Source organism: Podarcis cretensis, assembly GCF_951804945.1.
Source record: "Podarcis cretensis genome assembly, chromosome: Z".
Classification (NCBI taxonomy): domain Eukaryota; kingdom Metazoa; phylum Chordata; class Lepidosauria; order Squamata; family Lacertidae; genus Podarcis; species Podarcis cretensis.
In genome coordinates this window covers 21,116,887-21,238,782 of record NC_137184.1, presented here as the reverse complement: position 1 = coordinate 21,238,782, position 121,896 = coordinate 21,116,887, and the positions used below count along the sequence as shown (strand labels likewise).

At 43.5% G+C, this 121,896-nt stretch overlaps 3 protein-coding genes across 6 annotated transcripts; all 3 read right to left on the bottom strand.

Moving 5' to 3' along the window:
* Positions 1-1,196: 1,196 nt before the first annotated feature.
* On the bottom strand, positions 1,197-64,865 carry AMOT (angiomotin). Of its 4 annotated transcripts, XM_079961256.1 has the most exons (14): positions 64,726-64,835; positions 61,860-61,997; positions 41,279-41,456; positions 36,075-36,968; positions 22,306-22,816; positions 19,563-19,707; positions 17,878-17,964; positions 15,167-15,312; positions 9,431-9,580; positions 7,499-7,689; positions 6,700-6,822; positions 4,843-5,075; positions 3,939-4,175; positions 1,197-3,597 (listed from the first exon to the last, which is right to left on the bottom strand). In XM_079961256.1, the coding sequence occupies exons 4-14, from the start codon at positions 36,908-36,910 to the stop codon at positions 3,497-3,499; spliced, it is 2,760 nt and encodes a 919-aa protein (XP_079817382.1). In that variant the 5' UTR covers positions 36,911-36,968; positions 41,279-41,456; positions 61,860-61,997; positions 64,726-64,835; the 3' UTR covers positions 1,197-3,496. The 4 variants fall into 4 exon arrangements, with proteins under 4 accessions (XP_079817382.1, XP_079817383.1, XP_079817384.1 ...); XM_079961257.1 differs by lacking the exon at positions 61,860-61,997 and having other exon boundaries at positions 64,726-64,865; XM_079961258.1 differs by lacking the exons at positions 61,860-61,997; positions 64,726-64,835 and adding an exon at positions 56,990-57,256.
* A 7,060-nt stretch (positions 64,866-71,925) lies between these two features.
* On the bottom strand, positions 71,926-95,734 carry PGK1 (phosphoglycerate kinase 1). Its single transcript, XM_079961402.1, has 11 exons — positions 95,554-95,734; positions 90,940-90,990; positions 89,431-89,586; positions 89,167-89,311; positions 84,310-84,413; positions 82,452-82,571; positions 79,083-79,197; positions 76,984-77,163; positions 76,607-76,784; positions 75,636-75,734; positions 71,926-72,389 (listed from the first exon to the last, which is right to left on the bottom strand). The coding sequence occupies exons 1-11, from the start codon at positions 95,616-95,618 to the stop codon at positions 72,349-72,351; spliced, it is 1,254 nt and encodes a 417-aa protein (XP_079817528.1). The 5' UTR covers positions 95,619-95,734; the 3' UTR covers positions 71,926-72,348.
* A 12,692-nt stretch (positions 95,735-108,426) lies between these two features.
* Positions 108,427-121,494, bottom strand: LOC307207791 (G-protein coupled receptor 83-like; the record flags this gene model as incomplete). The annotated part of the gene is made up of 5 exons (XM_079961852.1): positions 108,427-108,469; positions 111,855-112,465; positions 115,595-115,728; positions 120,219-120,344; positions 121,093-121,494. 4 exons carry the CDS (start codon positions 121,492-121,494, stop codon positions 111,871-111,873), a joined length of 1,257 nt encoding a protein of 418 aa, XP_079817978.1. The 3' UTR covers positions 108,427-108,469; positions 111,855-111,870.
* Between the last annotated feature and the right edge of the window lie 402 nt (positions 121,495-121,896).

Here is a 121,896-nt window from a genome sequence, read left to right as displayed (position 1 = left end):
GCTGTAGGGCAGAGCTTAAGCCCCGCTTGCTCTGCCAGCAAAATGGGAGAGATTATTGGACTGGGGTGAGCAGCAACCTGGGCATTCTAGGTTGCCAACTTACCCAAGTCAGGCCACAAGAGTGAAGTCGAAGCGGGTAAGAATCAACCAGGCAACATAAAAGGTGACCAATTTCTAGCAGTTAAGCGCCTTGCTCTGTTGGCCACCGTTAATCAACACAAGAGGGGTGGTGGTCACCCCACTGCCAATTTTCTGTGTCAGTGGTTAGGCTTGCGAACGTTTTTTCTCCTTTGATTTTAGGCAAATAGCTAGAAATTAAAAAGGCGAGATTTCCTGAGACTAAAATGCATGAAGAGGCGAAAGTTTCATCTGACACAATTTGGGCAGGGCACTACTAAAGGCAGAACAGCCCTGTCAGGAAAAACACAAACAACAATGCCTGCTGGGGGGGGGGGCAGAGTGGACCTTTTGCATTGATCCCTGAGAACACTCTGAGATTTGTTGTGTTACCTTTCTCAGTATGTGACTAACCTTTGCAGAGATGTTGGGCAGACCAATGGGCATGGCGGCTGGGAGCTGGAGTACAACAACTGGAGTTAAGAACCACTGTGGTGTAGTGGTGAGAGCAGTAATGGCCCCTCTATATGTTAGGTGTAGTCAAAACATCTGCAGGCCACCACATGGCCTACCCCTGGGTTAGAACACTGGACTAGGCCAGTGTTTCCTAAACCTGGGTCTCCAGCTGGTTTTTGGATTACAATTCCCATCATCCCTGACTCCTGGTCCTGCTAGCTTGGGATGATGACAGTTGTAGTCCAAAAAGTTTGGGAAACACTGGACTAGCCCCTTGCAGTCCTCTGTTCAAATCCCGAGAGCCTCAAGTTAGCCACCCCTGTTGCAAATGCAGTGGTACCTCGGGTTACATACGCTTCAGGTTACAGACTCCGCTAACCCAGAACTAGTACCTCAGGTTAAGAACTTTGCTTTAGGATGAGAACAGAAATCATGTGGCGGCAGCAGCAGCAGGAGGCTCCATTAGCTAAAGTGGTGCTTCAGGTTAAGAACAGTTTCATGTTAAGAAAGGACCTCCAGAATGAATTAAGTATGTACCCAGAGGTACCACTGTGTTTCCACCATCTAAACACTGATGTGGATACTGAAAAAGTAGAAGCGATAAAAACAGTTTGAAGCAAACATATTTGCAGAAACAATTTTATTTTCTCCATAAATACAGTACAGGTACACTTTGTCATGAGGTTTACAGTCTAGACATAAAAAATAATAATACACACGTTCCTATACTGGTGCAGGAGAAGAAATATATATATAGAGGCACCAAGCGAAGACATTCAACATGTTCAGAGCTCTGCAAATTCCCTCCTTCCAACAGACTGGAGACACAAGATGTTGGCATCACCCCTAGAACCAGTTCCTGAATCATCTGGTCTAATGGGTCTGTTCCCAGTGGGAAGAAGTTGCAGGAAAGACCCCTAGAGTGTTGTGACAGGGTTGGGGGAATGCAACACCTGTTGGTTTGCTTTCAGAATCACAGGATTGGACGTGACCGTAAGGGTCATCTAGTCCAACCCCCCTGCAACACGTAAGAAAAACTACAAAGCCTTCCTCTATACAATCTACACATAGTCTTCCCCGCTGGTGCCTTCAAGATGTTTAGAACTACTACTGTCCCCCCTCCCCACTGGCCATGAAGGCTGGGGAAGATGGGAGATGTGGTGTTCCCAGCTGGGGAAGACTCATCTACAGCATAGCTTCTATTACCCGAGTTTGTGTTAAAACTCTTAGTCTAACGTTTGGTTCAAGCACAAAGGTTATCAGTTTTATATTGTCTTGCCTCATGTCCAGTACCAATAAATTTTACAGAGGAAAAGAGAAGCAGAAGAAGGAGCGTTGCGCAGCATAACTTCTTCTAAGTAGTGTCAACTTCCAACTTAACTCACAGTTTACATTTTGTTCAAGGGTTCCTTCTGTTGCCTCTGAATGACATAATCTAGTTACTCCTCCACTTTTGCTCATTTCTCTAATATATGTAACTTTGGGATCTGTGCTGGCAGTTGTTAAAAACATGTACGACAGAAACACATTCATTTTTCAAACTTTTAAATGCATGTTTGAAATCGATCCCTGCAATGTTTGCTACCTAGTGCTGCAATATTTATGGCAGCTCCCAAGAAACAAAATAATGCAAGTTACAGGTGTGTGTCTATATGTATGGGTATGAAAACCTGAAACCTTAGGTATAAATCTATTATAAATTCTAAATTCGTGCAGAAGATTAATGAGAGTTTTCAGGAAAATGCAAGGTTTTCAACCTGCAGGGTTGCTTTACTTTATTTAGAAAAGGACCCCAGTGTAACTATTATCTTGAGTAAGGCACTATATTCTTACATCAAAATATACAATTATTTTAAGAGAAAAAGCTGCTAACTTCTGGAATGAATCGATTATAGTCGAAGAAGGCATGTGGAAGAGGCAAAAATATGGTTTAGGGAAAACTCCCCAGCATGGCCACACAGAAAATCAAGTTTCTGTCTGGTGACACACCCTGCCACTTGCTTAGTTTAGCAGTAACTCCAGTCAAGCCAGCTGAATGGCTGCAGTTTAAACGGAACAGAACAGCAGAACAACATGGAGAAAAGGCTCACAGCTTGTTCACTGAAATCCTGAATGGGATGCATTATTCCTCATCCTGCTGCAAGGGTAGAAAGCCCTTTGACATATATGAAATAAACAGAAAACTCCCCTTACATCTTGGGGTATCTAACAAAAGGACAGAATGATATGAACAATAAGATGTATTTTTAAAAAAACAAACAAAAAAAAACGAGTGCAGGCACATTGTGGAAATCAACTTATTTTTTTCTAGTCCTGGAATGTTCTGTGAAAACGGACACTCTCATAAGGAGGGCAAGGAACGTGGAAAAATGTCGTCCCACTCTTTGGAGTCCCATACGTACAATGGTTCTCAGGGACCCCTGAATATTTGGGACACTTAAACGACACTCAAAAGTGACAGCACCAAGTAATCATCTGGCAAAAAGAGAAACCTGGGAAGTAACAGGCTTTGTAAAAAGGCATTATGGACGTCAACATCTAAATAAAGTCCTTACTTTCCTTACAACACAGGGTTGTTGTTTTTTAATAACAAAAAAAATACTGACATTTCAAAAATTTAGTGCATTTAGGAGCTTGATTTAATTTTTATCCAGATGCTATCAGATCCAGTATTTTTAAAGAAACAGAAAGAAGGTATGGGAAAGAACCTTCTTTAAAAAAAAACACACCAGAACTACTTTAATAATTTTGGAACAAAATATAAGTTAACCTGCCCATACCTTTGAGAAAATATATATATATACAAAACAGCAGAAAGCTCTGGCTTCCTTTACTATGATCTGCTTAAAAAAAAAAAAAAAGGTTTCACAGGGGGAGGGGTACGGAGACACTTCTTGCTAGTCTGCTTCAGCTTTCGATTTCTTCAGATGAGATACTCCACCATTTCCGCATCGTTGAGGTCCTGCCCCAAATTCTGAGCTGGGTTCTTCCTTTCTAGAGTGTTGGAATGGAAAACTGGTGTATCTATAAAGCAAGAGAAGGAAATAGGTTTAAAAGGTGACGGTGGGTGTGTGACGGTAAGTTTCTAGGGGTGGTAGCCAATTGACAACTATATACTTTTCCAGCTCTTGTTTCCATTTAGTAAAATGCCTTCCATCTAGGGCCGCAATCTTTAAGAGATTTAATTGGTGAGATCAGCTGTTCCCCAACCTGATGCCCTCCAAATATTTTAGACGGCAACTCCCATCATCCCCAGCCAGTATGGCCCCTGGGCAGAATGTCACTTTAACTCACTGAAAGCTTTTAAATCATTGTTGTTCATTATTCTTAAGTCCTGGCTCAGCCAAGGGGAAAGTCCTCATTACCTGCTTTGTCCGAAGTGTAGGTCAGATTCATAGCAGGGAGCCTCCCCTGCACAGGAGGCAAGGCAGAGGAGGAAGAGGAGGCGGAGACCTTGCTTTGCTCACTTCCCCGGTCTGTCTGAGTGCTACAGTCTCGGCTGCCAGTCTTGGAGTGCGCAAACAGCAGGGGAGGGGAGGGGAGGATGGGAGAAGGAGTGGAAGGAATGGATTCGGAGCGGCATTCTGTTCCCAAGAGAACACCTGAAGGGGAGAAAAAGGACAAGGCAGTTGCACACCAGATGCATTTTGCCAGCTTCGTCTTATATTCTGCTCCCTGGGAGCATCCCACAGCACCCAGTCTGTTAAGGCAATGTAGAGTTTTTTAATAATAAAAAAGAGCCAAAAGCCTTACTTAAGTATGCATTCCAGAGGGTCACAACACAAACACACACTTCCAACAGTACAACCTTAGGCAAGTGATTATAATGGCACAGCCAGAGGTACAGAGTGGGAAAAGATGTGTTTGTGCTGCTGTGTATGTGTTTCACTGATGGCTGTCGTGTTCCTCACTGCCCAAAGCAGGAAGATGTGTCCACCCCACCCCCTGCTGCAGGTGTGTAGTATTTGAGCCTGGTGTCAACATATTGGCACCAGAGAGAGAAAATTCCAGTGATAGGTTGAATACAGTGATAAATCAAGGGGTGGTGGTGGTGACATCATCATACCAAGATGGCAGTTTGAGTTGACTCTCCGTCACTTCCATGGGGACAAGTTCTAAAAACACATGCCCCCGATGTCAAAATTAAATTCTACCCATGGATAGGGCCGGTCCTCCAAGGCAGGATTTGATCTTTGGTCAACTGGACTGCTCAGAGCCCATGTATGATATGTGAAAACACACATACACACAAACACATGTGTAAATCACCTAAGCTGCCCTTCCAGCTCTTGTCCTCTCTCTTATCTTCCAGAATGGGTGTGCTGCTCAGTGTTGAAGAATGGGAGAGCAAGCCTGAGCCAGTGTTGGAGATGGACATCAGGGATTTCGCTGGCCTCATGGAAGACAGCTGGTCAGTCTTGCTGGCCTCTTTCCTGGACCGCTGCTGGAGCACCTTAATCATGGCATCCTTCTCAATGATTTGAGCATGGAGTGTCTTGATCCTAGGACAGGGCAAAAGGACAGTCATCAATATATCAGTGATCCTGGGGCTTTTTCTGACTGCATCCCTCTTCCCAAATATTAAGAAAACTGGGCAGAGTTCATGGATCTGTCAATAGGATGCTTGACAGTGCATGGGCTCTCGCAATTGAGCTGAGGGATGTCCTGCTACACTCAAGAAGACCCCAGATAATTTGTCCTGGTGTTGATGGGACTTGAGGTCCAAGAAACCATCAGGAGGGCACCAGGTTGGCAAGACTTTTCTTTAAATAATTTTTATTGTTTTGTAAATATAAAAGTTACAATTTTATCACTACAAACAAGAAAAATCTAACCAATGTGGAAACAGAAATTCAATCCCCCTTCCAAATAACATAAACGTTCTTGATCCTGAAATGGTATGTTAACTACTCTCAATGTCCTTTATTAATCCACAGAGATAAATAACTACAAAATATCAGTTTATTAATATGTGTATGAAAATCGTAAAACAACAACAACCAACCACTTAATTCCTAGGAAAAAGGAATATTAAAGCAACAATTGTATGTTAAAGAACTGATTATTAATAAGCCAAAAAGATAAGAGATAAATAAATAGATGAGAGAACAAATAGGAACAGGAATAATCAGATTATCATTTTAAATTAATATAAGCATTCATCAACTAACGCTTAAATTTCACATGTTACAAATTTATACATAATGTGAAGGTGGCTGAATTTAATTAACGCTGGTATAAATATAATTGGCAAGACATGTCTGAAGCTCAATGGGGTTTCTAATCAGGGGCACGAGAAAGAAGAGCCAGAGAAAAGATAAAGGTTCTTGAAAATGAAGCATTTTTTAATACTAAAAAAATCACATTCCAAGAGGAGACTTGCTGGGCAGTGTTCAGACGTAGTTCAAAGCAATTCAGTTTGATGCTGGACACAAAAGGTGTTTACATGGAAGGAGGAACCAAGAAATATCTAGCTTTTACACTGTTATAGTTGCAACATAGCATTTGTTCCACATTTGTAAAAACTCACACTTTGGAACTCCCTGCCTCTTGACATCAGGCGGGTGCATTTTTGTATTTTTTTAGCACCTGCTAAAATATTTTTGTTTAGGCAAGCCTATCCAGATATGCAGAATGCTGAAATGTGATTTAAACTGGCTTATCATTTATTTTAATTGTGTTTTTAAATGGTTTGAACACCTGTTTTTAACTGACAATCTTATTGTTTTTTGTTCTTTTTGTAAACTGGTTTGAGATTTGTTTGTTTTTACAATTTAGTATAGAAACTTTATGGGAGGGAGGGGAGTTGGGTATGTGCACACATGTCAAAGAAGTTATGCTCCTCTTCCATGGACCAAGTTATCCAATCCTGGGAGTGGAGGAGCCACCTGGCTAGCCAGAATCTCCTCCTCTGGTGTTGTACTACTAAGCCTGCTTGTGTTAAGTATCATTCCCACAAAAAGGGTTTTCTGCAATCCTATGGATTGTGCAGCATTATCAGTTTTGACTGCAGGAAAAAGGGTGTGGGTGTGTGAAGAGAAGAAACGTTTCCTATCCTAATTAATTATGTATTTAAAAACTGATACGAAAGAACAGCACAAGAAAAATGATCAAGCTGCAGTTTACCTTCCCTCCATGTCTAGGCATCTCCTGTTAGCCATCAGGATTTCCTCCTCTTCCTTCTGGATGCGGGCTTCAAGAGAGGTGTCATAACTGGCATTGGGCGAGTGGCTGATGACAGTGGTGTCCCTGAAAAACAAGCAGGACTAGTAGCTGGGCAGCGTGTTAGCAGGATCCCTACCCAACAGAACCCATTGCAGCGGAGCTCCTGCGTGTAACCAGTGGACCTCAACCTCATCCAAATGCTAGCCAAACTCCTGTATCGAAAGAATCCCATGTTGCCACACAACGCAAGGTTTGGGTGGCTGCCGGATTGAGTTTTATTGAGAAATTTAGAAATTCTAGCCCTTGTGGTTGTATGAAAAAGCACACAAACTTTTATTAGAAGCCAGGTTCATAATAATGAGATCCTGGAGGTTGACCGCTCTTTTTTCTTTTTCTTTCTTTCTTCTTTTTAAATATGTTTTACTAAGAATAGAACAGTGAATTAAAGTAAATAAGAACAAAAGGGGCAAAAAAAATTAAAAACATTTTTAAAAGCAGAGGAAAACAACACTCTCTTCTAAAGGAGTGGGTACACAGCTTCTGCATCCTTTGCTGTCGTCTGAGGCTCAGGTGACCTCAGTGGCTTCCATCAGAATATGCTTCGGCCCTTGAAACAGACACACCTTACTTGCACATCAGTCTACGGAGCCATACTCCATGAATGAAATGAAATGAATAAATAAAAACACTGTGGGGACATGGGCTCTATAGATACTATTTCCTCTCCCCCGGTTTCTGTACTTTCAGCTCTGCTTCCTACCTCTGGGCAGCAACTGTAGCTGCAGCATCCAATGCAAACTGCCTCATGACACTTTCTTCCAGGTACTTCTGTTCCCACTTCGTCATGTCTGCTTCCAGGGCAAGAATCCGCTCCTCTTTTTCCCGCAGGAGCTCCATAAGTGCTGTGGCATTGTATTCAGAGACACTGGCCGGCTGAGACGTCCCCTGGCGCTGATGATGAAACGAGCCAATAAGCTGCTTAGAACGAAGGCTGCTGCCATATCAGAAATCCCCACTGAACACATTATTATTTTTTTGTTTCAGGATAAATATTCATTGAAAAGTGCAAACATAATACAAAGGGAAAGAATACAATGAATTGAAAATGTAAACCTAGAGGGCCTTATTGGTGGCTGCTCCCAGACTCTGGAACTCCCTCCCTAGAGAAGGCAAACTGGCTCCCTCCTTGTTGTCTTTCCACTGGCAGGTGAAAACTGTTTTATTCTGACAGTCTCTTGGGGACTGACTGTGCTGTTTTTATCAATAGACCTGTTTTTATATTGCTTTAATTGTATTACAGTTTAATTGTTTTTAAACTATCATCTTTCATGTTTTTAGCCTTCTGCATTTTATCAGAGTTGTTTTAATTCGTGTAAGCTGGCTTTTCCAGTCTGGGGAAAAGGTGGGTTATAAATAAAGATAAAGATAAACCATAGGACATCATAGCCTGTACAGTGCAGCTCCAGAAGGGGTAACAAGGCATTGATTCTTACAAATATTCCATTTATAAGTATCGAAGAAATGCAAAAATAAAAGTGTTCTCCACCTGCAAGCTCCGTCATTACTGAAAGTAAAGGTTCTATAAAATTGTAGGTGTGCCTACACTGGGGACACTAAGCGACTGTCCCACTGATCACATTATTATTACACTTGCTAACTCTGTGGCTTCCTGGAGAATAAAGTCTGATTCACCTAAGTCAGCCAAATGTTGGATTGCTTGGCAAGTTTGAAGTGTGCTAATGATCAGTTGTGGGACCAAGCCGTTCTGTGGGTCACTTGGACAGAACAGTTTTTATCCCCTAATAAGAAAAATGCACACATCTCACCATGGGCTGAAAACCACGCAGTGGGACAACCTGACAACTGTTCAGCTGGAAGCTCTGCTTTGACACACACTAAATTCATTACATAACAGAGGCACTTTATGAACAGTGCAGGAAGCAGCAGAAGGAAAGGCGCCTGTGATGTGTCTCTTAACAGAAAACAAACGCTCACTCTTGAGTCGCTAACTAGGGCCAGTGGCACAGCGTCTGCTCCACATGCAGAAGGTCCTGGGTTCAATCCCATTTCCAGGTAGGGCTGGGAAAGATTCCCTGTCTGAAATGCTGGAGAGCTGCTGCCAGTCAGTGTAAACAATACTGAGCAAGAGGGACAAAGCAGCTGACGTGGTGTTAGGGTTAGGTTCCTGTGTGTGTTCACCTCCTTTCAAAAAATGAGTCAGTTAAATAAGTTTCACTAGGGCTTTTTTAAAACCAGAAGCCCAGCTCCTCCTCCTCTTATTATTTATACCCTGCTCATTTGGCTGGGTTGCCCCAGCCACTCTAGGTGGCTCCCAGCAGAATATTAAAAACATGATAAAAGATCAAACATTAAAAACTTCCCTAAACAGGGCTGCCTTCAGATGTGCTCTGAAAGTCAGATAGTTGTTTATTTCCTTGACATCTGATGAGGGGGGGCGTTCCACAGGGCGGGCGCCACTACTGAGAAGGCCCTCTGCCTGGTTCCCTGTAACTTTGCTTCTCGCAGTGAGGGAACTGCCAGAAGGCCCTCGGAGCTGGTGTCTGGGCTGAATGATGGAGGTGGAGACGCTCCTTCAGGTTTACTGGGCCAAGGCCGTTTAGGGCTTTAAAGGGCAGCACCAACACTTTCAATACTCAGTTGGAAGGTGGAGTTCTGCTTAAGATCCTCTTACCTGCTGCATCCGGAGGGATTCGAGTTCCCTCTCCAGCCGTGTCCGCAGTCGGTGTTCCAGCTGTTCGCGCTTCTCGCAGGCTGCCTGCAGCTGAACCAAGGCCTGCTGCATTTTCTCCACCTTCTCAACATAAACCTGCTTCTTCTTCAACTAAAAGAAAAAAAAGGGTGGGGGGAGTGTAGGTGGTGAAGCTCCTTCAGCATCCAGAAGCATCACAGCACCTGCTAGCTCCAGCAAGCCTTCGTCAACAGCAGCAACCCAGATTCCCCCTCCCCCCAGTCATCCCAAAAGCACAGCAGGGGGAGGGCAACAACCACCCTTTTGCTGTCTCCCCAAATCAGGGGAAGGGCTGTAGTGCAGTGGTAAGGAACTGCATGCAGGACATTATAAGAACATAAGAAGAGCCAGCTGGGTCAGGTCAAAGGCCCAGGACTCTGTTCTCACACCCACTGACCAGCTGGAGAGTTTGCAAGCTGGTTTAGACTACAGTTCCCATCATCCCCAGCCAGGACAGTCCTATGTTGGTGGGATTGGTGATGGGAACACAGCTATCCTATCTGGGGCTGATGAGAATTGCAGTCCAAAACATCATTAATAATGATGATCACCACCACCACCACCAAGAGATCCCAGAGCAGATGACAACAATTCAAACAATTTAGTATGGCAGCACCTGCACTTTGGAACTCCCTGCCTATTGACATCAGGCAGGCGCCTTTACAGTGCTTTTTGGCATGTGCTAAACATTATTATTCAGATAGGCCTACCCAACTGCTTAGAAACTTGATATTAAAACTTAACAAGTTTTAATCTGTTCTTAGTCTATTGTTATTTTAACTTTCTGAAAATTCTAAATTATGGGTGTTGATTTTTTGTATTGCTAATTTAATTGTTTTATCTTTTTTGTAAACTGATGTTCATTGCAGACACACTTTTAATTGATCAAACCCTTCTTAAACCAACTAAAGTAACTGATTGGAGCCAGCTAAACATCACAGGCCTCTCCAAGAGCAGAAATAATTTTGCTTCAAGGAGATGCCTGCTATGGCTGAAAAGTATTTCATCAGCCAAGTGCTTTGGTCCAGCATTACTTCTCTCTCCTCATTCCTAATCTTCTTATTGATTTTGCATTGATATACATTAAATGGACATGATAATATCCATACAAAGCAAAAATGCTAAAGTCTCCCACTGCCTCCTTTATATTCTATTGCATGATCATCACTTGTGTTTGTTTAGTATCTATTTTTGCCATTTCTACAACAGGGATCTTATGCATCAAATCATTATAGTCTCCGAAACCTGAAGGAGAAAGGACACGCACAAACATAACTTTAACAAAGGGAAAGCAATCAGGAAGTCAGATCTGTACTGATGCAGCCAACGCATTCTGGATACATACGTAATGAATAGCCACCAACTGGCATACGTAGAAAGTTTCCGGTTTCTTTTCCCCCTTCAATAATGCTACATCTTGAGTTATTTTCTCTGCAAGTGCTGTTCTCCATACACTCTTATTTCTCTTATATGTTCCTTCTCTTGTACGTATGTACTTCCTTATCTTTTGATTAGAGAATAAACCTGTATTCTGAATGGGAGGGTTTTGAGCATTGCTGAGTTGTTGCACAGAACCTTTGAGAACCAGACGTCACGAAGTGCCACCGTGCCTCAACAGCAACTCAAGCCAAACCCATCTGGTCAGTTCTTTCTCACTTTCTGTTTGCTTATTTTAAAATAAGTTATAACCCTCAAAGAGCACCTCTGGAAAATTACTCACAGACCAAAATGGAGCGTTTTTGTTTTTTTAAAACAGTTTAAAAACAACCCAGCAATTTCTGTGGCACTGCATATGCATGGACCCTTGAAACACACACACAGACTATAGACAGACATGTTATATCTATGGTGTCCTAGTCATAGAGTGTTGCACTAAGACCTGGGAATCCAGGGTTCAGTTCCCCACAATTAGCTATGAAGCTCACTGGGTGACCTTGGGGCAAATCACTGCCTTTCAGCCTAACCTACCTCACAGGGTTGTTGTGCAGATTAAATGGGGTAGATTAAATGGGGGAGAGCCGTGTATGCCACCTTGAGCTCCTTGGAGGGAACGTTGGGATAGAAATGCAATAAATGGTGGAAAAGATGAGTAAAATGAATATTCTTGGGTGAGCACATCAACCATATTGCACTTGAGGCGGGGAGTAAAATAATCACACACACACACTGCAAAAACCCCCACAAAAAACCCCCAAAGCCTTCACAGAAACTGGAATTTGATCTGGTGATATCCCCCCCGACCCCGCACTTCTGAGAGAAGGAATAGCGGACTGACCTTCTCTATCAGTTCCGCTGACAGAAGATAACTATGTGGTGATTGATGATAGTAAGACAGATGGTCTGACTATTAAATCATTTTGGGAGATAAGAGCGATCAAATAGGAGAAACCTCAAATGCTTTGATCAAAGCTGTTCTCTGCTTCCTGCACCTGGGGGCTTGGATGGGTGACAGAATGAGACAGCAAGCTGAGGAGCTGACACTGTGCCCAAACGCCACGTAACAACCCTCTGTGGGTAAGAAAACCCGCATCCTCTCTTTCTTAAATACTTCTGGGACAAGAAAAATGCAAATTACAGAGATTTCTCTGCTGATTAAAATTTACAATCAGAAAACTTGTAACAGCCGCTTCCTGTCTCTAAGAACAAAGGGGAAACTGGTGGTGGAAATTAATGGAGGTAAAGTTAATATTAAAGAAAAAACTTGGTTGATATTTACCAATAATAATAATCTGGGAACCCGACTTGGACTTTGGTGGGGGAAAAGAAAAGAATGATTCTGAGAGGCTTTGACTTAAAAGAAATACTGTTTAACAGAAAGTGGAGAAGATGGAAGTTATCATGGACTGACTATTTCTTTTAAATGTAACTGGCAAATGGAAAATTGGAAGCCCGTTTTATCTATCTTTAATATTCAATCTTTAATCTTTTCTTTTCTCTCTCCTTCCTTCCTTCCTTCCTTCCTTCCTTCCTTCCTTCCTTCCTTCCTTCCTCCCTCCCTCCCTCCCTCCCTCCCTTCCTTCCTTCCTTCCTTCCTTCCTTCCCTCCCTCCCTTCCTTCCTTCCTTCCTTCCTTCCTTCCTTTCTCTCTCTCTCTCTGTTTCTTCTTTTTATTTTTTCTTTAGAATCCTATGCTTGGGGCCTTTGTTAAGGTCCAGGGAATTAAGTATTCATGTGGGTGGTGGATGGTTCATGGAGGACCCTGGGTGGGAGACAGGGAAGTGTTGTCCCTCCTCCCAGGGTGAGTGGCTGGGAGGAGAAAGGAAGGATCCCAGGTGAGAGATGGGAGGGACTGATATGTTGGGGGGGGGGCTGATAATTGCCTTTGGGAGAGGAATCTATATTCTACTTGTTCTGCTTGTAGTTATAGTAGCGGCTATCTTATTGTATTGTGAAAAACTTTAATAAAAATCTTCTTTTTTATTTTAAGGAATTTGATGAAAGAAACGGAATTCATATCTTCCCATATAACAAAGGGGAAAGCTTGGCTACAACAACTGCAGACTATCGGAGAAAACCAAAATTTGAAAAGTATACTTTGAAACAAATACTATTAGCAGCTTGGATTTGATCACCACAATAGTTATTCGGCGGAAAGAAAGCAAATTAGAAAACCATGGCCATATTATCCCTGTTGATGCTGATCAAGGAACCTTCCCTTATTTTCAAAAATTCTTTTGGTGCATATTCTGCATAGTGACCCAAAGCACAAGATGTCTTCCCAGCGGGTGAAAAATTCCAAGCAATCATTCAGCCATAACTCTAGAGCTGCCACAGTTTGGGAATGAGTCCCAAGACGCTTGGCAATGTTTGTCTCGTAACAGAGATGAATCCTTCTCCAGCTCCTATTAAAATCTGGGTGAGAGAAGACTTCCAGGGCGCAGACACAGAAAACAGCCCCTCTCTTCAAAGGAGATGGGAAGACAACCAAGGCAGCTTTAAAAGGGGATTAGGGCAAATTCATGAAGGAGGAGAGGGCTACCAGCAACAGTGGCTGTGCTCTGCCTCTACAGCTGGAGGCAGCAATGCTTCTGAGTATCTGGAATGCTTCTGAGTTGCTGGAAACTGCAGGAGTAGGGAGTGGTCTTGTGTCTGAATCCTGCATGCTGGTTTCCCGCAGGCAACTGTTTAGGAGAACAGGATGCTGTACTAGGTGGGCCACGGGTCTGATCCAGCAGGTTTTTACATTTTTAATGCAGCTGCTCTGAAATCAGATAATCTAGCAGCTGCGACCATCCTCCAACATTTGCACTGAAAACACAATAGCACCAGCATTCCATCGCATGAGGGTTTCTTTCTTTTCTTTTACAGCCTCGGTCACCCTGGTGACCCCAAGATACCCTGGACCACAACAGCCACCAGTCCCTGGCCAGCCCAGTTCCCCCACCTGCACAATGAGCTCATGTAGCCCACCCCATCTACAAGCCCCCCGCCCCCCATTGCTACTTTTGGAAGCATGGAAAGAAAAAAACAGAGAAAGGAGGAGAGCACAGTTCCCCATTTTATTCCCCACATACCCAGCTGCGCAAAGACTGAAATCCCGCTGTCTCAGACGCACTGAAGAATAAGCATGCCACCGTCCAATTTTGTTATCTGGGCATCAGGAATGAACCCACCCCACCCTACTTTATTTCCAAAAGTGAGCTCAGAGGCCCAACTGGACTTGCATAAAAACAGCCTTCACTATGCCCAATCATCTTCTTAAAAAGGAGTCTGGAAAAGGTTAAGCAAGCAGAGGAGAGTCAAGGGAGCAAGAAAAGTGAAGAAGCAGCGTGCACAACACACACACACACACACCAATTATCTACATGTGCCAAGAACACCACTTGGCAAAATCCTTCCTCTTTCGTAAGGCTAGATTGGAAATTATTTACAATTACGGGCTCAGAAATGTGGACTAAGCACACAAAGGATCTGGCCAAACCACCTATAACAGCTTGATAACCAGTTGGTGCTAAAATCATAGGCCTAGTTCTCCTTTTCAGAACTCAAACACCCTTCACACAATGGTGTTTTGGAAAATTACAGTAAAAAAGAAAAGGGCAAGTCTTTTAGGGATTTTAGTTTCCTTAATAATGCTCAGTGAGTGTTTGAAGAAAGGGGGTCCGGCAGTCAAGCTGGCATTCTTAAGGACATTCCATTCTTACTGCCTTTTAGCAGTGCAGATCCTATAAGTTTAACTGATGCTCATTCATGGAAAAGCATCCACATTAATTTGCAAAAGGAATGAAAAGCACCTACCTGGCCCTTCGCAAGAGCTTTAAGCACAAATGCTGGTTGGGATCTCACTTATTTGAGATGAAAGCAGTGGAGGTTTTCCTTTTCAAAATGTTTTGTTTTTAAGACCAATTTCCAAACTTTCTAAACTCTCCAAGGGACCTTTGCAGATATGACTAAACTGTGAAATACAGCTTTAACTATATTCTTTCATGACTCTCTTGAGATAGATGAGAAAAGCTTTTGTGCTGCCCCCAGGACATTATATGATGGGCATCTGGATAATTTGTATGGATTAATAAGAATCATTTATGCTACTGCGCAACTTGATATGACTTTCTTTGCTTTTCTGTTAAAAGTGAATGTAGATGACAGAATACAAACACAAAAGTGTGAAACAAGAAACAGACTGAACATGTGATGAGAACCTCCAGCGGCTCCTCTGAGCTGGGGAATGGGGCCTTACCTCTTCTTCCAGTTTCACCACTTTGGCCTGAGCATTGTTCAAAGCCTGGTCGCGAATTTCAATGTGCCTCCTCTGTTCCTCATTAGCAGAGCGAACTCCAGCCAGCTCGATCTCTAGCTTCTCCTTCTCCCTCTGGGTTTCTTTGTCTGTCCGAATAAAAGGGGAGTGGAAGGAAAACTTTTAAAGAAAATGGGCAGAAGGGCAAGGAGAAAGATTGAGTCGTCTTCTGGGAAATCCATTTAAAATCTCTGTTTCTTTTAAAATGCATATCACCCTTCTTCATTCTACCTTTCCTCCAAGGAGTGCAAGGCAGTTGGCATGGTTCCCCCCTGACACTTTTATCCCTACTACAACCATGTGACAGGCCGTGACACTGGTGGATCTCAAGTTCTAGTAAAAAAACAAATTACAATTCTGCAAGCCTGATGTTTGTTCACCTGTGTTTTATATATTAACAGCCTCAAAAATCATAGCTCTTGCAGATGTCGAATTCAGTGCCTCACCGTGTACAGAAAAGGATAATATACGGCTAGCAGGAGTGATTTCGCACACCTAATTCCCAGGAAGATTATCTGACTGCTTTGGTCAAGTCCAGCCTTCGCCCCGTTCCTTAGCTACATGAACTCCACAGTGGAGTTTGCTACAAATGAGACAGACAACACCCATGCAAACATAGATCCTAACTGTGCAATTCCTTGTTCGTGTGAAGGAAAGTCAATTCTGGTGTGCAAAAACAACATTTTGTGCTAGTGATTAAGGATTTGGATGACTTCCACACAATATGCCTAGTGTGATTTGGGTTGGGTGATTAGAGGGAGAGAAGTGAGTCTACCCCCACACAAGGGAATTGTGTAAATTGGACTTCAACTAAGGACATTTGATTTGGCTGAAGCAAGCACACACACACACACACACACACACACACACACACACACACAAACACACACACAATGAATCCCAAATGGAATGGATTCGCAGCTTGCTTTAATCCAACAAGAAGTGTTCTACGAAGAATGAACTATCTGGAACCTCTGCAGTCAGGTGTCCAAACAAGACCCATTTTACGGGTTACTATGTTAAAAAACAAAACAAAACAAACAGGATAATCCAGGCATGCCTAAGGCATGAGGTGGCGTGGCAGAAATGAAGAATGAATTCACCAAGGGTGCTGCTTTTTGTGGAGCTGCTGTGGTTCTCAGCATTCTACCAGTTGGATGCCAACACTGACTCAGCTGCAGAATACACACCTCTTGAATAAAATACATCCAGCCCTGACAACACAGGAGAAAGCACATTCCAAGCTGCGGCATCATCCCATGCCTAAGGAATCACACCAAGTCATTTTGTTAACAGAACCAGATTTTATCCAGCCAGCAGACAGGCTAAGCAGTGCCAGTCTTGCAGGTGCGTAGAGAATGGAAGCAGAAGATAATCACACACAGAATTTTACACTGTATTCACATTGAGATTTTAGTGGTAGGGCTCTGTTTATAAATGTTATATGCTGACAGGGTCTCACTCCCATCACCAATTGTGCCACAGCATTCTGCACTAACTGCAGCTTTTGGATCAAGCCCCACATAGACCACATTCTAGTAATCCTATCATGAAATAACTTTTTTTTTTAAATTGCAATTTTAATTTTAATGCAATGGCAACACAGTTAAGTGCTGTCTACTGGGTGGAGCTCTGAGGACAGTAAATCAGCATTTACCTTGCTTAAGTCCGGAGACATTTCAGCCCAGCAGAAATGTCGTAAGAACCTGTAACATTGGTTTTTACTATAATCCATCTGCTCCTCCAGGCAGGGTTTGTAACCCATGGCTAACTCTACACACACTAGCAAAGAAGCGGCATAGTATAGTTCTTCCTCAGAGGAAACACCAGCACCACCATCCATCCTGCTCTCTTGTCTGGATTGGCCTAGTTTCACCCAAGTGGCTACACGGTGGATTTATATTCAGTCTCAAGGACCCTGCACTTCAGAAGTGCCTAGAGGAAGACAAGTGGAGTTAACACTATAGCTCAGTGGTACAGCATCTGCTCTGAGTGTGGTTCAGTCCCCAGCATCTCCTGCAAGGTCTGGGCATGCTCCACGTCTGGAAGCCTGGAGGGCCACTATCAGCCAGTGTTGACAATACTGAGCTAGATGGGCCAGTGTTCTACCTTGGGAGAAAGCAGGTTATGTGTGCTTGTCTGTGATTTGTAGCTCAATTTTAATGCTTCTTTGCAGCAAAAAAAAATGGGTTCGCTCATGTAGGGAAGGCTTAGTAAATTGCTCCCTTTGCATCAGTTCAATGAGCCAGAAAAGAAATCCCTGCTGGCATCTCCAGGAAGAGCTGGGAGAATTCTATAATCTCTCACTTTGTTCTGCACTATAGAACTACATCCAGTGCAATTTAGGAAAGGTAGTGGTAATGTGGGGGAGAACCAAGGGGTAGACAAATAAATGTTCAGGGGAAGTGTGAACGTGTGGAAGTCAAGAACTGTAGTGAGTAAAGGGTGGGAAAGTGAAACTGCTCATCACTATGAGCAGCACTGATTGTGCCTAATTTTTTTTTAAGACAGCGCCAGCATCTCACCATCTTATGCTATGCTGAGCCATTCCCAAGCCCACCCACTGCTTGCCTTAGTGATTTCTGAACAGCTGTCACCTCAAGCCCAACTTTGCAACAGGCCTCAACCATATTAAAGGAGAAATTCAGACTCACTTTGTGCAAAGAGCTGGCAGATGGTTTTCTTGTTATCCTCAGAGCCTTCCTTCTCCGCAAGCTGCTTGTTGGCTGTTTCCATACGCTCTGCAGAAGAGAAGATAAATACATTTTACAGAATCCGCACAGCTAATTGCAGTTAGCATACTGTACGTTTTTCTAACACCAAGTTTCCTCAATCAATCTGGTGCTCCGGCTGGAGCTGATACCAAGTTGCAGTGAAGTGGATAGCAATAAAAGATGACTGGATAAATTAACAGATGGTAAAGCTATCAATGGCTACTGGCCACAATGGAGGCTAGTTCTCATGGCTGAAGAAATAAGTGCAACAGCATTTCAAGAAGACTCTGTTAGGCAATCAGTGGTGGTGAGGGGGCAGTGGGAGAGAAGGAGAGGTGCAGGGTCACTTTACTGGAGCACCTGAGAAACCAGCTATTATTAGCCCTTCCTCCCCCTTGAACTGTTTATATCTCAGCTGCTCATTAGAAGATCTCTTCTGGTATCTGAGTTTGCTTATTTTCTCCTCCTTCCCCACTCATTTGCCTTTTCTGCTGTGTCTTTTAGATGGTGTGCCTGAGGACAGTGACAGTCTTTCTTTCTTTCTTTCTTTCTTTCTTTCTTTCTTTCTTTCTTTAAAAAACTGATCTGAAAACACCCTCCAAGACTTCTTTCCCAGCTGAAGGGTGTAGTTAGAAAAAGCTATAAATAAATAAAAGTTTTAAGCATAGAATTTCTCAAAATAGGCTAGAGAGCTTTTAGGTATGGCAAACTGCCACAATGGCACAATTCAACATCTGTGTCGCTACAACAGAGTCAGAAGACAGAGAATGCTGCACTTGGGTAGAAATCTCCCTTGAGCTGTGAAGCCTATCAGACAACCTGGAGTTTGTCACACGCTCTCAGCAGAACAGAGTGCCTGTGTGGAGTAGGGGTTAGAGTGTCAGACTAGGACTTGGAGACCAGCGTTCAAATCCCCGCTCAACCACGAAGCTCACTGGGTGACTTTGGGCTAGTCACTGCCTCTCAATCTAACCAACCTCACAGCGTTGTCGTGTGGACTAAATGAGCCAGGGAAGAACTATGTATAGCACCTTGAGCTCCTTGTGGGGGAAAGAAGGTGGGATATAAAATGAATGAATGAGTGAGTTCTCAGAGACCTCAGAGTTGCCATACAGCAAGTTTCGCAGGCAAGCAGGATACCAATGTTTTCCCAGTCCAAGTTACTACACAGAGCTGTTGTAAGGGGAGGCGTGCTAAGACTTGTAAGCCAATAAAAATTATTTACAAGGGAAATAAATAGTGTAGTATTAGAATCAAAAATCTTTCTATCATAGTACTAATCTTAATTACATACATTAGTCAGTCATCAGTTATCAGTGCTAACATGTAGAGTATTTTAAATGTCTTTTTAATGCCTGTGTCTGCACTCCTGGAACCATCTGTTTAGAGAAATGCTGGTAGCCTTAGTGGCCAAAGGTGATTTTTATTAGCCTGCACAGTAGCCATGGCTCTAACTGGAACACCTGTACCTGGAAGAAAACGACATTGGCATAATGTGTTCCTGGACTGCAACTCCTATCATCCTTGACCACTGGCTTTGCTGGCAGGGGTTGATGGGAGCTGGAGCCCAGCAACTCCAAGCCCAGGGAAGCCTGCTTTAAACTCATGTACAAACAGAAATTTACCTCTGAGGTCTCTATTGAAGTCATGCAGCCTTCGTATCTCTCCTTCTAGCTTGTTCCTCATGGTCTTCTCCAGAGTCTCCCGCTTTGTGGAAGACTTTTCCAGGTTATTGTAGGCTTCTGAAACTTGCTGAATTTCTGTTTCCAGCTGGAGCAAACAAGAAAAGAAAATTATGCATGCATTTTCTATCCATCATCTCTATCTATCTATCTATCTATCTATCTATCTATCTATCTATCTATCATCATGTACCTACCTACCTATCCACTATATAACAGTATTTAGCATGAACATATATAGGCTTTGTGGTGGTAGTGGGGGAATGAATGACTAGACCTCATGCAAAAGAACGCAGATCACAACCATGTTGCAAACAGAACACCTTTCACTCAGTGAACCAAAGGCACACGATACTGTTCTGGTACTGAAGCAAGCAGGTCTGGTCCTGAGAAAATTGGATGGGAGAAGGAGGGCCATAGCTCAATGATCAGAGCATGTGCTTTGCATGCAAAAGGTCCCAGGTTCAAGCCCCAGCATCTCCAGGTAGGACTGGTAGAGACCCCGTGTCTGAAATCCTGCAGAGTTGCTGTCAGTCAGTGTGGACAATACCGGGTTAGGTTGACCAATGGATCAGACCAGTGGCCCATCTAGTTCAGCATCCTGTTCTCAAGGTGGTCAACCAGATGCCTCAAAAGGAAGCCCACAAGCAAGAGCCCTCTCCCCTTCTGTGGTTTCCAGCAGCTGGTATTCAGAAGCATTACTGCCTCCAACTGTGGAGGGCAGAGCATGACACCCTGGCTAGTAGCCATCAATTGCCCTCTCCTCCATCCATTTGTCTAAATCTCTGTTAAAGACATCCAAGTTAAAGCCATCCATTTGTCTAAATCTCTGTTAAAGCCATCCAAGTTGGTGTCCATCACTGTCTCCTGTGGGAGCAAGTTCCATAGTTTAACTCTATGCTGTGTAGAAGTCTTTTCTTTTGTCTGCCCTGAATCTGCCAACATTCAGCTTCACTGGATGCCCACAAGCCATCTAAAAGGGTGTCCCATGGAAGATGGAGCAAGCTTATTTTCTCCTGCTCCAGAGCGTAGGACCTGAACCAATGGCTTCAAGATTCTGACTAAACATCAGGAAGAACTTTCTAGTGGTAGGAGCTGCTCAATAGTGAAACAGACTCCCTCAGAATGTAGCGGACTCTCCTTCCTTGGAGATTTTTAAGCAGAGGTTGGATGGGCATCTGTCATGGAGGCTTTAGCTGAGATTCTGCATTGCAAGGGCTTGGACTAGATGACCCCAGGGTCCCTTCCAACTCTACAGTTCTATGATTCTATGAAATGAGTCTCCTCCACCTTTCCAAAAAATGTAAAGTTTTGTGGGTCAACGAGAGATGTCTCAACACCCTCACAAAAGCCACAATTTCTAGGACATGTGCACAGGAAGCTGCCTTCTTGGTCAACATGGCTCAAGTGTTATGCACGTTGACCGGAAGATGTTCTCCAAGGATTCAGGCCAGACTTGCCCATTCCTCTCTAGAGATGCTGCTGGGGACTGAAGCCAGGACTCTCTCTGTACAAAGCAGGTCTCAGCCACTGTGCAAGGATGTTCTGAAGCCATATGCAAGACAGCAGCAGATGTACGCAAAAGCAAATGTGGTCCAACAGTATACATGCAGGCTAAACCAAGACATAAAAAGGTGCTCCCAGTAGATGCTTGCACACAACAACTGTAGTGTTCTCCGGCTTCAGAAAAGGGCAATCAAAGTGATGAAGGGAATGCCATCACTCCCCTATGAGGAAAGGTGGCAACGTTTGGGACTTCTCAGTTCAGAGCAAAGGCGAATAAGAGGCCAAACAATAGGAGTTCATAAAATTATGCATGGCCTGGAGAAAGTGGATAGATAATCGTTTTCCTCCCTGTCTCATAAAACTAGAACTTGCTGATATCTGATGAAGCTGAATGTTGGAAGAATGTTGGAAAGATAAAAGAAAGTACCGAGTAGGGCATGTTTAGCCTGGAGAAGAGGAAGTTAAGGGGTGATATGATAGCCATGTTCAAATATATAAAAGGATGTCACATAGAGGAGGGAGAAAGGTTGTTTTCTGCTGCTCCAGAGAAGCGGACACGGAGCAATGGCTCCAAACTACAAGAAAGAAGATTCCACCTAAACATTAGGAAGAACTTCCTGACAGTAAGAGCTGTTCGACAGTAGAATTTGCTGCCAAGGAGTGTGGTGGAGTCTCCTTCTTTGGAGGTCTTTAAGCAGAGGCTTGACAACCATATGTCAGGAGTGCTCTGATGGTGTTTCCTGCTTGGCAGGGGGTTGGACTCGATGGCCCTTGTGGTCTCTTCCAACTCTATGATTCTATGATTCTACTTCTTTACTCAGCGCACAGTTAAACTGTGGAACTCCCTCCCACAGGAGGCAGTGAGGGCCAACAACTTGGATGGCTTAGAAAGAGGAGTGGGCAAATTAATGGAGGATAAAGCTATCAACGGCTACTAGCCATGATGGAGGCTGCACTTGGCCTCCGCGTCAGAGGCAACAATGCTGTTGATGGAAACTGCAGGACAGGAAAGGGCTCTTGTGCTCAGGCCCGGCCTGCGGATTCCATACAGGCATCTGGTTGGCCGCTGTGAGAACAGGATGCTGGACTTGGAAGGGCAGTGGTCTGAAGGGCGCTTCTTACACTCCTAAGAATGAAATACTAAATGGGGGTGGGATGGGGAGGTTCCACCAGTTCTTACCTTTTGGAGCCTGGCTACTTTCTCATAGCACCCTTCCAGCTCCTGGCGCAAAGCTCTGTTCTCATCAGAGAGGATCTCCACCATCTGCTGGGCCCTGGAGACAATGGCGAAAGGGTCGACAGGCATCTGCTGGTATGGGGAAGGGGTCGGCTGGGGCCTGCTGAGGGCCGAGTAGGAGTCCCCTTGCTGATGCTGATGATGTTGTTGCTGCTGCATTTGCATCTGCATCTGCATCTGCTGCTGCTGCTGGAAATGCTGCTGCGGCTGCCCAACCACAGGCTGGCACAGCCGGTAAAGCTCTCCCTGGTGGACATGGCTTGGCAGAAAGAGCTGCTGGGTCCGTTGCTGGGAGAAAGGGTCTCCTTGGACAGGGGTGTTTGGAGGCTGGGAAGGAGACACCCTGGAGGGAGGCAGCGACTGCAGGAGCGTCATGGAGCCCAAGGAGGTGAGTGAAGACGTTGGGCTGTGGTGGTGAGGAGGCCTCTGCTGCAGCTGGTGCTCCGGGTTCTGCCTGCAAAGACCAACAAACACCAGTGGCTCACTTGGGCTGATCTGGCAAAGAGACAAAGTCATATGAACAGAGATGGGTGTGTGGCCAAGGCCTCTACAGCCTGGCCATATGATGCAGGGGGTGATGGGAGTTGTAGTCCAGCCCACAGGGGTTGCTGGGAGTTGTAGTCTGACCTGCAGGTGCTGGTGGACATTGTAGTCTGACTTAGAACCTGCACTGTACCGCTTCAGATTGCAGGTGATGGTTTTGACCATGAAATGGTACCCGAACAAAAATGGTTCCTACGTATGAAGAGTTAGCAGGTCAGGTAAAAAGTCTTCAACCCAGAGAACTCATTTTTAATGTGTAAGACTTTGTCCTTTTTTCCTGACATGCAGGAACTGTCAGTCACATGGGCCCCCATGTGCAGTCTGAATTGGTACAGTCAGTTGGTACTGACTGACAACCTCAGTGAGAACTAGATGCTTGTTTGGCCCAGCTACTGTATATTAATCTTCCATCAAATACAAATTAGCCTGAAAGCATAACCATTTCAGAAGCAAATAATTTTTTTTGAGGCTGGCTTAAGAAAATCCCTTCTAGCATGCCAAAGGGAAAAAGAAGAGTGATCAAAGTGCCCCACTGCAAAAACCTTTGTTCTCATGTTAAGGTTTACTGTCTGAACCTCCCAAAAATTTCTTACCTGCTGCATTCTGCATTTATATTTATTTGTGAAAAATATTTTGCCTGCTGTTCTCCAGATGGAGAATAATAATTTTTTTAAAAAATGCAGTGAAAACATCAATGCAACTATGTAAAGGAACAGTGAGCATTCCCTCTCCCAAAAGATGTGGCAAACATTAAAAGCTTGTTTACAGTTTCCTTTGAAGAGACACAGCCCTGAATCTGCTGGATGCTGTTCCGTTAGGGTACCGAAAAAGACATATGTGCTCCCTCAATTGCTACCCAGCAGCAATCATTCCATCAGGCTTCCTGAACTCTCCATACCAGCTGTCCATTACAAGAACCTTAACTTTAAGAATGTAATCCTAAGGACAAAGACTGCCTTACTACTCATTTTCGTTAGCAGTTCTGGAAGCCCTTTCAGCTAAAGAACAGGGTACAAATGCTATGAATGAATGAATAGGCTACTGGTTCTGTAATCTGTAGGCCGCCATCAAGAAAGCTCTCTCCACAATGACCACCAGCACACAAAGAAAATAATCTAAGCAAGTTCTTAAAGAATGGGAAGGTCTCATATGGAAGAAGACACACCTTTAGCAATCAATGCTCAGGTTAAAAGCAGAGCCTCACCACCTTGAATTTCACCTGGTAACAAACTTGTTAGCAAGAGCAGCGCACACCAGCCCACATGTTAGATGCTCTCTGTCACCAACACCAGAAATTACCTGCTAACACATTGTCTGCTTAACACAAGAACAGCCCTGCTGGATCAGGTCAGGGGTGCCAACTATAGGGGGCCCCAGGGGCCTGAGCACCCACAAAAATTTTGTTGTGGGTGCTCAGAACCCACATTGCTGGACCCCCGACACAACTTCCGGTGCCTCATGAAGCACCAGAATTCACGTCTGAGGCCTTGCAAGCCCTTGGAGATTTTAAACAGCATCGGAAACAGAGACCTTGCAAGACAGGATAGCTCAGTTGGTTAGAGCTGACAAGAGTGTGGTGCTAATAACAGCTAATAATGTTGCAGGTTTGATCCCTGCATGGGACAGCTGCATATTCCTGCATTGCAGGGGGTTGGACTAGATGACCCTCAGGGTCCCTTCCAACTCTATGATTCTAAGAGGGTTTCCATTTTATCTTAGAATAGTCTGTCCTACCGTGGCATTCGAAGCAATGTGTGCTGGTAAGTTTGTTCTTTGAAAAAATCTTTAAAAAATCACATGCAAGAGGGTTTGAATCTCATAACAGAGATACTACGTCTAGAAGAGATGCTACTCAAAGGCTGCCTGTCTGTCTAATAAATTTACTTATCTGGACAGACAGTTGTCCAGGCGGGGGCGGGGGGCTGGGTATACTAGTCCACAGCAAATAGCAATCTGACATTCTGAGATCATGCATGTCCATTTACATACACCTATGCATGCCAGAGAGATATGACAGACATCTGCCACTCCGAGATGCAGATTCTAAGGAGTTGGAGGAAGGGACTCAGTTTATTGGGAAATAAACATTACAAAAAGAGATATTTGAATTCCCCTTAAGAACAAGAAGAGGATTAACAACGGAGGTACCTTTAACAAGGATTATCCCTAACACCCCAAGATGCGAATAGAACACATGCAAATGGCCACTATATATGGCAGGACAGGACAGAAGGTAGACTGGGATATACCAGCAGATCTCGAAGCAACAAAAAGCTTTTGTCCCTTATGAAGAAACACTCTGGCAAGACCCAGGAATGGAATATTTCTTGGCGGATAAAATGAATAACAACGTTAATGACCAAGTTTTGCTTCTCAGCTGAAAGGTCTCCGAAGATGAAACTTCCACGTTAATTGCAAATTGTATCTCATGTTTTTATTTTCCATATCATATAGTATTTTAAATATGTGCATATCTTATCTTTTGCATCATACTGAATTTTAAACAAGGAAATGTTTTAATTAATCTTCAACGTTTCTATTCTTTGTATGCTCTGGGCCTGTGATGGGATAATAAATCACAGAATCATGCAAAGTCAGAAGAGACCACAAGGTCATCCAGTCGTACCCTCTGCAATGCAAGAATCTAGCTAAAGAATCTCTAACAAGATGGCCATCCAACCTCTGCTTGAAAGCCTTCAAAGAAGAGGAGCCTACTACTTTCCAAGGTAAGTCCACCCCACTATCAAATAGCTCTGACTGTCAGAAAGTTCTTCCTGATGTTTAGCTGGAATCTCCTTTCTTGTAACTTGAAGCCACTGGTTTGTGTCCTACCCCCTGTAGCAGTAGAAAACAAGCTGGCTCCATCTCCTATGTGACGGCCGTTCAGATAATTGAATATGGCTATCATGTCTTAGAACATCAGTCTTCTCTCCTCCAGGCTAAACAAACCCAACACCCTCAACCATTAATGACTGACCAATTGACAAAAATCCTGCCCAAACCATCTAAAGACTAATCAGGAGTAGTGGATTCTGTGACCTAGTCATGATTTGTGGGCTAAGCAAATGCCTAGAGGAACCCTGGTCCTTAAAGCTATGTTCTGCACCTGCACACACACAAAGCACACACATCACATAAAAGCACATCAGGCAAAAGCCACTATATGGGACCTGGTTCCAGTTAGTGGACCACAGGGTTCTAGTCAGAAAAACATAAAGGATTCCACAAAACCATATAGTGTCTGGTCTGTGGAAGCTACTCCTCCGACTCCAAAAAAGGGAGGGAGAACGAGACACAGTTTATGGTATTCATTATTGATCTAATTATCTCATTTATAACTCACCTTTCCTGCAAGGAGTTCAAGGTGACATGCATAGTCTTTCTCCTCCCCATTTTATCCTCAGAGCAACCCTGCAAGGTAGGTCCAGCTGACAAGTAGTGACTGGCCCAAGATCACCCAGTAAGCTTCGTGGCCAACTGGTGATTTGAACTCTGGTCTCCAAGGTCCTAGTCCGACACTCCAGCTACCACATCACAACTGGCTCAATATCTCCTCCAAACAGTAAATGAGGAAGATGTGGGTGTGGTTTCAGAAAAGAGAAAAGGGTCCGTGTTTCCCCTTAAATTTGTCAGGAACCACATTAAGTGTTATATGCAAACTCAACCCTGCTGAATTCATAGCCGTGACAGATGGCCTGGGACTGCAGAAAGGAGGCGAAAGGACAGTCTTGCCCTGTCCATTGGCCGAAGGAACAACAACCACTAGCCAGCTGTTTATTAGGCAAGATCGACGAGAGAAGATCAGCTTGACCTGAACCAAATATAAATACATAATAGCTTAGCAGTTCATTGCAGTCTTGAACAGTTGAACCCTGTCCTACATATTTTGCAAGCTTTGTCTTCTTAGTCTGAAGTCAGATACTTATTATTATTATTATTATTAATGCTAAGGAGTTGCTTTGGGGGACAGTAACGTTAACATTTGCTGATATTTTGTGAGCACAGTATTATTTCAAAGTACCCTATGCAAAATGAATTACTGGTTCATTTTGGATTCTGTTCGCTTTTAGCTATGCTTTGTGTACATCTTATGGGCATTGAACTAATGTGACTTCAATCATACGCAGCTGAAGACTGACGGGTTGAAATTCTGCAAGATAAAGGTGGAGAGCTTCAAAGCTCTTTTTGCACTAGGTTTTCCTGGAGCAAAAATATCCTTTCAGCTCTCAGCCTTGTTTGGGGGGACAAGGCCCTCCTTGTCACGTTGGTTCTGGGATGCACTCACGAGATCTCACAGGGCTATCTTGAGATCCCAGGAGATTTCACATTAGCAGGGCCCTCTCAGCACAGTCACTCTGGAAAGTTGAGATGCTCGTATGGAGGAAGGTTGAGTATACAGTCATACCTTGGAAGTCGAACAGAATCTGTTCCGGAAGCCCTTTCGACTTCCAAAACCAAAGCTCAGCTTCCGATTAGCTACAGAAAACTCCTGCAGCCAATCGGAAGCAGCGTCGGACATTCGGCTTCCAAAAATAGTTCGCAAACCGGAACAGTCACGTCTGGGTTTGCGGCATTCGGGAGCCAAAATGTTTGAGAACTAAGCTGTTTGAAAACCAAGGTACAACTGTACACATTTTTGTGCACATATTGAACCCCTGGAACCAAACAACAGCATAAAATACAACTGTACTGTAGTTATAGGGTGGAAATATGGGGTGGTTTTTTAAAAAATATTTTGGTTGTAAATAACCTCTAGTACAGTAATAATTAACAATGAAAATGAACTGAATGGCAAAAAGTATGCAGCCTACAAGTGCTCTCAGCTGCTCTGAGCTCTTGGTTGGAGGGCAAGGAATTTATTTCTAAGTTTTAGGTGTTCTTAGTCCGCTGCTGCCCTGCTTCCATTGCATAATATTACCTGAATTAATTAATTGCCACCTGAGTCTCACTTCCACACCCCCATTGCTGCTGCTATTGCCTCCCTCCACAAATTACAAGTTAGGAACTATGTGTTTAAGTCTTCTTACTGTTCTTCTGTTACAACTGTCTTCACAATGGGGGTTATTCAGAAGGGAGGAGGGAATCCTTGTACATATTATAGAGGTGAAATTTTAGCTGCTTCTGGCAAAAAAAGCATTCTAAAGTTCTCCTAAAAAGAGGGAAATGAAGTCATGTGAATATTTAAATTCAAATATGCAGAACGGGATTCACAGCCCAAAAGGAAGAAATGCATCACCAGAAGATACAGATTTTGCATTAAATCGGTGTGCTGATTTATAAGCATAGAGACAGATTTAGAATTGATTGCTATGATTTAAATAAAAATATGGTGAATCTGACCATGGGGAGTGGAGGAGACTGTGCTACCCCAATGCAGAAAAAAATGCCCCAAGACAAGAAATAACTCTAATACACTTTAACACCCAAAGGCTGTCTGTTGGTTGAAGTTCCCATAGAAAATGAGCCTCTAGGAGAGGACATTATTAACATTAATAGTAGTGATAGTAGTAGTATATTTTATTATCATAATCATGAGCAATCTGTCAGTTTCTAAACCACCATCTCAAAGTGATTTAAACAAGTTAAAAACAGCAAGTGCATTTAGAACAAGACTAAAACCCTAACAGAAAACCTTTCGAATCAACGATATCTTTTGATTGTTTATAGAAAGTGCAGGCAGTTGGCGATTACAGGGATGCTATTCCGTAGGGATGCTATTTGCAAGTGAAGTGCTGGATGTATTAATCATAATAACCCTGTCTTCCGGTGGTTAGGGCAGAAAAATACTGTATTGGGATGAGATGGGTAAAGATTAAATAATACATGAGAGGTTCAGGTCTTTGAATAATCAAAGGAAGGGTGGGGAGCCTGTGGCCCTCCTGAAGTTGTTGCCTTCCAACCTCCATCAGCTCCAGCCAGCACTGAGAGTCACAGGTTGGCCTGATTTAAGGGTCCTAAACAGGAACCAAAAAGCAGAGTATTTAGGAAAACGCAGAGATTGGTTTTCCTGCATGAAGGCTTCCTGAACTGTTTTTGAAGGTTGGTTCCCGTAAACTCAGCCCCAATGCCCCCTGCCCTATAAAAAGCATGATTCAGAATAGCGGTTTGCACATTCCACTAAGGAAGGTAACAAGACAATGAAAATTCAGAACAGCAATGATTAATCGCACATTTATTCAAAATGCAATTGAAACTATTCAGTTTAATTAATTTAACAAAACTGATGAACTTGATCTGGTGATACCAGTTTTTTGAAGTCTGACAGCCACTGAAACCTCCAGCGCCTCCCTGCCTGTTAGTACTCCCTGGGGTGTGGGTATGTGCTATTGCCCACTTGGGGAACCACAGAACTAAAGTGTCCAATCAGCTCAAGGACTACTGTTAGCACAACAAGGCATCTCCCTCTCTATGTCTCATGTTCCCTGCATCTTTATTTTATTTCTTTCTTTATTACATTTATAAACTCCCTTTACCTTCCAAGGAGCTCAGGGTGGTGTAGATGGTTCTCCTCCTCCTCATTTCATCCTCACAACAACCCTATGAGGTAGGTTAGGCCAAGAGATGCTGACTGGCCCAAAGTCACCCAGTGAGCTTCATGGCTGAGTGGGGATTTGAACCCTGCTCTCTCAGGTCACAGTCCCACACCCTAACCATTATGCCACACTGGCTCCAGAGGACTGGAGGAACCCCAGCATAGATTTAGGAGGTGGGGGGGGAGAGAGAGAAGAAGTGGGAAAGTTCTGCTGTGCAAGGAGAAATCTTTGCGCCAACAGAACTACTGACTTAGCACTACCCTGACTTAGCACAAACCCAATTTATGTTTTTACGCAAAAAAAGAACCTAAGAGCAAAGTGCTCACCACTTTTGAAAGACACCATGCAAAATAGCGTTTTTTTCCTCCTCAGGGCTGGACGCCACCTTCTTGGCAAGTAGACCTAGACTTCTACAAAGCTGCTCAACTACATACCAGGGGAGAGGATGTTTTTCATCTTTGTGGGTTTGAATGCCTCAAGCTCTGATGACCCTGTGCATCGGGAAGGCTCACTGCCTGATCTCACACAGAGTTAGGCATCTGGTTTAGGCAATTATTCATAGGGCTGACTTGCAGAGCAGAGCGGAAGACATGACTTTAGCTGTTAGTTGGTGGTCTCCAATTCTGGCGAACTTAGCAACACAACTGGTCACTTTCCTTCAAGATGGCGTTCCCGTATAGTTGTGCCATGCCAATCCTTAAGAAAAGTGATCGCTCAGAGCCTTGGAGCTACAGACCTACCAGTCTTTTAGATGTAGTCTCTAAACTATATAAGATGTAGTCTCTAAACTATATAAGTTAACTAAATAAGTTACAAGAATGGGATAGGAAATAATCTGTGAAAAACAAGCAGGTTTCATGCAGGGCAGGAGTACTGTAGACCAGACTTATCAGCAAATTTGTGAACACACCAACAATCCAAACAAGTTCATTTTTATAGCTACTGTTCATGTTCATCAGCCTTTAATTTAACAGAGAGTGATTATAGCATAAACATTGATAAAATAATACTCTGGTTATTCAGTTACAACATCAAGAGAATTATTTGCCTTATCACGAGCATTTCTTATCAAGCAAGGAATGAAACAAGGCTATATTTTGGCGTAATTTCTAGTAACTATTAACTATTTAAATCCAGGTACAGTGGTACCTGTAGATGAGAACGGGATCCGTTCCGGAGCCCCGTTCACATTTAGAAGCAAACGTAACCCGTGTCCGCGCATCTGCACGGGTCACGTTTCGGTGCTTCTGCCCATGACGTCATTTTGAGCGTCTGCGCATGCGCAAGCGGCGAAACCCGCAAGTAACATACTCCGTTACTTCCGGGTTGCCGCGGAGTACAACTTGAACACGCTCATCCCGAAGCACATTCAACCCGAGGTATGACTGTACGGCTTTCCCCTTCCTACTTTCACCCTTCAATTGGAAATCGTATTTTGTCTGAAATGCTTTGGGCTGATGACCTGGTCTTGCTCTCCTTGAACAGAACAGGCTTTAAAGGAACATTAACCAAATTTGGGCAACTCTGTAAAAGAAGATCAGCTGGCAGTAAACAATAGGAAAACTAAGGCCATTAGACATAGGAAGAAGGCACCTAAGTTCAGGTGGTCATTAGATGGGCATGCCCTTGAACAGATCCACATGATGAGAAACTCTTATGGGTGCAATTAAATTACTGTATGCCAGGTCCATACAAAAGGTGGCTAATTAATCGATACTGCTCTTGAGATCTTTGTGGCTAAAATCATAGCACAAATGTTACGTGGGGCATAAGCTTGGGGAATAGGAGCCAAATCTGAGCTGGAAATTCTGCAGAATAAGTTTATGAAGAAGACACAGGGAGACTTGAGCTTGGTCCTTCATTGATTGCAGATAGAATCTGTTTAGCGTACATCAGATATTGTCATAGACTAAACAGCCTGGAACGCTAAGCTTTGCTGGTTGGAGCATTTGAAATGCTATTTCACTGTTATAATTTTTGTGTTCTTCCATGTAAGAGATCTATTAAATAGTACTCCTATTGCAACCGCCCCCCCCCAGGACCTTAGGATGATGGGTAGGCAATAAACAAAATAAAATAATTAATGAAAATAATAATAAAAAAGTTGTTGAGCTTTTTTCTTTTACGGAAAACCTCAGAATCCAAAATTCCCCCCAGATAAATGGCAGCCCTAAATAAAAGATAGACAAAGGATTTGTAATCTCCCCATGCAGAAATATCTTAGTCCCCATGTTCTCAGGAACTGGATTTTGGATCATGATGTTGATCAAGACAAAGCATCTGTGGTTGATGCTTTTCCCCCCCATCTGGTACACCTAAAATCAAGATCAATCATTCAAGGCTCCATTATTTCTATTCCCAGCTCCTCGGAGCTTTTACAAAACCTAGGTTTCGGCAGATGCCCTCAGCATATTTGGACAGGAGACACCTTGGAATCTCAGTTGCAGAATGGATATGGATATTCAGTTGTAATCAGATCTAAAATATTATGCATATCTCCATGCATATCTGCTTTTCTTTTATTGATTTGATAATTGCAACGAAGTGTAGACATAACAAAGAATCAAAAATTTAAGCCATTAAGTGCCGCAGCATGGAAGGACAAAAGTACAAAGCTATAGTACAGGTCCAAAGAAATAATAAAGTATTAACTTATACAAATATTCCTTTTACAAATAATAAAGATTTATAAAAATAAAAGTATTATGCACCTATGGATAATAATATTATTCTCATTATTGAGAATAAAGATTATATATAGTCTTTAGGAATAAAATTTGCGTAAGAAATAAAATTTGATGTTCTGCCCTTTCCATTTGGAGCCCAAAGAGAGATATTTATCCCCTATTCTTCAGCTGTATTCAGAATGTCTAGCTGATAAACACATTACACATTCGGTAGCTAAACTTGCACTGTCAAGAATTATCATGTATTATAAATCTTAACACAATGTTTTGTCACCCTTGCTGGATGGCACAAATGGCTACTAATGGTTGTCCTGTGACTTTCTGCAACATGCATTTCCTTTAATTCATGCATTGCTTTAGAAACTATATAATTTTTGTACTGGAAATGCCTTTGGCTGTGTTCAATAAAGCTGACTGTCAGCGCAGCAGCAGCAGTAGCAGTAGCAGCTGGTGGCTCCCTTGCTCAAAGGGAGGAAAAGGCACTCTGCATATGTTCAGGTAAACTCTTTTAATATTCCCACTGGCTAGAATATTGGACACAATTTGCTGACTGGGACAAATAAATAAATTCTGGTCCAAGCTGGGCAGCAATCATATTTCTCATTTCATAGAGTCACAGAATTGAAGAGTTGGGAGGCCCCCAAAGGATTATCCAGTCGAACCCCCTCTGCAATGCAAACTTTTCTGCAAAGACAAAATTTAGAATACATCAACCAACAATCAGAAAGGGGGGGTCCTTTCCTGCTGCTCTTCAATCTCTATTCAGAGGTATTATACAACTAATTTCAAATCATGCATGCAAACCAAAGCTTAAAACAGAGAAGCAGCGCAGAATTCATCCAGCAAAACCCCATCAATGGTCTACCTGCAATCTGAAAAACGCACAGAACTTTTGTTGATATTTGGGACAACTCACATGTCGTATCGTGAAGTGTAGAAGGTAACAGAGTCACTCCTGGATGGGAGAACACGTTTCTTCAGTGAAACAAAGCAGCCGGTAAGCCTAGGCTTACATTTCCAATCTTTGGAGGCACCAGATTTGGAAAAAAAACGCTCCATCATCAATGCTTGAGCCAAAAGCACAGCAAGAATCCTATAGACTCAAGAACACCAGACTCTTCCCTCAGCAAGTGAGGCAAGTGTGGAACCAATGTGGAAGGAAAACGCCTATGTGTCCATACAACAAGAGAGAGACAGACAGACAGAGAGAGATATCTCAGTGCCTCTCCAAGAACACATACCAAGGGGGATGTACACGGTCAAGGCAACAACTGACATCAGGCATGCGCCTTCCCTGTACTCCTTTTGGCGAAGGCTAGAAGCATTTTTGTTTAGGCAAGCCTATCTAGATATGTGGAATGCTGAAATGCAATTTAGTTATATTTCAGCTCAATCGTCAATTTTAACTGTATTTTGAATTATTATTTTTGTAAACAAACAAACAAACAGATGCTTGCAACTTTGTCCCATGTCCATTCTTTTAATGCTTTGTTCTCCTGTAGAATGCTTAGAGATTCTATTTGCTGTCAAGAAGGCAAGAGCCAGCGTGGGGATGAGGACCTGGAAGAGACCAGGACTCAAATCTCACCCACCTACCCACTTGGCCACGAATCTCATTAAATGAGGGGCAGAGCCATGCACACCACACCTTGAGCTCTTTAAGAGGAAAAGGTAGGATGGAAATGCAATGAATAAATGACTGAACTGATTGTTTTATTTTAAACCCTACTCAGCATATCTGGAAAATAAGTTTTGTGTGCTTCTTACATTGATCATAACAATAAAGATTTGAAGACAGAAAGGATAGTTTATTTATATATCACATTTAGATCCCTTCTTTTTTCCTCCAAGGAGCGAAAGGTAGCACACATGGTTTATCCCCCCTCCTCATTTAACGCCCACTACAATCTTTTGAGGTAGGTTAGGCTATAAGAGGCAGTGACCGGGGCTCCATGGCCAAGTGCGGATTTGAACTCTGGCCTCCCAGGTCCTAGTCCAAAACTTTAACCACTACGCCACACTGGCTCTTAAAGGTTTGAAGGTTGGGCCAGATGGAGCTCTCTTCCAGGTCCTGGAATCCCACCGAACTGGCAAATGGATCTTACTTGAACACTAGCAATGGGAGAGCATCCTCCACCAACCCTGAGGCAGCAGGCCAAACTGCAGTGGCGGGACAAAGGGAGGCTAAGTGGCAACAGAGGGGAGTTGCTAGAGGCTCTGGAGCAATAACTGTGAGCTGCAGCTGCCCCTGAGAATCTGCCTCACACTGTCTAATGAGAGGGTTGGGCTTGCTGAACACACCACCAGGTTCTAATTCAGACTATATTCAACGAAACCCTTGCTCAACCATGCAGTACACCACAAGAGCAGCCACAGAGAGCTGACAGCATCCTGCTGCAGAGTGTGGTTTCTGTTCGTGGAGAGCAAAAGGGAAAGGCATGGAAGAGGGTACCCTGGAACATTTACCAGAATCCTCTGCAATGGGCAAGCATTCTGTAGTGAATAAATTGATGTGGCACTTGTGCCCTGGGGGAAGTAAGTTTGAAAGCCACAGACATCCACAGCAGGAGCCATAGCTAACTGAGTACAGCGTCTGCTCTGCATGCAAAGGTGCCAATTCAATTCTCAATGGGATCCCTAGGTATCTTATGCCCAACACCCAGGAGAACCGCTGCCACTCAGTGTAGACCATACTGAGATAGACAGAGCAACAGCTCTGACTATCACAGCTTTCTACAGTCTATTATTTTAGTTATCTGCTTAACTTACAAATATAACTGCTCTTTGTTATCAAATTCCAGGATGGTTTACAAAGAAAAAACCCACTGAAACAGTAGTAAGCAAAAATCACAAATACTGTACAACATTCCCATAGTAACCTCCCTGCAACAATGCCAAACAGAAAACATGTCACTCAAGAGGCTGGTAAAAAGATGAGCAAGTGTTTGTTTATATATATCAGTCTCTAACAAACTCTAAAACATACTCCAGCAGGGAGCCGGAGTAACAAATGTGCTACACCAGCAAAATATCTTTCTCTGGTTGCCACAAGATCTACACTGGTAGTCAATAGGAGCAACCAAGAAGGAATGATGCACAGATCTAAGTGAATGGGAAGCTTGACTGAGCTGACTGCTGCTAACCTGAGTGATGACCCAGTAACTGCTATGTAAAACCACCAGTGGGAGAATTACCACTCTAGTAACCTCTATCCTGGAAGGGTCAGGCCTCTCACATCCCTTTCTGCCTACAGCACTTTTCAGTGGCAGGTGCAGCTATCAGGAAGTCCTCTTGTTCCTCCAGCTGTTTTTAAGGAAAGCCAGTTTCACATTAGGACGGCTACTGGCCACCATGATGGCCATGTTTTGCCTCCAGTGTCAGAGACAGAAATGCTTCTGAATACTAGTTCCTGGAAACCACAGTAAGGAAAAGGGCTCTTGAGCATCTGGTTGGCCACTGTGAGAAAAGAATGCTGGACTAGATGGGCCATTGGCCTGCATCCTGCAGGCTCCTTATTTTCTCTTGATTCCCATTAGCGAAGTACAAAACCGAGACATCACCTGAAAATACCACAAGTTCCCAAGGATGGTTTGTGCAGACAGGTAAGGAAAAAGCTGAGAAGAAATTCTCAAAAGCGCCAGCAAAATACAGTAAGCCCACAACTTATGTGCATTTAACTTGTGTGCAATCAGCAGTTATGTGTGTTGCAAGAAAAATTAAAAGGGGGTTGACAGGGTGCAGGGTTCCAGGAAAAATGACTTTGGCAATCTGGCGTGCCACTGAACCCAATGTGTCTTGACTATAAGCGATTTTAGCTTTGGGCGTTGTCCTTGGAACGTAAGCCCTGTGTATGTTGCGGGGTTACTGTAGCTCATTCTGGGCCCTTTGAGGACCTTGGGCTGATTTGCTCCCTTTCTTTGGTTTCGTGCATGAAAGGCAGGCTGCTTACCTGAAAGATCCATATTCAGGAGGATGCTGGTACCTCATCAGTGGCCCGTCAGCTCGGCCTTGCTGACCCAGGCGGTGGTCGCTGTAGAAATGCCCGGGGTCCATCTGCTTACAGCTCATCGGAGGGGTGGGCATGTTTTTGTAGGGGTACTCGGGAGGAGGCCCCCTGTGCTCCATCCCTTTCATATTTGGCTGGGGAGGGGCTGTCACAGAGTTCTTGTAGAAGTCGTTGGTCTGCTGGGAAGAGAGCGGGGAGAGCGGGGCGCTTGTGACGGGTGCGTGGGCCTTCACACCACTGGTGGCCAGAGACAGCTGCATCAGCCTCTCGCTCAGGGAGCGGACGTGCCCTTGCTTTAGGTCCTTGAGTCCTTCGTCCTGGTGGACCTTCCCAGGGCTCACACGCTGGACTGTCGGGCGCCCCTCAGTCCTCATCTTCTGGTTGGAGACCCCCGTCACATAAAATGCCGCCCCAACGCTGGCGTGCTGTTGGCCCCTGAAGTACTGGGACTGGACTTTCGCTTCCTCATAGGTTGGGAGGTCTTCGCTGTTCTGGAGCCTTGGGGAGAGCTGCTTCTCCATGACACTGTTGTCCATTTGTATTTCCTGGCCCTGGGGCTCCTGGCGGGCAACATGGGCTCCGGCCTGGTGGTCCTGAGGGCTCAGCCCTTCGCTTGGAGCCCCTGGGCTCCCGTTGCTGGCGAAAGTGGGTGCGTTGCCCGTAGCTTGGTGGTGCAAAGCGAGGAGGTTGCGGCTGTCGTTTGGGTTCCCATATCGCAGCTGCTCCTGCAGCAGGCGCTGTAAAACTGTCGTGGCCGTTTGCTCGTCTGAATTCCTCATCTCAACTGCGAGGCCTCGGGGGTGGAATGCAAAAGGGGGCGCGCAGGCTGCCCGTGACCTGGAAAGGAGGGAAAGAAAAAGAGGGGATTGTTGGCCTACATGTTGAGTGAGAAAGGTGGAAGTTCGGAGGGAGAAGGCAGAAAACCCCATACCTTTCCTTATTCTGCAAGTGGGGCTTAACAAAAAGATTGCCATTAGCACCTTGGGAACAGTTTGTCTATGAGACTGCCTTACCCTGACTGCTTCAATCTGTGGCATTAGCACTATTACGGGCGCTGCCTGTTCCACATTTGCAAGAAATCAATCTTTTAATGTTGCTGGACCTATAGTCTGGAACTCCCTGCTTATTGACATCAGGCAAGGCACTTTCAATGCACTCTTTCCAGTGCCTGCTAAAAACATTTTTGTTTAGACCTACCTGCGCAGACATGTAGAATGCTGTCCAAGTTTGGATATCGCAACAAGCTAGTCCACTGGTTCCCTAACAGTTTTGGCCCATCAGCCCCTTGGTTCCAATAAGCTGGTGCCCATTCCCCACCAACCTTACCTTATAAAGAATGTTATTTAGAATAGCGGTTTTCATGATCCACTAAGGAATATAATAAGATAATAAAATTTGGAACAGTATCAGTTACTTGCACATTTATTCAAAATCCAACAAAAACTGTTCCGTTTAATTGATCCAACCAGACCAGGGGTAGGCAACCTAAGGCCTGGGGGCCAGATGCGGCCCAATCGCCTTCTCAATCCGGCCCATGGATGGTCCGGGAATCAGCGTGTTTTTACATGAGTAGAATGTGTCCTTTTATTTAAAATGCTTCTCTGGGTTATTTGTGGGGCATAGGAATTCATTCATTTATTTATTTTTTCAAAATATAGTCCGGCCCACCACAAGGTCTGAGGGACGGTGGACCGGCCCACGACTGAAAAAGGTTGCTGACCCCTGAACCAAACTGATGAACTTGATCCAGTGACAGCAGCTTTTCAAAGTCTGAGCGTCATTTACACCCTCAGCGCCTCCTGCTGTCCCCTTGCCTCTTAGAACCCCCTTACATAATCCCACCTCTACCAGGTAGTGCTACTGCCCCTTTGGGAACCACTGAACTAGACTCTGACTTGTTTCCTGGCAGCAGCAGGAGTAGAGAAGGAGCACAGAAATGATTGTTAAATGTAAACAAGGTGGAGAGCTTAACACTTTGTTTTGCACTGGGTAACCCATGAGGAACCAGAGTGAAAACGGATTCTAAGCTCTCCGCCTTGCTTGCTGGGCAAGACTTAATTTGTACACAGGCTCTGGGAGAACAGGGAATTCTCTCTTTCTAACCCTCATTCACTAGTTGTGGGGCAGTTCCAAAGGCTTGCCTATATGCAATTTCTGGGATCGTATGCTAGAAACAATTAGAAATGTCATCAATCAATCAATACCAAAAAAATGTTATATGGTTGTATAAAACAATACAAATAAACCAATCTAATTTAACAGCTTAAAACTAAGCAGGAGAGGGAATAATGCCTAACACAGTAAAAATATATTTTTTAAAGTAATATACCAATCATCCACACTCTCCAGAGGATGCAATTATTTCTAAGAGTTTGTATCCAAGATTAAATCTTCAAAGATCCAGAGGTCATGGCCACTAAAAAGTCCCCAGTTTCTAGCTGTTTCCTGCAACTCAGGAGCACCCCCTTGCAACCAAATTGAGATTTCCTGCTGAGAGATTTGGGACTCTCCTCTGGTTGGGTAGAAGAGCCGAAGACAGCCTTTCAGCCCACTCTCCAGAAAGCCTTTTGATGTGCTGAAGAGGAAAACTTTCAATTGTTGTACGATTTGCATAAGCAAGCAAACAAACAAACAAGCTGCTTGCACGCAGTAAAATGGACTACTTCTCTCTTGGGCCAGGAGCAGGAGGTGAGATCTGGCTGATTTTCACCCCTTAAATCACTAACTTTGCAGGTAGCAACTGATGGTATCTTCTGGGGAATTTCAGATAGTCTCTCAGTGTGAGACCCATTGAGGTTTGCAAGTTTTACTTGTGGACCTCTTGCTGTGCTGGCTGGTTATTTAAGGGGTTTCTAATTGGTTCTGGTTTTGCTTCTCAAAACGGCTCTAGCAGCAAAGCAGTGCCTCTCTTCTCTTGCTTTGGCTTTCATTTCTTCTAATAATAATATTTTTGCTGGCTTCCCTGCAGAATAACGGTTTTCCCCCTTTATTTGGGTTCTGCTGCATCTCTCTTTTCCCCCCCTAGGAATGCAGGGCTGGGGAGAGCAGACTGAAAATTATGACAAAAAAGGAAGATTTCCTTTGGGTTTCCTTTCCTGATCCAATAGTCACCTTTGACTGGACTTAACTGTCCAGGAGTCATTTACCTTTACGCTTTCTGTGTACCTACCCATTCTGAAATTTTATTTTGTGTATCTGATGGTGTGTTTGGTATGGAGCAGGGAGTGAAAGTAGGGTAAATATTCTTATATCTTGAAATAGATAAGAAAACCATTCTGGTTTAATTCATCGTTCCGGTCCTATCCATCTGTGATAGTGAGTTAAATTTACTGGATGCATGTTGTCTGCTTTTTGAACCTAGGTTTGCAGCATGAGACACAGCATCTTTCTAGTCCTTTCTGGAGATCACAGAATCATAGAGTTGGAAGGGACCCTGAGGATCATCCATAGCTGTCAACGTATCCCCTTTTTAAAGGGAAATTCCCTTATTCCAAATAGGATTTCCCTTAAAAAAAGGGGAAAGTTGACAGCTATGGGATCATCTAGCCCAGCAAAGTTTGCTGATGACACTAAGTTGTACAGGGTTGTTGTTGTTGTTGAACTAAAAGAGGCTATGAGGCGACCAAAAGGATCTCTCCAAACGGGGTGAATGAGAATTAAAATCACTAAACTGGTTCAATGTTAACAAGTGTAAAGTGATGCCTGCTGATTCTAACATTACATATGTTACTGAGGTCTGAGCTGGTGGTGACTGACCAAGAATGGCATCTTATGGTCATAGTGGATGGATCAATTAAGATGTTGATCCAGTTGTGGCAGCGGTAAAAAAAAGGGGGGGGGGAATTAAAGTTTAGGGATCATTTTGAAAAGGATTGAAAACGGAACTGGCAATATCATAACCGCTCTATGGAGCAACTGCTCTAGAAATACTGTTTATAATTCTGGTCACCACATCTCTTAAAGGATATCATAATGCTGGAAAAATTTAGAAAAGGGCATAAAACCTCAATCCTGTTGTTGTTACTCTTGAATATCACATTTCCAGAAGGCATGGATTGAAATGTTCATCTTCTCTCCCCTCCCCTCCCAAGGCATACAAAGGAGAAATTTATAAGATGGTAGCTGAATGGGAATGAGATGCAAAAAATACGGCCAGTGATAATTACAGCTTAATTGTATGTTCAATAAGCGGTGATATCAAACATGGGAGAAGTGGGGGGTTTTGGGTTGCGGAGAACGATACAGCTCCTTGCCAAGGGTGCAAACAACCCTCGACATGCCTCTGTCACTGAGTTCAACTGCGACTTAGCTGTCCAAAACTATGTGTAGGTTTATCACATTATCCAGCTTCTCCAGCAAAGTATCCTTGGATCTTTCATATATACAGGGATAATTGAGAGATCTCATGGATTGACCTCCATAGAAATTTTATCAAACAGGACCGTGCCACCATCATCAGAAGAAAGCCAAAACACTGCTGGGATATTTTAGGAAAGATTTCAAAACAATATTGTGAAAAATGAATAGGTTGAATGTGTGATTCTGCTCCTGAAAATATTTTAAGAACCAACTCCTGGATCTGTTGCTAGGGGGAGTATTAGAAAACAAATTGCAGTCCATTTAGCAAATAAATTAGTATTACACACTACTGTAATGATAATAGTGCTACCTTCTTATAATCGGTTTATGGATTTAGCACAAGAAATACATAAAATATCATTGTCATATCAAGTAGTGTTTCTTACTAATCTAGAACAATATGTTACACCCACACCAGTATTTATAAATATTAATTATTCAAATGACTTGTGGTCGGCACCTAAGGCTGAATCCCATTTATGTTTGTCCAATTAACAATTGCTATGAAAAATGTGATATTAAAAATGTGTCACTGCAATAAAGCTTTGCGATACATAAAAAAGAATGCCAAGACACTGCATTTTAAAAGCTCACTCTGAAACCCGGTAAGGAAGGGCAGTGAAGAGCTCCTGGCTCACCCCTGCTCCTTCTGCCTGCGGTCAAACCTATCTTACTGCGGTTGGCAAACTAAGATACAAGCATTTTCCAACAGAGATTTATACAGCCACATGAAAGCTGCCCACAGTTATCTTCTTGCTTGGAAAAGATTGTGGAGGCCTTTGATGTACCTTAGAAAACAAACTTAAATTGGCGACTCCAGCCTTGGCTCTTGCAGCATGAAGTGGGAGTTCTGGTATGAGAGATGACGATAGTCCTTCTTTTCTTCCTTAGTCAAGAGTGGCAGCGTATTTTTGGGTCCCTTGAAATTTGGGTTAGCTTGGCAGTTCCTTGACACTTTAGAAAATTCTGAAAAACAAGAAATGGTGGAAACTGATTAAATAAGGCAGTATTAGAAAATAGCTACTAACTTAACTCTGGAGGCATGGTGAGATAGGCTATGCAACACAGCCCTTATACAGAAATGAATGAAGCATCTTAGCGTGCTCAGGAACACAAAGGCCAACGGTGATTTTGAAACTGTATGGCCCCTGACCCATGTATATTCAGTGTGCTGGAAAGTGCAGTGCTGCCCCCCACCCACAGCTGCCCACAGCTTCCTCTGGGCAAATCTGTTAAGACAGAGAGTAGAACTGTAGAGTTGCAAGGGACCTTGAGGATCATCTAGTCCAACCCCCTGCAATGCAGGTATATGAAGTTGTCCCATAGGGGATCAAATATGAAACCTTGGCATTATCATCACTCTAGACAACAGAGACATTTAACTGATGTGATCCACTCTAAACTATTTAAAAAATTAATGTTTGGCTGCATTTCTTAAATGGTATACGCATGGAATGCTTATTGGGGCTTAGGGATAACATGTTTATGTTTGTTATGTGTCCTTTTAGAAACTGAAAAATAAAGTTAAGAATTGTTGGGGTTTTTTTAAGGAAACATTCCTACTTTCATCTGCGGCATTTGATAACACTGCATCCAGTTTTGACATGCTTGATTAAAATGATGCATTAAAAAGATATTACTTTAAGCAAAAGGAAGTGCAGTAAACAGCACCTATTTCTAGGTAAAGAAGCACATTTTCTTCTTAAGTTTCGACCCTAAGCGAAATAAAACTGAGCAGATCAGAATCAGTTAAAATTACAATCTAAGTAAGTTGAATGCTGCCAATGTCAGTGCTGACACAAATACAAACGCTTCAGGTTGCGTTTCTTCATGTTACGGACCGCTGAAACCTGGAAGTACCGGAATGGGTTACTTCCAGATTTCGGTGGTCGCACATGCGCAAAAGAGCTAAACTGCGCTTTGCACATGCGCAGAAGTGCCAAATCGCAACCCGCGTGTGCGCAGACACAGGTTGCGAACACTGCGGGTTGCGAACGTGCATCCTGCAGGGATCACGTTTGCAACCTGAGTGTCCACTTTAAGGCACAAGAGCCTTTCCGGACCCCCCCCCCCCCGTGGCCCATAGCACCCCAGACCTGTAGGGCAAGGGGGCTGGTCTCCCAATGATAACTACATTAGCCTCTCTCCATTGCACTTAAATTATTAGCAGTCCAGCAGAAAGAACAGAGTCTCACCAGTGACTCGGGTCCTGCTAGAGAGGATCCCACAAGGCATCTTGTTGGCCATGTGAGAAGAGGATGCAGGACTAGATGGGCCACCGGGTATTCAGCAGGGGCTCTTCTTACATAATTACGGAAGCCACCAGAGAGTGCTCTTATCCTCAGATCCTGATTGTGGACTTCACATTGGGGCATTTGGTTGGCCACTGTGAGAAAAGGTCGCTGGGCTAGATGGGCTATTTATTGGTCTGATCCCACAGGCTCTCCCTCTGTTCTTATGTATTTGTCACTTGCAACCAAAAATGAAAGCTATGGGAACAGGCAGCCGAGCCTTGTGCGACAGAGGTTGTTTTGGCTGGCAGGAGTGTGTGCATGTGTGTATGCAAGCATGTGATAACAGCAGCTGTTTCTGCAACGTGAAAGGATTTTGGAGCATGTTGTTTGTATGCATTTGGTCTTTGGAGGAAGAGCTGGTATTCGGGGGGGGGGGGGGTGAGTAGAGGAGATGTGCTTTAATTCACCAATCCTCCTAACACCCTACTCTTCTGCCAAAATTGATCAAGGATTTATTACAAAACTCTGTGTGTGTGTGTGTGTGGTGGGGTGGGTGGGTGGGTGTAATTTGGTTCCATAACCCATTTGAGTTGGACACCCCTTCTCTACATTCTAGCAAATTGTGAGGAACAAAATCAGTAACTAAAGGACATAGGTTGAATGACAATATGCCATTGTTTTATTTCTTATTCAAATATTGAGGGAGACAGTCACTCAGCACCACCAGTATATGCAAATGCCTGGCTCATTTAAGACTTTACAGAAACTGTTCTGAATAATGATGGAACTCTGAACTATAGATATATTATAAAGCAAGATGAGTTGGCAGAGGAACTGAGGGAGGGTGCCAAATAGCATCTTGGAATGTTTTTTAAAAGCAGATATAAAAAGTAGATATTGCAATAACAATTATTATTTCACCCAAGTTCAAGTCTTTATTTGTGATTAAACACACAGAGAATCTCTATTGAGCCACTGACTGTATGGATTCTGTGGCTAAACCCAAGAAGATAATCAAATTTAAATTGGTTAAATAAGAAGCGAAATGACAGAAGTTTATGAAATTATGCATGCCATGAGAAATTCGGTAACGAGACAAATTCATGGAGGAGAGGGCTGTGGGTGGCTACTAGCCATGATGGCTCTGCTCTGCCTCCACAGCTGGAGGCAGTAATGCTTCTGAATACCAGTTGCTGGAGACCACAGGAGGGGAGAGGGCTCTTGCACTCAAATCTTGCTTGTGGGCTTCCCATTGGGGCATTTGGTTGGCCACTGTGAGAGAAGGATGCTGTAGATGGGAACTGCCTTGAACCCGAAGGTTCTTCTTATTTTCCTAAAACAAATCTCCTTCTGCTAGATTCAGAAGGATGTACCAGTGTTTGGCACTCTGCTGCCCCCCCCCCACGATGTTTTGGACTGCAGTTACCATCAGCCGCAGCCAGCACAACTGCCGGGAAAAGGCTTCCTAAAGACATCTGCCAGCAAACATTCCAGCAAAGGTAAATCCAAGTCTTAGAACAACAGAAAAGCAGAACCTTTCTGGCATGTTTTACAAAGAGCTTACTAAAACCATTCTTACTTCAGCTGTCCATTTAAAAAAAAAAAAAAAAAATGCCCAAAACCACTCACAACACAAACATAGTTAAAATAACAAGCAGTGAAGGGAAATACAAGGGAAAAAGGGGGCGGGGGACAGATTCAGACTGAAATACAAAGACTAAAACCTTAACAGAGCAGCTGGTCAAATATCTGCTGTAAAAGAAAAGTCCTCCTCTTGCAACAGAGACCACAAGAAAGGAGGGCCAGGCAGGACCCACTAGGAGAGTGGTGGCGAACCTATGACCCGCATGCCAGAGAGGGCACTCAGAGCCCTCTCAGTGGGCACGCGCGCAGTTGCCCCAGCAGGGCCGAACCAGCCCTCCCTCACTCAGCACTGGGGCCGCCAGAGCTGGAGGAGGGGGTCGTTGCTGTTGTGGTAGCGGCAGCGGAGGGACCCAGCGCTGGTGGGCGGCAGGTGCCTGCTTGCTTGCTGCCCGGCCTGCCTTCACTCACTAGGAAAATTAAGTGTGGCACTCAAAATGAAAGTTATACTCAGAACAGAGCATGTTCGGCTTCCTAAAAACATTCCAAAACCGGAACACTCATTTCTGGGTTTGAAGTGCTCAGGTTCCAAGTAGTTTGAGAACTAAGCTGTTCAAAAACTGAGGTACCACTGTATTTATTTTTCCCAATTTGAACTATATTTATTTTTCCCAATTTGAACTGTATTTATATTTCCCAATTTGAACTGTATTTATTTTCCCCCCAGTGGTGATTTTCTTGAGTCAATATGAGAGTATCCCTAAACATTTTTTTAGAAAAATAGAACTGAGTTATACCATAAAATTATATATCAATGGAAAGAAAATTTAATGAAGAATGCAATGCAATAACTTTTATGAAGGATTATTTATTAAAACAGCAGTCATAAAGAAGAAACATGAAACACACAGAAAAAAAAAGAGATATACAGGTTAAATTGCCGTGTTGGCACTTTGCGATAAATAAGTGGGTTCGGAGTTGCAGTTTGGGGACTCGGTCTCTAAAAGATTTGCCATCACTGCACTAGGAAGACAGTTCCACGGATTTGGAATGGCCACAGAGAGAGACCACATCCCAAACAGACACACTGCTCAGATGCTGGTGGGATGCAAAGGGCAGCCTTTCCAGAAAATCTTAAGGACAAGTTCATCAGGGGAAAGAGAGTTCTTGAAGCACCCTGGTCCCAAGTCATTAATGATTCAAAAGGTCATAGCCCGCATCTCAGATTTTGGCCTGAAAACAGACTGGGAATCAGTATAGCTGTGGCAGGAAGCGAGTCACAAGCTCTCCAAAACAGGCTGTAATCAGCATTCTGGACTCCTTGAAGTTTCCAAAGGTAGCCCTACTTAAAGTACAGTATGACTGAATCTCACACAGAGGCTCAGTTCCTAGGGTTCTGTGTATACATGAAAATCGCATATACCCAAACACTTGGAGCTGCCCCAATGCCTAGTGTGGGAGGGAGAGAGATAGCTCTCCGTATTCCCAGAGCTAGCACACTGAGCAGGACTTGCCCAGCAAGTAGTGCAAAGAGCTTAAAACCTCTTTTCACACAGGGTGAGCCCAAGCAGACCTGGTGCAAAAACGGCTTTTAAGCTGTCCACTTTGTGCAATTTCATCCAGCACGCATGTGACTGAAACTGTGTAGGTTGAATGCGTGTTAAATGTGCAGAAGGTGCAATTGGTTGATGTGAACAAAGGCATGCGTGTTACCATGCCCATGACTGCATCCAATGTTACATTCCCAGGCTGAGCACCAACTATGGTCAGAACAGGCTGTTCACCTCGGCAAGGAGACTGTTTTGAAGTGGGGAAGGCAGTTCCCCAACAGATTCTATGCAGTCACCTTCAAAGACACACACACACACACAGGCCAGATGGGGTACCTGAATAGAGGAATGCAGCCGTGACAAAGTAAACCAAACTGGGAGGGGTGGCTAACACCCCAGAGGACAGGATCACACTTCAGAACGACCTTGACAGATTAGAGAACTGGGCCAAAACAAACAAGATGAATTTTAACAGGGAGAAATGTAAAGTATTGCACTTGGGCAAAAAAATGAGAGGCACAAATACAAGATGGGTGACACCTGGCTTGAGAGCAGTACATGTGAAAAGGATCTAGGAGTCTTGGTTGACCACAAACTTGACATGAGCCAACAGTGTGACGTGGCAGCTAAAAAAGCCAATGCAATTCTGGGCTGCATCAATAGGAGTTTAGCATCTAGATCAAGGGAAGTAATAGTGCCACTGTATTCTGCTCTGGTCAGACCTCACCTGGAGTACTGTGTCCAGTTCTGTGCACCACAGTTCAAGAAGGACACTGACATACTGGAACGTGTCCAGAGGAGGGCAACCAAAATGGTCAAAGGCCTATGGGACAGCCTCATATACCTGCCTCATCACCAGGGAGAGAGTGTCTGATGGTCACATCAACCAGAGCTAGGGAATGGAAACCAGAAGACATGATCCATTGCCATGGGACTGGAATGGTATCAAGGACATTTGAGGAATGGGTTCATGTTTTTGAAGCAAAGGTGTTGTTAATGGAGTGCAGTGCCTCGGGGGTACTCTCTGGAGAGGGCTACAAACTCATCCTGCAACCGCTTCAATTATCCTAATTCCATGCAGTGCACACTTCAAATGTCAAAAAGGCCACTTAAAAAATATGGAATGAAATAAGCAAGATGTAAGTGATCACATGGGGGATGAAGTACTTGCAAATTATGCCACATACTACTTCCAGAGAGTGCTGCAAGCTAGTGTATTTTTCACTCCATAAGACAAACTTGACCATAGTTTTTAGAGGGGGAATGCAAGAAAAAAAATTCTTTAAAGGAAGCGCTGAGCAGAGCCTGTATGCATCCCAGGCTCTGCTCAGCACTCCCTTTCACAAGCCGCGTGGAGTGGAGTTGCAGGCTTTTCCCTGAGGAGGGAGAAGGGCAGTCTGTCACTGACCGGCTGCCCTTCTCACTCCTCGGGGAAAAGCCCCCAAGAGCTCCACACAGCTCTTTAAAGGGAGCGCAGCTCTTGGGGGCTTTTCCGGGAGGTGGGGGAAGGGACTGAGGGGCTAAGCCAGATGCTAGAACAGCAAGAGGGAGCGCTGCGCAGAGATCCTTCTTGCTGTTCTGGCTTCTGGGATAGCTGCGCAACCTGCATTCGCTCCATAAGACGCACACACATTTCCCCTTACTTTTTAGGAGGGAAAAAGTGTGTCTTATAGAGTGAAAAATACGGTATTTGTCAGATTGTCTGCTGCAACTGAAACAGTAACAGGCACATACAAGTGCTTCTCCTCTGCTTGCAAAACTAAGAAAAGTGGGCCACAAGATTTGGTGTAACCTGCAATAACCTGCCCTGGAAAGAGCCCAGCCAAGAATTTAATAGGGAAATATTCCTAATTGGAAAGAACAAGTTCACCTCCCTTTGTGGGCAGGGCACCAGGGCAGGCCTGCCCCTATGAGCAATCCAATGTTAGCCATAATAAATAAAACTAGAGGGCTCAAAGGCTTGGGTTAGTAAACTATTATTTCACAGTGGAAGGTTCATACTATTCTCAGAAGGCTCTCATTATGTTTGAAAAATGCAAGCACAACACAAGCATCCACCTGAGTTGCAAGAGGAAGGAAACTGTGTTGACAGTCTAATGAGAAGTCTCTGAGAATCAGAAGCATTTCTCTGCCCTCAACCCAGCAGTAAACCTCTGAGTGTACACCACACTCAAAGCTATTCCTGAAAGAACCCCCCTTTAGTAAAATGGGGAAGAGTTGTGAAAGTGAATCCATTAGAAAAGGGCTGGGCAAAAAGGACAAATGCTCAGTGTCCTGTTCAGCCTGAGGCATCACTGTCATCAGGCTGTGCAGTACATAATGAAAACTTCCAAAGGTGGCTTCTGCCCAGAACTAAAAATTCCCTTAAGCAAACAACAGAGATCAAAAGCAGAGGGGACAGAAATCCTAAAGGACCCAACTCAGAGCCTATGGAACTCTTAGGGGTTTCTTCAAGTAACTAAGACCCTTGAGGTGGAGCAGAAAAAATAGGAGCATGTTGACAGGAGAGTGAAATGACCAGGAGGAAGGCATGGAATGGAAAGCTTGGCTAAGAAGAATGTTTACAAAACAACGACTTTTCAGTTTTCTGTATAACTAGAGTTAAAAGTCAATTATACTGAAGTGTACACAATTGGTCCCAATTAAGTAAATACAGTGACAAAGAAATGGGCCGCATTGACAATTATGCTGCTTTAGCTACCCCTATCCCAGTTGCCTACCAACTGTGTCTCAGGTGATCACACAGGTGTGGCACCAAGCAGGTGCATGGACAAGGGCCAGTATTACACATCCTCATTCCAGAGAGCGAGAGTCACCCTCACCACCACCTCCTGTTAATTAGAAACAAGAAGTGAGAGAGAGTCTCACTGCGGGAGACATACACATATTCTTAGCATGAGCTCAGCTTCCCAGCTCCTAAGGCAACGGAGTCGTACAGGCGAAAGGCATAATGGAAATTGCTCCTATGACCCGGTGATGCAAGGCAAAAGCTCATTTTCAGCAACCACTTGCCATTTTAAGAAAGGAGTTTAAGCTGTAACCACAGCCCATGTGATCTGAGCGTTTCCCAATCAATTAAAGTTCAAAACTGGAGCACCAGAACACATTCAGACCGAAATAATAATATAATAATAATAATTTGCTGGGCCAAATTCTCCAAAGTGAACCAAACACAGTATGATCACGTGTTACATGGGGAGTTCAATTCCAAGAGTTCTGCATATACACGAAATTCATGTATACCCAAACTCTTTGAGCCACCCCTGTGGCTAGCATGTGATGGGAAGAGAGAGATTCCCCAGCACTCCTAGACCCTGTATGCTAAGTGGGCCTTGCCCAAGAAGCAAAGCAGAGAGCTTAAAAGCTCTTTCCAAGCCAGAAACCCCAAGTGGACTTGAGATAGCTCAGTCTCTAGAGCATGAGACCATTCATCTCTGGGCCATGGGTTCGAGCCCCATGTTGGCCAAAAGATTCCTAGTGGTCCCAAAAGCTTTTCAGGCAACCACCCACTCAGTTCCATAAACTCGCCTCCAGTGTCCTCTGCCTTATTATTCATAATAGCAGTTCTCACTAAGCAACCCACTAAGGAATAAAATTCAAAACCGAGACAATGAATTGCACCTTAATTCAAAATGCAATTAAAACTATTTCGTTAAAATAATTCAACAAAACGGATGAACTTCTGGTAGTCATTTATACCTCCAGGGACTCCCCTGCCACACCCTTGCCTCTTAGTGCCCCCGCCTTCGTAATCCCACTGCCTCCCCAGTGCACAGATGTCAACTTTCAGATTTGAAAATAAGGGATCAGCAGCCTCACCTGTCCCGGGGTCAGTCTACGAGATATCTAACAATCTGGGATAGCAGCGGGAAACGGTGCTGGAATAAGGGAATTTCCCGCAAAAAAAGGAAGGTTGACAGAACTGCCCACTTGAGAAACCTATATAATATTTACACACCCATTGTGAAAGTGCTAGGCAGGCCAAAAAGCCTACCCAGTACAGTTCTACTCCTATCGCAAGAGCCAGTGACCCAACACAAGCAGGAATTTAGGAGTTATAGTTCAGCTCCATTCCCTTTGCTTTGCTCCTTAGTGATCCGGGTCCTGCTCTTTCCTCTCTGTTGTTAGAAGCCCCATCCCACAAATATCCCAAGAATGCTTCAACGTCATCTTCATTTATTTGAGTGGTTTTTGCCATTCCTCTGCTTATTTAGCCCAGGCCTCTCTTTCTGCTCTGGGGTCCCAGTTAATGAAAACCACATGAGATCACAATGTGAGTTTGCCTAGTGCTCAAATCAATGTCATCTGCATTAATGGGGGGGGGGGGAGCATTTTTTAGCATATCGTTTTTAACAAGGATCAAAAATGTCAAGCTGCAGTGCGCACAGAGAGATCAGATAAGCGCACAAATTTACCCACCTATCCATGCCCCCTCTCCCCTGTCCCGGCCACTGTAATATACTTTTGCAAAAATGCCAGCTGAGATTATAATTGTGCTTAGCACTGAAAGCCCTTTTATTATGGCCGAAGTGCTTCGCAGTATATTATCTCACTAATCCTGACAACTGCTCTGTAAGGGAGACCAATATTATAATTATTGTAGATGACCTGCTGATAGAGTGGCCCTTTGTACATTGCCAAAAAGGGAAAAAGAGAAGAGGGTGCAGATTTACATAAAATTTGCATGTGCTAATTACAAAAAAACCCACAATTTTTGTAATAATAGCTATGATCTGAACAGCAACACACCTTAGCGCTGCTGTGAACAGGTGACCTGTGTTGCTTACTCAGCCTGATGCCCAGTTGCAAACTAGGGATCAGGCCTCCCTGATCTCTCCTTTTGGGGATCTTTAAACTGGATTCGCAGTGGATAGCCTTTCAGACACACACAAAATGTTTGTAGAGAACTGACCTCTGTAAAGTAAAACACACGGCTGCTCTATCGGGTGAGTCAGAGACAGGGCAGGAGCCTAGCCGTAACTAAGGCCCCCAATGAGTGGACGGCAAAGGCAAGGTTTGAACAGGGGACACAAGTTCTCAGCCACTATTAGCACAAGGTGGCATTTAGGTTGGCCCTAATGTGGTGAATGGATTCTTTGATGGCTCTGCTGGATTTGGTCACAGAACTCTCAATTTTCAAATTTATATTTGTGACCTACTTTTTACTCAGCACTAACACCACCGTGAAGTTGTTGAACTGAAGAGCAGGATACACACCCTGTCTCAAGTAATCGATTACTTGTTGCAGTGTTTCCCCATTAGCAGTGTACGTATCCCTTGCCCAGGGTATGTGAAAGGGTTTCAAAGGGCACACAGCAGAACTTTTTAATTTTACTTTATCATAGTATAACTCTTTATTATATACTAATGAATTGATGCCACATATTGTAATTGGTCCGGTCTAGATAAAACAATTCAGTGGTACCTTGGTTCTCAAATTTAGTCTGTTCCAAAACCAAGGTGCGCTTTCCCATAGAAAGTAAGGCAAAATGGATTAATCCGTTCCAGACTTTTAAAAACAACCCCTAAAACAGCAATTTAACATGAATTTTATTATCTAACAAGACCACTGATCCATAAAATGAAAGCAATAATTAATGTACTGTACAGGGTGGATTTGATTTAAATCAAATTGTTTTAAATCACGATTTAAATCACTAGTCAGTAAGGCTTGATTTAAATCATTTTTTTTACAGAAAGACTCATTCTTTCTGGTATAATCTTAATATTTACATCCTGGGACAGGATGGTAGACTAGATGGGCAACTGGCCTGATCCAGCAGGGTTCTTGTTATGTTCCTACGTTCAAATCAGTAGTAATTAAAATGTTGTACAGTACTTGAAATATACAGGTCACCCCAGCATGCGGATCAGGCAGGCCAAGAAGCAATTAGTTCTACCTTTTGAGTCACCATATTATATCTGGCTCCAGATGGCAGACTTCAGTGTTACAGTAGACACAAACACACCCTTCAAGCCTCACTGCAGGCCAGAGATGGGGAACATGCATCGCTCCAGATGTAGTTCAACAACATAATGGTAGTTGTAGTTAACTACCATTATCCCATAGCACTGCACAGGAGAAAGGGGGTTGGAGCACAACCACAACTGGAGGGCCAGAGATTTCCCATGCGTACTGCTCAGGGCAATTTTCCCTTCGTGAATTTTTCTTGGAGGGTAAACTACATTTTTTAAAGGGTCAAACTCTCTATTCCCCATCACTTGAATCTAACAAGTCCTTAAACTAGGATTAGATTTGACTGATAGCACCAGTTCTGGAGATCTGATTAGTCACATGGTAGCATAACCATGGAACAGGAGGAACTATAGCCATAGCATGTTGTCTTACTTTGAACTTATGATATAGTTCTCCAAAACAAACCATGAGCTACAAACAACAGGATAAGCTTTGGCTGCACCAGGCGGGTGGCACTGTGGTCTAAACCACTGAGCCTAGGGCTTGCCAATCTGAAGGTCGGCAGTTCGAATCCCCACCACGGGGTGAGCTCCCATTCCCACCTAGAAGTTCAAAAGCACGTCAAGTGCAAGTAGATAAATAGGTACTGCTCCGGCAGGAAGGTAAAGGGTGCTTCCATGCACTGCTCTGGTTCACCAGAAGCAGCTTAGTCATGTTGGCCACATGACCCGGAAGCTGTACGCCGGCTCCCTCGGCCTAAAGAGCAAGATGAGCACGCAACCCCAGAGTCATCCACAACTGGACCTAACGGTCAGGGGTACCTTTACCTTTACCTAAGGAAGCTAAACCAAAAGCCCAGATTTAAGTGGCACACTAAGCGGAACCATAGCTTAACTCCTTCCAACTTCCAATTCTATGATTCAACACAGCAGCAAAAAGATCAGGGAGGCCACAGCCTCTTCTATGGGAGCCTGCACACAAAATAAGTCATGGTTTGGCTTATCACGATATACAAACCAGATCATTCTGTTATCCGTACCGTACTAAAAATTAACCTATGTGGGGTGATATGGGAGGGAAGTATCAGTGCTGCTGTAAACTTCAGTGGAATACAATAGATCAGAAAAAATCAAAGTGAGGCTGAAGAGACATTGCCGGCAGGGAGCAGAACTTGCCCCAACCAAAGATTTTAACACAGTTAACAATGCCTAAGTAGGGCTAATTTTGCACCATTTAAAAAAATGTTTACACAAATCTGCATGTGTAAAAATATTTCTGCCTACATACTTTGCTTTTGATCATACAAGCAGGTTGTAGCAATGATCTTTTTGGATAAGGTATTTCCTCCTCTGGGAGAGAAAAGGGACAATGGTTCTCTCAATGATACTTCCACTCCCTATTTTTTAATATCTGCATTAAAAATTATGAGTTATATCGAACCAAGTTCTACTCAGAATAATCCCAGCGGAAATAATGCACTTAAGTTAGTCCTGCCTGTTATTTTTAATGGGTCTACTTTGAGTATAACTGATCATCATCATCATCATATATTTATACCCTGCCCATCTGGCTGGGCTTCCCCAGCCACTCTGGGCGGCTCCCAACATAATATTAAAAACAACAACAACAACAACAACAATAATAATAATAACAAAATAATAATAAAATAATAATAAAATTATTTATACCCCGCCCTCCCCAGTCAGAGCCGAGCTCAGGACGGCTAACACCAGTAGAATTACAATAAAAACATAACGGGGGGGGGGGGGGGACAATTTAAAATACAGGTTAAAATGCAATTTAAATTGCAGCCTCATTTTAAAAGTAGCCCATGGATCAAAACCATAAGGGGAGGGAAAACATAAGGGTCAGACTGAGTCCAAACCAAAGGCCAGGCGGAACAGCTCTGTCTTGCAGACCCTGTGGAAAGATATCAAGTCCCGCAGGGCCCTAGTCTCTTGTGACAGAGCGTTCCACCAAGTCAGGGCGAGTACTGAAAAGGCCCTGGTCCCAGTTGATACCGATCTAACCACCTTGCGATTTGGGACCTTCAAAGTGTTGTCATTTGATGACCTTAAGATCCTCCGCGGGGCATACCAGGAGAGGCGGTCCTGTAGGTAATGGGTCCTAGGTTGCGTAGGGCTTTAAAGGTCAAAACCAGCACCTTAAACCTGACCCTGTACTCCACCAGAAGCCAGTGCAGTTGGTAAAGCACTGGGTGAATGTGATCCCGCGGCAAGGACCCCTTAAGGAGCCTCGCCGCGGCATTCTGCACCCACTGGAGTTTCTGGGTCAGCTTCAAGGGCAGCCCCGCGTAGAGCGCGTTACAACGAGCAAGCCTGGAGGTGACCGTCACATGGATCACTGTGGCCAGATCAGGGAGAGAAAGTAAGGGGCCAACTGCTTAATATGGCAGAGATGGGAAAATGCCACCTTTGCTGTGGCTGCAACCTGTGCCTCCATGGAAAGGGAGGCGTTGAAGGTTACACCCAAGCTCTTGACAGAAGGCGCTGGCACTAATTGAGCCCCCACAAGAGATGGGAGTTGGCCCCCCAACCCTATGTCATCCTGACCCAGCCAGAGGACCTCTGTCTTCGAAGGATTTAACTTCAACCAGCTCCCACGCAGCCATCCAGCCACAGCTTCCAAGCATCTGGTCAGTGTGTCCAGGGCCGAGTCAGGGCAGCCATCCATCAACAGATAAAGCTGGGTGTCATCAGCATATTGATGACAACCCAGCCCAAAGTATTAAAAACATTAAAAACTTCCGTAAACAGAGCTGCCTTCAGATACAACCCAGTCTCTTTACCCATTTTGTTTCTTCTTTGCTGCCCAGTTGATTGGGGAAACCTTCCATAGTTTAAAACTGATTAATTTGGGCCACTGCCCCCTTGATTCCATAAGCTCATCCCCAGCGCTTCTTACCCTATAAAAAGCATTATTCAGAATAGCGGTTTACAGCAGCCACTAAGGAAGATAGCAACACAATGAAATCCCAAACAATAACAACTAATTACACAATGATTCAAAATCCAGTTAAAACTATTGAGTTTAACTAATTCAATAAAACTGATGAACTTGAGCAAGTGATGCCATCTTTTCAAAGTCTGATAGTCATTTACACCTCCAGTGCCTCCCTGCTGCCCCCTAAGTAATCCCACCACCTCCTGGGGGCAGTACCACTCACTTTGGAAACCAGTGACTTAAGTTGTAAAATGCTTCACCCTTAGTGCTGGTATAAGTTAGGTGGTACCATCACTGTTTCACCATCAATGGGAAGAGGCAAGTGACCACATAGACTTGACCTGGGAGAGTTTACTGGCTCTGCAAAGTGTCAACAGTCTGGATTCTGCAACCACAATGATTTGCACGCAAACCACATGTAACAAATGAGGATGCTCATGCCTCCATCCCGCCCATCCAGCCAGACCCTTCCAATCCCATTTTGTTCAAGAATCCCAGAAGCACAGCACTGGAAGGAGACAGCTTGTGTCACACCCCACCGTGGGAAACTGAGAAGCTAACTGGAGGGGTGGAGCACCCGTTCCACGGCATTCCTCCTCTGCCCTGTGACACAGCCTGGGAGCAATAAGAGATGGAACCACAGGACGTACAGGCAGACATGATTTGCCTGAGCATGGTGTATGCAGGCACCATGTGTGCTATATACACAGCCAAGTAATGTATTGGTGCTATTTCAGGTAAACATTGAGTTGTGGCTGATCACTTCTGTTAGCAAAAGAAATAAAACATCTAATTGCAAGTGAATGTGGTTTAATGCTCTTAGGCTTGGTGCACTCTTTAGATCAATGTTTCTGGAGAAAAGCCTGAAGTGTTTGGTTATTTGTTAATTGGTTCAGTTGTACTTTAATTTCATTTGTACTTGAAAACAGTTGACAAAAACGAACTGGAAAAACTGAAGACGAAATAATACATAATTGCAAGGAATGTGGTTGCTCTGCTCCTGTATTGACCAGACACACAGTACTACCAAAATATATGCTTGGGTCTATTTCCACCCACTTAAAGAATGCCCATTAAAAAAGGTACTGAAAAGTCATACTGCTCACTTATGTTTGCTTGACAGCAAAGCACAGAAAGCAGTTTCTGAAGAAGTGTAAGAGGCAAGAACAACTGGGCCCTCTGCTTAAGCATAGAAGGAACTGATTTGGAACAAAGGAAGCCAGGAATTAATGATAAACAATTCAAATTAAAAATCAGTACTCAAGTTCTACTATCCAGCTGCCCCTTTAACTAATGTTACTTTCCATCCCAATATTATTGCAAGAAAGGATGCTGTTATGGTTCAGTTTACATATTGGCCAGTGTGGTGTAGTGGTTAGTGTCTTGGATCATGACCTGGGAGAGACCAGGGTTCAAATCTCCACTTGCCCATGAAGTTCATTGGGGTTGACCCCCTGGGGGCCAGTCTCAGTCTAATCTAGGGTTGTTGTGGGAATTAAATGAGGAAAGGATGAATTATGTGTGCCACCTTTGGCTCTTTGGATAAATAAGTGGGGGATGTAAATGCAATAAAATAAATAATACAAAAAAAAGTTAAGAGTGGCAAAATAAAGTATTAGTTGTCATTGTTGTCATTTGGCAGCAAAGACCTACAAGCCCACTTGGAGAATAACTTGATAAATCTAACTGGGCTAAAACTTTAAAAATCCATCAGGTTCCACACCTGCATATCTTCCCCCATGTTAAGTAAAATTACGAATTGCCAGAGAAGCCACTTTCGTCTTAAGAGTGTTGCTGTCGCAGGGAAACAAAAGTGCATAACTTTTCATTCCTGGCACACACACAGGCCCGTGAGAGAGAAGGAATACTGGAAGGAACTTGATTTCCCAGTTGCAAAACCCCTTCACCAGCCTTTTGCCTTCAACATGCAGGAATTATATACTTTTGTTTTCAAAAAGTTGGGTTAATATATAATATATATATATTGCCCAAGAAACCAAACCTGTGCGCGTCCCAGCATCACAGGAGGCGGAGGTCCAAAGGGGCGGAAACGGTGCCGCTGGAGAAAAGCAAGGGTGGGGTGATAGGGGCGTCCGTCCCGACGACTCAGTTTGTCGCGTGCGAAAAGGCTGGAAAAGGGGCGCTTCCTCTGCACAGTCTCAGCGGGAGCTGCTGCCGCTGCCCGGGGGACAGGCAGAAGCGTGCAGGCGGCCCATCCCCGCGTTCCCGGGGCGGCAAGAAAGATTCGCTTGCCTGCTGCTGGTGCCAAACTCCAGAGCGCCGCTCTCCCCTTGCGCGCAGGCGTTCAGCGCTCCGCCCGCTAACGAGGAAACATGGCCGGGGAGGGGGGGGGGAGGGAGGGAGCAGTGGGAGCGGAGTGCCTCCGGGAAGCGGAGAGACTCAGCCCCTCGCTTGCCTAGGGGAGCCTCAACCAAGGAGGGAGAGCGCGCTCAGCGCCGCCGCAGCCTTGCCAAGCGCCCCATCTCCATCGCCTTTGCGCGCTCCGGACGCGCCCTACTCCCGAAGACTTTAAAGCAACAGCAGCCGCTTTGGAAACCAAAGGCTTGGAAGGAGAGGCAGGCAGGAAGGTCTGCCCAAAGCCACACGCTGCCTGCTCACTGGCCCGAGCCGGCCCAGCTGCAGATTTCCGTTGGCTGCCCGGCCTGCCAGTCGCGCTCATTGACAAAGAGGGAGAGGGAGGGAGGCGAGACACGGTTCTTTTGTCATCTCTGGCTTCTGCAGCAGAAAGAATTGCAAAAGAGCCCGGTCTCAGGCAGCGCCCCTCTGGAGTAGGCTTTGCAAAAGGCTCCTGATTTTGCTGCAGGATCTTGTCCCGCGTTAACGCAGAGTTAAGTTCCACAAGGACGATCTCACACAGAAGACCCAAAGCCATCTTCCTCGCACGGATTCACACACATTAAGTTCAGCAATTCTTACAAACAACCCTGCCGGGTAGGCAAGCATTACCTGCATCGAACTGACAGGCCCCTTGTGGCCAAGTGCAGTCGAGGCCACACAGTGAAGTCCTGGCAAAGGTTGGAGTTGCAATTAAGACTTTTCAGCACAGTACTTCACTGCCATGTCCTGCCAAGTTCCCATGAGATGCCCTTTTCAATCCCAAGGAAACAAAGGGCACATTCCCACCATACATTTAAAGGACTAGGAAGCCACTTTAAACCATCATGGCTTCCCCCAAAGAATTCTGAGAGATGGAGTTTATAAAGGGCACTGAGTTGTTAGAAGACCTTCCCCGCCAATTCCCCTCCCAGAGCTACAGTCCTGAGTATACTAGAATCAGAGGTGTACCTAGGCTCCTTTGTGCCCTTGGCAAAGAACTGTAATGGTGCCTCTGAAGCTGGGAGAGACCATGGACAAGAAACTCTAAAAGTTTGCTTTTCAACACCTTTCATGCTCCGCCACTTACTTCCTCCACAGCCATCAAGGCAATAATGCAAGGGCCACTGGGAACAAGGTTTAAGGAACCAAGGGCAAGGAGTGGCCTGAAAAGGTTTGGGAACCACTGGTCTAGTGAGATGTACCAATGGGACAGTTTTGGATGTTGCTCTTAACAAAAAACCAGGACTGGTTGAAGACATTTTGCTCTGTGTTGAGCAACAGGATGCCAGCCCTTCTCATTCCATATGCAGAAGCCAATTTGCCTGGCAGCTGTATTAGACTTCAGCATGGTCCGCCCCTCTCCTCCACCCAAGGACATCTGTCTAGCTTAGGCACACCACTTCCCTGACCCTCAACTTCACTCTGCCTGATCCTGGGGTGGGAAACCTCTGACTCACCACATGTTGCTGGGCTAGATTACATCGTCTCTGACCATTTATCATGGTGGCTGAGGCTGATCGGGGTTGAATTCCAACCAACATCTAAAGGGCCACAGGTTCCCCATCCCTGACTGGCTAGGAATCCAGGCTGATATGTTTGTTGGTAATTTAGTTTTTTATTGAGATATGTTTTAAATAAGAAAAAAATTAAAGTACATATAACACATCAACAACCACAACTGGGATACATTTCAGCAGGTAAATCAACAAAGGACAGAGGATCAAGAATTGGAGGTGTGGGGGGGGAAAGGGTCACCTCAGGGAAGAGGCAAGTAATGACACATTCAGTGTTTAGGTAGTTGCTTAGAACCAAAGCATTTGACAAACTCACACGAAGGACCGAAATAGTTTGGGAATAATCCTACACCGCAAAGTACAGCGAGAATCTGGAGGCAGGGGGGCTCCTTGTTAATGTAACACAAATGAAAACCTTGTGACTGAAAAAGGTGACTTGCCTTTAAGTCCCCAGATTTGTGGACTATGTCCTGTAAGTTTCTTGGCCACTGCCCTTTGCCACACCCCGTTCCACCACCCTGCCAAAGAAAAATGGGCATGAGGCCTCCAGTGGTGCGCAACTTCCATGGAATTGTAGAATCACAGAATTGTAGTGTTGGAAGGGATCCCAAGGGTCATCTAGTCCAACCCCCTGCAATGCAGGCATCTTAACTAAAGCATCCGTGGCAGATGGCCACCTAACCTCTACTTTAAAACTTCCAAGCAAAGAGAGTCCACAACGTCCAGCGGTTGACCATTCCAGAGTGGTTAGTTAGCCAATAGCACAATCAAAACTTTGTACAAAGTGTTTTGCATATTTTCTGGAAAAAATGAAATTTGGGATAAACCTGGGGGAACAAGGTATTTCAAGGAGTGTTTCTAACCAGCATTTGTCAACCCATGCCTTGAGATCTGCTGGGAGGGCTGCTACAGCTTATTCTGCAGCGGCTCACAGCAGGGCCTTCTTGCTTATATAGGCACTATGGCTGTAGAAATCCTTTCAATTGAAGGGACACTTGACTCCCCCACCAATGTTTCCTCAACAACCACTGAAGATGTACTTGTTCTGCTTGGCCTTTGGGAACTGGTTGGCTTAGTCTGTTCACCATGACTCATGCAGGCACTGGTGAAGATTGGTGTGAAATCTGTGAGCTTTGATCATTTGAATGTTGAATCCGATATCATTGCAATGCATACCCTGGTCTTAAATTGGGAACTCTGAACATAAGAAGAGCCTCCTGGATCAAGCCAACAATGGCCCAGCCAGCATCTGGTCCAGCATCCTGTTCTCACTGTGGCCAACCAGATTCCCCAAAAGGAAGCCCACAAGAAAGCCCTCTACCCTTCTGTGATTTCCAGCAACTGGTATTCATAAGCATTTGTTGCTTCTGACCATGGAGGCAGAGCATAGTCTTCATGGCCTATAGCCTTATGCTCCCCCATGAATGTGCCTAAGCCTCTTTTAAAGCCATCTAAGTGGGTGGCCATCACTGCCTCCTTTGGGAGAGAGTTCCATAGTTTAATTCTGCTCTGTATGAAGAATGACTCTCTTTCATGCGTGTCCTGAATCTTCTAATATCCAGCGTCATTAGATGTCTATGAGTTCTAGCGCTATGAGAGAGGGAGAAAAACTTTTCGCTATCCACTGGTAGTGTAAAGATATTATTAGGTTAGAATGATGGTGGTGCTGGTCAGGAAAGCCCTGACTGAAAGACAGCTCTAGGAAGTTCTGGAAAAAGAGGCACGCTGGTTCCTTTATCCTTTCAGAAACAGTTCTCTTGTACTGTACTGTAATAGCTCTTGTGTGACCAGTTTCCTTTAATTTCAGGAGAGGAGGAATGCACCGCGTTTTCTAACCAAACAAAGCCAGACACGACAACTTGAGCTGAACAGGAAAGGAGCAAGGAAAGGAGCAGGACATCCCAGGTTCCCTTTGCCAAATGTTCCTCCTTCCCTCCCCCCACTCCGTGAGCTGCAGCAGCACACTCTTGAGGGCCTGCCAGATAAAGGAAGCTTGCGATTTTCCATGAATAGATCACACTACAATGTCAGAATACAGGAAACAGCGCAGGAAAGGAGCTAGTAAAAGCCACTAAATTGTAGTGCATTTCTCAAGCCAAGTTACACAACTGAGCAAAAGGTTACTTCTGGTCCACGGAAAGAACAGAGAACACAAGGGCTACTCTGCAAACAAATTGGAAGGCTCCAAAATGCCTTTTTTGTTGCCATTGCCTCCCATAGGAATGTGGCTGGAAAGAGCTCTATCTCAGGTTATTAAGAAGCTGTGCAACAGGGATGGTGCTGAACAAAAGGGTACCCTAAAGGTCTTCTGTCAGTGAAAGAACAGGAGACTGCAGCCATCGGTATTAAATTTCCATAGAAGGATGTTTGTTGCACAGTGAAGACCACTGAAAAGAGAATCTGCAGAATTTTTCTCCTTAAAAACTCTGGAGCTGCAAAGTGCGCAGGAATCTTCACTAGTTCAAAAACATGCCACAAGAGATTAACTCAAGCTCATTTGTTAAAATGGATTAAAAGTCACAGAAATGACCCATAAATTCCCAATACGCCACTCCCTATTTGTCTATATCAAAGACAACCAGGATAATAATAGGACACTACTATTTTCAGGTAGGATGCAAACACATACCAGCAAATTCAGGATGTGCATTTACAGTTGATTGGGAGGTCTTGTGCAACAAATCCGCTTCTCTAAAAGATCAGACATTTTGCGATAAGGAAGGTGGCAGAAAAATGCACTGGAGAGTGTGGGACTACACTTACTTAGCACCACACTGTCTAACCTCCCTGCAAAAAAATCAGGATAAAGGCTCCACATACAGGTCATCGGGAAGCACTTTTACATTCTCTTATTCCTGTCTCCCCAGTGGGTGAAGACAGTTATCAGGTGGCTTTAATATACATAGCTGCAAAATCTTGTAGCACATCTGGGTGCTACCTTCAAGGTTCTTGGTGGGGATTAAAGTAGTCTGAGACCTATGACCTGCATGCATCTCTAGAGCCATTCAAATACCCAGCAGTTCAATGAATACTTCTCCATATAGATGTGCACCCTATACTAGAACCTCACAATCTACCAGCTGGAGCCAGGTGTAAAAAAACACACAGTTAGAATTGAAAAAACAGTGCTGAAGTCAGTTAGGCTGGCAAGCACACACGGCCTTCTTGGTGGTGGCCCTGCAGTAATGGAACTCTCTTTATGTTACCATTCATTGGCCCCTCCAGCTCTAACATTCAACAAAGCCTTAAACACGTGCATTTGTTACTATTACCTTAAAGAGAGTTTAGGTGATCCAGTTCGGTTTTTCTCATACACATCTTTGTCTGTATCCATACTCCATGTTCTGCCTAATGCTCTGTTGCTTTATCTCCCTTCTCTGAGCTTCGTGAGTTCTTGGCCAGAAAAGCAACTAATAAATAAGCAGAATAATACATATTCTGAGTTGAGGAATTTTTATGCACCAGAACTGAACTGAACATATACAGCCCTTTGACACAAAAGGCCACCCCCTGTTAGCATTCCTCATTACACCAGCATGGTGTCGTGGCTAGAATGTTGGACTAAAACCTTGGAGACCAGGGTTTAAAACTCCCAGTGGACCTGGGAGACCTTGCCGGGGGGGGGGGGCATGTCTCGCTGCCTCTCAGCCTAATCCACCTCACAGGGCTGTTGTGGGTATTATATGAAGAAGGTGAGAACAATGGATGCCACACTGAGCTCCTTGGAGAAAAAACGGGATAGCAATGCAGTGAAATAAATAAAAAATAAATGTGGTCATCTGCATCTTAGGTGGGAAAAGTTGTTTCATTGTTGCTCTTATAAAATGATTGGGTGTCACGATAAATCACTCAAGAGATCCATCACCACATCCCAATCTACCTTCCACACACCCTTGTGTTAGGTCCAAGGAAAACAAATTCAGCAGTTTGTATGGCTTTATTGGAGATTTGGACTGATCTTCTCCAACTTGATACCCTCCAGATATTTTGGTCGTCAGCTCCCATCTACCTTAGCCAGCATGGCAGGATCAAATCAATGATTTCTAGGCATGATCCTGGGGACAAACCACACAAAAGGGTGGTGGTTGTTTGTGCCAGACTTGTAAGCTTCCCAGAAATGCCTGGCTGGCACTTTTAGGAACAGAATGCTACATAGATATTTGATCTAATATAGCAGGACCTTCTGCACACATTGGAAAAGCTCTTCCACTAAGCTATGGCTCTTCCCCAGAACATGCCATGTACATTGATGGTGCTATGATGCTACTATTATGCTATAATGATGCCTACGATTAATACCATGAAGTGGCTCTTGATTCTTTTGAGAGTCACTTTCTTGGAATCAGAGAAAGTACTGTAACAAGGAATTCAGAGGAGGCATAAATTTGCTTTGGCCATGTACAGGCCATGCTAGATGTTCTTGGTTCTACAGAAAGTGCTGCTATCACAAGGGAAGCCTCCTTGAACAAGTTCGGAGAGTCTCTGCTGAATTCAAACCCCATTCAAGCCGAGAGAATGACCCAGTTATGCAGATGCTTATTGTGATCAGAAACACAGCATTTATAACAACACAAAAGAAGAACCCTGCTGGGTCAGGCCTATGACCCATCTAGTCCAGGACCCTCTCCTCACAGGGACCAACCAGATGCCCCAAGGCAAAACCCACAAGCAGAATTCAAGCCTATGAGCCATTCTCCACTCTGGTGGTTTCCAGCAACTGGTATTCAGAAGCAATTCCCATCTGTGAAGGCAGAGCACAGCCATTGTGGCCTTCTCCTTTATGAGTCGGTCTAATCCTGTTTTAAAGCCATCTAGGTTGGCGGGCGGCCACCACTGCCTCCTGTGGGAGCAAGTTCCATAAGTTAACACTATGTGCTGCATGAAGAGGTGCTTTCTTTAAACTCCCCTGAATCTTCATTGTATGTCCACCAGGGTTATTACAAGAGACGGAGGAAAACTTCTCTCTATCCATTTCCCCCATGCCATGCATGATTTTATAAACTTCTGTCATGTATCCAACCCAACATACAAACTGCAGGCAAGCAAAACTAAAGGTGGTTCTTCTCATCCTGTCACTTTTATGCCTTGGAAAAGGTAAATGCAAATAGAAATGTAGCACCCCCTACTGGTGGTATGTGGCTCCACAGGCCTTTTTGAAAAGCCATTATGGGCCAGTTTTAAATGAAAACAAAAAACAAAGCTCTGCAATTACCCTTGCAAAATATTACTAATAATATCTGGCTACAGACCTGCTCCAACCCTAGGGACCTTGCAGCCATATGTGTATGTGTGTGTGTGTGTGTGTATACAAATTTCATGTTCACTAATGGTGTAATATTACACTATGTTCACTAATAGTGTAATATAAAGCTAAAGCAAAGTGGGCGTTCCTTTCTTGGTTTTGAAGGAAATGGTTTAAAGATATAATTTACGGGCAGATCTTGCAGCCAGCCTTAGTGCAGCAGGTGTTGGAACGGGAATGATATCGTGCACTGCCATTAATCCATCCAACTCAGTATTGCCTGCACTGATTGGTAGCGGCTCTCCGGAGTTTTTCTCCCAATCCTACCTGAAGCTGCCAAGGACTGAATCTGGGGCCTTCTGCATGCAAACGAGACCTTCTTGCGCTAAGCTAACCCTACCCCCGACCTGCCTTTTATCAAATCTGTCCACCTAGCTCAGTATTGTATACACTGGCCGGCAGAAACTCTCCAGGGTTTCAGACCAAAGCTGTCCCCCAGAGGCCCAGACCTACCTGGAGAAAGTCCAGGGACATAAGCTGGGACTTTCCACCTGCGCACGCTCTGCCATTAAGTTGCGCCCCATCCAAACAATTCTCCCCGCAGCAGGCAGGCAAGCCTTCCTTCTCCAACTCCCACAAAGGCTCGTTCTGTTTTACTCGTCAGCAGCTACGAAGCCGCTCCGAGGGCGGATTAGAGGCGGCGGGTTCAACCTCCCTGCTCCCTTCCCGCCGCAGCTGCCCCAGACCCCGCTTGCATCGGGGCTTGCAAAGCAGCCATGCATGGCAGCTCACCGACTCTCACAAGCTCCCCCTTCCAGGAAATTGGCTGTTGCAAGGGCAGTAGCTGGACAAAAAACCCCACCACGCGGCGCCTCGCACCCTCCTATCCACCTTACCGTGCGCCTTCGCCCTCGGAAGCCCCCATGGTTAACAAGGGCTGGCAGCCGCCCTCTTCCTCTCGTTAACTTTTACCAGCCAACTTCAGCTACGATCCTCAGCGTGCAGCTAGAAGATACGGTGAGCAGCAAAGGCTCTTGGGAAATGTAGTTCATTGCCCCGAACAACCTTTGCTGTCTCGTCGATTATGGCAAGGCAGTGGGTGCATCGCAGCGGCACCTCCACCAGGACCCACTTCTGATTTACCAGAAGTGCATTCTAAAGCAGATTTCACCAACCCAGGTGTCTTTCGGACGTCTTGGGTGGACTACAACTCCCACCAGCCCCTGTCAGCAAGCACATCAGCCTGTGGGTGTTGTAACCCAAAACATCTGGAGGGCAGTAGAATGATGATAATTATTAATTTCATTGCATTTGCATCCCACCTTTCCTCCAGGAGCTCAAGGTGGTGTACGTGGTCGCCTCCTCCCTCTCTATTTTATCCTCACAACAACCCTGTGAGGTAGGTTAGGCTGAGAGGCAGTGACGGGCCCAAGGTCACTTTGAGGCCTAGTTCTAGCTGGCACACCACACTGCAGGGTCTCTAGAAGGCTCTTGTTACAAGACTGCTCTAAGCACACATGGAGTGTGTGTGATCCTGTGCACATTTGGGAGTAAGCATCATTGAACCCAGTAAGACTTGCTTGTGAACAGACATGCATAATGCTGTCACTCAAGAACAAAAGTAAGAGGCATTGCTTCTGCAGAGCGTTTATTATTAAATTTCTATCCCACTTTTCCTCTAAAGCAGTATTTCTCAAACTTTGGTCTCCAGCTGTTTTTGGACTACAACTCCCACCACCTCTAACTAGCAGTGATGGGAATTGTAGTCCCAAAACAGAGAGAGAGACCCAAGTTTGGGAAGCACTGCTCTAAAGAGCTGAAGATTCAAACATAGTTGGGAAGGGTCTTATCCCAGTGGCAGATCATCTGTTTGTATGCAGAAGGTCCCAGTGGGAGATGCCAGTATGAGGTAACCAGCCCAAACGTACCCTTTTGAGTTTGCACCTGTGAATTGCGATAACTGTAGGTGGTTAAGGGTTTTTCTTGTTTTGCAGCCCGGACATGTATGCTCTCCCAGCAGACATAGTTTCTTACCACCATCTCACACTTCATAGCCTAGAAAGTGGTGGCTGTCTTACAAGAAGGGGATAAATTGAAATTGCAGAGTTATGAGAAACTGAAAGATAAAGTGCGAGACTAGCTTCATTATTATCAAATAATGGAGGTTTATAAGTTAGACAGGAAAATTGGTTTCCAGGTGGAAAAATCAAAATTGGAGACAGAACTGTTAGAACCCAATGCTAAAATATTATCAAGAATGTATAACTTGCTGTTGAAATGGAATACCCAGGATGAAACGGTTAAATCAGCTATGATCAAGTGGGCTCAAGATATTGGTCATAACATTATGTTTGCTGACTGGGAACAGTTGTGGACCACCGGCATGAAATTTACGGCATGTAATGCCCTAAGAGAGAATATTATGAAAATGATTTATAGGTGGTACATGACCCCAGTCAAGCTTGCAAAAAATTACCACTTGTCTGATAATAAATGTTGGAAATGTAAAGAAACTGAAGGTACATTCTTTCACCTTTGGTGGACGTGCCCAAGGATTAAGGCTTTCTGGGAGATGATCTATAATGAAATGAAAAAGGTATTTAAGTATACCTTCTTGAAGAAACCAGAGGCCTTTCTCTTGGGCATGGTCGGCCAATTGGTGCCAAAGAAGGATAGAACATTCTTTATGTACGCTACAACAGCAGCAAGAATACTCATCGCAAAGTATTGGAAGACAGAAGATCTACCCACCGTTGAAGAATGGCAGATGAAAGTTATAGACTATATGGGACTGGCACAAATGACTGGCAGAATCCGAGACCAGGGAAAAGAGATGGCGGAAGAAGATTGGAAGAAATTTAAGGATTATCTTAAGAAATATTGTAAAATTATTGAATGGTAGAACGATGCTGATTTAGAAATCAAGGGGTTTTCAGCTGTAATGATTAGGTATTAAGAAAAGAAAGATTAAAAAAATTAATCAGAAATTAGGGGAAGGATTTGCTGAAGTGAATTAATTAGAGATTGGAATACAGGAAGGGGAGGTATGAGGAGGTCGGGAAAGTAAGTTTTATGAATATAAGGGATTGAAATTATACTTGTTATTGTATGTGGTTTGTATGTTTTGTATGTATTCTTTCTTTTTTCTTTTTGTTCTTCTTTCTTGTTTTTTCTATTTTATATAATTCTTTGAAAACTTTAATAAATATTTTATATATATAAAAAAAGAAAGTGGTGGCTGTCTTGCAGCAGGGCTGCAAGGGCAGAAATTGATTGCGCAGCAGCTCCTGCTGGCTACACCAGCTTTTCTGCAACATTTATGGAAAGTTTGGTGAAAGGAGATGAAATTATAAGGGCAGTTATGCTCTTTCACTCTTTCAGCAGTTATTGATGCCTAAAGTGCATTTCAAAACTCAAAGCCTGAATACAGTATTTGGCTGCAATGCAAGCTCTCATGCTGAACGGTGCATCTGTCTTCCCTTTCGGTCTTGAGAGCCAGTATAGTAGTGAGTGTCAGACTAGGACCTGGGAGATGAGTTCAGATCCCGACCATCAGCCAGGCACTCACCCTCAGCTTAACCTACCTCAACGGGGTTGTTGAGGGAATTAAATGAGGAGGGAGAAAGAACTATGTACAGCTCCCCCCCCCATTTATGTGGGGGTTATGTTCTGAGGCACCATGCACATCAGTGAAATCGCATGTAATTGAAATCGATTGGAAAAGCCTGCAAACACTCAGTTCCGCCCCTTTAAGTGATGTTTCAAGGTCTCTTTTGGGTTCGGTGCGATGTGCGTATATGGTCACACACATATTGAACATGATGCATAAACGGGGGTCTGCCTGTATGCCACACTGAGCTCCTTGGAGAAAAGAAGAAGGTGGGAAGGAAATGCAAACAGTTAACAAATCAGCTTTGTGGCTGATTGTGGCTTTGCGCAGAGAAAGGCCTGGCTTCAAAACAAACTCCAGCTTCCCCAAGCAAAGCAGAGGAATAAATACCCTGTGTGAAATGTTGGAGAGGGGGTATCTGCTAGTAGTCTGTGTTGACAATTCTGAGCTTGGTGGACCCATGTGCTTATTTGGCACAGGCAGGTTCCTCTTTTCTGTTCAAACAACTTCATGTTCTCAAAGCTTAGCCTTTATACATCGTAAGAGTAGCATCATATATTGTTTCTGCTGCCACAGACTAAAACTTGAGGCACAGACCAAAACATTTACAATGGCTTAAACTTTCAAAAAACTTCTGTAATGTTTGCCTTTAAGGTGCAACACTCTTTGCTTTAACCCTTTTATCTTCGGTTACTTATTAAATGTACTCCAAATGTTTGCTCTCCTCTGCCTTCTCTCCAACTGCCACCTCCACTGCTAGACCAGTTATTTGAACTTCAGCCATGTATTTGCATTTAAGTCCAAAGCTCATGCTTCGGACTAAAAATCAGCTATGCTGCTCCTGCAAAGATTAACCCCCCCTCCGAAAGAGTATAATTGGATTTCCCGTAACAGGAAAATATCTTCAAACTTCTCAGTAGCTATATACTGTTAATGGTAAAGTGTAGAATTTATCCTGTATCCCCAAGGGATTATCGTCTCCTCTCAATCTACTGCTTCCCCCCAAAACATTGTTATCATATCAGCACTCTTCATGCTTTAGCCTTTCTCTGAAGTAGTGAATAGCATGTTCTTCTTTATCCTCCAACTCATGCTACATTAGTATGGCAGTTTATTCAGTTTCCCTAACTGTATTATATTTGAACTTTCATGTGTCATAAAAGGCACTTCTGGAAATCTAGTGGAATATAGTGAAAACTTGGCACTCATTTCTGTGTTAATTGGTTCCAGAAACAATCTATTTGCAACCCTAACACAGAAAATAGGAGTAAAGTGATAAAATTTGAGGCAGAATATAGGTATATAGTCCTTTCCTGCCATTTTCTGGGTGAATCATGGAGCAACTGGACAGAAGATTATAATCAGGAAAGCTAATGCAATATAATACATGGAGAATTACACCCTCAGACTTGAAGCAAATTCAGGAGTACATGTATGGTATTTCAGATAAATTTAAATTTAGGGAATTCAGGGAAGGAAGGAATAGAAGCAATTTGTTTCCCACCATAAACAAGAAATTAAATAATTTGTCTCTGAATAAGCATTAAAAATTGCAGTCCACTACTTATAATTGTTATAAAAGGTAAAGGTACCCCTGCCCGTACGGGCCAGTCTTGACAGACTCTGGGGTTGTGCGCCCATCTCACTTAAGAGGCCAGGGGCCAGCGCTGTCCGGAGACACTTCCGGGTCACGTGGCCAGCGTGACATCGCTGCTCTGGCGAGCCAGAGCCACACACGGAAACGCCGTTTACCTTCCCGCTGGTAAGCGGTCCCTATTTATCTACTTGCACCCGGAGGTGCTTTCGAACTGCTAGGTTGGCAGGCGCTGGGACCGAGCAGCGGGAGCGCACCCCGCCACAGGGATTCGAACCGCCGACCTTTCGATCGGCAAGTCCTAGGCGCTGAAGCTTTAACCCACAGCGCCACCTGCGTCCCTTTATAGAGAGTTTAAAAAATGTCACATGCTCACTTAGGAGCACTTTGAAAGATTTACTGTACTAAATTTAAAAGGGGGGCATTATTGCAGAGGCTGTGCAAGTCTGGTTCAATGATCAAATCCAAAACAATAAAACTCATACAAGTAAAACTAATATTAAATTAAGTATTAGGAAAACTGTTAATTCTGAATAATTCTAAACTGTGCAAAACACCACCTACTTATCTGAGATCTTTACTCTAAAATTTTGGGTAACCTCAAGGCAATCTTAAAAGATTAGGATTAAGAGATTAAGAGCGGGTGGCGCTGTGGTCTAAACCACTCTTGGGCTTGCCGATCAGGTCGGCGGTTTGAATCCCCACGACTGGGTGAGCTCCCATTGTTCGGTCCCGGCTCCTGCCCACCTAGTTCAAAAGCACGCCAAAGTGCAAGGAGATAAATAGGTACCGCTCTGGCAGGAACTAAACGGCATTTCCGTGCGCTGCTCTGGTTCGCCAGAAGTGGCTTAGTCATGCTGGCCACATGAACCGGAAGCTGTCTGCGGACAAATGCCAGCTCCCTTCCAGCCAGAGATGAGTCTGATGAGTGCCACAACCTGAGTTGTCTGCGACTGGACCTAACGGTCAGGGGTAACTTTATCTTTTAGGTTTGCTGTGGGGCCAGAATCTTTTACTGTGATATGCTGGGACTTTATTTTAATCATAGAATTGTAGAGTTGAAAGGGACTTCAAGGGATGAAATGCAGATATCTCAACAAAAGCATCCATGACAGATGGCCGTCCAACCTTGGCTTAAGACACTATCAAACAGCACTTATCGTCAGAAAGTTCTTCCCAATGTTTGGTCAAAATCTCCTTTCTTGTAATTTGAATCCATTGGTTTGGGTCCTACCCTCCAGAACAAACAACCTTATTCCCTCTTCCATGTAGCAGCCAGCCCTTGAGATATCTGAATGTGGTTATCATCTCTTCTCTCAGTTTCTTCTCCAGGCTAAACATACGCAGCACCCTCAACCATTCCTCATAAGGCTTGCTTTCCTGAACCTCTCCTCTGCACATGTTCCATCTTGTCAATATCATTCTTAAACACCAGACTTAAATATTTATTTCTTAAATGGTCATACCCTGACCTGCACACAGTACTCTCGGTGTGGTCTAACCAAGGTAGAATACAGTGGTACCTCGGGTTAAGTACTTAATTCGTTCCGGAGGTCCGTTCTTAAACTGAAGCACCACTTTTAGCTAATGGGGCCTCCTGCTGCACGATTTCTGTTCTCATCCTGAAGCAAAGTTCTTAACCCAAGGTACTATTTCTGTGTTAGCGGAGTCTGTAACTTAGCTTTTTTTAGCTTTTTTTGCTGCTGCATCCCATTCATGTTCAACTTGTGGTCTAGTAAGACCCCTAAATCCTTTTCACATGTACTACTGGTAAACAATGTGTTCCCCGTCTTATATTTCTGCAGTTGGTTCTTCCTGAAGTGAAGCACCTTACATTTGTCCCTACTGAAATTGTGTTAGTTTGCGTCCAGCTCTTAAACCTGCTAAGGTCATATTGAATCCAGATTCTGTCTTCAGTGGCATTTGCTACCCCTTCCAGTTTGGTGCCATCTGCAAATTGTATGAGCATCGCTTCATTACCTGCAATCTAAGTTGTTTATAAAAATGCTGAACAACAGGCCCAGGACAGAACCCTGCAGCATCCCACTTGTCCTTTTTTTCCAGGATGAGGAACCATTAGTGAGCAATCTTTGGGTTTGGCCAGTTAACCAGCTACAAATTCACCCAAAAGTTGAGCTCATCCAGTCCACATTTTGTCACAACACCTGTTGGAAACCACCAGGATAACTTGACTTCAGGTCTTCTATCAAGGTCCAGCTTTTATTATTGCATTGGTATTTATTTTTGCCACTCATTGATATATGATTATCTTATATACAGTGCTAATGCTCCTGCCCTCCCGTTCTGCTTTGGAGGAGGGGAATTCTTTATGTAGACTTTATGTTCTGGTTTGCTCTCTATACAACTGAAAAACTAATAAAAATATATTTCTTCTAGTTCATCCCAGTCTAAAACAGAAAACTGTACCTATGTAATTCATTCAGACTCCAAACAGCAGACGTAAGAGGCCTTTTCAAATAGTTGCACCCAACCTGGTGCTCTCCTGATGTTTTAAGGTTGCAACTTCCCTCAGCCAAAGCCAGCTGCCAGCACCTGCATCCAGCAAATATGTGGCAGCAGGATTTCTGCAGTCTCAAATATCTGGAGGGCACAAGCTGTCCTAGAAACGGGTCCAACCTGCAATTTCCCAGTACTAATAAGATCATCTTTTTTGGTTGTCTTTTATCTATCTGCCAGGCTTAAATAAACAAGTGCTAGATAATTTGCCTGTTGTTAACATACGTCCCCACCATGTCCTCCAAAGGGTAAGAAATATAAGCAAGACTATAGAAGTATACAAGAATAACCAGATGCACAAAACAGTGTGAAGATAATGTGCATGATAGCCTAGGGGTTGGGGGCGGGGGGAGAAGAAACACACTTTCAACTCTGTTTGCATCTCAAAACATTTATTTAGAAGCTAACATTGCAGTTGACATCTGTATTTTCCCTCCACCTTGTGGTACTGTGCAAAGGTGAGAAGTAGCAGTAGCTAAACAAGCTGTTGAGATTGAATAAAGAAACTTGCTTTGAGGTACTGACAACTAGTAGGGGAACTTGGCCTTGGTAAGAAGGCAAAAATATATAAATATATTCACTCTAAATATCACAAAAACCATTTAACACTAAATTCAGGTGGGGCAACAGTCAACATCAGGTAAACTGCAGACAAGAGCTGCTGTAAATCTTCCAGGTTATTTTTATCTGACTCTGCTGCTAGTACGAATACAGAAGCGCTGCAGTGGTTGCTTTAAGGGCTGTGCACAGGAACATGTCAGGGGGGAGCTCTTATTCATCCCACACTCTCATCTACTGCTACACGTTGCTCAGAGCAGCCACACCAGGAAGAACTTTACCTGTACAGCGTAAGAGAGAAAAACACATATAAAGATGATGCATCATGGAACATCTTTTAACACATAAAGAATCTATAAAGGATGGTACATGGAAACTGGCTTTGGCTGACACTTTCATGACTGCCTTATATCAGGCAGGTGTCTTTGCAGTACTTTTTTTTGGCATCTGCTAAAAACATTCTTGTTTAGACAAGCCTGTCCAGATGCTCGGAAAGTTGATGTGTATTTTAACCTGTCTTCAGTCTATTGTTATTTTAATGTGGAAGGTTTTAAATGGAAAAAAAATTGTTGATAATTGTTTTTATTTTTTTGTAAACAGCCTTCAGATTTTTGACTTTTTTTATAGTCAAGCGATATTTAAATTTTATGGCATAAAATATAGTTTATTTTTAATAATTTATTTTAGAGCCTCTGTATCACACTTCCTTCAGATTGGAGACTTGCAGTGTGTGTGTGTGTGTGTTTTTGGGTGGTCAAGGAATCACACACCCCTGCACCTTTGGAAGCTTTAAGCAACATCACAGGAGTCTTCATAGGACCAAGGTGAAACTGGCAAGCTCCCTTGTTATTTTAGCTATCGATAGATATTTGCTATTATGTTGCTGAGATTATTTTCATGATGGTTGATTTGGGGACATTTTTTTTTGTGGTTGTAGATCTGCGCATGATTCTTTTTGTGAAAGGGCAGCATACAAATAATATTATACATGACAGGGGGCCCAATGTCATTCTTCCCAGCCTCCGTCTCACTCTTGGGAATCCCCCCCCCCCAGGCCACACACCTACACTCCTCTGCTTCACACCCTCCTTCAGAGTTTTTGCCTGACTTTAATGTATCTTTGAGCTCTGATAATGCAGTCTGTTTTCTTGGAAGGAGGATAGAAAGGGGGGGGGGTCTGTGTGTAAACATTAGTTTCACCTTTCTACTAAAATAGGTTTAAAAGCTTAATTGACAGGTGCTTTCACATAGAACCAGAAAACAGTTCTTTTCAGAACAGCGGAGTAGTCCAGTGCCAGACTTCTCAGAGGTAAGCCTCTTTTAATTCAATTAAACATATTCCCAGATAAATATGCTTGGGGCTGCATCTTAAAACCCTAAGATTATTTTATTTTTTCTCTGAATTTCTGATACACATCTTGCACTGTGCAACTTAGTTAATATCATTAAGTTTGCTGCTGGGGTATTAGTCAGGATTGTGAAAAACTTTAAATGCTGTATAGAAAGCACAGTCACAGTCCTGAAGGTGGACAGATAATAAAGTATTAAAATTGCCTCAAGTGCTGAAAGCTCTCCATGAGCACCCTCTGAGTAAGCTTTTAAAGAGGCCTATTATCATTCTGGGGCAGGCTGGGGGTAAGAATGAGGCAGCAGTAGCCGGTCTAAAAGCTACTTAGTGAGATTTTGAGCAAGGCCTTTTGACAAACTCAGGTCACTGCTATCATTTATTGCCTTTCTATCCCCTGTCCTCCATGGTTCTCCTCCCTCTCCATTTTATCCTCACAACCACCCTGTGAGGTAGGTTAGACTCACTTTTATCTTATTTACAATGAATACAGACACACACGACTCCCTCTCCATGGTACATTGTGAAATTTGGCTTTCCAAATGGCCTTAAGTACTCTATTTACCTAAGTCTCCTCCAGATATACTGCACTGCTTTTTTGCATTTGTAAAACCCATTATTTTTATTGTATTGCTTGATGTACTCCAATAAAAAATTATTTTTTAAACGAATTCTGCAATCTGTGACTTTTTATCCAATTCCTTTCTCCCCAGTCTGAAGCTGCCTAACAATTCTTCTACAGTTAAAGAAAAGGAGTTTGGTGCAATTTAAAACTCTGAAGTTTAGTGCCACTTAGCAAAGCCTACATTTCCCAAAATGTCTTCCTTTGGTGTGTATACCATTGCAGGTCTCCTTTTATTGGTCTGCATTTTTTCCTTTCTCCACTACTTCCTAGGCAACAGAAACAAAGCCCTTTCAGAACATAACTTTTGGTAACAACAGCTGACGAGTCCAGTGCCACCTCTTTCTTTTTTAGGGGGAAGGCACTAGGGTTTGGAAAATGTACATGTATTAAGAAACAGCTAATTACCAGAGGAAGCTCCCAAGAGTCATTCATGAAACAACAGCACCCACAAAAAACTTCCATTGACAATGCTGATTGAACACTGAGTAAATCGACACAGGACAGTAATCCAGCTCAGTGGTGAACCATCTGCTATGCATGGAAAAGGCCCCATGTTTGATCCCCCAGTGGCATCTCCAGGTGGGGCTGGGATCTTGGGGAGCCACTGCCAGTGAGTGTAAACATTGCTAAGATGGATCAAGGGTCTGACTCAATATAAAGCAATTTTCTAAACTGTTTCTATTATAGACAGCTCTTTTAAAGAGCTGCAAATATGAGGGCAACTCTTTAGTCCTGGAATTGCGAGCCTGGTGAAAGAGTAGGCAATGAATTTGGTTAAGTGCATAAGCCTTTTTTTGGCGGCGACGGCGGGGGGGGGGGGCACATAGTAAACATTAGTTTCACCCCTTTGTTTAGTCAAGGCATGTGGCCAGAAATTATGTCCTGGGTCAGGGTTTTATGGAGGCCTCAGTCCGAGCGCTTGAGATGTAGACCTTTTTCTGGTCACGATCATTATGCAAAACTGCAGCTGTCATGAAAATGGTCCCTATGTGGGGTCTGCTGGAACCATCACAGGCACCAGCTACTCTACTTGTCTTGCCCCACGTCCCTGCTCAAGAACCTTAGGAGGAGCTGCTCATCCTGCTCTTTCTTGCTTTCAAGTCTTTCACTGGGAATAATCTGCTGCCTTTTTGTCAGGAAAATTAATGTATCAATACTTTTGAAATATTAAGATTTATTTTTATTGTATTGTATATGCATTTGTATTGTATTTGCATTATTTTATATTATTGTATTTGTATGCATCTGTTTATTCTTGAGAGCCTTTGGGCTGAAAGGGGAGGTTGGGTGGCCATCTGTCATGGATGCTTTAGCTGAGATTCCTGCATTGCAGGGGATTGGATTAGATGACTCTTGAGGTCCCTTCCAACTTTACAATTCTAAAGAAACAAACAGTAGTATAACATGACATTGATTTTCTTTAGCCACCTGGCCCTGGTCTTTGAAGAGTAATCATGTGTGTGAGTAGCTGTAAGCATGACTTAGGTACAAAAAAGCATACAAACAAAATTAATCCCCTGGACATCTTTAAGGAAGAGGGAGGAAAACACACACTACCTTCTAGGAGTTCCAAGCTGGCACCACCTCCAGTGCTAACATGACTAACTTTATCCTCGGTGTTCCATTTGGCACAGCATGTAGCAGTGTCTCCACCACCTGTTCAAGAAAACACAGTCAAGGAACCTGAAAATGGTTTTGGAAGCATAATTTGGAAGCTTAACTGCGAGGTCGCCTTACCCCATACACTGGCATGGTGATAGGTGCCACATAATATTTTTTGCATTTGTAAGAAACTGGTATTTTAGTGTGGCAGGACCTATACTTTGGAACTCCCTGCCTATAGACATCAGGCAGAAGCCATTGCCATACTCTTTTTGGCGCCTGCCAAAAATGCCAAGTTCACCTGTGGAACTTATGAGCAGGGCTGCTGCAATAAACAGGTGTGCAAGCCTTTGGGAGGCATAAAAGCAGAAGGGCATCAGAGGGAAGGAAAGAGGGACAGAGGCCAGAGTTGCCTGCAGCACCCCTGACTATCATTCAACGCACCCCAGGGGCACACTGGCTGAAAACCACTGCACTAAAGGGATTGCTGGGGTGTGTGCTAAGAGTTAAGGGGGTCACTGGAGATTAAAATGACTATGAGACTTTGAAAGGCTGGTATCACTGGAGCAAGTTCATCAGTTAAATAGTTTTAGTTGGATTCTGAATAAATGCACAATTAATTGTTACTTTTTTGAATTCCATTGTTACTATCTTTGTTATTGGATTGTAGAATCTGCTTTTCTGAATAATGTTTAATCAGTTAGGGTAGGACAGGGGGTACTGGGGATGAGTTTGTGAAACCAAGGGGGCAGTGGCCCCAAAATGTTTGGGAACCACTGGCTTAAAAGCTCGGTCCCAGAGTATGACCATGTATAAGGCAACTTCTTACGCCCTTCTTATGAAGAGAAAATAAATAAATCAAGTATTCCAAAAGACTGAAAAACTATTCATTTGAACTGGAGAAGACAACGAATGGTGGCTCTTACCAATGATGGTGATGGTGCCTTTGGATGTAACTTCCACAACTTTATCCATCACAGCTTTAGTTCCTTTAGAAAACTTGTCCCACTCAAAGACACCAACTGGACCGTTCCATACAATCAGCTTGGCCCTGCCCACTGCTTCCACAAACAGCTTAACACTTTCAGGACCACAATCCAAACCCTAGGATCAAAAAGGGGAGGGTGGTAGCTGTTCAGCCATTGCACCAGAAAGATCAAACAAGTAGAAGAGCTCCTCAACCCACCCCCCCAACCTCTCCCCAGTCTTTAAACCAGAATTCTCCATGTGGGTCCCTTTGATGCTTTTGACTGCAACTCCCATCAACCCAAAACATCTGCAGGAAATCAAGAGTTAAACCTACCATCCATCCATCAGGTATCCCAGAGGCCACAGTCGCTTCTCCAGTGTTAGCATTCTCATCAAATTTATCTGCAGTGACGAAGTCAACAGGCAAAGTGATGCGTACACCATTCTTCTCTGCTTTAGCCATCAGGTCCTTGACTATTTTTGATCCTTCTTCATCATACAGAGAGTTGCCAATCTGGAAGCAGAAGACAATGCACTATGTAGCTATCTACAGATGTTTGTGTAGACTGCTACAAAGCAAATCAGAATCTCGAAAGCAAGGTATTTTTTATTATTAAATCCAAGTAACATCAACAGATAATATGGGTATGTTAAAGAAACTGTAACTAACAGAGGACAGAGAATTAATGCAACTTCTTAACTGCTGCCAGGATTATTATTTGTCAGAAGGGGGCGGGGCGGGGGGAAAGATATCAAGACAATCAACCCTGAGGAAATTGATAACTAAAACCTAGGACCTAGTACTATTATTATTTATTAAATTTGTATACTGACACCTGTAAATCTTAGGGCGGTTCACAACATAAAGCTACAACATGAAACCCACAAAATACTTTAAAAATATAAGAAAAAAACAAAAATCCCCCCTACCATAACACATTTAAAAGAGCATTAGATGTCAATCAGCCAAAGGTCTGGGTGAAGAGGAATGTTTTTGCCTGGTGCCTGAAGCATAACTGAAGGCACATAGTAAGTAAGCATGGTGAAGCTTACATAGTGAAAACCAAAGAAGGCAGGTAACAAACAAATGTCTTCATAGAGAAATGAAGTCTTTTTATAATGTACTAGAATAATAAAGAACAGGATAATGTAAATCCTTTTGTGTTACTTGGAACCTTGTGATATTAATTTATTGTGTTAAGACTTTGTAATGAAAATCTTTTTTTCACTACAAAGTCTTAACATAATAAATTAAATAAATCCAAATTATGTTTAGTTCTAGAAATCTCTTTCTACTTCTATTTGGCATTTGTTGGTATACTTTATTATGTTAGGTAAAGGTAAAGGGAAAGGGACCCCTGACCATTAGGTCCAGTTGTGGCTGACTCTGGGGTTGTGGCGCCCATCTCGCTTTATTGGCCGAGGGAGCCTGCGTACAGCTTCTGGGTCATGTGGCCAGCATGACTAAGCTGCTTCTGGCAAACCAGAGCAGTGCACGGAAACGCCGTTTACCTTCCCGCTGGAGCGGTACCTATTTATCTACTTGCACTTTTAGAACTGCTAGGTTGGCAGGAGCAGGGACTGAGCAATGGGAGCTCACCCCGTGGCGGGGATTCGAACCGCCGACCTTCTGATTGGCAATTCCTAGGCTCTGTGGTTTAACCCACAGCGCCACCCGCATCCCATAACTTTATTATGTTAAATATATATAAATAAGAAAACACCAGATAAACTACATGAAGCTGCAGGAAAAACATTTTCAGCTTGTCCTCTGAGCGTTTAAGTTACAGCCAACAGCCAGAGATTTTACCAGCAGCCTAGCCTGCCCCCAAATCCAATGTCCTGTTATACATGATTTACTGTATTTTTCACTCTATAAGACGCACCAGACCACAAGACGCACCTAGTTTTTGGAGGAGGAAAACAAGAAAAAAAATATTCTGAATCTCAGAAGCCAGAACAGCAAGAGGGATCACTGCACAGTGAAAGCAGCAATCCCTCTTGCTGTTCTGGCTTCTGGGATAGCTGCGCAGCCTGCATTCGCTCCATAAGACGCACACACATTTCCCCTTACTTTTTAGGAGGGAAAAAGTGAGTCTTATAGAGCAAAAAATACGGTATTTTGCTCATGAATTTGCATCCAGATCTGTTTAGCAAATTTTAAGCCATAGAATGCAGTTCAAAAACTACTGTCAATTAAGACTGCACATATGGAACAGTCTTCCCCAAGCTTGTGTTCTCTGGAAGTTTCAAACTACAATTCCCATCAGCCTCAGCCATCACAGCCATATGATGCTGGGGCGGATGAGAGTTGCAGTCCACAACACATGGAAGACACCAGCTTGGGGAAATGTTATAAAGAAACAGTCAAGGAAACATAATAAGCATCTTTATCACCCAAATTATATATAGCAGACACTGCAGGTTGAATACCTTCATGTTTTTGAGCACTTTAAGGAAGGTAAAAGCCATTCCACCACCGATAATCATCTCATTGACTTGATCCAGCAGGTTTTTGATCAGCTGAATCTTATCCTGAACTTTAGCACTGATGAACAGAGAGAGGTTAGGGGAAGAAGAAAAAAATGTGAGTTGATGCACCACTTTATTAGCAGGGTTGTAGACAAGCCTACTATTGCCAAGTTTCACTTGTTATCAGTACCTAATACAGAAAAATAAATACAGAGAACAAATACATAATTATTGATCAATGAGGAAGTCACATGTATTGATGCATGATAATCTAATAATTCTCTTAAAGCAAAAAAGGGGATAAAGTTACAACTGTTAGAAGCCCACTCTCCACCCCTGCCAGGGGAAAAAATCGAGGTTTGGCTAATGATTTGAATGTGTATCTATAAACACTAGAACTACAGGAGGTATCCAACATTTATTAAGTATGTGGTATGGTTGGACTCTTGTTCCAACTTCTTCCACTGCATTGGATGTTACTAGGATTTCATCTCATTTTACAGAAGCATGAAGCAATTTAACTCAAAGCGAAACAGGAAAAGTTGCAGCAAAGTGGGAAGGAAAATACCCAGGGTCTCCAAAGCTGGCCACTCTAGTGTGCTGCTCCCCCACCCCAAAAAAAAACCCGGATTCTGAACAAGGCACTGTCTTGTTTTTATTGATTGTATGTAAGCCACTCTGGGAACCTTTTTGGCTGAAAATGCTCTAAATAGTTATTTCTAAAAGACATTATGCACTACAATCATACCTTGGTTTTTGAACAGAATGTGTTCCGAAAGTCTATTTGACTTCTGAAGCATTCAGAAACCAAGGCGCGGCTTCCGACTGGCTTCCAATTGTGCAGGTGTGTCGGAAACAATAGTGGAAGCTGCATTGGATGTTTGGCTTCCAAAAAAAGTTTGAAAACCGGAACACTCACTTCCAGGTTTCGATCATTCAGGAGCCAAAATGCAAGAGTACCAAGCCGTTCAACAAGTACCAAGGTGCAACTGTACTGGTAGCACTGGTTAATAAGGACACAGGAAATGACTAGCATGGATTCATTAATGTCAGAGTAGTCATATTCACTGGTCAATCTAGCAAAGTATACTCTCCAAGGACTGGCAGGAATTCTCCAGGATTTCAAACAGTGTTCTCTCTCAGCCCTACTTGGAGATGATAGGGACTAGACTGGATTTTTATTATGCAAAGCAAGTGCTCTATAAATTATTGAATTTATCACCCATCTTCTCACCAGCTGGTTTCATTTGACACCCACAATAATGGGCTGACCATATGTAGTGTCTACAATCCTACTTCCGTTCGACTTCCAAAATGTTCGGAAGCCAAGGTGTAGCTTCTGATTGGTTTCCGATTGTGCAGACATGCTGGAAACAATAGTGGAAGCCACACTGAATGTTCGGTTTCCAAAAAAACCCCACTCACTTCCTGTTTTTGATCATTCGGGAGCCAGAACGTTTGATTCCCAAGGCGTTCAGGAGCCAAGGTACAACTGTACTGTACTGTACTGTACTGTACTGTACTGTACTCTGTTCAGGAGCCAAGGTACAACAGTACACACTGCAGTTTTAGGTAAGAGATTAAAACAGCACACCTACTGTTTTTAACATTATGAATTGAGTTGGCACAACATGTTTAAAACTGGGGGAAGCAGGCTTGCTCCCAACCTCTGCGTTTTGGACTACAAGTTCCATCATTCCCAGTCAGCACAGGGAAGGCTGGCCTTTGGAAACACCATTGAGAAATTTAATGGACTTCTGGTAGCAGCAGCACAGCAAATGAACAGAGATAGGTCAAGTCAAGAGCTGCAAGGCTACTGTGTTCCCTATTATTCATGGTTGCATGCTTGCCCCCACAGGGGGGCCTTTAAAGGTAAAGGTAAAGGTACCCCTGCCCGTACGGGCCAGTCTTGACAGACTCTGGGGTTGTGCGCCCATCTCACTTAAGAGGCCAGGGGCCAGCGCTGTCCGGAGACACTTCCGGGTCACGTGGCCAGCGTGACATTGCTGCTCTGGCGAGCCAGAGCCGCACACAGAAACGCCGTTTACCTTCCCGCTGGTAAGCGGTCCCTATTTATCTACTTGCACCCGGAGGTGTTTCGAACAGCTAGGTTGGCAGGCGCTGGGACCGAGCAGCGGGAGCGCACCCCGCCGCAGGGATTCGAACCGCCGACCTTTTGATCGGCAAGTCCTAGGCGCTGAGGCTTTAACCCACAGCGCCACCGTCAAAAACTTGCTTTGTTTTTGCAGGGAAGAAAGGAACAGAAAGATTTTGCCATCAAAGCAGCTCAGGTCTTTGTACTTTATCATACACATTTGAAAGCTGTAATTAGGGCAATCAGGAAGATTCAAAGCAGTGCACAATAAGAATGAAATCTTAATTGCAATGCAGTCCTTGAGATTTTATAACTACATTTGTGACAATCTGCATTCTTAAAAAAACAAAACCCTGAAAAATGCTTTTTAAAACCCCAATTTCATTTTTCTAAGCAAAGCCGGGGGGTGGGGTGGGGGGAATATTCCAGACAAAAACAGCATTTTAGGCTTAACATATAGAATTCTGGCATCTGACCGCATGTTCTGAGACTGTACATCTTTATCTACATCATCAAACTATGCCTCTTGGAAGCTGTAGGAGCTGACATGTATCCAGCTACAGTTCCTCATAGTTGCATAACGTCAGGCAGTGTCAATTTACATACAGCACTGCTGAATAAGGAATATGTTTGTACTTTAAACTTTGGTGGAAAGGTCAGCCACAGAGACATGCTGATTTGGCCCATGACACAATATGCACTGACTGTACTCTACACTTTTATGTACTCTATTATGAACTGGTTTGAAAATGCCTTATTTATAGCCACATCAGAGAAACTGACCCACCGACTTCAGGTTCTTGGAGGAGACGTGGGCCCATTTTTGTAGTTTAACAACACATTCAGGCAAATCTTATCCAAATGTGATTTCATGTGGTGTAGTTTTTGATTACAATATATGAGTTTCTGATCTGCTGTGTCTTATATTGGAATACTGCCATATTGCCTTTTTTGCACAAATTTCTTTTAATATTTTCTCCTTATCTTATACCTAATCATGCTCAAATGTTTTTTCTTACCACCACCACCCTTTGCTGGATTGTTGGGGGTACTTCAGGCTTGTTTGTTACACATTTAATAAAATTTTAAAATATTATTTTTTAAAAGAATTACTGAAATAGACATAGTGTTGAAAATATAGAAGGTAAAACTATTTGCACAGTAAACCAATTAGTTACAAGTTCACATAAAGGTAGAAGCAAACAACAATAAAGGCAAATATATTTTGTCCTTACCCTCCCAGGATTGCTAGGAAGGGTCGCTCTGGGTTCTCTAGAGCTCTTGCAAAATACTCCAGTTCTTTCTTCATCAGGAAACCAGCAGCTTTGTGAGGCAGATTGACACCTACCATGGAACTGTTACATTGGAGAGAAAATATACAAATCAGCCAATAAAAATGAGTTCCACTGTTGTTTTTGATGCTATATGTATGGATGCTACAAAACCCTTCAAGTCCACAACTGTGCAAATATTTAGCAACGAATAAACAACTGTGTAAAAGGCATGTTACTTCAGAAGTCCACATAAAAAAAATGATTTGTTAACAAATAAAAGTGCAAACATAAAACACAAAGATACACCACAGAAGCCTTCTCCACCTGGTGAGCTCCATCACTATTGAGAATAAAGGTTCTATATAGTCTTAAATGAGCCATGCATTTGCATATACTGGTGGCACTGTATGACCTCAGAAATTAAACCATGGCTTGTATCACAAAAATAGTTGAGCTCTTCCATCTAGATACTTTTAGGTTATGAGATAACAGAAGTCCAGATCTTTTTTCTGATCTAACAGGCACATGACCTGCAGATTCTGTAAGGAACTTTTTTTTTTTTTTACATTTTCAATATGGAATACCCATTTTATGCTACTGGGTGAAATTCTGGGAAAAGGGAAGTGAAAAGATCCATCACCAGAGTTTTGCTTTGTTAAATTAAGGGTGGTTTTTAGAGGCTGCATGGCAAAACCTGAAAGTTATTTCTGCAACTTGACAAAGGATATAGATTTAAAACATTTGCATGACAGAAACACACTTCTCATACCTTGGCAAACTTAGTTTTCAAAACCAAATTAAGGAGTATCCAAGGCCTATGGCGAGGGACGCGGGTGGCGCTGTGGGTAAAACCTCAGCACCTAGGGCTTGCCGATCGCATGGTCGGCGGTTCGAATCCCCGCGGCGGGATGAGCTCCCGTCTTTTGGTCCCAGCTCCTGCCCACCTAGCAGTTCGAAAGCATCCTTAAGTGCAAGTAGATAAATAGGTACCGCTTTATAGCAGGAAGGTAAACGGCATTTCCGTGTGCTGCGCTGGTGCAGGCTCGCCAGAGCAGCTTCGTCACGCTGGCCACGTGACCCGGAAGTGTCTCCAGACAGCGCTGGCCCCCGGCCTCTTAAGTGAGATGGGCGCACAACCCTAGAGTCAGACACAACTGGACCGTACGGGCAGGGATACCTTTACCTTTACCTAAGGCCTATGGCAGTCAAAATTTTCCATCCCACTGGGTGTCAATGTAATGCAGCTGCTTAGTAGAATATACAACTCAGCAGTCTGAGGAAAACTGAGCCCATATAAAGCTGTTTTCAGTGCATAAAGCAAACAGTACTACATTGTTAATAAAGCAAATATCACTGTGTATTTCATAAAAGATCGAAAGGATTCTGTGATAATGGTGAGAATCCAAACCTAAAGGTCTGTGGAATGGGTGCTGTTACAGGTGCCACATAATTCTGTGTTGTAAGGTTCTGCTGCCGTAAGAAATTTACCTTTTAAGTGTGGCAAAACCTATATCCTGGTACTCCCTGCCTACTCATATCAGGCAGGTACCTTCGCTATACTCTTTCCAGCTCATCTTAAAAACATTTTTGTTTAGGTGAGCCCATCTAGTCCTGCAGAAGTTACATGTGTTTCAATCTGTTTTTAGTTTATTATTTACCTGTTTTTACTGTCTTTTATTGATAATGTTAATGTGTTTTTCTTTGTAAAGCACTTTGAGGATTCATAACACTCAAGCAGCATGTGCGTTTTGTTAAAAGCCAGTCTCTGAAACAGACAGAAGCCCAGCCATGACAAAATAAAAGGCAGAGGCTTACATACCTGTGAGCTCTGTGTGCAGTTCCGAAAGCATCATTGATGTAAACATCTCCGAGTTTAGAAAGTGACACTCTGAAAGCATCAACCTTTGCTTGATCAGCCTTGATCTGGGAAGAGAAAGAGAATTAAAAACTCACTTTTAGTTACTCTATCAATGGGCATTAGAAGCCACCAAATCACTGTTTAAATAGAATTGTTAAGAGCTTTTCCTGGGCAGGGTAGGGAACCTTTTCATCCAGTAATCACAACAGTTGATCTCCTCGTATAAGGTGTATTTTAAATGCCTCTGAGCACACATGTAAACTCTCATCTTGACAGCAGTATTTAAAAAATGGAAAGTGAATGCAGTACATATGAAAAGTACAAAAAAATAAGGAAGACAGGTGGGTTTTAAGCTTTAAAATGCCATCATCATTAAGCACTTTTTGTACAGGTTGTTTCATTTATTTTATGTAGCAAACTTTATACAGGTTGACTGCAATGAAACCTCAAAACAGTTCACTACGAGAATGGGCCACATTTCTGTGCTGTTTCTGAACTATGTACAGCAGAACAGCTCGTCATATTGCTTCCACCACAAGGTGGTTCTCATTCAATGCAGAGATCAGAGCTCTTCTCTTTTCTGAGCTAGTGAAAGCCATTCTGGAAGAGGTGCAGATTCTACTCTGATAAATGTTCATTATAAAAAAATTAAGAAAGGATGCCTTCTGCCTCTTGAAAGAGCAAAACAGTTTATTAATGAAACGGAATGAATGCACACAGTATATTTGCAACTTCAACAACAACAACACAATCACATTTTGAACTAGTCAAAGGCAAACAGACTCTGCCTGCTAACTCTCCCATTAAAAACGGAGCAAAGCTCTTAAAGTCTTATGTGACTCAGTATCTCAAGGACCACCTCTCTCCATATGAACCGATTTGGACCTTGCATGATAATCTGAAGCCCTTTTTAGGTGCCCCCTCCAGAGGAGGTTCAGAGGGTGGCAACATGAGAACAGACCTTTTCAGTGGTGGCTCTGTGCTTGTGGGATGCTCTCCCTGAGACGTGTCCGGTACCATAACATGAAAGGGACCCCTGACCATTAGGTCCAGTCGTGACTGACTCTGGGGTTGCGGTGCTCATCTCGCTTTATTGGCCAAGGGAGCCGGCGTATAGCTTCCGGGTCATGCGGCCAGCATGACTAAGCAGCGCGTGGAAACGCCGTTTACCTTCCCGCCGGAGTGGTACCTATTTATATACTTGCACTTTGATGTGCTTTTGAACTGCTAGCTTCACACAAAAAAGTTTTTCTTTTCTGGCTTTTAATTAACTATAGCTTCCTTCAGAGAGTGGGATGTTTTAATCTTGCCTTTTAAAAATAGGATTGTCTTTTAGATTTTTCTTGGTTTTTTCTTTTATGCTGGTCTCAATGTAGGTACTATGCTTTTGAGTTATCTTCTTAAGCAACCAATTAGTTTAATTAATAAATAAGCAAGCTCTCTTCAGCCTTCTTGGCCGGCAACACACTGAGAAGCAGTGCGGTGTAGTGGTTAGACTAGGAACTGGGATACCTGGGTTCAAATCCCTACTAGGCCTAGCCTACCTCACAGCATTGTTGCAGGGATTAAATGAGCTCCTTGGAGAAAAAGGTGGGATATAAATGAAACAAATAATTAAATATCTATCTAGTACGGCTTTGGTTGAGTTGTGCAGTTCAACCTGACAAAGCCTCTGCTCATATGGCAGTGGAGGTAGGGATCTTAAAAATAATCCTGTCTCAAGACTGGGAAGCAGCAGGAAACACTGCCAACTAATAGTTGCTTATAGGCAGTACAGATCTGTAGCATTCCTCTAACCTTGAGGAGGGAAAAAATCTATTATTATTATTGGTTTAAACTAATACAATCAATTGCTGCTTCATCTCCTCAGCTGATCAGCTTTATGTACTTAGTTTAACTGCCTCTACTACAGCCAGTGGCAGCTAGCAGAATAGGAAGTATGTGCAATCCATTCTCCTTTAGCTCCTGATTAAGTCACCAGCACAGCACATAGGCGCAATGCATCTTCAGTGTTTGCTGCAGCATTTCTAAGGCATCTACCGTTTATTCAGCTCAGGCTTGAGGCAGCCACCTTTCCTGTTGCTTCTCCAAGGTAACATACTAAAGCTGGCAAACAATGAGAAACAAGCCATACTTAAAAATGCACAAGAGCAAATACTTAGCTTTTCTGTAATTTAAGATGGACATCCTCTCAAAAGATGAACTGCACCCAAATGGGCAATTCCAAATATTCTACATTCACTGAGGATTGTTCCTCCTGATAAGTAGTTCTATAACTGCATCAATAGGAGTATAGCATCTAGATCAAGGGAAGTAATAGTGCCACTGTATTCTGCTCTGGTCAGACCTCACCTGGAGTACTGTGTCCAGTTCTGGGCACCACAGTTCAAGAAGGACACTGACAAACTGGAACGTGTCCAGAGGAGGGCAACCAAAATGGTCAAAGGCCTGGAAACGATGCCTTATGAGGAACGGCTAAGGGAGCTGGGCATGTTTAGCCTGGAGAAGAGGAGGTTAAGGGGTGATATGATAGCCATGTTCAAGTATATAAAAGGATGTCACATAGAGGAGGGAGAAAGGTTGTTTTCTGCTGCTCCAGAGAAGCGGACACGGAGCAATGGATCCAAACTACAAGAAAGAAGATTCCACCTAAACATTAGGAAGAACTTCCTGACAGTAAGAGCTGTTCGACAGTGGAATTTGCTGCCAAGGAGTGTGGTGGAGTCTCCTTCTTTGGAGGTCTTTAAGCAGAGGCTTGACAACCATATGTCAGGAGTGCTCTGATGGTGTTTCCTGCTTGGCAGGGGGTTGGACTCGATGGCCCTTGTGGTCTCTTCCAACTCTATGATTCTATGATTCTAACTTATTTTATGCTGTTCACAACACCATCGTTTTTCTTCATATTGGCAGCATAGAAAATTTTGAAAGTAAATAATTACATTTCAGTGATACAGGCAATACTATCCCAATATTTCAAGAATAGAAGAGAGGTAGACAACAAAAAGGGAAGCCAGGGTCTTAAGAAAAAAATGGGACCATGGGAACAAGTGTTAAAAGTGTAAATGCAAGGTAACTTGACAGTTACTTTCGAATGGAGATGAGGACGAAAGGATTGTGCCAAGAGGCTGAAGCTGGAATCTCTAAATTCAAGCTCTTCATCTTGAGAAGTTAATTTGCATGTGCTTTTATAGCACAGTGTGGTGTTCTGTATCAACCTAAAAAAGGACACTGTACTATATATCACTGTGGCTGCATCGAAAGGGAGCCAAGACTCAAGTCTTAATAGGGTCAGAGGTGCTAAGAAAAGAAACCAAATGGTCATGGCGACCTTCATTAAAATGTCAAGAGGTATGGATACCCAAGTGGCTGCCCAAGCAGAGTGTGGCATCTGGATTCAAAGGTTTTGCCAGTCCCAGTTAACAGGGTTCAAACAGCCTATGAACAAATCACAGCATTAACTGAGCGGAGAAGGGAAACATGCTTCTCACATGCTCTTGCTGAAGATATTTCCTGCAAAAACATACCCTTAAACCTGTGTTTCCCAAACCATTTCAGACCACCAACCCTATGGTTCCAGTAACTCCCCACCCTAACCTATAAAAAGCAGTACTCAAAACAGTGGTTTGCACAACTCACTAAGGAAGAGAATCACCCAGTAACATTCAAAACGGTAACAATTAATTGCACATGTATTCAAAATCCAATTAAAATTATTTAGTGTAGTTAATTCAAATTGATGATCTTGATCCAGTGATACTAGTTTTTTCAAAGTCTGATAGTTATTTACACCTCCAGCAGTCCACTGCCTATTAGCACCCCCACGACAAGTACCATCCACTTTGGGTAAAAGGTAAAGGTAAAGGGACCCCTGATCATTAGGTCCAGTTGTGACCGACTCTGGGGTTGCAGTGCTCATCTCGCTTTATTGGCCGAGGGAGCCAGCGTACAGCTTCCAACTCTATGATTCTATGACTAAGCCGCTTCTGGTGAGCCAGAGCAGCGCACGGAAATGCAGTTTACTTTCCCGCTGGAGCAGTACCTATTTATCTACTTGCACTTTGATGTGCTTTCAAACTGCTAGGTTGGCAGGAGCAGGGACTGAGCAACGGGAGCTCACCCCATTGCGGGGATTTGAATCGCCGACCTTCTGATCGGCAAGTCCTAGGCTCTGTGGTTTAACCCACAGCACCACCCACTTTGGGTACCACAGCCTTAAACAGTGATTTTAGTTATTTAGCCAGCATTCTTTCTTCATTCTCTGGGCACAAGATGGTTAATCAGCACATGCACTGCTCTATACTTATATGCATATCATCAATCTCCTGTGAATTATTTACATATCAGGCTTAAATGCTCAGCTGAGCATCTCTTCATGCTAGTTGCTCCGAGTTGTCTTTGTAACCATATCAAGGAAAAGGGTTACAGATAATAGATAATAGACTGCTTGTGTGGGGGCAACTCCAAGCGGGTGGTTGGTATACATATGCTTTGGTGTATGCATGTCACCCCCTGAACATAACCCCTGCATAAAATGAATGATACCTATATTGGTGCAAATAAAACCATATATCCCAAGGACACCACAGTCACTGCTGGCCTTCATTCCAAGAAAATTGAACCTTGGAGAATCACCTAGAACCCCTGGATTCTCTCACCACTTGGGAGATTGGGGTGGCATGTATCAATTTCTAACTCTAATGACATCTGAGAGCATGAACTATTAGTAACTTTGTGGAAACATCTACATGAGAGTGGCACAATTTAAGCACCCAGAAGTGATGCAGTAGAGAAAGCAGAACACAAGACAAGATGTCTCACCTTGTTCCCTGAAGCGTCCTTTCCCTTCCCTTCCTCTTCTACATGGAATCGGAGGTTTTCCAGAAGAATGACTGAGCCAGTTGCAGGATTAGCGCAAGCTGCTTCCACCTCTGCACCCACGCACTCATTCAGGAACATGACATCCCTGGAGACAATTCCCAGATAAATGTATAGCCTCAGTTTACCAATTATAAGAACGCTTCACAACAAATTATCATTCAAAGCACCTCTTTCTAGTCAGTCTGTAATGTCATTGTGCCATACCTGCTTAGCAAAGCTTTGAGCTCTGCTGCTACTGGTTTCAAGGAGTATTTGTCGGGCATAGGAACCCCATCAGGCCGGCCCAGGTGACTCATCAGCACCACAGACTTGGCTCCATTGTCTAAGCAATGCTTGATGCTTGGGACAGCTGCCTTGATTCTGCAACGAAAATAGAAGATCAGAAGGTTCCCACAGCAGTTCCTGCGGCATCTAAGCTACATCAACAGATCATGGTTTTAAAGGAGAGATTATGCACATCAGCTACAGAATCAAGGGTTATTAGAATCAGGAAGTAATAGATCCCATTAACCTCTTCATTCCTATCTCACTAAGGTAGAAATATTCTCCCTCATCAGCTGCTATACCACACTAACTGTTCTCTACAATACAAACTGCCTTGGTCACTATCACTTTACCATGTGTGGGACTGTAACAAATGTTTCACTAGTCCTGTTAAAGATGGATCAGTTTGATACCATTAAAATCTTTGCAGCCATTAACTTGCTTGGTGCACAGACTATCCGTTTGGTGCAATAACTACTCAAAATGCAGAAAGGCTGAATATGCAAGTCGAAATAATATATAGCCCCTTTTGGATGGTTGTGTTAAAAAGAAAAGGCTGTGGCAATGCCTAGTTAGTTACTCTGGAATGAATATTCTGCAGTGGATAAGTGTTTTTTATCCTCATTCTCAATAAAATAATTTCTAATCCTGTTTTAAAATATCAATCCAGAGAAAAAGAGGCACATCCAACAGTTACAGAGGTCAGTAGGGCTTCTTGCTACTGGAACCACAGCCTGCAAGAGGGGACCTGCTTCAAGGGAGACAGGTCACAGAGCTCCTAAGTACAGATCCTGCCTCAAGTTTTTCTCCCTATCTTGCCCCTTTCTTTCCTCCCGGCCAACAGAAGGCAAAACAATACACCAGCAGTGGTCAAATTCAAAAAGGTGTGTGGAGAGGCCTCTCCTCCTAAAGTACAATGCAAGTATGAGCTGCTAGGAGACCAATGGTCTTGAACACACCTCTGCTGCTCAAGCCCCCTCAAACCTAGCACAGCATTAGCAGGAAACATGAAGCTGGTATGATGAGCTGCCTTTAATCAGAGGCTATCTTGATATCAACTTTGACTAGCAGTAGATTCAAATAGAAAGCTGCCTTATACAAAGCCAGCCAAATGGTACATCTAATTCAGTATTGTCTACGCTAACTAGCAGCAACTCTCCAGGATTGTAGGAAGGGAGTCTGTCCCAACCCCACTTGGAGATACTGTTCAGGCGGTATGCTCTACCACTGAGCTATGGCCCTAAATCTAGCTTGGCAGGACAGAATGAGCCCAAGACATGTTTCACATCATCAGTACCTCAGTATCTTACCTGGAAATGCCAGGGCATCAGTCCTGAAACCTCATATGAGTAAATTACTTTTTTCTTTTACTGAGTCACAGTCTACTAGAATCACTATGCAAGGAATGACTAAGCATATGTCCTACTTGAAATTTGCGGGGACTCTTACCTTTGGTTGTTGGTTATTTTGTTGTCCTTCATTGGAACATTGAAGTCAACCCTAAAAAAAAGGGACAGAAATGTTTCAGTGCAAGTAGTTGTTCACACAAACACCATTAATTACTGGACGCTGTTGTTAATGTCGCAAAACAGGCAAGATACTCAAAAAGGAGCTGCAGCAAAAGTTGCACTTGGGTGGGGTGAGTGCAGAGGGACAGCTGTCATAGTATTACTGTACTACTCCCTTCCCCTTCTGTGTTGGTTGGTACAGCGCTCAAAGGCTCTCAAATCCATGCAACCTCTCTTCTCTATACCAGGAATATAAATTTCAAAACCAGGGGGCAGTGGTGGAGCAAAGAGACCATGTGAAGGGAAAAGCCTAACTGTGCTGAATCACTTTAGGTAAAACTGTTGCAAAAAAGGAGAAAGCTTGCAAAAGGGTTTTGCAAGAGCTGTCCTGTTTCAGAGGCTGCTTGAGTGAATTAATCCACTTGTGCCAGCATGGCATAATCATCAGTGTGTCTGACTAGGACCTAGGAGAACAGGGCTCAAGTCTCCACTTCGCCATGAAACTCACTATGTGAGCTTGGGCCAGTCACTCAATCTCAGTCTAATTCACATTGCGGGATTGTTGTGGGGATAAAATGAGGGGGAGAACCATGTACACAACAAAGAGCTCCTTGGAAAGAAAGGAAATTTTGCAAATGAGTAAATCATGCTGAGACAGCTTCAACACTCATGAACAAGGCTATATAAGCCAGATATATTTCCTGCTGTAGGCTTCTGCCACTGTTCAACCTCTAGGCAGGCAAAAGTTTAGAAATTCATTACTATGCGAATTAGAACACCAGAATGTTGTTGGGCCCCATGTTCCATCAACTCCAGTCAGCAAGGCCAATGATGATGAAGGCTGCAGTCCAACAATACCTGTGGGTATGTCACAGGTTGGCCACCCCTGGCCTAAAATAAAAGTAACCAGTTATGAATATCTAAGTTATCAAAAGTATTAACAGAGATGCCCTTGACTAGAAAACAAAGGTTGAATTCAAAGAGTCAGGCAGAGAATAGGAGAAAAATGTTCTAATACCCATTCCATAACCAGGAAGGGTAGGGGTTTGAGAGGCACAAAAGCCACCTAGACACAATATGAGTTTTACAGGCAAGGTAAACACAGAGTGCAATCATCTTCAATATCTGTTATAATCCCTTATTTTCCTTCATAAACTGCTTTAACTATACTGTTGTAAAATAATAATAATAATAATCCAGGAAGGATGCAGCATATACTGCATCTGAAGTACTTGCAGATCAAAGACCACCACCAGAGACTTGGCTGTGACTAAAGCAATGGACTTTTATACAGAAAATCTAGGATCAAGTCACTTCTCAAGCTTGTATGATTTCCTTGGGTCAACCACTGTTTCTCTCTCCAATTTAAATACTCTGGGATGCTGCAATTACCACTTAATTATTTATTTATTTAACTACTGCCCCACTTTTGTGTAAACTACTATTTTAAGTGCTGTATACAATCTCCCTGATCACAGATGCTTGGCAATTCTAGCAAAATATTATAAAATAAAACTTATATTAAAAAAGATAATTCTAACAAAACTTTAGGGCTCTCATCATCTGGGATGTCAAAAACAAGCACATAATATTTAGGAAGCATTTGTCTCAAGCATTTAGCAACCACGTACAAGATTTGGGTTTTATAAGAGGCCTGCTTGATTCAGCCAGCACTGTACAAAAACGTAGATTCAATAGCAAACGGTGCTTCCAGAAACACTCATCTCACATGCCTACGCAGGGAGATTACTCAGCAAAGGCCCGCATGATGTAGCCTGCCCAACAGACAGAAGAGCAGGAAGAGCCTCAGAAGCCATTTCTACAAAGAATGCTGTGCCCCAAAGCTGAAGGAGACAGGAAGTCTCATTGCATAATATAGCAACTGGCAGAACAGAACACATTACGATTAACAGGACTAGATTTTGTTTTAAGCAATTAACACAGGAAAAGGTAGTGCCAGGAAACATGCTGACTCTACTCAATGTAAGATTTTTAGAATAACATTCCCCAAGTTTCAAAGGCACAAAAGAAATGCAGGAGCAAATCATTTCTTTTCTAGGCTTCTCCATAAATAACATGCTTTGGTATGTAACATTCTGCTATCATTAAGTTAGATGGTAAATGTGGAGGGAGAATTGGACTGATGGCCACAGCATATAATGGGTAAGCTTTTATTATGTATTGTATGTTTTTATTTTGTATTTATATGCTGTGGACTGCCCTGAGATCTTTGGATGAAGGGTGGCATGCAAATTGAATAAATAAAAAGCTCCATGCTTTTGATGCTCTAGTCATCCAGCTATAAATCAGGCGGCAATTTAGAGCACAACACTGAACCAATGGAGATAATGATAAAAGCCAGAGTTTCCCTGCCTGAACTTTGCACCTATATAGTTGTATCCATTGGCCTGCATAAACACAAACAGGCCACTGGACATCTCTACTCAGGGTATCAAGTAGGAGGCCCTGCTCACCAATCTCCTTAGTTTGTGTGCAGCACAAGTGTCTTCACAGTGAATAAAGGTGGAGTCTGCAAGCTGGCAACTATTACCACAATGGAAGATGCTTAGAAAAGCAGGGTATGAATGAAAAAGTGCCCATGACATTAAGGTCACTTGGTAATGCAAGTCTTTGGGATAGACGTATAAAAAATGTAGAAAAGTGAAAGTGTTCCACTGAAAGTTTCACAAAGGTTTAAGAGAGAAACTGTCAATATCTTCAAGGAAGAAACTGAAATATGAATAACAAAATGAAATGCCTTTGCTAAACCTCAATGACCTTGAAAAAAAAAATACTGAAGACTTTTATAATACACATATACAAGGTTTGGAGACAAAAAACTCACACACATGTGGTATGAGCAGCAAACTATTTCATAACAATTTTTTCATGGCAGTTTAAACTCTTTTTTTGAGGCTTAGAACTCAATACCTGAAATTAAAGTACTTCCCCCCAGTTAAAAATTCTGGTTTGACTGACTTCTGCTTTTAATAAGGTAGTACTACAAAGTTTAGATGCAACTGATTTTCCCTCTTCTAATTTTGATTATGCTCTGTAGGCATACAATTCCTTAGCTTGGATTTTAGACTCCAGCCCCCACCTATGATCTCTTGCCAGGCTTGGAATAGTTTGGCATTTACAACCTTCCCTGTCAATCAAATGCTGGACTAAATGAAAAGCCCTCTTTAGTATTAGTTGAAATAAATAGCTTAATTAAAGCACATTTCTGAAATTATAATATACTATGCATGAAAATATAGTTCTATGCAGTTTGCAACACCCAAAGGGATGCTGAAATGAAAATGAAGATCTTGCTTTGAAGTTGTCCTTCGTTTAATTGACTATAGAGCTCAGTATTACTTCTGGATAACGGAACCACCTACAACTCTTTTCCTGTGCCTGATAGGAATCACTGCAATTCTCAGAGTCTTATTCCTGAGGGCGGGATTGAAATTAGTGACACAAGCCACAGAAGCCAACAAGCTATGAATAAAATATGCACCTGCAAGCGGAAAAAAGTTTACTATGTGCATCCTGTATTAGCAACTTGTATAGTGATTTGTACTTTGATTATTAAGCACTGTTAGTATAAGTTAATACTTTCGGTTTAGAAGTCCTATAAAACATAATCACAGTCCAGTTCTCCCAGATTTGGAATCAAACAGCATAATCTTGATCCCACTGTGTTCAATTATTTATAAGTAACCATGTTCAGAATACACAGCATAAGATGTGTAACATCTCAATTAAAACAGAAACTAGAGTTTTTATGGTTTTCTGTTCCTGTGGCTTTATGGTTAGCACCTAAAGGACAGCGCTTTACTACTTTTCTATACTGTAATGGGTTTGTGCTAATCATTCCACAATACTGCTCCTTCCCACGTAGTTAACTATGGGCCTTAAGGCTATTTTGACCCCAAAGTAGATATATGCCATCGCAAATGGGGGGAACTGATATGCCATGTAAATGTTCTGTGATGGCTGAAAAGTTCAGCAGCAGATGCAAGTCACTGTATTGTAGTGTTTGAAGTGTTGCACTAGGTAGGCCCTCTGGCAGGCCAGAGTTGAACTCCCTGCTCAGCCATAAAGATCGCTGGGTGACCTTGAGCCAGTCGCTGCCTCTCGGCCTAACCTACCTCGCAGGGGTGTTGGGGGGGATAAAATGAGATTAGAGAAAACTACCTAGATCTCTTCGGAGGGGCCTGGGGAAGGTGGGATATAAATACAACTGTTTGTTTCTCCCCCTAACATTGTCTGCTTCGCCAGTACTTAATTGAAAGCCTCAGTGAACGTTACCATAAAAATAAACTCAACCCATAACGGTTTATGTTCATTTACGTTCTAATTCTTACATCACTTGCTTTGCCACCACTTAACTGAAAACCTCAATACACATTGCACATATATAAATGCGAACAGGTAAGCCAACCTCCCCCCCCCCCCCCGCTCCGCCAAACCCTCTTTTCCTACAGCCCACCACCCCAGGCTACCCAGTTTTGCACCCAGCCCTGCGGTGCAGGTCTACGACGAAAAAGAAGCAGCGAAAGCAGCTCACCGCATGACCACGCGCTTGCCCTTCACGTCCACTTTGTCCAGGGTGAGCTTGTTGGAGAGAGACATTTTCGCAGCAGGAGCAAACAAACTGCAACCTCTTCCTCGTTCACCGGCAGCAAGAGAAAGAGGCGGAGGGAGGACGAGCTAGCGCTGTGGCGACCGGAGCGCGTCGACTGGAGCCCCGCCTGCCACCGGCTTCGGGATTGGCCGGGCAGCGTCACCCGCACCGAGGATTGGCTCAGAGGGTCGCGTCAATCTCGGAGTGGGTGGGGGAACCGGGGCACAGGCTGGCGGCGCGGTGGTCACGTCTCGCACGCAGCAATGGCTCAGAAAGGGCGGGAAGCCCCTGAGGGGAGAAGAGCGGTTGGGTATCTGGTCCTCCTCGTCGCCTGAGGGGACTGGCTGCCCTCGCGGGGTACCCAAAGTGTCCCCCCTGCCACGTTATACAAGCACAAACATACACACGTGTATATAATTGAAAGGTTCAGAGAAGAGTGACAGAGGGGAATCGACGGAGGAAGTGTTTCTTCCCTCTCTCCTCACAGTGGATCTCTGGGACACTCAAGAAAACTGAATGTGGGGAGAAAAAGAAGCAGCTAAACTCCCTCAGGAGGTAGTGATGGCCACCAACCTGGATGGCTTTAGAAGAGGGTTGGGGAAATTCACGGGGGATAAATAAGTTGTCGGCGGCTACTGGTCACGACGGAGGCAAGCAATGCTTCTGAATGCCAGTTGCTGCTTGCGCGTTTCCCACAGGCATCCTGCTTGCGGGGTTTCCCACAGGCATCCGGTTAGGCAATGGAAGAGGAGTGTACTGTACTAGATGGGCTACTGGCCGGGTCCTTAATTTTCCTCCTCGGAGGGATGAGAGTTGGTTTGGGTCTTGGAGCCCCGCACCGAGGTTTGCCACCTTCGTTCCTGCAAAAAGCGGGGCGGTTGGGGATGGTTTTTGCTGCTGAAGTGACTTCAAAGCGACCCATGACAATTTATTGCAGCCCAAAAGGAGGTCCTCTCTGAATTGTGTCACGCGCGCAGGCGCACACACACATACGCATGAATTTGTAAATCTGTCTGCCCTTGGCTACCCAGAGCTTAAATGCATGACCTTTCACACACCTTTTCAAACACATGCATTTGGAGAGGACCCCTAATTTGGCGGGGGGGGGGGGGGAGAAAGGCCTGAAATACAAGACAAAACTGTATTAATACAGGATGCAGCATTTTACATTTAAATACAGTTGTGAACAGGATCCGTTCCAGAGGCCCATTCGCAACATGAAAAGCCCGCAACCTGAGTGCCATATCTGCACAGGTGCAAGATGTGATTTGATGCTTCTGTGCATGCACGAAGCGTGATTTGGCGCTTCTGCGCATGCGCAAGCAGTGAAACCCGGAAGTAACCCTTTCTGGTACTTCTGGGTCGCCGCGGGACGCAGCCTGAGAAAACGTATCATGAAGCAAACGTAACATGAGGTATGACTGTATGGGACAAGCCTGTATTGTACAGGACAGATGGCAACCCTATATACCCCAAGAAGATCCAAGGTGACCCTGAGAGGGGGCAGCTGTGAAACAAGCCCCCCATCAGCATAGGTTGACAATAAGGCATGGCAGGGCCTGCTGGGGTAAATGGTAGTCACTAACATTCAGTCAGTCAGTCAGTCAGTCAATCAATCAATCAATCAAAACCTATAAACTAGGGCTCATCACAGATGACCTGATGTTCACAACACCAGACCCCATAATGAATGGGGGGGGAGGATGCTGAAAATAACTTTTCCTAAGAAACCAGAAGCTTTTCTTTTAGGTATAATAATAATAATAATTTATTATTTGTACCCCGCCCATCTGGCTGGGTTTCCCCAGCCACTCTGGGCGGCTTCCATAGAAACCAAAAATACACTAAAATATCACACATTAAAAACTTCCCTGAACAGGGCTGCCTTAAGATGTCTTCTGAATGTCAGGTAGTTATTTCTCGCTTTGACATCTGATGGGAGGGCGTTCCACAGGGCAGGCGCCACTACTGAGAAGGCCCTCTGCCTGGTTCCCTGTAGCTTTGCTTCTCGCAATGAGGGAACCGCCAGAAGGCCCTCGGCACTGGACCTCAGCATCCGGGCAGAACGATGGGGGTGGAGACGCTCCTTCAGGTATACTGGGCTGAGGCGTTTAGGGCTTTAAAGGTCAACACCAGCACTTTGAATTGTGCTCGGAAACGTACTGGGAGCCAATGTAGGTCTTTCAAGACCAGTGTTATGTGGTCTCGGCGGCCGCCCCCAGTCACCAGTCTAGCTGCCGCATTCTGGATTAGTTGTAGTTTCCGAGTCACCTTCAAAGGTAGCCCCACGTAGAGCGCATTGCAGTAGTCCAAGCAGGAGATAACTAGAGCATGCACCACTCTCGCGAGACAGTCCGCAGGCAGATAGGGTCTCAGCCTGCGTTATGGGACCAGAGATCCTGAAGGACCAGACAAAACTATTTATGCATGTGACCACTGCTTCACGGGCTTTCTTAGCCCAGAAATGGAAAGATGGTACAACTCTGACCAAAGAAGAACAGCAGGCAAAACTGATGAACTATGCAGAGATGGCATAGGAAGAAACTGAAAACAAGAAGAGGAGGTCTTTAATAAAGATTGGGGAAAGTTTATAATTTACTGGAAAAACTATAGTAAACAGATACATACCATACATTGGTAGGATTGACAGAAAACCTGTAGTAAAAATTTGAACAGGATTGAAAAGGATTTATAAGAATAGTTACGAAAGAGATGCAGAGGGGGAAAACATTATATTAAGATCCAAAAGGGTGGGGGAGGGAAGTCAATGGGGATTATATATTTATGTTTTTAACTCATTTATGTAAAATAGAAAATGCAAAAAATAAAATTTATTAAAATAACAAACCCGACCCCATAAACACAGCAACCACCCTAACTAAAGAACTCAAGATATTCACAATGTTGTCGGGCCAACAAGTAAACTGCAAAATCTGAGGCTATGTGCTTCAAAACACACACATTAAGTTGTGGGTGAACATATCAGACGACACAGCGATTCTTCAAACAGCTTTTATAGGCAGCCGGCTGTCAGCATTGTAGCAGCAACCCAGGATTTCCCGCCTAAAATAACTGAAGTGGACCTGAGTGAAAACTACACGATACTCCTGGTGGCCAGGGTGAGAACTTCAATACATAACAATACACATACACGTCTTGCATACCCAAAAGGAATTCACCAACATCACAAAGATAAAACTCTGCTTCACTAAATTCAGATACCTAGGCAGAGTTAGAACAAAACACTGAGATTGAAGTCCATAAAAAGGTTAAGTATTTAGGGATTTGGTTAACATCAAGAAATATAAAGCTATTTAAAAATAACTATGAAAAAAATTGGCTTGAGGTAAAAAGAAATCTAGAAATTTTGGAGCAGAATGAATCTCTCACTGTTAGGCAAAATATCGGCGATTAAAATGAATGTGTTGCCAAAAATGCTATTTCTTTTTCAATCAATACCAGTCATCCTGAAAGATGAATGTTTTAAAAAATGGCAGAAAGAGACCTCAAAATTTATTGGGGGGGGGGGGGGAGCAAAAGGCCAAAGATAAAACATAAAATACTTACAGATATAAAAGATAGAGGCGGGTTTGCCCTCCCAGACCTTAAACTGTATTACGAATCTGCTTGTCTGGTATGGGTCAGGGACTAGATGAGGTTGGATAAGCAAGAGGCATTAGAATTAGAAGGACACGACAATAGATTTGGCTGGCATGGATATATCTATGGTATGGGAAAGGAAAGGTCCACAGAAGTTTTTATAACCATATAATTAGGAAATCATTAATGAGAGTATGGGAGAGATATAAAGATTTATTGGAACAAAAGACCCCTTGGTGGCTTTCACCATATGAAGCATTACTGCTCAAACCACTTGGAAAGAAAGGAAACTGGCTCACATATGTTGATCTATTAAAGGATCATGACGGAAAATGGAAATTAAGAGATTACGATGAGATCAAAGATAATTTTCAAAGTTGGCTGGACTATTGACAATTACAGTGGTACCTCAGGTTAAGTACTTAATTCGTTCCGGAGGTCCGTTCTTAACCTGAAACTGTTCTTAACCTGAAGCACCACTTTAGCTAATGGGGCCTCCTGCTGCCGCTGCGCCGCCGGAGCACGATTTCTGTTCTTCATCCTGAAGCAAAGTTCTTAACCCAAGGTACTATTTCTGGGTTAGCGGAGTCTGTAACCTGAAGCGTATGTAACCTGAAGCGTATGTAACTCGAGGTACCACTGTATACAAAATGTATAAAGAAGACAGTAAGAAAGGATTTAGCTATACAAGATCTAGGTTCCAAACGGAAGTGATTGAAGGGAAAGTGAAATTACTGAAGGCGGCATACAGCATACTATTAGAATGGGAGACGAAAGATGAAGAGGTAAAATCAGTCATGATTAAATGGGCACAAGATGTAGGCCATAATATTATGATGGAAGATTGGGAAAAGTTATGGAAAAATTTACAGACTGTTCCCTGTTGAAGGAGAATTATATGAAGAGGATGTATAGATGGTTTATGACACCAGTGCAGTTAGGGAAAATGTACAAAATTAGTTCAAATATATGTTGGAAGTGTAAGGAAAAGGAGGGGACATTTTATCATATGTGGTGGGATTGTAATGTAATTAAAAAAATTTGGGAAATGATATACAATGAATTGAAGAAAATGTTCCACTTAACATTTGTTTAAAAACCTGAAGCATTTTTGTTAGGGATTGTACAGAAAGACCTGCCAAAAAAGTTGAAAAACATCTTCATGTATGCGACAACGGCCGCGAGATTTCTAATAGCACAAGGATGGAAGACTGAAGAAACCCCAACTAAAGAATCATGGCAAGAAAAATTGATGGACTATGCAGAACTGGCAAAATTGACACACAAGCTACAGGACAAGTATAACTGTGACTTTAAAGATGAATGGGAACCCTTTACAAAGTATTTGAAGACGCAACAAAGCGAACTGGACTCCTTGGCAGGTTTTGAATAAACATTTACAAACTCTTTATTGATAATAATCAGTTAGATAATTTAAGGATCTATACAACTTTGTAACATGCAGAGAATAGCATTCACAGAGAAACCAAAGATTGGAACTGAGGGAAGTCAGGTGGGGTGGGGGGGTGGGTCTTGTATGGGAGGGTGGGGGGAGGGAGGGAAATGGTTAAAAAACGAAGAATGACATGCTTTTCGATAATATGTTTTGTTTAAATTTCTAATAAAAAATTAAATATATAAAAAAATCAGGTACATAGGGCTTCAAATAACCAGAAACCTCAGCAAATGATACGTCCGTGATTACGAGCCCCTGTGGCGACAAATGAAGAGAGACTTGAGGAAATGGAACAACACCAACTTCACTCTCAGACAAAATAGCCATAATCAAAATAAAAAATGGAAATAGGAAAGGTGCTGGAAGGAGTGTAATGGGAACTAGCTGGCTGGGAGAGAAAATCAACGTCTGTTGAGAGAATATTATCAAGCATCACAGAGCCAACTCCTAGGGGCTAAGGAGTCCACCCCCCTGACAATAAAATATTTGAGGGAGCTGGGCCACCTCAAAGTTGAAGGGCATTGCTATTCTAATGGTGTGTGTGCACTGTGACCTGTGATTATGAGGAGAGGAGCTTACCTGGGGCCCCCAGTCAAGCATATTGGGTTGTGTATAAGTCACTGAGTGGGCTGCAGAGAGAAAGGTGAAGACCAGCTTTTCATTTTGAATTGATGCAGCTTTTGCTGGTCTGTGGTGAAGGGGTTTACAAAAAGGATTTCATTACCACTATGAAATTTAAAACCATTTCTTTGACAGGTCCTGATTTGTCAAGAAAGCAAAAGACCAGGCAGGAAAAGCAGCCTAGAACAGCGGTTCCCAAACTTTTGGGGCACCCTCACCCTTGGTTCCATAAACCCACCCACAGTACCCTCTACTCTATAAAAAGAATTATTCAGAGTAGCAGAATTGCATGTTTATTCAAAATCAAAATAAAACTATTTAGTTTAAGTCAACAAAACTGGTAAACTTCAACCAGTGATACCAGGATTTCAAGGTCTGATAATCATTTGCACCCCCAACGACTCCCAACTGCCCCAACGTCCCTCCACTGTCCCTGCCACCCCCTTGTCTCTTAGCAGGGGGTGGTAGTAGGTAATCCTACTGCACCCAGGGCAGTACCACCCACTTTGGGAATCACTGGTCTAAAAAGAAACTCATGTGTCTTTAGTAAGGGTTTATTTTAGGGTTGTCATATTTCAAAAAGGCAGTGCTTTTTTCTGGGGGGGGGGCGCAGGGGTACTTATACCCCTAAACATTTTGTGAATCTTTGTACTTTTGTCCATTTACTGTATTTATTTTTGCCAATTTGAACTATAAAATTGTGATTTTATTGAGTCAAAATGAGAGTACCCCTAAAAATGTTTTTAGGGGGGAAAAGCAGTGCAAAAAGTAAAAATCCGGACACAAAAGTTGTTGCTGCCAAAGTTGTTCGAGGTTTGTTTTGTTTTGGTTTTGCCCAAAATTTGAGTTTTTGTGCTATTTTTAAGGAAATTCACCAAAATCTAGACTTCTGACATGGGATGCCATATGCCTGGATTTTCCCAGACTCTCAAGCGATTTCTGCCTGGATACTGTTTTCAACTATCATATTCTGGCTATGTACAGGAAATATCAGACGTATGGCAACCCTATCTTTTTCATGGTGCCACTGCCACAAGTTGCTTGAAGATGCAATAATATTTAATTTCTGTGAGGGAGCTGTAGTCATGGTTTCCTATATTCATTGCTGAACAGGCACATTCTGGAAGGGGGATGTCCTGTTTTTTAAAGCACTTATTGACAGCCAATGTCTGTGCCTGCCCATTCTTTACCTGGCCAATGCTGATCAGTGGGAGCAACACATAAATAAAGCTGTCATCTCATCCCGATCATTCATTTTTTAAAATCAGATGCTTAAATTTTGGATTTTTTAAAAATAATATTTATTAAGAGTTTAAAAATTACAAAAAGAAAGAAAAAGAATTAAACAAATCAATATAATACAATACAAAAACAGAAACAAAAACAAAAACACTACATAAAACATTGAATTAACAAAACAAAACAAGAATAATTAAAAACACTTCCAGTATTTTCAAGCTTATCTTTCATTCACTTGTTTCATTGACTTCCTCACGCCTCCCTTTTTGTATTCCACTTCAATTAACTGTTTCAGCAACTCCTTTCCATCTTCCTCTGTTTTCTGTCCTGTAATTAATCTTAATGTATTCTAACCTTGTTTTTTTCCCTTTAATACATTAACAGTCTATCTGTACCTAGTTCCTTATAACATTTCTGCCAAAGCCATATAACTTCATTCCACCATTTTTCTAAAGCTCATTAATTTTACAATATTTCTGTAAATAATCTTTAAATTTTTTCCAATCTTCAATCTTCTTCCACCAACTCTTCTCCCTGGTCTCGGATTCTGCCAGTCATTTCCGCCAATTCCATATACTCCATCAACTTCATCTGCCATTCTTCCCGGGTGGGTAAATCTTGTGTCTTCCAATACTTCGCGATGAGTATTCTTGCTGCTGTTGTTGTATACATAAAGAAAGTTCTGTCCTTCTTTGGCACCAATTGGCCGACCATGCCCAGGAGAAAGGCCTCTGGTTTCTTCAGGAAGGTATATTTAAATACCTTTTTCATTTCATTATAAATCATCTCCCAGAATGTCTTAATCCTTGGGCATGTCCACCAAAGGTGAAAGAATGTACCTACAGTCTCATTACATTTCCAACATTTATTATCGGGCAAATGGTAAATTTTTGCAAGCTTGACTGGTGTCATGTACCACCTGTAAATCATTTTCATTAAATTCTCTCTTAGGGCATTACATGCCGTAAATTTCATACCTGTGGTCCATAACTCTTCCCAGTCAGCTATCATTATGTTATGTCCAACATCTTGTGCCCATTGAATCATAGCAGATTTCACCGTTTCATCCTGAGTGTTCCATTTCAACAGCAAATTATACATTCTTGACAAATTCTTAATTTGGGGATCTAACAATTCTGTTTCCAATTTTGATTTTTCCACCTGGAAGCCAACTTTTTTATCCAAATTATATGCCTCCATTATTTGGTAATAATGAAGCCAATCTCGCACTTTGTTTTTTAATTTTATCCTGTCTCCATCTTGTTCCATAATTTCCCAGTATTTCGGCCATTTGGCCTCCAAATTGAGTTTTTTCTGTGCCTTCGCTTCCATTGGTGACAACCATCTTGGGGTTTTATTTTCTAACAAGTCTTTATATCTTATCCAAACATTGAACAATGCTTTCCTAACAATATGGTTTTTGAATGCTTTATGTGCTTTTACCTTATCATACCACAAATATGCATGCCAACCAAATACATTGTTAAAACCTTCTAAATCCAGCACATCAGTGTTTTCAAGAAGCAGCCATTCTTTCAGCCAGCAAAAAGCAGCTGATTCATAGTAAAGTTTAAGGTATGGCAGGGCAAATCCACCTCTTTCTTTAGCATCAGTTAATATCTTAAATTTTATTCTAGGCTTCTTGCCCTGCCAGACAAATCTGGAAATGTCTCTCTGCCACTTCTTGAAACAATCCGTCTTGTCTATGATTTGCAATGTTTGAAACAAGAACAACATCCTTGGCAATACATTCATTTTTATCACAGCAATTCTGCCTAACAATGATAGCTTCAAATTTGACCATATTTCTAAGTCCTTTTTCACTTCAATCCAACATTTTTCATAATTATCCTTAAACAGATTCACATTCTTGGCAGTCATGTTAACCCCTAAATATTTCACTTTCTTGACCAGTGTTAATCCTGTCTCTTCTTGGAACTTCTCTCTCTCATTCAGAGTTAATTTTTTCTCTAAAACCTTAGTTTTCATTTTGTTTAACTTAAAACCTGCTACCTGTCCAAATTCTTGAATCAGTTCCAGTACCCTTTTAGTACTAGATTCTGGCTCCTGTAAAGTCAATACTAGGTCATCAGCAAATGCCCTCTATTTATACTGTTTAGCTCCCACTTGTATACCTTTAACCAATTGGTCCTTTCTAATCATATTTAGCAAAACCTCCAGGACCGATATAAAAAGCAGTGGAGAGATTGGGCAACCTTGTCGTGTTCCTTTCTCAATCTTAAACTCTTCTGTAACTACATTGTTCACAATTAATTTTGCTTTTTGTTCTGAATAAATTGCACCTATACCTTGACCTACCCCCATCCCCTGTAAATTCTTCTTCATAAAGCTCCAAGAAATATTATCAAAACCTTTCTCCGTGTCCACAAATATCAAAACTGCCTTAGTATTAATATTCACTTGTAGTTTTTCTAAAATGTTAATTATATTCCTCATATTGTCAGACAGATGTCTGCCCGGGAGAAAGCCCGCTTGGTCTTTATGAATTTCTTCTACTAACACCTTTTTTAATCTTTTAGCCAAAATATCTGCAAAAATTTTGTAATCCACGTTAAGCAGTGATATGGGGCGGTAATTCTTAAGCTGTGTCTTTTCAGTCTCTGTTTTCGGTATAAGTGTAATATAGGCTTCCTTCCATGACTCTGGTGCCCTTTTCCCTTCCAATATTTCATTACAGACTTGCTTCAATGGTTGTATTAGCCATTCTTTCAAAGATCTATAATATCTTGAAGTCAAACCATCCGGTCCTGGAGATTTACCCAATTGCATGTTCTGTATGGCCCCTTCCACTTCCTGATCCGTTATTTTATAATTCAACATTAACTTATTTTCCTGAGAGATTTTCTGTAGACCATTTGTTTTCAAAAATCGATCAATGTCCATTTCTTTCTGCTTCTCCTGTGTATAAAGTTGTTTAAAATGCCTCTGGAAGCACTTCCTGATCTCCACTGGATTCTGTATATTTTTTCCTTCCACTTCCAAATTCGTAATAGTATTAAGTTTTTGTCTTTTTTTCATTTGCCAGGCCAACAATTTCCCATACTTATTTGCCGATTCAAATGTCTTTTGTCTCATTTTTTAAAGCACTTATTGACAGCCAATGTCTGTGCCTGCCCATTCTTTACCTGGCCAATGCTGATCAGTGGGAGCAACACATAAATAAAGCTGTCATCTCATCCCGATCATTCATTTTTTAAAATCAGATGCTTAAATTTTGAGGCATAGAAACATAACAAGATGCAATCATGTACATATTTTTGCTTACTTTGCACATTCTCTAGGAGAATAGGGCTGCCTTCTAGGGTCTTCTGGGCTGGGCACCCAACCGGCATGATTCAGGGTGGGCCCCTTTCACCCCCTTTCAACCCCGCAACAGGCTTTGATTCCCACTTCAACGCGGTTGATTTGATTCTCCCCCTTTTTGCCAATGTAGGTCTTCACTCCTCCCTTGTCCCAGGGGGACCGCCATTTTGCAGTTTTCCTCAGGTGCCAAAATGTTTCAGGCTGGCCCTGCACGGGGCTGTCCTATTGCTCCCTGTCACAACTGTTGAAACAGCAATTGGTTGTTGAAGAAACTGGGATGTATTGGCTTTGAAAGTGAGGGAGGGGGTAATAAATGAGTTTTTGAATACCTTTGTAAATACCTACGCTAGGTGTTGTAGATATTTGCCTCATGCCTTGGAAAGCCTGGTGGCCAGCAATTGCTGGTTGGCCAGAGGTTCCCCATCCTTGGCTAAAGCCATTATTTACAGAGCAGTAATGATGCTTTTATTTGTAGCATCTCTTTCTATCAAGGCTCAGCCTGGAAGGACTCTGGTGCAGGAAACGGTCAAGAAGACCAGGAAATGATATCCTTTGAAAGGTAAAAATAGCTTTCTGTGGCACCCTCAGACATTAGAAGACTGTTTTCAGAATAACCTTGGCAGGAGGTGCAGAATCCTGCCCTGAGATTCGAAACTGGAACTGTGGAAGAGATAACAGGAAACAAGGGAGAGAGGAGGAAAAGCAGGGATTACTTGAAGAATAGATTCAGACTCACTTAGGCACCCTTTGGCATCATTTTGGTTTGGGTAGCAGAGGAACAAGAGGTTAATTGTTTTGTTTCTGGAAAGCTGTTCAGTGAACAACGAAGTAGGGCCTTTGAAGAGAGAACCATGCTGGCCAACTGTTAAACACACACTTCACAGAAAACCAATCCTTCACCCTTAAAAATTAGGAAATATTTTTTTGGGGGGGAGGAATACACTCTATTTGAGTTCACAGAGCAATCTGGAAGTCATCTTGACTCTCTTAAAGACCCCAAATATCTTCTCTGCAGAGGAAGAAAGTATCTTGGTAAAACCTTTTCTAATAGTTCTTTTCATGTGCAATCTTTTGAATCCTGTAAATAGATAAACTTCTCACACAGTTGGTAAAATGATCTGGCAAGTATCTGTTAAAAGCAGAGCAGAACTGTCAAAAGGGCATATTCTGTGTATGAATAAGGGTAGCTTTGTAACAATGGATTCAAGAACTAAGGTATTTACAATTTCAGAATACATAATGGCCCCAGTTGCCAGGAAAAGGCAATCAGCAAGCATTATTAGGTATCCTGACAGACAGGAGACAAGTCATAGTCTCAAATTTCTGTTATAAATTGCTTCTTTTGTTAGGCTTGAAGGATGCTTGTGGGTGGTCTTTGGCTAAGGAGTTGGGGAATTTCTGAAGTTGTTACACACCTTTGTCCCAGGTCCTCACCTTCTTGCAAGGGGAGAGGGAACTCTGTTGCAACAGAAAATAAAGATATCCCTTGCTTTCCTCTACTGGTTTCTGCCTCCACCCATTCTTCTCTGACCGATCATGGACTTTGAGGATACTGGGTCACTTGATGGGGATTTTGGCTGTAAAGGCTAACCCCAATTTTCCTTATAACACAACCTCCAAATGTAAAGTGAGATGCCCCAGAGCTGAAAAATCATTATTCATGTAAACGTAATGTCTGTTTCCAAGGACATATGAAATGGGTATAGCCACATCTCAAAAGAGAGGTTCACTCTCTCTCCCTCCCAGCCAGCTGCTCTCCGTTCTTCTAGACCAGGGGTCATCAACCTAAGGGTCATGGGCTGGAAGCGGCCTGCAGAGGTCATTTGACCGGCCCATGAGCTGCTCCTGAACTAAGCTGCCCGCTCGCGTGCTGTGCTAAACTGGCGCAGTGCAGCACAGGGACTTGCTTCTGTGGCACCAGAAATTGCGTCTGCGCATGCGCAGATGCTGGAAATCACGGGCGTGTGCAGTCACACACACACATGATCTGGCCCATGGAGGGATCTCCACGGGACCGATCTGGCCCAGGCAAGATAAACCTTGCTGACCCCCGTTCTAGACCCTCCAGTCAGGAGAGTCTAATACGCTGCTTGAATGAAGGTTCTATAGCTGGAAAATGCAGCATTATTTCCACAGTTGATTTTGGGTGGTCTTAACATCCCTAATTAGCTTTTATGTCAATTACCACAAGGTGTGCCTGTAATTTTTTCTATTAAGTACATTTTCTGTAGTCTGGCCAAACCTGAGGTATACCAGATTAAGTGTCAAGTATAACACAGGGGAAATATGGATTTTTTTTTGGGGGGTGGGGAGAAAGTCCCTACAGCCAAACTGCATTTTTGAATGCTGTCATTAGTACCTGATTGGGGACTCTAATAATAATACAAAGCATTTTTATATTGTTTTTAAACTGCCCTGTGATCTTCAGAGGAAAAGTGGTATAGAAATTTAATTAAATATAAATATAAGTAAATAAACATTTTGAATTTCCACTTCCATAATTTTCCACGGAATGGGTGTAATTTCGAGAGACTCTCTCCCCTTTCTTCCTTGTCGTGATCAAATGTGTGTTTTAGCTTGTTCCTGCTGATGTCTTCATCTAGGTCCACTTCACCCTACCTGTGTGAACACAAAATAAAAACAATCTTTGTTGGAGTTGATATGGGCATCTTTCTTACTCTGGCACAACTTTTTCCTGCAATAAAGCCATAGCACTGGAACATGAGAATTCTAGAGAAATCCTGTACACAGTCTGCTGGTTGACTTGGCACCTGCAAAATGAAAGAAATGAGCAACCAAAGACGAGTGTGTAGAGGTGCCCTTAGCCTTCCTGGTTCAGTGCTTCAGTATTGAGCCAAACCTCTGGGAAGTATGTAATACCATAAAAGGTAAAGGTAAAGGGACCCCTGACCATTAGGTCCAGTCATGACCGACTCTGGGGTTGTGGCGTTCATCTCGCTTTACTGGCCGAGGGAGCCGGTGTACAGCTTCCGGGTCATGCGGCCAGCATGACTAAGCCGCTTCTGGCAAACCAGAGCAGCGCACAGAAACGCTGTTTACCTTCCTGCCGGAGCGGTACCTATTTATCTACTTGCACTTTGATGTGCTTTCGAACTGCTAGGTTGGCAGGAGCAGGGACCGAGTAACGGGAGCTCACCCTTTCGCAGGGATTCGAACCGCTGACCTTCTGATCGGCAAGTCCTAGGCTCTGTGGTTTAACCCACAGCACCACCCGCATCCCTAACATATGCCTTATTCAAGCATAGTGTACCAGGTTTGTTAGTACTTCCCCTATATAGGCTGAAGCATCCATACTGCAGGGGAATCGGGGCTGTAGCTTAGTAGCAGAGCATCTGCTTTGCTTGCATAAGGTCCCAGGTAGGGCTGGGAATGTGTTTGTGCCCCCACACCTGAAACCCTGGAGAACTGCTGCCAGTCAGTGCAGATAATAGTAAGTTAGATGGACTAGTGGTCTGACTTTGGATAAGGCAGATTACTAATATTATTACAGTAGTATTGCCCTCCCTTCACCACAAAGTATCTATTCCAGGGGCTGACACTGTACCTCCACACTATGAGGAGGAAGTGAGTTGCGGGAGGAGTTAGCTGCTAGGAGCAGTTCTAATGAGTTGATTGCAGCCTCTGGGAGCTTATGGCCAGGACTTGTAAACTGGGGTGTTTGTGAGGGCATTTTGATGGGGATGCCCAGAGTGCTATTTCACAGTGTATGTAGGACCAAGAGGCAAGAAGGACAAGGGAGCTGCTGGAGCCACATGGGCACCTTAGTTCAAGAAGAATATTGACAAGCGGGGGATGTGTGCAGAGAAGGGTGACCAAGATGATCAAGGGTCAGGAAACTAAGCCTTATGAGGAATGGTTGAAGGAGTTGGGTATGTTTACCTTCAGGAAGGGGGAGACAAAGAAGAAGACAGCCAGCTTCATGCATGTAAGGAAGGTGGAAGATGGAGCATGCTTGTTGTGTCCTGCTCTGGAGGGTAGGACCCAAACCAATATGTTCAAGGAAGAACTTTATGACAATAAGAGTTTCTGACCGTGGAGCAGAGTCCCTCAAGGGGTGGTGGACTCTCCTTCTTTGGAGATTTTAAAGCAGAGGTTGGATGGCCATCGGTCATCGATGCTTTAGTTGAGATTCCTGCATTGCAGGGGGTTGGAGTAGAATATATGATACTTGGGGTCCCTTCCAACTCTACAGTTCTATAATTCTATGAACCTCAAATCCTTTGGAGCAATGCTTCCCAGAGTGGGTGGTGGTGCTGGAAGTGTAAATTGCTATCAGTCTTTGAAAAGCTGGTATCAGTAGATCAGCTTTGTTGGATTAATGAAGCCAAATAGTTTTAATTGGATTCTGTATAATTATTTGCTACTGTTTTAAACTTTTATTGTGTTCTTAACTGTTACCATTTTTAATTTTAATGTGTTATTATTTTCTAATTGGATGAGCAGGACTGGATTGCATCTTCCATTGTTCTCAGAAGATGAGAGTTAGGAGGTAGCAAAAAAGGGTGAAAGAAGAAACAAATTAGAAGCGGAAGTTGGGGGAAGCCCAAGAGGGGAGGGAGGAAGGAATGTATAGTAAATGTTATGAATATGAGATGTATGTAATGAATGAAAAAGGGAAATGAATAAAAAAGTTTTAAAAAGAAAAAATAAATATTTCCAACAACAAAAGTGCAATGATGTGGTTAAACAGCGCCACCTGCTGCTTGGTAGTGGGAGTTTGTTTGCTTGTTTGTTTTTAAAAAACACATCACCACTACCATATTTATGCGACATCAAATCTAACTCGTACCTATATTTTCAAAACCTTGAAACAAAAATGTACTGCATTTTTCTGTGCAAAACACGCCTCCATGTATAATACGCCCCCTATTTTTTTAAACCCCAAATTAAGAAATTAACTTGTTTGGCTTTTTTTTGGGGGGGGGGGGAGCCTGCTACTGCTGATCACTTGCCACAGCTACTGCCGATCGCACACCTCGCCACAGCCACCAATTGTCTGCCTGCTTGCCGCCACCGACAGCCCATCTGCCCCCTTGCCGCAGCTGCTAATCACCTGTCCACCTCGCCACAGCCGCTAAGCACCTGCCCAATTGCTGCAGCTACATCCAATCGCCAGCAGCCACCAATCACCCACTCAATCACCGCTGCCAATCTCCTGCTTGCTGCTGCCATTAATCGCACCCCCCCTCTGCATTCACTATCCGTGTATAAGATGACACCCAATTTTTGCCTACTTTTTTAAAGCAAAAAGCATTGTCTTATACACAGAAAAATATGGTATTTACTGGTGCAATCAAATCTAATGCACACTCTAATTTTTGCAATGTTATTTGGGCAAAAAAAGTGTGTATTATATTCGAGTAAATACGATGAATATTTAAAGCAGTATCATGACCGTTTAGACCAGTGGTTCCCATAGTGGGTGGTCCTGCCCCCTAGAGGGTGGTCAGTTACTTAGGGGGCGCTAAGAGGCAGGGGGCAGTAGTAGTTGTTGAAGGTTCAAATGACTATCAGGCTTTGGAAAGCTGGTACCAGTGGATCAAGTCTATTAGTTTTGTTGAATTAATTAAACTAAATAGTTTTAGTTGCATTTTGAATAAGTGCAATTAATTGTTACAGTTTTGAATTTTATGGTTCTCCTACCTTCCTCAGTGGGTTGTGAAGACTGCTGTTCTGAATAATGTTTTTTACAGGACAGGGAAGGTGAAACCCAGAACCAAGGGGCTGGTGGCCCAAAAGTATGGAGCCACTGCTTTGGAGGCTGGAAAGTAGGAACTGACTGAGGCAGTGGTTATGGATGCAATTGTTTTTCTTTCTGGAAGAATTCATAAGTGTTATGTATGATACTAGCAACAAAAACAGACTGGGAAGGTATGAGAAACCCAGTGCTAGGTCTGTTTCAGCAAATGAACAATCCTGTATTAAACCTGCCATCATCTGAATGAGATATTTTACATATTTGCCAAACGTTTCGTCAACTCACCTTGATCGGGCCCAGCTCACAAATCCGTTTTGAAAGTCTGCACGTTTGTGGTTGAGCGGATGCTCTGTAAAGAAAACCTTTGCTTGCATTTGATTTGCTGCACCCATGCCTCCCCATACGGCAAGGTTGCCCCTGGAATGAGGTTGTCTCTCGTCTGCTGCGCCTTCAGGCACATGGTGAACAAGGACTTGAGCTCGGAACGGAAGCTGCCATTCAGCCAGCAGTAGATGAAAGGATTGTAGCAAGTGCTGCTCATGGCAAACCAATGAAGGACAAAATAGAGGGAGTTTTTGGTTCTGATGTTCATGGTGGAGATGAGCAGCACGTAGCAGTTGAGCGGGAACCAACAGAGGGCAAAAACCACCACCACCAGCACGAGCATTTTGATGCTTCTCTTCCTGTTGTTGTGATGGACGATGTACTGCTGCGTGGTGACATCCCCCACGGCATTGCGCAGCCAGAGCTTCTTGGCCAGCCGTGTGTAAGTGACGGAAATGATGAGGCGGGGCAAGAGGTAAAGGAGGAGGAAAGTGGAAATGTCCACATATTTCTGCACCACCTCTGCTGGCTCAGGAAAATCGGGGAGGCACAAGCTACGAATAGTAGTTTCCCTTTGAAAACAAATAAACATTTATTCTGGATATGTAGTCAAGAAAACTTCGGAAATTTTTATGTAGCTTAACATAGATGAGCATATTGTTATGGGGGTTGGGGTTGGGGGGAGAGATGCAGTCTGGATGATATTTGTGGGTCCCTTCAAGGGCCTGCTTAGAATCTTAGCTCCTTTGCTGGCCAATTTAAGTTCTATTTACTGCATCCTAAGAGGTTGCTCTGTTGCCATAGAGTCCGTTTTATAATTCTGGATTGATAGAATTTCATTAATACCAAAAGTACATCTCTTCAATCTGTGGGATAACGAGCCTCGTCTGGCGTTGCCATACACCCGGATTTCCTCCAACATATCTGGAATACTGCTGCCTCTAACAGTGTCTGAGTGGAAATCAATAAAATGTTGGGGGAAATCCAGTTGTATGGCAGCTCATGTTGGCAGTGCAGCTTTTGCTGATTTTCCATTCAAAAAGCTCAAAAGCCACAAAAATAATAAATGCAATTTTGCCCAAAAAAGCTCAATAACTTTTCTGTCCAGATTTTCCCTGTTTAAAATATGGCAACCCTATCCTGTAACCAACATACTTAAGTCTAATTAATGCATTAAGGGGTTAATTCTATAGAGTTAGCTGTCCTGCCAGGCTTAGCTAGTTCACCCACCCGCACCTTGGGAAAAGGGTAATCAAGCCTACTGCTACCAGAGAAGCTCAGTTTTGAGCTGGTTGCTACAGTTCAGACTGCATGACTCTTACAAGCCATTCTTGTGTTCCTATATGAATAATTTTGGAACTTTTACCACAGTAACTATGCCAGGTTTTACTGCCTCTGTTTTCTGCCTGAGTAAATGTAAGGAAGGTGCCACGCAAGCCTCCATGGGGAGAGCATTCCACAAATGTGGAACCACCACAGAAAAGACCCATACACGTGTTGTCACCCCCCCCCCAGGCCTCTTGTGGAGGAGGCACATGAAGAAGGGCCTCAAATGACGATTGTAGAGTCTGGGTCGGTTCATATGAGGAGAGGCAGTCTGTGAGGTATTGCAGCCATTTAAGGCTTTATAGGTCAAAACCAGCACTTTGTATTGGGCCCAGAAACTGAGTGGCAGCCAGTGCAGTTGGACCAGGATCAGTGTAATATTCTCAAACCATCTTGTTGTGGTGAGCAACCTGGCCGCCAAATTCTGCACCAGCTGAAATTTTTGAACCATCTCCAGATGCAGCCCGAAGTATAATGCATTGCAGTAATCTAACCTAGAGGCATAGACAACAGAAGTCAGCCTATCTTCATCCAGACAGGGGTGCAGTTGGGCCACCAAGCAGAGCTGGTAGAAGGCACTCTGCACTAGGGCTGGGCGATGTATTGATACATTGTCCAAAACTGGTTTGAAGTTCACATCATGGTAATGGTTTCATAATAGCTGACATGGCAATATATCCTGAATCACAATGTGTGTGTGTGAACTACGTACAAAATTACGATGTGGGGAAAACCGCGAAGCTGGTCATCGATTTTCTCATTATTCCTGCTGCATTATTCCTTGTTGCTCTGCCGCCTCAGCTCTCCGCTGCCTCGTGCAGATGGCAGGGAACCACAAGAACAGGCACTGAAGAAAGCAGCCTGCCTGGGAACTTTCCTCAGTAATAGTGACGCCATGAGCTTCTTGTTTTTAAGCTCAGGGGCCAGGCTGGTAGGTGGCTGAGGGAGATGCCGGTCCCAGCCGGCTATGGACTTCTTACTGGGAGCTCCTTCCCCCCTCCATCCTTTCTCCTTATTTGGACTCTCTCTGCTCATCCAAAGGTGCCTCCTGACACCTGACCTCTGCCAGGTCCCTTGCAGAACTCCTTGTGCCTCACCTCCCCACCCCCACCCCCCATGTTGCTGCCTGTGTTTTGAACCACTGCTTGGTCCCACTGAAATTAAACTATATGCAATATGCAGCTCAGATTACTCTGAGATCCTTCTTCCCGTTTCACCTCTCTTCTCATCCATTCTTGTCTTACAGATATTGTCACTGCATATTTTTTTTCATGGCTTGATTCACATCTTTAATATCCTGTTTTCAGCCTCCTGAACTGCAGTGATGCTGTGCTACAAAGGGAAGTTTCACACACACTGGCTGTTGTCCCAAAGTGGGAAGCGAGAATGGAATGACAATTGATTCCCCAGAACCACTGCTCCCATTCTGTTGTTCCTTGCCAGATGAATATTGGTTACTCGATTTAAAAAGGGTAGGGGGCTAATCTCAAGGAAGGGGTGGCTGAGTTGGTGCCATCCAGGTGTCATACTGAGCTCCCATCAGCCCCAGACAACACAGTCCAAGGTTGGGGATGATGGGAGTTGTGTAGCACAGCAACATACTGTGGTGGGTTTGGTGAGTCCTTTCCCATTTGGGGGGTCCTGCCCAGTGAAGGTTGGAATCTAACAGAGGAGGAAGTTGCTAAACTGGTCAGACCTTTTCTTTGTAAGAAAATGACCTTAGCTGCTCACTCAAGTGTCCTCATCAGCACCCCAAAAGAATAAGCTGGGTTGCAAGAACTACAACTAGGTGTGATGGGACCCTCGGTGCTAATGGGTGGGGCTTTCTCCCATTCACTCACCTCTGTACGGTAACTGATTTGTAAGAAAATTGGTAGCTGTTATTACCAATAATTGGCTGCCTTGTGACTTGCAGCAACTCAGAATCATAAATGCAAATGACCAAAGGAAATGGCTTTGAAAGCCGCAAAAGCAGTAACACTTAAAATATGAAGCGAGGAAGGTGTGCTGCTTTAGGCTGGAGTCTGACTAATTGTAAATAAGCGATCAACGCACTCAGAGGTGCCCACCTCCAGAGCCCCCTGCTGCCCCTTTGCCTCTTAGCAACTCCCCACCTCCCAGGGGACATTGCCACCTACTTTGGGAATCACTGGTGTAGGCAGTATTCAGCTGGATGGGTGCATGGCCTGACTCGGTATAACACACCTTCCTGTATTCCACCTACAGAATGGAAGTTGCCTAGTCCAGCCTCCTGCCAATGTAGGAAATCCATTCCTGTGGCCATCTTTGGTAGGAGGTGAAGCTTGCTTTTTATTTTTTAAAGTAACACATAGTTTGACAGGTGAGAAAAGAAAAGAGTAGGTTAAAATACTCACCTATAATTATAAATGAAGAGCTTTTGGTAGATAGCATGGGGTAATGAAAAGCAGGCTGCCATCATCCAGATGCTGGAAATGGCCAGTGCTCCTTTGGTCAGTGACATCCTTGGCTTGAGTGGGTTGAGGATGACCTGGAAGAAAGGATGCCTCACAGTGATTCTCATCTCTGCAGACCAGGGGTGGGTAAAGTGCAGGCCATACCCATACCCATACCCATGCCCATAAAAAAATTAATTGCCATGTTGGGCACTACCTGCACCACGCATTTAAAGCACTGTGACCCCATTTTAAATGGCCACAGCTCCCCCCAAAGAATACTGGGAGCTATAGTTTGTTAAGGATTCTCACAGTTGTTTGGAGACCACCTCCCCCCACCCCAACATTTCCCAAAGCAGTTAACAACTAGTCTGTCTTCCCAGGGAACTCTGAGGATTGCAGCTTTGCGATAGGAATAAAGGGGCCTCCTAAGAACTCTCAGCACCCTTGACAAACCACTTCCCACGATTCTTCGGGGAAAACCATGACTGCCAAAAGCAGTGACTCCTTTTTTTGGGCCACCCCCTCATTCCATAAACTCACCCCAGTGCTCCCTACTCTACCCTACAAAGGGCATTTTTCAGAATAGTGGTTTGCACAGCCCACTAAGGAAGATAGGAACAGCATAAAAATCAAAACAGTACCAGTTAATAAATTGGCATTTACGGTATTCAAAAGCCAATTAAAACTATTTAGTTTAATTAATTCAACAAAGCTGATGTGAATAGTTCAATTGGTAAGAGCGTGGTGCTGATAACACCATGATTGCAGGTTGCAAATGAAACACCTGCATATTCCTGCATTGCAGGGGTTGGACTAGATGATCCTCAGGGTCCCTTCCAACTCTACAATTCTAAGTTGGCGACCATGGCTGCATCTAAGTTAGTGATGGACTTGATCCAGTGGTACCAGTTTTTCAAAGTCCGATAGTCATTTGCACCTCCCACAACCCCTACTGCACCCTTGCCTCTGAGCATCCGCTAGGTACTTCCACTGCCCTCTAGGGGGCAGTACTGCCCACTTTGGGAACCACTGGTCTAAACAGTCATGATACTGCTTTAAATATATAGTGCGGATGTTTTAAAAACCTCCCACTTTCCACTCCCACTACCAAGCAGAGCGTGGCGCTGCTTAACCCCATTACTGCACTTATGTGGTTGGAGAGATTTAACCCACATCTCTGTGACCAGTGCCAGGCAGCCATGGGAGATGCAATTCAGATCCACTCATCCAATCAGTCTTGACAATGGAGGCTCTTGACCTTCATTATCGTGCTGGTGTGAATCTTGAATCAGAGACAGTGCTTTGAGTTCTGAAGTCCTGCCTCTTCTTACTGCATTAGACATAAAAGGGCTGGGTGATCATGCAAGAATATTGGCATAAGCAACCACCGTTATCAGCTTCTTGCTAATGGAAAGCTGTTGGCTGAAGTCTGCAATCCATGGGAGATGCACAGACTTGGCTGAAGAAAGGCAGTAGAGTTACCTGCAAGTCCGTGGTTTCCAGTTAATGATTAGCACTTAAAAGGGAGTGCTGTGTTTCTAGTGGTCTGCCCGTGTGGGCAAAAGCCATGTAACTCAGAGGAGTGGCTAATATTAGGCTGAAGAAAGGTAGCCATCCCTGCTGCAAACAATCTGCAAAGCTTACCTCACTGCTACCAGCACATGACAATCTGGGGCTTTTAATGCTGCCAGTGCTTGACTTATTAGGGAGATGGCCTCAATAATAATAGAACACTTTCTCTGAACACTCAGGGGAATATTTCAGTATTCACTTCCTAAGCCTGCAATTTCTTTCTACCTTCTTTTAGTGTCACAATGTTCTATTAATCATTTTCCCTACTGAGCTGATATTATCAGTTACAGATAGGTAGCCGTGTTGGTCTGCCATAGTCAAAACAAAATAAAAAAATTCCTTCCAGTAGCACCTTAAAGACCAACTAAGTTAGTTCTTGGTATGAGCTTTCGTGTGCATGCACACTTCTTCAGATACCCTTCAGATACCCTTCAGATATATACCAAGAACTAACTTAGTTGGTCTTTAAGGTGCTACTGGAAGGAATTTTTTTTATTTTGAGCTGATATTATAATACACATTGTTAGCTTACTGTTGAACACAGTACCTCAGTTAATGAAAGAAGCTCCTAAGACACACTCCAACCTTTAGTTCTAACTTTTTTTTAACTGTTTCATCTTTATGTGAGTATATTCTCCAGGAGTTAAACAAAACCCACTATGTGACACAACGCCTATCAGTCTATCATCCTGCATTGCTGATTCTGCACTGATGGGGGAGGGAGGTGCACTTGATGATGTCCTAGGTCCTTTCCAACTCCATGAGTCCTTAATAATCATGGAGCCTGTGTAAACAATCTACCAGATGCTTGATAAACCATGTAATTTTGCTACAGGACATTTATCAAGAAGGTCAGTTATTGTACATGAGTATGTGTGAATGCTGAACCTCTTTATTCTAATATAGACCAATAGTGCCATCTAGAGCTAAGAACACTGTATGGAAAAAATATCCTTGGTTTCATTTCATTTAATCCTTTCTTTCCTATAATAGCAAACTGGTCTGAATTGACTAGTTCTTTCATAATGGAAGTTCAACACCATTAGGAAGTCGAACCATCCTCTAGGCACATTTCTGATTAGTGGTTGTTGGCATCTATCTGTCTTGAGAGACAATGCAGTGTACCTTTGGGGGTGAAGTCAAACTGCTGTGTTAGCAACACCAAAGTGACCTCCCTGGGGTGCAAGTCTAGGCAGTGTGCATGGAGGTCCTGGGCTGCCTAGATGACAAGACCCGCCTCCCCCCTTGGTGTCACTGATGCGGTCCAAAGGAAATCAGAGCAATATGTTTGGCATCCCAGGAGTTGCTGAAAGGAGGCGTACAAGGCGCTGTCCAACTGTCTTAGGGACTGCACTCTGGATTTGTGTTGGGTCCAGCAGAGGTTTAGGGTCAGAGTTTTCCTTCCCCTGGATGCACTACCTTCTCAGGTAGATGAGTCCCATCTGCCCCTCACTTCCATCTACAACACATGCAGAAACTGCCTTCTTGAGGTCTATTGGGTCCACTCAGCCCACAACAGCCTGTTTTCACATGCAGGGGAAGTCCCCAACTCATCAAGGATTTGAGACCCATTGGCTGCCCCTCACCTGGTTTAGCTTGCCAGTCAAAGCTGTGCCTGGGGTGTAGCCGCTGTCCTATGCTGACAGCTTCTAGGACCCACAGGTGAGAGCTGAGTGCAGGGTGGGGACCCAAGGTGGACAAACTACCTCAGAAAATGTACAACACGTCATCCACCAGAGGTACAACCCCTCCCCTAACACCCCAGACACCGCTTCTGATTGATACCTAACCACTTACATGAGAGATGGAGCTTATTTCACCATTGGTTCAAACTACAGTCCAGGCAGGCGGCTTTTTCTGGACCCAAACTATAATAAATGTGTGACATATTCTTTAGTCCTTTGTCTCCTTTGGAACCATGAAAACCAGAGATATTCTGCAAGGGACTAGCACTTTCCTAGGCTGCCTTCTTTCCAGGAGCTCTGCATGTTTTCTGACACCCAAGACAATACTCAAATAGGCAAAATGTAATTAGCTAAATTAGATTGCCTTTAAAAATGTTATTTGGAAGTCTCTCTCTGTGTGATTTGTTGCATTCCTTTCCCCCTCTGAAATAAAGTTACTTATATATCATGACAGTTGGTTTTCTCTGTAATACAGGCAACCCCCATTTTGCACCCCCATTTCTGAGCATTCATGCGTGTTGGCAGAGCACGCATAAGCCAAGCCCACCCCACCCCGTCATGCCCTGTTATGCCCTGCCCTCTTCCAGGTCCAAATGACCTGCATGTCAGTGGTCACGCAATAATTAAACGTGCGCAAAATAACCACTGCCCGGGCTGTTTTTCACCTGATCAGATTGGATGGATGAGCTGCAGTACCCTTCTCTGACCATTATGGGAAAGGGCCATAGCTCAGTGATAGACCATCTGCTTTGCATGCAGGGAGGTCCCAGGTAGAATCTCCAATGGCATCTCCACTTAGTGCCGAGAGAGATTCGTGTCTGAAACCCTAGGAAGCCATGGGCAGTGTAGACAGTATTGAACTAGACACACCAATGTCCTGACTTCGTATAAGAAGCTGCTTATACACCCAAGTGACCACTCCTAACAAATACATACATACACTGGCTGTTTATTATGGTGGGCAATTTCAATTTCGTTGTATCCTTAGGGCACCCTTTCTCCCACTGCCCACTCCACAACTTTGTGTAGTCAAGACTAAAGGCAAAATAGTGTTAGTTTCAGGCATAGGAGCCAACCTCTAGGGCCCAAGGTCCCTTCAGCCACTCCCCAATAAAATATTTGAGGGGGCCAGGGTTCCCCAAAGTTGATGAGTAGTGCCATTCAAATGGTGTGCATGTGCTACACCTTGTGATCAATTATGCAGGACAGGGATAATTGACAGGGATCAATTATACCTCATCCCCCCATATTTTATTCAAGTTGGCACCCCTGGGTTCAGGATACCTTTTGCAGGGGGAGGTGGGGGATGGGGTGGGGTTTCATACCTGATGCCGGTCCAGGGCTATAGCTGTCAGGGTCAGGGTGGAGACGTGGAGAGAGCAATACTGCGCAAAGCGGCTGACATGGCACATGCTTTCCCCAAAGACCCATGTGCTGTTCACGAACCGAACCTGCGGAAGAGACTGGCAAGAATAATGGGGCCAGCAGAAGATTTGTGGCTAACAACTAGGATTCACTTGGTACAGTCAAGCACATGGGGTTTCCATCGGCACATGGGGTCAGGAGGACCTCTGTCCATTTGTGAAAGTTCGCAAAGATTAAAATAGGGACTTCTGTCAATTTTTTACTTGTTCTGACTGTTTGCTTGCCAGGTGGCAATGGGAGTGGAATAGGACCCTCCTAACAACTCTCAGCACCTTTAGCAAACTACGGCTCCCAGAATTCTTTGGGAGAGCCATTTATTTATTAATTTAAAAGATTACAGTATTTATAGTCCACTTGTCATTGAATGTTTTGAATCTCAGAAAGGGGAACAAAGTTTATAAAAATAAACATAGAAAAATGTCCACCAAAACTACAAAATCATATAAACAGAACCAATACATACTGTAACCAAACAATTCTATCATAAGGCAAACAAGCAAAATCACTGCAACATAAACTAATATTTCCAATTTAATGAAATATGAGCCTCAAGGTCAGCAGTTCGGCCAGGCAGGGGTGGGCAGATGGATTTGCTGACCTCCTCTAGCTCTCCCATGAACATTTAAAGTGGGATCACAGTGCTTTAAATGTATGGTGTGAACAAGGCCCTGCGTGTTCAGCACACCAAATGCAAATGCAAGGCAATGACTTAATCCAGGCAGTGACCTCCTCCCTTTCTGGCCTGGGGGCAAGGCAGTTTGGCAAAGGACTTACCAAAGTGAAAGGTGTGTTGAGCAAGGTGATCATGATATCAGACATGGCCAGGTTGGCAATGAAGAGGCTGGTGGCTGAATGCATCCTCCTCCTCCTCCTCCTCTTCTTCTTCATCACCACATGGCACACCAGCAAGTTACCAAAGAGAGATACGATGATGATGATTGTGTAGGCCACAATGAGGAGAGCTTTCATGGTGGGCTTCTGCGACTCTGGCTCGTATTTAGCCAGCTTAGCAAACTTCTCCCACTCAAAGATCTTGGCTTGGTAGAGTAACATAAACTTGGCCAGAGAAAAATTGCATTTGGACTCCTGAGGAGGACATGGGAAGTGAGGTGAATGGGACAGAGGGAAGAGGAGCATGTCAGAGAGGTGGTCTTCCAGCCAGCTGGAGCCTTGCATGGAGACAGGCTAAGTTAGCAGGAGGCGTTTGTTCCAGCGAGTGGGACTAAATAGCACAGAGAGAGAGAGAGAGAGAGAGAGAGAGAGAGAGAGAGGCTTTTTAGCCAACTCAGGTTGGGAGCAGCTGTCAGGACAAAGGCAGCATTTAAATATCCAAGTAGAAAGAAGTCTTGAGGTGCATTAAATATGTTTTGTAGCACACTGTTTTGTAGCACACTGGAAGGACAGATTGTGAAGCTGAGGCTCCAGTACTTTGGCCACCTCATGAGAAGAGAAGACTCCCTGGAGAAGACCCTGATGTTGGGAAAGATGGAGGGCACAAGGAGAAGGGGGCGACAGAGGATGAGATGGTTGGATAGTGTTTTCGAGGTTACCAGCATGAGTCTGACCAAGCTGCGGGGT

Coding starts and splice junctions, on each gene's coding strand:
- AMOT (XM_079961257.1), bottom strand. CDS start 36,910: ATGAGGAATTCAGACGAGCAAACGGCCACGACAGTTTTACAGCGCCTG. Junction 7,690..9,430: donor AATCCCTCCGGATGCAGCAG/GTAAGAGGATCT, acceptor TTTCATCATCAG/CGCCAGGGGACGTCTCAGCC. Junction 4,176..4,842: donor GAGCTGGAAGGGCAGCTTAG/GTGATTTACACA, acceptor TCTCCCCTTCAG/GTGTTCTCTTGGGAACAGAA.
- PGK1 (XM_079961402.1), bottom strand. CDS start 95,618: ATGTCTCTCTCCAACAAGCTCACCCTGGACAAAGTGGACGTGAAGGGC. Junction 89,587..90,939: donor AAAATAACCAACAACCAAAG/GTAAGAGTCCCC, acceptor TTTTCGTTGCAG/AATCAAGGCAGCTGTCCCAA. Junction 75,735..76,606: donor AGGCACCATCACCATCATTG/GTAAGAGCCACC, acceptor TTTCTTGAACAG/GTGGTGGAGACACTGCTACA.